The 112198-nt window shown below is 45.5% G+C and overlaps 1 protein-coding gene across 1 annotated transcript; it reads left to right on the forward strand.

The window, feature by feature from the left end:
• Positions 1-19888: 19888 nt before the first annotated feature.
• Positions 19889-111699, forward strand: CELF5 (CUGBP Elav-like family member 5). Its single transcript, XM_056822107.1, is given in 15 exon segments — positions 19889-20026; positions 20028-20121; positions 20124-20237; positions 39303-39385; positions 83109-83157; positions 88962-89090; positions 89480-89559; positions 92583-92729; positions 93966-94110; positions 94472-94618; positions 95090-95152; positions 95234-95320; positions 99093-99236; positions 108660-108804; positions 109522-111699. Coding segments are annotated over 14 exon segments (1455 nt in total). The 5' UTR covers positions 19889-19981; the 3' UTR covers positions 108788-108804; positions 109522-111699.
• Positions 111700-112198: the final 499 nt, after the last annotated feature.

Raw genomic sequence — 112198 nt, forward strand, 5'->3', positions numbered from 1 at the left:
AAAGTCCTCTATTTTATTGAATATCCATTTCCTCCCCTTAATGATTCTGTGCAGTTTTGTTGGGTAGGTGATTCTTGGTTGAAGTCCTAGTTCCTTTGCTCTCTGGAACATCATATTCTAGGCCCTCTTATCCTTTAATGTAGCAGCTGTTAAGTCTTGTGTTATCCTCACTTTGGCTCCATAATATTTGAATTGTTTCTTTTTGGCTACTTCAATATTTCTTCCTTGTCTTGAAAGTTCTGGAATTTGGCCATAATATTCCTGGGAATTATCTTTATGGGATCTTTTTTCAGGAGGGGATCAGTGGATTCTTTTGCTTTCTATTTCCCTATGGTTCTAGATTATCAGGGCAGTTTTTCATGATAATTCTTTGAAAGATAATGTCTAACTTTTTTTTAATTATGACTTTCAGGTAGTTCCATAATTCTTAGACTATCTCTCCTGGGTCGATTTTTCCAGATCAGTTGTTTTCTAATGAGATATTTCACACTTTCTTCCATTTTCCCATTATTTTGACTTTGATTATTCCTTGACATCTCATGGAGTCATTAGCTTCCATTTGCCCAATTCTAATTTTTAAGACATGATTTTCTTGAGTGAGCTTTTATATCACCTTTTCCATTTGGCTAATTCTACTTTGTAAAGAGTTCTTTTCCTTGGTGAATGTTTACCTCTTTTTCCACAAGGGCCAATTCTGCTTTTCAAGAAGTTCTTCTCTTTACTGCATTTCTGTATATCTTTTTCCATTTTGCCAATTCTGCTTTTAAAAAAATTCTTCTCTTCATTGGATTTTTGTGCTTCTTTTACCAATTGGTTTATTCTGTTTTTAATTTTTTTTTCAGTATTTTTTGTGCCTTCTGTACTAAGCTATTGACTTTTTAAAAATGATTTTTGTGTATCATTCTAATCTCTTTTCTCAATTTTTTCTACCTCTTTTATTTGATGTTTAAAAACCCTTTTTGAACTCCTCCATTAATTATTTTTGGGACTGAGAGCCATTCATATTTTTCTTGGAGGCTTTGGATACAATAGTATTGCCTTTGTTGTCTTCTAAGTTTGTATTTTGGTTTTCTCTGTCACCAAAATAACTTTCTATATTGAGTTTCTTTTTCTGTTGTTTTTTCTGCTCATTTTCCAGCCTTTACTTTTCTTTTAATTTACAAAATTGCTAAAGTTGGGCTCTGTACCTATGGTGAGCAAAGCACTATTCCAGTTTCAGGTTCTTTGTGCAGCTGCTTTCGGAGCTAGCTCTGGGATTAATCTAGTTTCAGTTCTTCCTAGGTGGTTTGACAGAAGGAGAGTTGTATTTAATACTCTTCTAGCCTGCACTCTGGTCTGTGAGTAACCTGAAGCACTCTTTCACCCCTTAGAACTGTGACCAGAGTCCCCTGCCTTCCCTGTGACCACAAGTGCTGGTATATGCTGCTGTGGTCCCCACACCCCAGGACTGTGACCTGGATCTGCATATGGGCAATGTAGCAAGAATCTTGCACCCAGAGCCAGCAAAGAAACACCTTTAATCTCCTTCTGAGATCCCCCTTATTGTCTTGGCGTTGTATTTTATAATATAGCATAATAAATGTAATAGAACACAACATAATATAATGTAATGAAATATAATATATGATATGATGTGATGTGCTATAATATAATATAATATAATATAATATAATATAATATAATATAATATAATATAATATAATATAATATAATATAATATAATATAATATAATATAATATAATATAATATAATATAATATAATATAATATAATATAATATAGAGTATTATATCTATAATACAGAGTTCCAGAAGCCTTTGCTGCTACTTCAGCTATACCCAAGATGTATTTCTATTGTGAGGCCTGCTTCAATGTGGGTTCTACCTCCACTCCAGTGTAATAGATCCTTTGTGTCTGCCTTCTAAGTTGTTTTGTGCTGGAAAATTACTTCACGTTGTCTTTATATGGGTTATGCTGCTCCAGAATTCATTCTAAAGCATTATATCCTATTTTTGGAGGGTAATTTAATAGAGATCAGATGAGGAGCTGTACCTTTTCTACCATCTTGGCTCTGCCTCTTAATATTTCCTTTTTTTTTAATCTTTCCTTTTTTAACAAAATATTTATCTTAGTTTTAGTAATGTCTTTAGTTTTTATATCACCTTCATTTCCAAATAACTCTCTCCTCTCTTCTACTTGGAGAGGCATAATGAAGATTAAAAAAGGAAATAATGAATAAGATAAAAAAGAGAAACATGAAAAGACGTGAAACTGACTGGTTCTGCTGAAATGATCCCCCCTTCCTACCTTTCTCAAAGAAGGCAGGTAATATGATATTATCATGTGGCATGTAATAAATATTTCCCTGTTCTTCCTGTTGTGAAATAAGACACATGTTGCTTACACTAGAGAAAAATTCATGGAGGAAATCAAGTAAAGAATGGCACATTTCAATCTGTGTTTGGTCTCCACCTGCTTCTTCCATGGTGGTGGTTGTCCTTTTTCATCATAAGCTCCTTGGAATTATCCTGGGTCCTTACCTTGTCCATAGTAATTAAGTCATTCACTGTTAACCATCATATATTATGGATGTCACTGTGTACAACATTCTCCTGGTTCTACTTGCTCTACTTTGCATCGCTTCATAGAAGTCTTTCCAGGATTTTTTGTGACCACTGTGTAGATTTTCTTAAAGCACAAGTCTAGCCATGTCACACACACATACCCCAACTCAATAAAGTCTAGGGGCTCCCTATTGCCTCCCCAATAAAATACAAAGCTTCTTTTAGCATTCAAAGCTCTTACTCCCTGCCACTGGGCTCCTTGCTCTTCCATTAACAAGATGTTCCATCTCTTGGTTCTGGCTGTTTTCTTGGGATGTTTCCCATATCATTTTCTACCCCTTAGTCTCTGCCTTCCCTGGCTTCCTTTAAATCCCAACTAAAACTCCATCGTTTACAGGTGCCTTTCCTAACCCATCTTAATTCTAGTGCCTTCCCTCTATTAATTGTTTTTCTGGGTATCTTGTATATAGCTTATTTGTTTACATTTATTTGTTGTCCCCATTATATTATGAACTTTTGTCTCTTTATGGACCCCCAGAACTTAGCATGGGGCTTGACACAAAATGATCACTTAACAAATGTTTATTGGCTATTGACCTTCTTAACGTTGACATGTCCAAGGCTGAATTCTTTATCTGTCCCTCTGAACCCTCCCTTCCCCTAATATTATTATTAGCACCATCATCGTGGTCACTTAGGCTCATGACTTAAGTATCATTCTTGAATCCTCCTCCAATTTCTTGCCAAGGTCTGCCAATTTTTACCTTTATGACATCTCTTACATAGTCACCCTTTTTCTCTGTTATTGCCACCATTTTATTGCACGATCTTATCACCTCATGCCTGGACTATTGTAATAACTTGTTAGTTGGTCTACCAGCCACAAGTTTATCTCTACTCCAGTCTTTATTCTCCACCCAGATGTCAAGATAATTTTCCTGGAGCATAGATCTGACCACGATCTTCCTCATTAAACTTCAGTGCCTCCCTATTACCTCCAGGAGCAAATAGAAAACGCTTTATTTAGTATTCAAATCTCTTCATAACCTGGTCCATTCCGACCTTTCCAGTCTTCATATGCTTCTTATATTTTACTCTCTTCCACTTGTTCTATGATCCAGTGACACCGGACTCCTTACTGTTTCTCAAACATGGCATCTCTTGAATCTCTTTGGGCATTTTCTCTGGCTGTCCCCCCATACCATTCCCTGGCTTCCTTCAAATCTTAGTTAAAATCTGACCTACAGAAAATCTTTCCCTATCTCCTTCAGTTCTAGTGCCTTCCTTCTATTGATTATTTCCTCTTTATCTTAAAAATAGGTTATTTGTACCTACTTCCTTGCTTCTTGTTTTTCCATTAACCTGTGAGCTTCTTAAGAGCAGGCACTCCCTTCTGCCTCTCTTTGGCTCCTTAGCACTTAAGTGACTAATGCATAGTAGTCACCTGATACATATTTATTGACTACTATTAGGACATGTTTACCTTGTTTGGGGTATCTGGTTCTCTCCCAGTGATTCCAGCTCTCACACGTGGTGTTCCCCTAATTGTAGTGGGTCCTCCACACCCTACTTCCATTTAACCACTTAATGACCAATTAGTTTTTATAAAAGAATACAGTATTTCCTTCAAAGGTATAGCAAAAATAAACATGAATATCCTCCTACTACATGGAGGCATAATCTTCCTCTGCTCCATTCATTCTCTGGGGAAGGGAAGGGTTTTAAGTTCATAGCTTAACTCAGTTTCTCTACAGCCCCAGTCTTAAAATTCCAAGCCTAAAACTTCCCTTGGGTTCAAGTTGCCAACACTTTGGATTCTTAGGGCTTCCTCATGAGCAGGCAGCAACATCTGGCCTGGAATGTAGCCTCCAAGGTTGCCATGGCTGAAGCTCCTGGGTCCAGCAAGGATTCTACCACCTGTGCCAAAAATGGGGAAGAGAAGAACAAAACAGAAGCTAGGCTTGGGGCTATAAGGCAAAAATGGGAAGTAAGGAATGCTAGTCTTTCCTCCCTCCCCAGCACAGTTCATGGCACCCATGCTGGAGTGGACTTGAATCTTTATCCTCTCTGGACTCCAAGAGAAAGAGAGAGAATGCCCTCGTCTGGCTTTTTTGTTTTGGCCACACAGCCAATGGAAAGAGGCTACCCCGACTCACATGGTAGAGGACCACAGAATGTCTTCTTTTGGAAGCTGGACCCTTGGCTTAGGCAATCTGGGTATGCTCAAAGCTTCCATGAATGGATTCAATTACAGTTCTCAAAGCATGAGGTGGAGGGTGGGGTGACAAATGGTAGCAGGGCTGATGGCTGGAAGCATGGAAAACCATTCTCGGGCCAGCTGGATATGTGATTCACCAATCTAGACAGCTGGTTCTCAGAGTAGGACTTTCTGCAAGTGAATTAAATTCCTTGGTATTGGTCTATGGAGAGTGCATCAGTAGGGTAGATAGTAAGATGGTGGAGCAGGATGGATCCATGACATAGGAGGATTGGGTGAAGGAAATGAATACATTGATCTATGGAGGGTGCATCAGCAGGGTAGATGGTAAGATGGCGGGGCAGGATGGATCCATGACATAGGAGGATTGGGTGAAGGAAATGAATACATTGATCTATGGAGGGTGCATCAGCAGGGTAGATGGTAAGATGGTGGGGCAGGATGGATCCATGACATAGGAGGATTGGGTGAAGGAAATGAATACATTGATCTATGGAGGGTGCATCAGCAGGGTAGATGGTAAGATGGTGGGGCAGGATGGATCCATGACATAGGAGGATTGGGTGAAGGAAATGAATACATTGATCTATGGAGGGTGCATCAGCAGGGTAGATGGTAAGATGGTGGGGCAGGATGGATCCATGACATAGGAGGATTGGGTGAAGGAAATGAATACATTGATCTATGGAGGGTGCATCAGCAGGGTAGATGGTAAGATGGTGGGGCAGGATGGATCCATGACATAGGAGGATTGGGTGAAGGCAAATGGACATATATACCCTTGGAAAGAAAAGGCTGGGGGTGGAGGCATAATAATATCTGTGTCTGAATATTTGAAGGAGAGTCATGTGGAGCAAATATTAGATTTGTTTCATTTGGCCCCTAGGCATTAGATTTACACCCAACAAACACTGATGAAATACCTACTATGTGCCTGGCATTATGTTAAGGATGGATATTGTCTCATTTGACCCTCAAAACAACTTTGGGAAGTAGGTGACAATTTATAGATGAGGAATCTGCAGCAAACAGAAGTTAAGTGACTTGTTTAGAGTCACACAGTCAGTACATTTCTGAAGCTAAATTTGAATTCAAGTCTTTTTTCTTTTTAATTCAATTTCTGAACAACTCTAAGACAGAAGGGCAAGGGCTAGGCATATGTGGCTAAGTGACTTGCTCAGGGTCACACAACTAGAAAGTATCTGCATCCAGATTTGAATCCAGGTCCTCCTGACTCTAAGCCTGACTCTTTAGTCATTCCACCAGCTGGCTGACACAGATCAGACCTATGAGTGATGGGTAAAAGTTACAAAGAGGCAAATGTAGCCTTGATGCCTGGAGAAAACTTCCTAGTCATGCCCTAAAGCACAATGAGCTCTCCTAGGATGGGGTGGGTTCCCTCTCATGATAGGCCATCGTTTGTCAGGCATATTATAGTGTGATTCTTTGGGGGCATGGGTTATACTATGGTATGGTTATATAATTCTAGAACCTCTGTGAAATGAGCTGAATAAAATAAGATGAGAACAGTAATATAATGGGAAACCAACGTTGTGAAATGGCTTGAATACCAGGCAGAGAAGGCTGAACGTTATTCAGGATTCTCCCAGGAAACCCTTTGGCTGTAAAGGAGTGCCATGATCCGATCTAAGCTTAGGAAGCTTGTCCCAGTAACCATGGGCAGGTTAGATTGGAAGAAGGGAAGCAGGGAAGGTGAGATAGCCAGGAGAATATGGTCATGGCTCTCATGTGGAGCAAGGAGGAGGATGTACTGAGGTCATGGGAGAACTGATGTCACAGATTTGAGTGATATTGTACAGATGTAATAGACAGGGATGAGTAAATCGATTGGCTATGACAGGAAAGGCAGAGGGAAGGACCAAATCAGTCAATTAATAACCTCTTCTTCAGTGCCTTCTATGTGGTAGGCACTAGACTAACTGCAAAGGAGATACAAGGAAAGACAAAAATGATGTCTCTGATACTAGAGTTCACATTCTTATGGGAGAGACAATATGTAAGTAAATAGAAACATACAGATGCCTAGAGATCAGGAGGAAGTTACCTGGAGAGGGGAAGGTGCTAGCCTTCTAGTCAAAGATAATCCCAATATTATGAGAATGAGAGATTGGGTGAATGGTGGCACCACAGAAAGAACAGTGGACTCAACCAATCAATCAGTCAACCGATAAGTAGTTACTAGGTGCCAGGTGCTATATTAGGCACTGAGAATCCAAAGGCAGTCAGAGAGTGAATTGGGAAAAATCGTGAACTTTGTTTTAGGCTCTCACCGATGCAATGCCTGGGTACAAATGTCCTGGAGATGCAGGAATGGAACTCGAGAAAGATGTCAGAACCAGAGATATAGATGCAAGACCGGTCTACACAGAGGAGGGAGGTAATGAGAGGAAGTATAGGGAGAGAAGAGAAGGACACCAAAGATAGATAATTGGAGTCATGAAGAGATGAAAAGCTAGCAAAGTTAACTGAAAAAGAACCCTTAGAGGTAAAAGAAGAAGCAGGAGGACATGGTTTCTCTGAAGTCAAGGGAAGGTTAGAGCTGGAAGGGATTTTAAGGGCTATTGAATCCAACTCTTATTTTATAGACAGAGAAACTGAGGCACAGAGATTTTTTTAAGAGTCACACAGCTTATAAATGCCCGAGAGAGAGGCAACTGGATAGCACAGTGGATTGTACACCAGACCTAGAGCCAGGTGGATCTGGGGTTCAAACTGACCTTAAATATTTCCTATCTGTGTGACCCTGGGCAAGTCACTTAACCCCTGTATAAATGGAGATTTTGAACTTTTGACTTCATTCCCTAGAAGTCCTTAGTATTTCCCCAAATTCCCTATAATCTCTCCCGCGTCTCCACGTTGGCGAGATCACATTATTGGTATTTAACTGCTGGTAACTCCTCACACACCCTCTTTGGCTTGCAGACAGCAGTGATGGTGGTAAGGTGGGGATTTTGAAATGGCTAATCAGCCATGGGCACATGGTTTTTATTTTGTATCCTCTTTATTCCTTGATTTCTAATGATCATTTTAATAAACCTCATGAATATAATATTTTTATTATTAGAGATTAAATTTTAATTTTTATACACCCACTGCCTAGCTCTTACTGCTCTAGAATCAATACTTAGTATTGGTTCTAAGCAGAAGGTAAGTGTTTTTAAAAAGTATCAGAGTAAATTTGGACTCAGTTCTATCTGGTTCAGAGGATCTTAACTTCATAGATTCATAGCTAGAAGAGACTGTAGATGTCATCAAGCTAAATGCCTGTGTGTGAGAATGTGGAGAAACTGAGTCAGAGAGAAGTTGTGACTTACTCAGGGTCCTCCCACAAGTCTGAGGGAGGGTTTGAACTCAGTTCTTCCCAATTGATTCCAATCCCTGACTTTAAGAGGATGGCCAACACAATCAAACATGGCAGACAACTCAAGGAGGAGGAGGATTGGGAAAAAAACAGGTTGTTTTTGCTGATTAGGTCATCACTGATGACCTTAGAGACCTGGATTTTAGTAGAGTGGGAAGAGTGGGAGATGGGGGTGGAGGCCTAATTTTAATAGGTTGAGGAATGAGTGAATAGTAAGAGAAAAGAGGTTTTTCACCCACTTTAGCCACAAAGGGGGGAAAAGGGAGAAGGAGACAATAGTAGCTGGTTGGGAGAGGAAGGTCGACAAAAGACCTTCTTAGCAGAGGGGGAAGATCTGAATATTTTGTAGAGAGAAGTATGGGAGCCGATGGCATGGCCTGAGAGAGAGTTGTTGAATGCAAGGGCTATAGAGGGGGTGACTTGCTGGGTCATGGGATCCAGCAAAAATACCTTTTCTATGACTGGAGGCGAAGGAAGAAAGAGTGATGATGTCGAGGAGGTCTGAGGAATAGAGCTTAGGGAGGACCTGTCAGATGACCCCAATCTTCTCAGTGAAATAAGAGAATGAGTCATTGGCAGTCGGTGGGGGGAGGGTAGGCAGAGGATGGAGGCAGAGATCTGATGGCTGATGGGAGAAGAGAAGGAAACATTTGAAAATGATGCTGATCAGGAGTGAGAAAGAAGTCTGATACTAGAGTCCAAGGTCCAGGTTGGATCCCACCTCTGATGTCTGATGCCTATGTGGCCTGGGGGAAAAATTTTAACCTCCTTGGACCTCTGTTCCCTCATCTATAAAATAAAGGGTTTGCATGGCCTCTTGAGGTCCCTTCTGGTACCAGAGTTGGGTATCTTAGGATAGGTCAGGGTCTTGGGGTTCTGGACTCTAAACTTTGTGACTTTGAGGCCAGGGAATATTGAAAAACTACTGAGGAGATAATAGACTTATAGAAGGTCAGAGAATCTGAGTCAGGTCTGGAACCCCAGGGTCCCCCTTGTCTTTTCCATTTCACTAAAAGCTACTTCAGAAGGGAGCAGCTAGGTAGTTATAGTGGATAGAGAGCCATATCTGGAGATAGAAGGTCCCGGGTTCAAATTTGACCTCAAAATCTTCCTAGCTGTATGACCCTGGACAAGTCACTTAATCCTCATTGCCTAGCCCTGACCACTCTTCTGCCTTGGAACCAATATTTAGTATTGGTACTAAGATGGAAGGTAAGGGTTTTTTTTAAAGTTCCTTCAGTACTTATGAGAAAGATGCTATCCACATCCAGAGAAAGAACTGTGGGAGCAGAAATGCAGAAGAAAAACAACTGATTGATCATATGGGTAAATGGGGATATGACTGGGGAAGTAGACTCTAAAGGAGCACCCTGGTACGATTATCAATAATATGAAACTCAGTCTTGATCAATGACACATGTAAAATCCAGTAGAATTGTGTGTCAGCTATGGGAGGGGAGGGAAAGAACATGAATCTTGTAACCATGGAAAAATACTCTAAAATGACTAATTAAATTAATAAAATTTAAAAATAAAGATTAAAAAAAATTATAGCTCCTTCAGTGTGAAGGGGAAAGAAAACCGAAAAGTCAGGGGAAATGAAGAAAACAAAGTATTTCTCCAGCCTCATCCTGTAAATGATATTTCTAAATAGAAGAATCAGAGACTGGAGGTCTTCTCCCAGCCCATCCTGGAGGCAAGTAGAAGACAATCCCACGGATAGCTTTTTGGGAACTGATTCAGTCAATTAACATTTGTTATGTGTCCTATTGTGTGTCCAGAACTGAGCTAGGCACTAGAGATACAAAGAAAGCAAAAAGCAGTCCTTGCTCTAAAGAGTTCCAAGTCTAATGAAGGAGGTGACGACATACAAACAGTATATACAGGATGAATTCGAGGTAATCTCGAATTTTGTTGTTGTTGTTCAGTTGTTTCGAATGGTATTTGACTCTTCATGTCCCCATTTGCGGTTTTGCTTGGCAAAGATACTGGAGTGGTTTACCACTTCCTCCTTCAACCATTTTATAGATCAGGAAACTGAGGTCAACAGGGCTACACAGTTAGTGTCTGAGGTCGTTTTGAACTCAGGGCTTCCTGACTCCAGACCCAACACTCTATCCCACTGTACCACCTAGCTGGCAACCTTAGACAAGTCATCTGTCTTCCCTGAGTCTCAGCTCCCTTATCTTGAATATAAGAAAATTGGACCATCTAGACACCAAGTTTCCCTCTAGCTCAATGACGATCCATTTTTCCCCCTGACTTAATCCCTTCTTAGCTCTTTGTGGCATGTGAGTCTATTCACTGCTGTCTTCTTGGTGTTTTCTGGTGGCACAATACCTTTCTGGATTTTTTACCTCTGAAGATGGCATGTTGGAACAGAAGAAAGAGAAGAAAGAGCTGGGGCTTCTTTTGGGAACTTCTTCAAAGGAGGGGGCTGGACCAGTTACAGAACTATGAGATCCCTGCCAGCTCTGAGAGGACACACCAATTCTTGGTTCTGGATGTTTTCATTGGCTGTCCCCCAGGCCTAGACTTTTACCCTCCCTCAGTTCTACCTCTTGGCTTCCCTGGCTTTTTTCAAATCCCACCTCCTACAGGAAGCCCCCATTCCCCACTGGAGGAGTCCAAAGCTTGATTACCTTACAGTAAGATGTGAGTGGGTAGTAAGGAAGTTATTCCTCTTTCTAGAAGACTAGTAATATCTGGGGAAGAGAGACTCATCTATGGGCCATCCAAGTAACATTTAACAGGTAGGTTGAAATGTGAAGAAACAGAGAGAGGAGAGGAAGGAGAGAGAGAGAGAGAGAGATAGACAGGGGGAAAGAAATGGGGGAGAGAGAAGAAAAGGAAAAAGGGGAAATATTGCTCTAATTGTTTCTTCTCCAGGCCAAGCACTCTCCAGAATTCACAGAGGACCTCAAACTACCCATGGCTGTCAATCCTGCACTTTACACAAATGCTAAATGGGCCCCAACTCATGATGTTACACATTTTGACAGAGTAATAGCACTGCTTGCTGCATCTCTTGTTTCAACTGCCTTTCACCCTCCAAAAATGCCACCCATGACCAGCATAGCATGAATGCACTTGGACTGGCTACTCACTGTTACAGTTCTTACCCAGAATCTGCATTTGCCTCCTTCTCTCTGGTCTCTAAACAGACTTAAATGAAGCCTGAATAAAAAGACTTTCTCTTGACCTGATACTCTTGAACCCCCAAGGGGTTACTATCATTTCTTTTCTCTCTCTCTCCTCTCTCTCTCTCTCTCTCTCTCTCTCTCTCTCTCTCTCTCTCTCTCTCTCTCCCTCTCTCTCTCTCTCTCTCTCTCTCTGTCTCTCTCTCTCTCCCTCTCTCTCTCTCTCTCTCCCTCTCTCTCTCTCCCTCTCTCTCTCTCTCTCTCTCTCCCTCTCTCTCTCTCTCATCTCTCTGTCTCTCTCTCTCTCTCTCCCTCTCTCTCTCTCTCTGTCTCTCTCTGTCTCTCTCTCTGTCTCTCTCTCTCTCTCTCTGTCTCTCTCTCTCTCTCTCTCTCTCTCTCTCTCTCTCTCTCTCTCTCTCTCCCTCCCTCCCTCCTTCTCCCCTCTCTGTCTCTGTCTCTCTCTGTCTGTTCTCTCTGTCTCTCTGTCTGTCTCTCTCTGTCTCTGTCTCTCTGTCTCTGTCTCTCTGTCTGTCTCTCTCTCCTCTCTCTTCTCCCTCCTCTCCCTCTCTCTTCTCACTCTCTCTCTCTTGTCTCTGTCTCTCTCTGTGTCTCTGTCTGTCTGTCTGTCTGTCTCTCTTCTGTCTCATCTCTTCTTGCCTCCCATGAGTGTGCACTTACAACAATGACCAATAGAGAAGTGTGTGTTTTGCAAGCTAATAAAAATAAAATAATAGAAAGGGAGTGATGAGCTTGTCCTGGGAGGGGCATTTTGTTCAGAGGAGCTGAGACTGAGCAGAGGCAGTATCCAGTTAAACTAGATGATAATCTCACTGTCAAGAGAGATGCTGGTGGCTCTGTGTTCTCTTCAAGAAGAGGTCCCTGAAGGGAAAGAAAGACTCTGAGAAGAAGCCAGAATGTTTTCTTTCTCCAAATGAAAAGTCAGAAAACAAAGATTTCTCCTCTCCCAAACTCTCACCAATTCTGACCCTCACCCAAACTCAAGTGGAGAGTATCCATCTGCACTAATGAATGAGAGGTACGCAAATAACCTCTGAGCCCAGGTTGCTCAAGCATTTCTATAATACCATAGGTTTGCCAAGGGTTTTATAAATATGATCTCATTTGAGCTTTGCAATAACCCTGTGAGAGATGCTTTAATGATTCCCATTTTACAGACGAGGAAACTGAGGCAGAGAGAGGTTAAATGACCTGCCTGGAGTCACACAGCTAGTTAATACCTGACACCAGATCTGATCTCAGGTCTTCCTGGCTCCAAGTCCAGTATTCCCTCCATTGTACCATCTCAATAACCACTGAGGCTCTTTTGTGCTGGACTTCTGTGATTCTGTGATTGCTTCTTCCCTTTAGGACAAAATGCAAATTCTTCTGCCTGACATGTAAGGCCCTTGATAGTCTTGCCCCACGTTATTTTTACAGCCTGATTTTATGTTACGTCACATCTCAGCCCAACTGTACTCCACAGTGTTCTCCAAATTTCATATTCCATCTCCTACATCTAAGCATAATGTCCCCCCACACCTGGAAGGTCCTCATTTCCAACTCTTGGAGGCATCAAGATGGGTTAGGGTGAAGGGTCTGGAATCAAGAAAGACATGCGTTCAAATTGGCCTCAGGCATTTACTAGCCATGTGACCCTGAGCATATCATTTATCCTCTGCCTCAGTTTCCACAGCTGTAGAATGGGGATCATCATAGTATCTACCACCAAGGACTGTTGTGAGGATTAAATGAGATCATATTTGTAAAGAAATAAAGGAAGGGGGGGGAGTTGGGTGGCTCAGTGGATGGAGAGCCAGGCCTAGAGATGGGAGGTTCCTGGGTTCAAATCTGGCCCTCAGAAACTTCCCAGCTGTGTGATCCTGGGCAAGTCACTTGAGCCCCATTGCCTAGTCCTTGTGCTCTTCTGCCTTGGAACCAATACACGTATTGGTTCCAAGACAGAAGGTAAGGATTTAAAAAAAAATAAAAGAAATTGGCATGGTTCCTGGCATATAGTCCATGCTTAATAAATGCCCCCCCCATTTCTTCATTTTTCTTTTCACATTCCAATAAAAGTTCAGATTAGGGGAACTTCCTCTGATCTCCCATCAGTAGGGCTCCCTCTTTCCTAAAATCAGCTCATGTAGATTTAATTGTTTTTGTATACTTATTTATATATCAAATCCTTATTTGATACACATCTTTTATCCCCCCCAGTAGAATGTAAGCTCCTCGAGGACAGGGACATGAAAACACATGTATAACCTAGTGAAATTGCTTATTGGCTCTGGGAGGGGGGAGGGAAAAGGGGAGGGAGAGAACATGAATCATGGAACCATGGAAAAATACTTAAAAACAAATAAATAAACAATTTTAAAAATAAATCATGAGTGCAGAAAAAAAGGACCTTGTGCTCTTGTGGCAAAAAAAAAGTAAAATAATAAAAGATATCAAAAAAAGCAAGGATAGGGATGATTTCGTTTTGTCTCTTTAATTCTAGTATCTAGCCACACTTAGGGTAGGTGCTTAATAAATGTTTATTGCCTTGAATACAGCTGAAATTAATTTTGGAAATATGGATCTAGTTTTCTGTCTCTTTTTTAAACTCTTACCTTCTGTTTTAGAATCAATATTAAGTATTGGTCCCTCAATCTAGAAATGAAACACAGGTTATAATAATCCATTTTGACCTGAAAGGAGCTTCCAGGGTTGTCTAGGGCAATCCTATCTTTTCACAGAAGAAGAAACTAAGGCCCAAAGAGATCTAGTGATTTATCATTGCCACCACACTTGACTGACAGAGACAGGATTTGAATCCTGGTCCTCTGTCTTCACATCCAGGGCTCTTTCTACTGTAACATATCGGCTTGCTCTAGGTGACATGCAAGTGATGAAGGAAGACTAGGGTGTCTTTTAGATGTTAGCAAAGTTGAAGGTCTAAAAGGGGCAAAGACAGTTTGGAATAAATGAATCATTCTATACTTCATGCCCCAGAAAGGACAGAGTGGTCCTGCAGTTTGGGAATTGTGAACTACCTTGGTTACACAAATTTCCTAGATACATGCTCACTGCTGATGTATTTTCAGTTGGTGCCCACTCTCCCCTCACCATCAGATTCTGTGGGTATTTGTGGGGTAGTATGTCCCAGTGTTTTTTTGGGGGGAATATTCTATAACTTCTGTTCTCACTTTGATAGTTGAGTAAATGTCTTTTTTAAAAACCCTTACCTTCTGTCTTAGAATTGATAATGAGTATCAGCTACAAGGAAAGAAGAGTGGTAAGGGCTAGCTAGGGAATTGGATTAAGTGACCTGTCCAGGGTCACACAGCTAGGAAGTGTCTGAGGCCAGATTTGAGCCCAGGATCTCCCATCCTAAGACTTTGGCTCTCTATTTACTGAGCCATATGGTGACCACATAATGTCTTTTCTAAGAGCTAATTGAGTTTACTGGCTGATTGTTTGTGGGAAACACATTAGTTGGGGCTCATGGTCTAAAATGTTAGCAGTAGTCACCTACAGGATTGTTTCTAGAACTAGAGGCCGCAGTGATCTCAAGGGGGACCCAATGTGCCCCAAAGAGTTGCTACAGAAACAATAAGAAAATGATTTCTACTTGCTCCAGGAGGAATAAAAATATGGGAGAGGTCCAATCCCAAAGCCAAATGGAACAAAGTTTAGACAAGGTTTCCTAGTCTTCCTTGTTACTAAAAGGGAGAGGACAGAGCTTGTTTGGACAATCTGTATGATAAAGCTGTGTTCTATTTGGCAATGGGGTGTGATGGGCTCTGCCTCAGGAGCAATCCCAAGGCTGGGCCACTGGATCGTCCTGGGTTCAGTGACCTCTCCCTTCCCAGGCACCAGGTGTGTCTCATCAGAGAGAGGAAGAAGTTTACTTTCCAGGAATATCTGCTCCATCCAAGGGACAGCTGGACTTTGTTATCATGGACCATTTCCCCATTCATTATCTCTTTTGATAACAAGTTCTCATTCCTCTCACGAGAGAGCCTGAGCAATGATTATTATCCCCATTTTACAGGTAAAGAAACAGATTGAGAAACAGCTTTGGCCAACATCATGCAGCTAGAAAGTCAAGTCAATAAGCATTTATTAATGCATTAATGTAATGCCTATGTGCAGGGCATCATGCTAAACCTCGGGCATTCGAAGAAAGGCAAAAAGAGTCCCTGCGCCCAAAAAGAATCCATTTCAATAGGGCAGAGAATATTTGAATAACTAGGTACGTACGAGATAATATGGATTAGATGGCAGGTCATCTCCAAAGGGGAAAAAACTAGTCTTTGGAGAGGAGCTGTAGTTGATGGGATTCTTAAAGGAAGCCAATGGAACACTGAAGTGAGAGGCAGAGGAAGGAGGCAGAAAGAGCCTTCCAGGCATGGGGGCAGGAGATGCAAAAGCCTGGAGGGAAGGATGGAGCATTGGGAATAAGGACCAAGAAGTAGACCAGAATTGTTGGATCATAGAATGTGTCTTCCCTTTGAAATTATCTCTAATTTATCCAGTATATTTTGTTTGTTTGAACACAATTGTCTCCCTTGCTAGACTCTGAGCTCCTTGAGAGCTCAGCAAACATTTTCATAAAACACCTACTATGTGCCAGGCACTGTGCTAAGTGCCAGAGAAAAAAAGAAAAGCAGAAAACAGTCCCTGCTCTCAAGGATCTCAGAGTCTAGCGGGGGAGACAACTGTGTGCAAACAACCAAAATGTACCGGATAAATTAGAAATAATCTCAAAGGGAAGGCACTAATAATAATAGTCAGCATTTATATTATACCTGCTTTGTGTTAGGGGCTGCGTTGAGCACTTTACAAGGATTACTTCAAAGGCAGTTAGGGGGCACAGTAGATAGAATGTCAGGCCTGGAAACAGGAGTTCCTGGGTTCAAATCAAGCCTTAGGCAGTTCCTAGCTGTGTAACTTAAGCCCAATTGTCTATCCCTTACTGCTCATCAATCTTGGAGCTGATACTCAGAATTGATTCTAAGGAGGCTTGAGTTGTAAAAAACCACAACATTAAGCAACTATTACCTGGCACAGTGCTACGCATTGCTGGGAATATAATTAATAAAAAGAGAGACTAGTCTTTGCCCTCAAGGAACTTATAGTCTAAAGGGGAGACTCACAAAAGGAGGCAGGAAAGGGAGTAGGAGGGAAGAGGGATGCCATGGTTTGTTGTTTGTGGGGCTGAAACCAGGCAGAGTAGCAAAAGCAGAGTGGTGTGTCCTGAGAGTCCAGTTTTTGCTCTCTATAGAAAGAATAAAGGGGCAATGAGGTAGCACAGTGGAGAGATCACTAGGCCTGGAATCAGGAAGCCCTGAGTTCAAATCTGACCTCAGACACTTTCTAGCTATGTGGCCCTGGGTTAAGTCACTTACCCCTTTTTGTCTCAGTTTCCTCATCAGTAAAATGAGCTGGAAAGGGAAATTACAAACCACTCTAATATCTCTGCTGAGAAAAGCCCCCAATGCCCTTCAGTTGGGGAATGGGTGAACAAATTGTGTAAATGTTGGTGATGGAATACTATTGTGCTGAAAGGAATAATGAACTGGAGGAATTCCATGTGAACTGGAAGAACCTCCAGGAATTGATGCAGAGTAAAAGGAGAACATTGTACACAGAGACTGATACATTGTGGTACAATCAAATGTAATGGACTTCTCTTCTAGCAACAATGCAATGATCCAGGACAATTCTGAGGGACTTATGGGAAAAAAACAATATCCACATTCAGAGGAAGAACTGTGGGAGTAGAAACACAGAAGAAAAACATATGATCGATCACATGGGTTGATGGGGATATGATTGGGGATGTAGACTCTAAATGATCACTCTAGTGAAAATATTAATAATATAGAAATATGTCTTGATCAATGACATGAAAAACCCAGTAGAATTGTTCATTTGGCTATGGGAGCAGGGTGAGAGGAGGGGAGGGAAAGAACATGAATCATGTAACCATGGAAAAATATTCTAAATTAATTAAATAAAAAATTTCAAACAAAAAAGAAAGAAAAGCCTCCAAAATGGAAGAATTAAGTACAACTAGAAAAATGACTAAAAAACCCCAAACAAAATGAAGAGAGCTATTGTCCCTCCGGTCAGAGGGGAGAAGAGGTAGTATCATGTAAGGTTCTAGTGGGGTTTTGGGTGATGAGCTAATTCTGGGAGGACCATCTTGTTCCATGGAGGTGAAACCACGCAGGGAAGCAGATGCAAAGGTGACTGGACTGAGAGTGCCTTCCTCCTCTAGATCTGGGCTTCTATGAATTTCTGGGCTGGTGCCCAAGAAACCCGTGCATAGTTCCCAGGAAAAAGGTTTCAAATGCAGGCTAGGTCAATATCAGGGCTATGGAAGAGGGGGCTAAACTAGGAATCTGCTGAAAGCCTTCCATTTGGAAGAGTCTATGATTCTAAGCCCGACCCAGGAGCCACACATCTACTCTCTTTCCTCTGATGCTCTCTCGAAGACAATGATTATTCTATCCCTGAAGTCCTTTCCGGAATGAATACCTCCCCCTTCTGCCAATGGATTTTCTTATGGCTTAGTTTCACTACCTCCTAATCACCTCTGCCAATGGCCCCAAGTAGCCCCACTTCCTTAATGCCCCTCCTATAACAGGATGCCCACTTCCAGACATAAGCTTCCTAAGTTCTCTCCAGGAGCATCCACAAGGATCTGAATTGGGGGGGTCTAGGCATTTAGTAGCACCAAGGACTTCCTCTCCCCCAAAGCAGGGACCCCAATGCCTGCTCCTTCTTGCTCCACGACGCCTCAGCACGGGGGTGGTTAGGTGGCAGGCAGGACCATCTGCCTGTGTCGCCTTCCCTCCCTGGGCTTCTGCCATGGCGATGAAAAGCTGTCTTTCCCTGTGTTTCCACCTACTCCCTGGCCCGGGTAATGCTTTGATAAATGTTCTCAAATCAGCGGCTTCTCCACCTCCAGATGATGGTGCTATAAAAGCAATCACTATTGGAGGAAGGGCTGCTCTGAGAGAGAGGGGCCAGGCTTGGAGCAACGCTTAGCATTAATTCCACAACCAAGGAGCAAAGCGATTTCAGACAGGAGATAGAGAAAAACAAAAATTTTCCCTTCCCATGTTGTTTTTCCTGTTTCCCTGGAACCTAATTCCTGTATTTCCACCATGAAATGGGAGGAAATGGGGAGGGACGCCGTGTTCTTCCTAGCAGGGAGCTCTCCCCTTCTTTCCCTGGTTAATTCTCAGGCAGGGAGGAATCTTTTCCTTCTATGACAGGTTTCAAGCCTAGGTTCTGGCATTCCCAGGTTTGATGATCTGCCACCTGCAGCAGGGAGAGGTCTTGTGGCCAGAGAACCAGGGAGCTGTCCACACACTCTCCAACCACCAATCCACTCCCATCCCTATTTATGTTCTGCAAGTGTCTTTTCTCTCCCTCTGGATTGTGCATGATTCTGACTGGAGTTCCTCACCTCCTTCTACATCTTCTTGCCTTCTGAGTTCTCCCTTCCCTTCCCCTGCCTCTTTTCTGTCTGAATCAGACCGGAATGTTCCATTGCATTCCATAAAGGTGGTGCCTTGTTCCCAGGCCAGAGAGCTTCTAGAATGCAATGGTGACTTGTTCTAGGTTTGGACCATCTTATCTCCACCCCTCATTCTCAGTTGATTCTACACAATGTGGGTGGGCATAGACTGTCCTTCTTGGTCTCCTTTCCAGATTCCTGATATTTGTGGCTGGGCATGGAGGAAGGCATACCCTTCCCAGCTCCCAGGACCACTGGAGACGTTTCTTTGGTGAAAAGGTATCTTCCTTTACGCTTCAAGGAGTGAATCCTCCCCATCAGTCCTTGTTCCTGGATTAAATAGAATTGCCGTGGAAAAGCTGAATGCTGGAGCTGGAAGGGACATTAGAAGAATAAAAACATCAAAGCTAGAGACTCCAGCTGGTAGGAGTTTAGAGCCCATTTAGTTCAATCCTCTCGTTTTAGAGATGAGGGAAACCAAAGCCCAGGGAGGGAAAGTGACTTGTCTAAGGTCATATAGGGATTCCAAGGCTAGAATTTGGGTCTCTTGAATTCCAGACCAGTGCCCTTCCCATTGCTCCGGACTGCCCTATTCGGAGGGAGCAAGAGCAAAGAGTTGTTGGTCTCCGGAGGACTGAAAGCTATTTCCCCCTCACTCCGCAGATTGCCTCAAACGCGTTGTTCATCCGCTGTCCCTCCTCCTGCCCCCTAAATCGTAGCTCTCAGTAATGAGGAGGCTGGAAGTGTAGGGGAGTGTGGCCGGGGCGGGGAATTGGAAGTGGCCTGATGCTCCCTAGCCAGACAGAGAGGGAAGCATCTCGCCGTCCGTGATGGGAGGGGGAGTTTGCAGCTCCAGCCCTGTAGCCTCCTTGACCTCCCCTGCCTTGAGTGCCTCCATCCTCTCTCTCTCTCGCTTGCTCGTTCGCTCCCTCCCTCCTTCGTTCGCTCGCTCCCTCCTCCCTCACTCCCTCCCTCCTCCCCGGAGGGGGCTCTGGGCGCCCATAGCTGCAGCGCCGCTCTCGGGCCAGCAGGTGTCGCTGAGGAGAGCTTCTTTTGTGGTCCTGATGCTGCCGCTGGCCTGAGAGCGAGAGCTTCCCCTCCAGCTGAGAGCTTTTCTCCTCCGTTCATTTGCTCTTATCCAGCCTGTGTCCGGTCTCGGGCATGGCCAGATTGACGGAGAGCGAGGCGAGGAGGCAGCAGCAGCAGCAACTCCTTGCAGTCCAGAGCCTCCCCCATGAGCAGCGGCCCCGAGCCCCCAGTCCAGACGGACAGCATGAAAGACCTGGATGCTATCAAGCTCTTCGTGGCCAGATCCCCCGCAACCTGGAGGAGAAGGACCTCAAGCCCCTGTTCGAGCAATTCGGCAAGATCTACGAGCTGACGGTGCTCAAAGACCGCTACACCGGCATGCACAAAGGTGCGCCCCCGCCCCGCCCCTCCCCTCTGCTCTACACCCCACCCCTGGGGCCAGCCCGCCCGCCTGCCGCCCGCCCGCCGCCCGCCGCCTACCCGCTGCTTGCCCTACGCCTTCCTGCCCCTCCTCTCCTCCTCGTTGCTACCCCTCTCCTAGCATCCTAGCGCCCTCCTGCTCTCGCTCATTCCTCCCCCTCTCCCACTCCACCTTCTGGCATCACCATCATCATTATCATCACCATCATCTCTCTCTTTCCTTCCTTTCCTTTCCCCTTCCTCTTTTCCCTATCCCCCACCAGTCTCCCTTCTTTTCCTTTCCTCCTATCTTTCTAACTGCCTCCATCCTCTCTTCATCCTTTGCTTCCTCCTCAGCTTCATTTCTCTCTCTCTCTCTCTGCTCTCTCTTCTCTCTCTCTCTCTCTCTCTCTCTCTCTCTCTCTCCCTCCCCTCCCCTCTCCCTCTCCCTCTCCCCCTCCTTCTTCCCCCCCTTCCTTCTCCCTCCCATCCCCCCACCTCTCCCATACCTTTCTTCCCCCCCAGACCCTCTGTCTCATCTTCTTCACTTCCCCCATCAGCCCTCCCTCTTTTCCTCCTCCCACTCCCCCTGGGTTTCTTGGGGTGGTGTGGGCAGATTAGAGCTGTCCCCCTCCCTACTTTTCCATTCATCCAAGCTTTTGACAGGAGCAACCCAGGAAGTTTTAACCTCCGGACAGAATCCCATTGGTAATTTTCACAAAGGGGACGCGCCTGTGCAAGAGACTGGGGAGATCAGAAACACTAAAGGTCCAACTGTCCAGTGTGCAAACAGATGCCAAGGAGGCCAGCTAGTTGGTAACTACAAAGAAAAAGGGGATGGGTATTGTGGGGAGAGAGGATAGAGCATTCATATTTGTGAAAATGCCATCTTCCCCCAAGGTTTGGAGGAAAGAGTCTGCCTCTCCCTTCCTATTGCATTCACTCATCTATTTCCCATTTTGGAAAGCATCTATCCCTCTCCCTCCTCCATCCAACCCTCCATCCTTCCCCTCCATCTCCCTGCCATTTCCTCCTGCCCAAATTAATCCTGGATAAGGCAGGTTGGGGGAACGGGGTGAAGGGTTCCCTGTATCTGGAGACAATGAGTCCTTCGAAGGCAGAGCTGGGCAAAATCCTGGTGTGGAAATGAGAATCATTTGGCTAGCTTTGATAGACAGAGAAATAGGAAATTGCCCAGACCAGAAGGAGGTGGGCTTCCTGCGACCAGGTGACCTGCCTCTATAGAATAGAATCTCATTAAAATAAAGAAAAATCCAGTGATAGCAGGAGAGGAAAATGTTTATGGTTCAACTTGTATCTTGGGTTCAGATTGCTCTTGTTAAATCAATTGTTCTGTGAGGGCATGTCTGTACATAGGAATTATGGACAGAGTTGACATGGTAAATATAGGAGGTTTGTGTTGTTTGGCATCCATGTTTCCAACTCCCTTGAGGGCAATCAAGAATATTTAGGGAGATGGAGACCTGCATGGAAGATCTTTGTGTCAGTTGCTGGACAGGTACTGGAGCCTCAAAGAACTCTTGGTGCCCTGGACCTTCTATTCCTGGCTGGAGGCCCAAACCTGTGCTACCCTCAGTGTACCTCTCCAGAGACTCTCTAGGAGTCTTAAAAATGAACCAAGAGGCCCCTTTCCACCCACAATGCCTTCCTGAAGGGGAAGACATGTGGAGAGATTGTTGAACAAATGATCAGACCAAATCTCCAGGGGCAAATTCATTTAGAACCCTCTCCCCCAAGGGAAGGCTGATGTCCCCACACTCCCTTAGTGGAGGGACCCTCTCAACCCAGCCCAGTAAAAACCCTAAATTGGCCAAGAAAATCCTCCATTCCCTTCAGCACAATCCCATGATGGAGAAGGCTACATTTGATAAAAAGATTCAAGGACTGGACAGTGCATGGGGAAATTGGGTTGCTCTGAGGCCCTGATGAGGCCCAAATTCCTCAACCTTTCCCCTTCCACTCCCTCCCCTCTTCCAAATGTGTGAAACATGAATCATCACTATCTAGAAAGATTCCCATCCCGGGTGGGGCTGGAGGCTGTCCCACAGGGCTGACAGCATGCTTTGCAAAGGACCAGGGTTCTCTTCACAAGATTCTCTTGGTGTCCTAAGTTCCTGAGGTGTGACCCAAGAAACTAGGGGAGGGAGGGTTGTTGTCTTGGTGATGAGAGACTTGAAGCAATTTTTTTCCTTGTTAATTAACCTTCCCTTCCTCCTTCCCCCACCACACACACACACACACACACACACACACACACACACACACACACACATCTCCCTAATTCTATGTCATTTTTCCATTCAGATTAGTCTTCATCATGGCAGGGAAAGGAGAGTCCAAATACTGGGGGAGGGAAAATCATGGACTTTCTGGGCCCAGAGAGATAGAATTAAGGAAGAAGTCTTCCATATACCTCAACTATAAGGGGCATCACTCGCCTTCCTCTTGCTCTTTTAGACTGTTCTGGTCCAGGGGTTCTTTGGGGGTGACATGTCTAAGTACCCTGTTTAGACAAGTGCCATGCCCCACTGGTGATGAAAGGGGAAAGGGTAGAAGACCAAGTTGCTGCTCCCTCAGATGTTCCTCTTTCCTGCTTTGAGGCTCCTCTGTTGATGGCTAGCTACTAGAGCCCTGGAGGGGTCCATTTCCATCAAAGCAGAAATTAGGGACAGGATTCCTCCTTTTGAACCTTTCTCTGCCTCTTGGCCCCACATCTTTGTTTCAGAATTTCCAGGGAGTGTGTTTGAGTTACCATGGCTTTTTCTAGATCTTGAGGAGGCAGTGAGAGGGGCCCAAATGAGAAGGTACTACCTACACATCAGTCTGAGTCCTGGGGTGATGTGCCCTGTGCTTAAGTATAGTTCTGGTTGAAAATATCCAGGAAAGTTGTGGAAGGGTGGGGAGTAAAGAGGGTGGGGCTCCTGGTGGAGAAAACCCTGGACCAAGAGTCAAAAGAACTAGCTTCTAGCCTCAGTTCACATATTAATTGATTTGTAGCCTTGGGTTAGTTGTTTTCCATTTGGGGCCTCAATTTTCCCATCTGACTCTAGGAATCTTAAAACTGAACCATGGGGCTCTCCCCCCAACTCCCCAGAGTATCTTCCTGAAGGGGCAGGCAGGGGGAGAGAAGGTTGAAGAGAAAACCAGACAAATCTCTAGAGGCTTATTCATTCAGAAACCTTTCCCCAAAGGAAGGCTGATGTCCTTCTAAGCTCCCTTAGTGGAGGGACTCTCTCAACACAGCCCAGTAAAATTCCTAAATTGGCCAAGAAAAATCCTCCACCTCATACCCCTCAGTGTAATCCTGTGATGGAAAAGGCTAGAATTGATAAACAATTCAAGAACTGGGCACCACATGGGGGAGATTGAGGCCCTGATGAGACCCTAATGTCCCTTCCAGTGCCAGAGTCCTAGCCCCCTCCCAGCTCTGACATTCTAGGTTCTAAGGGCACTTCCAGGAAGGTCCTTTCCCTCCAGTTCTGACATTCCTTCCCAATCTGACATTCTATGGCATATGATTCTAGGAAGGGAGGCAGCAAATTAATGTAGATCTATGTGTGTCTCAAGGGAGCCTGAGTCGATAGCAAGGGGAGAAGGATGCTCCCTAGTTGCTGGTCAAAGAAATTGCCTAAGAGGAGAGTAATGGGCATTTGACTGGGATGATGAGAAGACTGCCCTGCATGCCCAGGTTCTTATTTGGGTCTCAGAATCATCCTGTGAAGTCAGTAAGAGCAGGGATATTTTTCCTAATTTTATAGTTGGGGAAACTGAGTCTCAAGGGTTTTAACAGAAGCCACTCAGTGAGGCAGTGGCAGAGGTGGGCCTGGACCCCAGTACTTCCCACCCCGCACTCTTTTTGTCACACCTGCAGCTGTTTGGGTCTGGGAGGAAACGTCTGGACAGGGCTGGGTGCTGAAAACTGGGGAAATTAAGGTGTGGATGTGGATGTGGTGCTGGCTGAGGGGAACCAGCCATCCCCAGAGCCCCCTTGGAAAGGGGAGGGAATAAGTACCATTTTCATGAAAATTAGCAGCATGGATGGGCACGATCGTTCCCTGAGTTGAGCACTCAGAATAAAACTGCTGTGTGTGTGTGTGTGTGTGTGTGTGTGTGTGTGTGTGTGTGTGTGTGTGTGTGTGCCGCCACTCTCCGAACAAACCTGTTACCATCTGACAATGCTGGGCCTCGAAAATAGATCGGTGTGGCATGATGGGGGCTGGGAGCCAGGCGGGCATGGGAGGAGGAGGGGAGTCCGTGAATAAAACACTCATTTCATTACAAACAGTCCATTAAATATAGTCCGCGTTTGTAGGCTGAGGTCAAGCTACAGACAGAGGCAGAAATCTGTCACTAGACTGTATGGACATGAGAAGGCCAATGCTGGCGTTAACTGGGTGGGCTCCTTGTGCCACAATTCATTCAGAAACATGAGATTCTATGGCAGAAAACAGCCTCTCCCCAGCCTCTGCTCAGAGACAGAAAGAGAGACAGAGACAGTGAGACAAAGAGAGATACAGACGAAGATGGGGAGAGAGAGAGAGATGGAGGAGGCATGAGGGGCTGCTGTTTTGGGTTATCAATTTTCCTTCCAGAGAAGGATGTGGATGAGTGTAGGAACTGGACTTGGGGGGTGAGTGGTGGGTGGGATTTCACTCCCAACCTCCCCCACCCCATCTATTTCCCATCATCCCTAACATTCCTCTGCCCCTCTGGCCCCTACCCCCTGGGGCCATCCAATGATGTTCTGGTCATTTTCTTCCCCTTCCCCCATCCTGTTCCCCAGGACCCAGCACCCTCTTCTTAGCTCCCTCTTGGGCTCAGGGCCTGGCAAATTTGGTGCATCTGGTGGGCGTCGTTAATTTTTCTATGAATGTTAATGCCTTAATGTCAATATTATTATGAAGTGGTTTATATATTCATATTAGCAGATGAATATTAATGTTCCAACACCCTCTGTAGTGGCTTGTATTACTCCAGTTCCCTTGGTATTATTCACAATACCTTTTTTTCTATTTATGGTAATCGTATATACATTTGCATATTAATGGTAATATTTGTCTTCAAGGGGCTATTTTGAGGGAGGGAAGTAAGTAAATGACTACAGATGGGGGAGAGAGAGAGAGAGAGAGAGAGAGAGAGAGAGAGAGAGAGAGAGAGAGAGAGACAGAGACAGAGAGAGAGAGAGAGAGAGAGAGAGAGAGAGAGAGAGAGAGAGAGAGAGAGAGAGAGAGAGAGAGAGAGAGAGAGAGAGAGAGAGAGAGAGACACTACTGGTCAGAGCCCCAGGATTTGAATGGACAGCAGCTCACAGCAGTTTCTGGGCTGGGTGCCCTCCCCAGTGGGTTTTAGGAGGGATGGGAGGTAGGATGAGGGGGGCTGTGAAGCATGAGATGTGGAATCCTGAGGGAGATGGGAGAGGAAGGAGGGAAGTCCAGAGATGAGGAAACGGGGAGGGAAATGGGACAGGCAAGGCAAAGGGACAGAGAGAGGAATGAGACTCATGGGCATTATGCCAGGTGAAGGCTGATCAGCTTAAATCCCAGGGCTGGGGGACACAGGCAGACCAAGCAAGGAAAGAGCAGACCAATTCGTATTACCCCAGGGCAGGATTGTTGGATTAGAGATGGTCAGTACAAGGACTGGGTTAGTCCCCAAGGATGCTGGTCTGTTTGTTCTTTCCCAGGGGAAAAGGGTGCAGCAGCAGCCTGAGATCCCAGGAAGCTCTGTGGCTTGATACCAATCAATCATCTAATTTTATTGAACACCTGCTGTAGTAATCGTTCAGATGCATTTGACAAAGCCCTTTTCATTCAGCTCTCACTTGATTTTCCACAGCATCCCTGTAAGGTGTACAGGGCAGGAATTATCAGCCCCATTTTATAGGTGGGGGAACTGAGACTCAGCAGAAGTGACTTACCCTGTAAAATGAAGGGGTGGGAGACTAAGTGAGTCTTTAAAGGTCCTTCCAGCCCTGACCTTCTCTGTTTTAGGTTCTAAGATCCCTCCCCATTCTGACACTGAATTTTAAAGATCCTCTCAATTCTGACATGAGACTTTTTCAATTCCCCTGAGCTATTGGGGTCCCCTCTCCAGAAATCACTCTGTATTAAGTTTGTACCTTGTATTGAGTGTGTTATCTCTCTAGTAGATCGTAAGCTGATTGAAAGCAGACATTGTCGACATCATTTTGTTTTTCTATTCTCAGCACCTAGGACAGTGCCCAAACTGCTTGCCATATTTAATTGCCATTCTAAAGTCCCTCCCGGATCTGACATGGCATATTCTTAGGTTTCTTCCAGTTTTGAAATTCCATGTTGACCGTGTCCCTAGACTTGGCCCCCATGAAGGTTGGAGCAACTAGGCAGCTCAGTGGGTAGAGCACTGGGCCTGGAGGTGAGAAAAATTGAATTCAAATTGAGCTTCATACACTTAACTAGCTGTATGACAAAGGGCGAGTCACTTAACCTCTGTTTGCCTCAGTTTCTCTATTCATAAAATGGGGAAATAATAACACCTACTTCCTAGGGTGGTTGTGAGGAACAAATGAGAATATTTGTAAAAAGCTCCTGGCACATAGTAGGTACTTAATAAGTGTTAGTTCCACCTCCCCCCCCCCACACACACATACTTTCTAGCCCAGTAGGAGAGAGAAGACAGATGCACCAATTAACAGTGATCAAGAAAAGAAAATTTCAGACAAGATGCTCAGACAAGATGGAAATCTCACTTTCAGCTCAGACGTTCAGAAAATCTTAGAGGAGGTGGTGTTTGAAAGGGACATGAGAAGAGGAGGTCCCCAGAGAGTCAAGGATCATCAGGAGGATCAACGGACAGAATTTATGTCTCTGTGGCTAGTTGGTGGGTGGGTGTGGGTGTCTGTGGATTTGTATATGTGTTGCTGGGGGTGGTGAGTGGGTTTGTGCATATGCAGGTGTCTGTGGTTTTGTGGGATGTGTGTGTGATAAGTGGTTCCTTTGGTAACAAGGAGGGTCTGCCACTAAACCATCTACACTTCCTCACCTGCTTTTTTTCTTTAAACCCTCACCTTCCATCTTAGAATCAATATTGTGTATTGGTAAGTCAGAAGATCGGTAAGGGCTAGGCAATGGGGGTGAAGTAACTTGCCCAGGGTCACACAGAGAGGATGTGTCTGAGGTCAGATTTGAACCCAGGACCTTCCATCTCTAGGCCTGGCTTTCAATCCACTGAGCCACTCATCTGCCCCCCTCACCTGCTTATGAACTTTCAAACACTTGTGAGATGGAGAGCTGACAGACACTGTACTCCAAGAATTCACCATCCACTATTCTTTCATTTCAGATCAGGTGAGGGTAGGAGAAATGATCAGAAGTTGAGTTGAAGACGGCTGTCACTAAAGCCAGAGTCTGGGCAGGACAGGACTTCCTTTCCCCAGATGTTTTAAAGCAGAAAACTGGGTGACCCTTTGTCAGGAATGATGGAGAAGGGATCGCTGCATTTGGTGGGTGGTCGGACCAGGGGCTCTCCAGGGTCCTGTTCAGCTGAGGCACTGTAGAAGGGAGAGGAGGGAGCAAAAGCAGTCTCTGTGTGGAGGGTTCAGGGCATCCTCTAATGCCCAAGGGGTCCTGGATGGAGATCTCATTGCATCCCAGTGGCTGGAGTCCCTGGGATTAGTTAGACCCACTGGGTGTGATTCATAATAATGATAATAAATGCCGGTGATGCTCCATTACCTAAAAGCTCCATTGTTTGGCATTTCACAACCTGGTTCCATTTTCCCTTGGCAGTCTTTATGCCTCTCCTTCATCAGCTGAACTAGCTGATCCTGTCACAGTCCTCCTGCCTTTGCACAAGTTGTCCCTCATGCCTGGGATGCTCTTCCTTATTCCCTCTCCTTCCTCATTTCCTTCAAGGCTCAGCTCAGAGGTCACTTTCTACAATGAGACCTCTCCTCATCAAGCGGTTAGCATGGTGCCTTGGCCATAGCAGGAATTTAATAAATGGCTTCTCTTCCCCCCATCTGCATTGTCTCTCTGATAGTCTGTAAGCTCTCTGAGGGCAGGGACTATTTGTTTCATTTTTTGCTGTATCTCCCAATCCCCAGTTCCTTTTTGTTGTTCAGTCATTTCAGTGGTGTCCAACTCATCGTGATCCCTTTTGGGTTTTATGGTAGAGAGACTGAAATGGTTTGCCACCTCCTTCTCTGGCTCATTTTACAAATGAGGAAACTGAGGCCAACAGAATTGTTTCTAAGGCAGAAAAGCAGTAAGGGCTGGGTAATAGGGGTAAGTGACTTGCCCAGGGTCAGCTAGGAGGTGTCTGAGACTGGATTTGAACTGAGGAAGATGAGTCTTCCTGATTCCAAGCCTATCCATTATGCCACATATCTGCCCCCTCCCTGGCTCTTAATGGGCACATAATAAATACCTGTTAGTTGCTTACCTGATTGAATAACAATAGCATTCCTTTAGTACCTTAAATTTAGGAATTCCACTTCCATGTTGTACTTAAAGCTACCATTTGGCCATTGATCTTCATAGCAGTCTTTTGAGGAGGACAGGAAAATGTCAATCTGCATTTCATGGATTATGAGATGATAGATAACTAGACTGAGAGTTGGAAAGGCTCTTAGAGCCCATCTGGTTCAACTCTTTTGCTTCAGAGAAGAAGAAACCAAGACTCAGATGACTTGAACCCAAGTCTTCTCATTCCGAGAGCCTTGAGTGGAAAGGTCATTCAGTAAATGCTGGGCTGGATTGAATTCTATACAATGCTTGATCCTGGGCACCTGTGCCCAGCGGGGCTCCTGCCTGGCCGTCTTAACCCTCTCTATTCCAGCCCTCCACACAGCATGTACATACTGGCATCCTCATATTTAGGAATCCCTTTGAAACACTTTGTTCTGATTTTGAGGTTTCTTTTTCTTTTCTTTTCTTTCTTTCTTTCTTCTTTCTTTCTTTCTTTCTTTCTTTCTTTCTTTCTTTCTTTCTTTCTTTCTTTCTTTCTTTCTTTCTTTCTTTCTTTCTTTCTTTCTTTCTTTCTTTCTTTCTTTCTTTCGTTCAATTCACTCTTAAAAAAAACAAACTAAACCCTTGCCTTCTATCTTAGAATTGTTTCTAAGGCAGAAAAGCAGTAAGAGCTGGGAACTAGGAGTTAAGTGATTTGTCTAGGGTCACACAGTTAAGAAGTATCTGAGATCAAATTTGAACCCAGGACTTTCTATCTCTAGATCTAGTTCTCAATCCACTGAATCAGCCAGTTGCCCCTGACACTCTGTGTTTTAAGATCCCTTCCAACTCTGACATCCCATGTTCTAGAAACCCTTTCAGTTCCCATTTCTTAGGTTCTAAGATTCCTTTCATGCTCTGACATTTTGCTTTCTAAGGGCCCTCCTAGGTATGACATTCCATGTTCTAAGGGCCCTCTCAGCTATGTGCAAGTGGTCTCTTCCTTTCTTTATTTAATCTTTCCTCCCTCCCTCCCTCCCTCCCTTCATTCGTTCATTCCTTCCTTCCTTCCTCCTTCCCTCTCTTCCTTCCTCCCTCCCTCCCTTCCTTCCTTCCTTTCTTTCTTCCTTTCCTTCTTTTCTTCCTTCCTTCCTTCCTTCCTTCCTTCCTTCCTTCCTTCCTTCCTTCCTTCCTTCCTTCCTTCCTTCCTTCCTTCCTTCCTTCCTTCCTTCCTTCCTTCCTTCCTTCCTTCTTTCCTTCCTTCCACAGTTCATAGGTCTACTATAGTGCCATACAAACACTTGATAGATATTAATTTATTGAATAAGCATTTATTAAGTACTTCCTGCCACATTGCAGGCCTCTGTCATGGGCTTGCTGTAGCAGAGAGAAGTAAAAGATGCCCTTGTAGGACATCATCTACTAAGAAGGTTGAGACATATACAAAGATAACAAAAAATAAAGCAAAAAGTACTAAGGTAAGTTTTCCTGGAGAAAGAGGTACCCAAGCTGAGGCCTGTAAAATGGGGAGAATTTTGAAGGAAAAGATGATATATGTGAATTCCAGGAGGGAGGAAAATACAGGACACACTTTAGGACAGCAGTTACCCAACAACTCCAATGCAGCTCTTGGAAAGGGGAGATAAATCTGTGAAGGCAGACTGAAGTCAGACTGTGGAGAACCTTGAATGCTAGGCTGTGGAATCTATACTTTTTCTTTTGGGTACTGGGAAGCTATGAAAGGTGTTAGATTAGGTGAGAGCCATGATCAGAGCTGGGTTTTAGGAAGAATGATTCTGGTGACCTGCAAAGAAGGATTCATGGGATCATAGATTTAGAAGGGACTCCCCTACTCATTTTATAGATAAGGAAATTGAGGCATAGGTGGGTTAAGTGACTGGTCCACACAGTAGAGCAGCTAGGTGGTGCAATGGATAAGGTGTTGGACCCAGAGTCAGAAAGACTCACCTTCCTGAGTTCAAATCTTAACACTTGATAGCTGTATGACCCTGGGCAAGTCACTTAACACTGTTAGCCTCAGTTTCCTCATCTGTAAAATGTACTGCGGAAGGAAATGAAAACCCCTCTAATATCTTTGCTAATAAAATCCCAAATGAGGTCATGAAGAGTCAGAAATGCCTGAAACAAGTGAACAACAACCACACAGGTAGGAAGTGGACCTAGGACTTCTGACTCCAAAATCAATCATGCCTTCCATTGCATTACTCTACTTAATGGAACAGAGAAGAAGATATCAGAAGCAGAGTGGTTTGTTGGGGAGCTGTTGTAATAGTCCAGGAAAGAGAAGATAAAGTCTGAATGAAAGTGGTGGCCATCAAAGTAGAGAGTAGGAGACAATAACGTGAGATAATATGAAGGCAAAGTTGGAAGGGACTCAGCTACTGTTTGGCCATGGTAAGAAAATCAAGGAGGAATCAGAAATGCCCTAAAACTACAAAGCTTTGGGATTTGTTGACGTCTCTGGAGATAGAGGGGGGCCCTGAGACATCCCAGAGAAGCTGCCTTTCTTGGGATACCCAGAAGAAGATAGATCTGCTCAGAGATTGAGTTTGAGAGTAATATTCCAAGGGATCTGGTTTGATAGTCTGGAGAGAAGGTCTTTCAAGATGGAGGCCAAGCCCACACTTCTCCATTCCTGGACCCCTCCATCCCCTTTGTTAAGGACTGGAACATCCATGAGGGCTTCCCCAAGGACCTTGTTTAGAGTGTAGGAAGTGAGGGTCATGCATACAATTGGGTGTCACCAGAGACAGTACAGGTTCTTCCCCACCATTTTCAGATTGAAGCATCTTTACTGTTTCCTCTCCTGGACTTGGCTCTTCTTCACCACCTACCATTCCCCAACTCCCACCTCTAGCTGAGAAGGAGCTGGGGTGGAGAGGAAGGGTTTAAAGACAAGAGAGAGGAGACCTGGCTTCCTGTGTAGAGTCAAGACTAGTCTGACCCTGCCTAGCTGGTGGGAGTCAGCCAAGTGGGACAAGTCCAGGGGGAAGTGAAAGAATTGCTTCCATCTGTTAAGTGGGCGGCTTGTCCAAATGGTGTTCTTCAGACACATAGAGGAAGCATCCTGATCGCAGTCAGGGACCATCATGCTTTGAGCTGCATCTTCATCCATTCTTTCTTGCCTGGTTTCTTCTTGTGAGCAAGAAGACATGGATATGAAATGTCTGGTGGACATCAGGACTATAGCTACAACTGGGATCAGGGTGGAGATTCAGTCTGGGTTCAGTGCTCAATCTGGAGCCAGAGGATGAATCTGGGACCAAGCTCAAGGCTTAGGTTGAGACTGGGTTTAGATTTAGGACTTTGTGGTTCAATTAGACTATTGGAATTGAAGGGAATCTTAGAACAAGGAGCATAGAATATCAGAGCTGGGAGGGCCTTCGAGTACAAAATGTCAGGGCTAAGACAGACCTTAGAACACAGAACATCAGGGCTAAGAGATAGCTTAGAAGAGAGAATGTCAGAGCTGGGAGGGAGCTTAGAACAGAGAATGTCAGAGATGGGAGGGAGCTTAGAACAGAGAATGTCAGAGCTGGGAGGGAGCTTAGAACAGAGAATGTCAGAGCTGGGAGGGACCTTAGAACAGAGAATGTCAGAGCTGGGAGAGACCTTAGAACAGAGAATGTCAGAGCTGGGAGGGACCTTAGAACAGAGAATGTCAGAGCTGGGAGAGAGCTTAGAACAGGGAATGTCAGAGCTGGGAGGGAGCTTAGAACAGAGAATGTCAGAGCTGGGAGGGAGCTTAGAACAGAGAATGTCAGAGCTGGGAGAACCCTTAGAACAGAGAATGTCAGAGCTGGGAGAGAGCTTAGAACAGAATGTCAGAGCTGGGAGGGAGCTTAGAACAGAGAATGTCAGAGCTGGGAGGGAGCTTAGAACAGAGAATGTCAGAGCTGGGAGGGAGCTTAGAACAGAGAATGTCAGAGCTGGGAGGGAGCTTAGAACAGAGAATGTCAGAGCTGGGAAGTCCCTTAGAACAGAGGATGTCAAAACTGGGAGGGCCATAGAGTACAAAATGCCAGGGCTAAGAAAGACCTTAGAACACAGGATTTCAGAGCTGGAAGGAAACATCAATCCTAGTCCTATATATAGTCCAGCCCCTTCATTTTAAGGATAAGGAAACTGAAGTCTTGCAAGGACGAGTATTTTGCCCAAACTCCCATGGATTTAAAGTGAGGGGTAGAGCCAGGGCCTCCAGTCCCTGCTCCATTTCTGGCTCCCAGGTCAGCTCCCATTGCATTCAGCCACATGTTCTCTCATGTAGACAGCCTGTCTCTTAGTATAGTTTCGTTTCATTTTGGTGCCTCGGGGCCAAATGACTGAGCAGAGCATGACTTTATACTCAAAGGAAAAATAATAAAAAAGAAAGACTGGTTGTAGTCAATTTCTTTTAGACCATTCAAATAATAAGTCTCATTGACTTAGAGTTACTTCCAAAAAAGCTCAGAGATTTGTTTAGATTCCCTTCAGGAACACCTAACAAAGACGATTCTGATGTGTGACCCAGCCAGGAGGGTCCTGAGAACCTGGAACATGGAGGTGTCGGAGCCAGAAAGGATTTGGGAACACAGAACTTGGAACCCCAGGATTTAGAAGTAGAAGAATCTTAGAGATCTTCTTGTCCAAACTTCTCATTTTACAGATGGGAAAACCAAGGTTCAGATTATCTCTCGAGTCCCCTCCAGCTCTACTTCTAAGAGAAATCTGGACCTAAAATGAATATCCAAAGTCAATTGTAACAATCTCTCCCAAGCTAGCGGAGCTTGCTCTTGAGGTCAGCCCACTGGACAGACCCAGAGCTCCGGTCACTAGTCTCACCTTGTTTCTCCTTCCCCCTTCCCCCACTTCTCTTCGACAGAGCCAGAACTGGAGGCTGACATTGGCACATGGGGCTGGGATGGAGTGGTGGTGGGGAGGGTTTGACTGAAGCGTTGGCCCCTGGACCCAGTTGGCCACTGCTAGCCTTTGGCAGGCGGCCTCCATCCTCTGCCAGCATGGAATTTCCATATTTTTGGAGCCTGGAAATTATCAAAGGGCTGCTGTGCATAGATTCCACTCTTCTTCCCTTCCTACAAATCAAATGACCAGAGCCAAGACTGGATTGTAAGTGGCTTAAGACTATCTATTCATCATTGCTATTAAAGTCTCTTTGGTGTCCAAGCCCTGGAGAGTTCAAGCCCCTCTTAGGGAGCTGTGGGATGACTAGCAACAAAGGCCAGCCTGGTTTTGTCACCTCCCTGGTTCCGACTCCCGAAGCCCCTCTGGTAAAATAGGATCCCCTGGGAATACAAGGTTTAGGGGTTCTGTCAGTGAGGGGAAAAGGGGGGGACTCATAAATGAAAGACAGCAGAGATGAGCTTCAGGGGCTCTGGGGTTTGCCTTTGAGAAAATGGCAGAGTTTTAAGCCTACCCTCAAAGAACTTACATTCTAAAGTGGGAAACAGTATATATTCATATATATATATATATGTATACACACACACACACACACACACACACACACATGTGTATCTAGGGATAGATAAAATACATCTATAGGATGAGCAGTTTTCTAGGGAAAGGGATAATGTCTGGGGGGACCAGGACACCTGGTGTAGAAGACAACAGGAAATTCTGAGACGGAGGTGAGAAGAGAGGGCGTGAGTTGAGGCAGTGGGTGGAGGAGAGGAAAATAGGATGGAGCCAGGTTGGGAGGGGGGCACTTTTCAAGCCAAACAATAGAGTTTTTATTTGATCCTATGAGTTCTGGGGAGTGGCTGAAGATTAGTGAGTAGGGGGTGGTATGGTCAGATGGACCTGTTAGGAAGATCACTTTGGCAACCGCGTAGAGGATGAATCCGATGGAATAATGGATGGGAGAGGAACTGCATGGTATAATAGAAATGTCAGCTATTGTCATTATTATTACAAATGCATGTGTTATCTTTTGTGTACAAAGATGATACCCCTGACTCACTCCCTCTGGAAAGGGAGCCCTGCCTGCTCTCTCGGGCAGTGGGGATGTGAATTATCCAGGTTTTTTTCCTCATCATCTCCTTTGTGACCAACAGCCTAATTCCCATGTGGGGCATCAGGGTTCAGGCTGTGGTGCTGGAATAGCTCAGTATGGGAACAGGGAGGAGAATCGACTGGGGCATAGGCACTGGGATTGCGGAGGGCCAGGAAGGGAGGTGAAAGAGCTCGCCAATTTGATTGGAACGTAGACGATGTGAAAGGCGGTAGCCAGAGATAGAACTAGCGAGACAAACAAAGCCTAGTGCCTTGCCCAGGATCACATATCTAAGGCTGGATTTGAATTCAAGACTACCTGACTCCAGGACTGCCACTCACTCTATCCACTGTGCTGCCTAGATGCTTAAAGTCTTCCTCATATCAAATCTAGATCTGGATCTTTGCAAAAGTGCTTGTAAATGTGAATTAAATTCACCATTTCTCCAATTCTCAGGGCCAACCAAAATAAACCACATTCCTCTCCCCACCAACAGCTCTTCCAATACTTGAGCACAAGGAGGATGCCCTCCATTTCCTTTGCTTCCATGGGCTAAATATTCCCATCAATCTTCATATAGAATGATCCTGAGACCCTTCAGCATTCTGATTGCCTTTCTCTGAACGCTATAGCTTAGTAGTATGGTATCCAGAACTTTGAACAGCACTCTAGATGTGTTCTATTCAGAATCTAGTACAACAGGGCTGTCCCCTGCCTATTCCTGAATATTTCCCCCTTCTTAATGATGTAAAAAACCAAATTACCTTGAAAAAAACCAAATCCTTGTCTTCTGTCTTAGAATCCATACTGTGTATTGGTTCCAAGACAGAAGAGCAATAAGGTCTAGGCACTGAGGGCAAAGTGACTTGCCCAGGGTCACACAGCTGGGAAGAATCTGATACCACACTTGAACCCAGGACCTCCTATCTCTAGACCTGACTCTCAATCCATTGAGCCACCCAGCTGCCACCCAAATTAGCTTTTTTGGTTGCCATACATGTCACACTGTTGACTCATGTTGAGCTTGCAATCCATGAAGATACCCAGATCTCTTTTCTAGATGAGCTCTATCTAGCCATATTTCTGCCATCTTGGACTTATAAACTGATTTTTTGAACCCAAGTATATGACTTTACATTTAACCATACATTTCACCCAATATACTCCATGTTCTAATGGCTCTTCCAGCTAGGAGGTTCCATTTTTCGTGAGCTTTTCTTATTCTGACTTAAGTTTAATTCAATAATCATTTATTAAATGTTCAGTGTGTATAAGCTAAGCTATTATGCTTTGTATTAAGGGTCCAAAGATGAAAAATAACATGGTCCCTGCCCTCAAGGAGCTTATAATCTGTAGAGAGCTGAGAGACAGAAATCCCAATAAAATAAGGTAGAATATAATAAAACCAAAGGAAAGGTTAAAAAAACGACAAGATGCTATTGGGGAATTTTGAATGGCCCAGTTTGTATCACAAGTTCAAAGAATATGATGTCAGAAAAAGAAACATAAAGCTAGAAAGGGAGGTTAAAGCCAGATAAATGTAGGCCTTAGATGCCAGCCTGAGGCATTTGTATTTTATCTGGGACCCAAGAAAGGTTTCTTTAAGTAGGGTAGTGACCTGATCAGACTGGTGTGTTGGGCAGTTGACTTTGGCAGCAGAATGAAGGATAGAGGGGGTCAGGGAGAGACTGAAGACAGGAAGGTTGGTCAGGAAGTTGTTTTTTTTAACCCTCATCTTCCGTCTTGGAGTCAATACTGTATATTGGCCCCAAGGCAGAAGAGTGGTAAGGGCTGGGCAATGGGGGTCAAGTGACTTGCCCAGGGTCACACAGCTAGGAAGTGGCTGAGGCCAGATTTGAGCCCAGGACCTCCCCTCTCTAGGCCTGGCTCTCAATCCACTGAGCCACCCAGCTGCCCCCAGGAAGTTGTTTTAATGGTCCATTCAGGATGAAAGGAGGACCTAAAGGAAGATATTTGCAATCAGAGTGGAAAGAAGAGTTTCCATCTGAGGAATATCTTTCTAATTAGGAACAATAAGATCTGGCAACTCACTGTATTTGGGTGGAGGTAGATGGGGAGAACCCTTGCCCCATGGGAGAGGGGAAGGTCAAAGGTGATTCCAAGTGTTCAGACCTGGATAAAAGGGAACAAAATAGAGCCATCCACAGAATCAAAGAGGAAGGGTTAACGGGTGGGTCTGGGCTGGGACATCTTTGACTGCCTGTTCAGGTAGAGACGTCCCAAGGGCATTGTGAGATAAAGGACTGGAGTTCGGGAGGGACAGATTTGGGAATTATACTCCTTGGGCATGATATTTGGACTTGTGAGAGAGAATGAGATTTCCCAGGGCCTGGAGAGTAAAGGGACAGACTCTTAGGAGATGTCCATCTCTAGGATCAAATAAAATTGGGGGAGGGATCAGTTAGCTCTAACATTCAGGAGTCTGTGTTTGAATCAAAAGCAGTGAGATGAAGGGAAATTGTGGAAGCTCCATTCAAATTCAGGCTCTTCCCTCCATTGGCTTTGTGACCTTGGACAAATTATTTTCTCTCTACGGGTCTCTTTCCCTCATCTGTCAAGTGAGAGGGAGATGAATGCTAAGATCCCTTCCATCTCCAGATCTCTCTGCCCTATGATCCCTTGATAGCCCCCACAGTCTGATGTTGGGGGGTTTCCAATATTCTCCTTGTTGCTGAGTGCTTGCGGGCCCATCCTTCCCAAATGACCCGACAGTAATTACTTCCTCTGCCCTCCTTCCATTCCCACCTCTTATCCACACTTCCCCATTCCCCCCATCTTTATTTTTTAAGCCCTTACCTTCTGTCCTCGTCAGGTCTAAGGCAGGAGAGTGACAAGGGCCGGGCAATTGGGAAAGTGACTTGTACCCTGCCCGACTTTCACAGGACTTGTAGAAGTTCACGTCCTTCCTCTGTTCTCTTGTCTGTTCTCTGAATGACTTTCCCCTGCCTCCTGCCTCCTCTTTCTCCTTCCTCCCCACAGCCAAGGACAAATCTCATCCTAACCCCTTTCTTGCCTCTTCCTTCCTACCCTTCCCCCATTTCAGATTATTGACAAGCAACTAAATGGGGATGGGGCAGACGATGGGCATCTTTCTCTGCCTACGGGGGGAGAACCGAGTCTTGGGAAGGGAGACTCATGAGGAGAATATTCATCCCAAGAGTGGGGCTGAGGAATGGGCAACAAAGAATGGGGAAGAAGAAGGTGGTGGGATGGTAAATGTTTTACAAAAGGCTCTCCAGGACGAAAATGCACATTGGACAGACTTCCATCCTCCTAAAACCCTTACCTTCTGTCTTAGTATCAATTCTTTTTTTTTTTAATCCTTACTTTTTGTCTTTGAATCAATACTGTGTATTGGTTCTAAGGCAGAAGAGCAGGAAGGACTAATCCATCAATACTGTGTATTGGTTCTAAGGCAGAAGAGCAGGAAGGACTAATCCATCAATACTGTGTATTGGTTCTAAGGCAGAAGAGCAGGAAGGACTAATCCATCAATACTGTGTATTGGTTCTAAGGCAGAAGAGCAGGAAGGACTAATCCATCAATACTGTGTATTGGTTCTAAGGCAGAAGAGCAGGAAGGACTAATCCATCAATACTGTGTATTGGTTCTAAGGCAGAAGAGCAGGAAGGACTAATCCATCAATACTGTGTATTGGTTCTAAGGCAGAAGAGCAGGAAGGACTAATCCATCAATACTGTGTATTGGTTCTAAGGCAGAAGAGCAGGAAGGACTAATCCATCAATACTGTGTATTGGTTCTAAGGCAGAAGAGCAGGAAGGACTAATCCATCAATACTGTGTATTGGTTCTAAGGCAGAAGAGCAGGAAGGACTAATCCATCAATACTGTGTATTGGTTCTAAGGCAGAAGAGCAGGAAGGACTAATCCATCAATACTGTGTATTGGTTCTAAGACAGAAGAGCAGGAAGGACTAATCCATCAATACTGTGTATTGGTTCTAAGGCAGAAGAGCAGGAAGGACTAATCCATCAATACTGTGTATTGGTTCTAAGGCAGAAGAGCAGGAAGGACTAATCCATCAATACTGTGTATTGGTTCTAAGACAGAAGAGCAGGAAGGACTAATCCATCAATACTGTGTATTGGTTCTAAGGCAGAAGAGCAGGAAGGACTAATCCATCAATACTGTGTATTGGTTCTAAGGCAGAAGAGCAGGAAGGACTAATCCATCAATACTGTGTATTGGTTCTAAGGCAGAAGAGCAGGAAGGACTAATCCATCAATCCTGTGCATTGGTTCCAAGGCAGAAGAGCAGTAAGGGCTAATCAATAGGGGTTAAGTGACTTGCCCAGGGTCACACAGCCAGGAAATGTCTGAGGTCCGATTTGAACCCAGGACCTCTCAATTTCAGGCCTGGAGCTCTGTCCACCACGTTGTACATACTTTTCAATTCAGTCCTCCTCATGAAGGCGTCCTTCATTGCTTTCTTCAGTCTAACCAATCAACAAGCTGCTGGAAATGTTAGCCATCTCTGGGAGCCCATTGAAGGGAGCTCTCTCCCACCTGGAAGAAATTGCCTGTCTCACTAACACCTGCTCTCTCCCCTCCTCAGGGTGTGCTTTCCTCACCTACTGCGCCCGGGATTCCGCCATCAAGGCCCAGACTGCTCTGCATGAGCAGAAGACTCTGCCTGGGGTGAGTGCTGCCGGGGGCCGGGGAAGGGGGGAAGAACGCAGTGGGGGGACGAAGCCCCCCGAGGGTCCAGGCTTTGGGGAGGGGGCTGTGCTGGCAGACAAGCCTGGCTCGGAGGAAGACCCTGGCCCAGCACACTTCTCCCTTCCTGTCCCCCAGTGCCATCTGGCATAGCAGAGATATAAAAGTCGGGGGGAAATAAGAGCTCCACAGGCTTTAGCTAAAATGAGCATTGCAAAGTCAGTGTAGGAGTCTTCATGCAGTCCTTATGTTCCCCGGTAAGGCCTGCCTCTTTTCCTTTTGTCAATGCTACACGAAACAGACCTATTCCGACACCCCCTCACCGCCTGGCGGTGCCAGGGCTGCTTGGGTGCTCGTTCTGCCAGCGTTCGCCAGCTGTGCCCCTGCTGAATTTCCCTGGCTCCGTCCATCATGGCTCCCCCCTTCTTCAGGCTGCCCAGAGCCCCCCAAAACCTCGCCTGAGTACAGCCAAAGCTTTAGCCGTCGTCGGAGCTCTCGGAGGCCAGAGACCGCCTTATTTTTTGTGTCTGTGTCCTCAGTTGTTAGCCCTGAGCCTGGCCCTGGTGGATCGATTCTGGGATGACAGCCGGTCACACAATTCATTTATTTATTCTATTCCGGGACGTGGGCTCAGAGAATTTAGCCCGGCTGGCTCGGGAGCCTCAGAAAGCTTTTCTAAAGTTCTGGAATTGGGGGAGATCGGACAGCTGAGAGGAGGCCCAGAGTCGATGCTGGCACTGATGTGGTTATCTTTTGGGGGGATCAGGGAGACATCTTTCATTTTCAGAGCCTTTTTGGGACCCCTCGGGTGGGGTGGGATAGAGTCTGAGGCCAGAAATCAAAAGGAATAAGACAGAGGCAGGCCTGGATTCCATTCCAGGAAAAATAAGGCTGGCGTCCAGCTATGACCTCAGCAAGAAGCAATATGGAGAGATGGCCTGTGGAACTGGAAACTAGGCGAGGGCCCTTAGCAAGTCCTTTCTTCTCTTGGGGTCTCAGTTTCCCCATCTGTAAAATGAGGGAGCTGGATTAGAAGGCTCTCTAAGTCCCTTCCAGCTAGAAGATCCGAAAACCCCAAGAAGGCGTCAGGCCTCCAGTTCTCTTCCCTAATCTCTCTCTCAGAAGGCCGAGATAGGAGCAGGAGTGGGATATTCCTGGCCAGGCACTGGAGGGGTGGCCTGCTGGCCCCGCTCTCCCCTGGCTCTTAGGGGGGCCTCTTGTTCGCCTCAGGCACTCAGCAGAGCCGTCTCCAGGTATTTAAGTTTGTGGATTAATTTGGAGGGAGGGAACACTCTGCTAATTACAGAACTTCCCTGCTCATCTCATTGTGGGAGACTGGAGGAAGCTGCCAGGCTTGGTGATGGAATTTAATTTGTTAGGGGTGGGAAGAGTGGAGCGACAGAGGATTGGGGGAAGCAGAGGGGTGATGGAGCAAGCCCTAGCCTGGGAGCTGGCTTGCCTTGGTTCTAATTCTCATTCTGTCTCCACCTCATCTTATGACCTTGGGCCAAAACCTTCCCTTGGTTGGACCAGACTGTGCCACCTTGGGGGTGTTACTTAACCCCTTTCTGGATCTTTCTTTCTACATCAGCAAAATGAGTGACTTGAGCTAAAGGATGCCCAAATATTTTCTAACTCTAGATACTATGAACTCCTTTCTCCTTCAAGCTAGTCTGTCCCAGGGCCCAGGCAGATATGGGTTTCAAGTATGACTGGATGGTTTCTGAGAGCCCTCCCAGGTCTGACATTCTGTGTTCTAGGGATCTTCTAACTCTGCAATTCAGTGTTCTAAAGCCCTTCCTAGTTTTGACATCCCATGTTCTAAGGTCTTTCCCAGCTCTGACATTCTCTGTTCTAAGCTCCCTCCCAGCTCTGACATTCTCTGTTCTAAGCTCCCTCCCAGCTCTGACATTCTCTGTTCTGAGGTCTCTCCCAGCTCTGACATTCTCTGTTCTGAGGTCTCTCCCAGCTCTGACATTCTCTGTTCTGAGGTCTCTCCCAGCTCTGACATTCTCTGTTCTGAGGTCTCTCCCAGCTCTGACATTCTCTGTTCTAAGCTTCCTCCCAGCTCTGACATTCTCTGTTCTAAGGTCTCTCCCAGCTCTGACATGCTCTGTTCTAAGGTCTCTCCCAGCTCTGACATTCTCTGTTCTAAGCTTCCTCCCAGCTCTGACATTCTCTGTTCTAAGGACTCTCCCAGCTCTGCCATTCTCTGTTCTAAGCTCTCTCCCAGCTCTGACATGCTCTGTTCTAAGGACTCTCCCAGCTCTGCCATTCTCTGTTCTAAGCTCCCTCCCAGCTCTGCCATTCTCTGTTCTAAGCTCTCTCCCAGCTCTGACATGCTCTGTTCTAAGGACTCTCCCAGCTCTGACATTCTCTGTTCTAAGTTCCCTCCCAGCTCTGACATTCCCTGTTCTAAGCTCCCTCCCAGCTCTGACATTCTCTGTTCTAAGCTTCCTCCCAGCTCTGACATTCTCTGTTCTAAGCTTCCTCCCAGCTCTGACATTCCCTGTTCTAAGCTCCCTCCCAGCTCTGACATTCTCTGTTCTAAGCTTCCTCCCAGCTCTGACATGCTCTGTTCTAAGGACTCTCCCAGCTCTGACATTCTCTGTTCTAAGGTCTCTCCCAGCTCTGACATGCTCTGTTCTAAGGTCTCTCCCAGCTCTGACATTCTCTGTTCTAAGCTCTCTCCCAGCTCTGACATCCTCTGTTCTAAGGACTCTCCCAGCTCTGCCATTCTCTGTTCTAAGCTCTCTCCCAGCTCTGACATGCTCTGTTCTAAGGACTCTCCCAGCTCTGACATTCTCTGTTCTAAGCTCCCTCCCAGCTCTGACATCCTCTGTTCTAAGGACTCTCCCAGCTCTGACATTCTCTGTTCTAAGCTTCCTCCCAGCTCTGACATTCTCTGTTCTAAGCTCTCTCCCAGCTCTGACATGCTCTGTTCTAAGGACTCTCCCAGCTCTGACATTCTCTGTTCTAAGCTCCCTCCCAACCCTGACATTCTCTGTTCTAAGGGTTCTCCCAGCTCTGACATTCTCTGTTCTAAGTTCCCTCCCAGCTCTGACACTGTGTTTTCTAAAAACCCTCCCAACTGTACTTTTCTATCTTCTAAGGATCTTCCTAGTTCTGACCCTCTATGCTCTAAGGGTCCTCCCAGCTCTGATAGTCCAAGTTCAAAAGTTCCTCCAAGTCTCCCTAAAATTCTGTCTTCTAAGTCTTCCCCCCACTCATTTTCCCATCTTCCTCCCTGAAATTGGCATTCTCTGTTCCCTTCTTGCTCTGACATTAGCATAGTATAATGAAAAGCACCAGATTTGGTATTAAATGACCTGGGTTCAAATCTACTCTTTGCTACTTTCAAGCTGTGTTGCCTTGGGCAAGTCATTTAACGTTTTGTGCCTCAGTTTCCCCACCTATACTTATAAACTTCCAGGTTCCTGCCAGCTTACAATCTATGATCTTTGTTCTAAGGACCATTTTGCCCTTATCTCTGCCCTCCCCTGATTCTGACATTCTTAATTCTACATTTTAAGGGCCCTTCCCACTCTAACAAGCTAGAAAATCTTTGTGGTCGCTAGGGCCAGTAAGGGTCCTGGGAGCAAGAAAGAGGTGGGTACAGAGAGCCTGCTTCTTTGTGGAATTGTTCTGTGTCCAAGCTTTGTCCAAGTGAGCTCCCTGTCTGTCGGTGCAAGTGGTAGGGATGGAGCATGTGGGACGTTGGACAGTGAGGCCCGGTGGGCAATCAGGGGCCAGGAGAAACCCACTGGACTAGGGAAGGAGGGCTGGAGGATGAGAAGCCAGAGATCAGGTCTGGATTCTGGTTTGTCTTTGTAACCTCGAGCAAGCTGCTCCCCCCCCCCCCCCCCCCGCTTCCTCAGTGCCTCAGTTTCCTCATTTGTAAAATGAAGATAATAATGCTTAATCAGAATGATCAGATGAATTGGTGACTCGATGAATTCTTTGTAGCAGAGCTCTATATAAATGGAGGCTGGCATTAGTCTTTGAATTCACCCAAGGCTCTTCTCCAGCTGGGTGAGGACCTCCCAAGGCTCTCGAGCCAGCCAGAGGAGACTTGGGCCGAGGAGATAACCTTTGCTTTCGGCTCTATGAAGAGCCTTGGTGGGACAGAGCTCTCCCGGGACACCCAGAGGACAGCCTAAGAGGAATGGGAAGAAGTCACAGGAAGGCAGGTCTCATCTCAGTGCCAGGGGAGACTTCCTAACAATCAGATGCCCCACAGCCTAATGACCCGGCTCAAAAGGTAGGGGGCGCCAAGGAGCGGAGCCTCATGGACGAGAGCTGGGCTAAGGGATGTTTTGGGTCCTTTGTTTATTCTTTTGCCTTTAAAAAGTAGATTTTTCTACAGGAAGAATTGTAAGTGATCTAAAAACAAAGATACCAATTTTTAGAAGATATTCATTGAAATCGTCTATTTTTTATTTATTTAAAATTTATTTTTATCAATATCTTGTTTTTGTATTGTCTCCATTTCCCTTTATATGCATTCCCCTCCCCTTCCCAGGGAGGCAACCCTTATAACAAAGTTATAATAAAATAAGAGAGAGAGAAGGGGGGGAGGGAGAGAGAAATCAACAAAATCAATCAACACAGGGGGGAAATCAATGTTATATTCAATTTTCTATAGCCATGGACCCCAGCCTCTACAAATGGGCAGGGGGAAGTGCTTCTCTTGTCTCTTCTTTACCGTTAAATTTGAACAATTTCACAACATCCAGGTTCTGGTCCTTTCTAATGCGGAATAGAATTTTAATGGTAATTCTAAGATTCTCTGACTCCACACACTCTCATCTTGGTGTCTAAGATTAGCCGTGATCTCGCAGAAAAGGGGAGGCTCTTTTTTCAGGTGGTGTCAAAAATCAGTTCCTCCATCCAAGAATCAGTTCTGAATACTGAATCTGTGACAAGTGGGCCCATCCAAAGGACCTGTCCTGCTTTCTGTCTCTCCTGGAGGCAAGAGCCCATGTGTTCAGGGCAGAAGGCTCCCAGAGGGACAGAGGGAGCCCAGAGCTTCAGCATAATTAACACACTCTAGAGAGCTGAAAATTTTCTCTTTCCCCATCTACTCCTCAGCTTACCAACCCCCTTCTTTTAGTAGGCCCACAGCCTCTTCCCCAGCCTCTCCTGCAAGGTGCCAAGATTAATCATAGTAGGTCTGTGAGGGTTCAGAAATATTTTGTTTCAAATGACCCTACAAATTTAGAAGTACCTTTCTTTCCTTCCTCCCTTCCTCCCTCCCTCCCTTATTTCTTCCCTCCCTTTCTCCCTCCTTTCCTTCCTCCCTCCCTCCTTTCATTACTTCTTCCCTCCCTCCCTCCCTCCTTCCATTCCCCCCTCCCTCCCTCCCTCCTTTCCTTACTTCTTCCCTCCCTCCCTCCCTCCTTCCATTCCCCCCTCCCTCCCTCCCTCCTTTCCTTACTTCTTCCCTCCCTTTCTCCCTCCCTTCCTTCTTTCCTCTTTCCCTCCCTCTTTTCCTCCCTTCCTCCCTCATTTCCTCCTTCCCTTCCTCCCTTACTTCTTCCCTCTCTTTCTCCCTCCCTCTCTTCCTTCCTTCTTTCCTCCCTCCCTCCCTCCCTTCTTCCATTCCTTCCTTCCTCCCTCCCTCCTTTCCTTCCTCCCTTCCTCCCTCCCTCCCTCCCTTCTTTCCTCCCTCCCTTCCTCCCTCCCTCCCTCCCTTCCTTCTTCCCTCTTCCTCCTTTTCTCTCCCTCCCTTCCTTCCTCCCTTCCTTCCTCCCTCCCTCCCTTCTTCCCTCCTTTCCTCTCCCTCCCTCCCTCCCTCCCTCCCTCCCTCCCTCCCTCCCTTCCTTCCTTCCTTCCTTCCTTCCTTCCTTCCTTCCTTCCTTCCTTCCTTCCTTCCTTCCTTCCTTCCTTCCTTCCTTCCTTCCTTCCTTCCTTCCTTCCTTCCTTCCTTCCTCCTTTCCTCTCCCTCCCTTCCTCCCTCCCTCCCTTCCTTACAAATCTATTTCATATACGTCCATCATTGTACTTGTGTTCCCTAACTAGACCGTCAATTCCTTGAGGGCAGGAAGTATTTAACTTTCATCTTTGTGCCCCCAGCACCTGGCACAGGGTCTGTATATTCTGGTGCTTAATAAATGTAGGTGGATCCATTGGAGCATTATTCCCATTTTACAGCTCAAGCAATCAATAAGCATATATTAGGTGGCTACTATGTACTAGGTGCTAGGGATTTCAAGACAAAAATAAAACAGCCCCTGCTCTAAAAAAGGTTATATTCTATATAAGGGAAGAAAATGTATATGCATATGTTGTTGTTCAGTTGTTTCCTGTTGTGTCCGACTCTTCATGACCCCATTTGGGGTTTTCTTGGCAAAAATATTGGAGTGATTTGCTGTTTCCTTCTCCAGCTCATTTTACAGATAAGGAAACTGAGGCAAACGGAGTTAAGTGACTTGCTCAGGGTCACACAATTAATAAGTATTTGAGGCTAAATTTGAGCTCAGGTATTCCTGAATCCAGACCCAGTACTCTATCCACTGTGGCCATCTATAGCTGCCCTGTATACACATATATAAGTACAGTATATACAAATAAATAGAAGGTGATTTGATAAAGGAGGAGACACTCAGATCTGGGGGAATCAGGAAAGGCTTCAGCAAGGAGGTGGTATTTAAGCTGAGCTTTGAAGGACATGAGGAGACAGCTAAGTAGCACAGAAAATAAACACCAGCTCTGGAGTCAGGAGGACCTGGGTTCAGGTCTAGCCTCAGACAAGCTGTGTGACCCTGGGCAAGTCACTTAACCTCATTTGACTAGCCCTTGACCTTCTGTCTTAGAGTCAATTCTAAGATAGAAAGGAAGGGTTAAAAAAGAAGGCAGACAGAGAGGAGAGATGGAATGTGTGAACCCCAGCGTGGCTGGACTGTGGAGCTCATGAAGGGACAGTTATGTATAAGAAAGCCTGAGAAGGTTGTCTGGAGTGAGACTATGAAGGACTTTAAATACCAAACAGAGAAGTTTGTATTTGTTTCTAGACAGAATTGGGAGCCCCCAGAGTTTGCTGGGTGATTTGGTATTTAACTGTCAGCTACCAAGAGCATAGTCCCACTTGTTGGAAAATTGGAAGAATCTGGAGGAGATGAGTGCAGAGCTCTGAGGTTCCTCCCAGCTCTGAGACTGACTCTGGGGCCAGTTGGTACTGCCAGGGTAAAGCCTCCTGATCATTGTCAGTGACCTGCAAGAGAAAGTCTGGCATTCAAGGCCTTCTACAATTCGGACCCCACTGATCTTCCCAACTAACCTCTTCCTTCAAAAAGGCCTTTTTGCTCCAGTCTAACTGTACCCCTGGCAATTTTCCAATATGGAGCCCACACTTCCCATCCAGGTCACCTAGAAGGTCTTTCTTTCCTTATCTCTGGCCACCAAAACCCTCAAAAGACAGTGTCCTCTGGGAACTGGACTTCCACCTGGACTCTTCCATTATCTCCCCAGCCTCTACTCAAGTTGGTTTCTTTGCCTCTGATGTCTTCCCTCTGTGACCCATCCTCTACGCAATGACCCAAGTGGCATTCATTCTTTTTATTTAAACCTGTAACTTCCATCTTAGAATTGATACTAAGTATTGGTTCCAAGGCAGAAGAGCAGTAAGGGCTAGCCAGTTGGGATTAAATGATTTACCCAGGTCATACAACTAGGAACTGTCTGGAGTTAGATTCAAACTCAGGACCTCCTGTCTCTAAGCCTGGTTCTCCATCCACTGAGCCACCTACCTGTCCCCAAATGATATTCTTAACTATGCCATTTTTCTGCTCAAAAAGACTTCAATGGTTCTCTTATTGCCACCAGGATCCAATACAAACCCCTTTTCTTGGGCACTTAAATCTCTTCATTGTCTGCAAACATTTTATATGGTTTCCCTTCCCTTCCCTTCCCTTCCCTTCCCTTCCCTTCCCTTCCCTTCCCTTCCCTTCCCTTCCCTTCCCTTCCCTTCCCTTCCCTTCCCTCCCCTCCCCTCCCCTCCCCTCCCCTCCCCTCCCCTCCCCTCCCCTCCCCTCCCCTCCACTCCCCTCCCCTCCACTCCCCTCCTTTCCTTTCCTTTCCTTTCCTTTCCTTTCCTTTCCTTTCCTTTCCTTTCCTTTCCTTTCCTTTCCTTTCCTTTCCTTTCCTTTCCTTTCCTTTCCTTTCCTTTCCTTTCCTTTCCTTTCCTTTCCTTTCCTTTCCTTTCCTTTCCTTTCCTTTCCTTTCCTTTCCTTTCCATTCCTTTCCTTTCCTTTCCTTTCTTCTCCCTTACTTTCTATTCCAATAACAACTCTGAGACAGAAGGGTAAGGATTAGGCAAACAGGGTTAAATGACTTGCTCAGGGCCACACAGTTAAGTGTCTGACATTAGATTTGAACCCAGGTCCTTCTGACTCCAGGCCTCCACAAGTACAATGATCTACTAAAGCATCTACTAAATAGATAAAAAGGTGATTAGTTAGGAAGGAAGGGAGAAATTAAAGAAGGGAAGGAGGAAGGGGAAAGGGAGGAGGAGAGGAAAGGAGGGAAGAAGGGAAGACCCTAAAGATGCTCTATCCACTATGCTACCTAACTGCCCCACATTCCTTCTCTTCATGCATCTATGATCCAACCAAATTGGCCTACTTGCTATTTCTTATAGATGATACTCACCCCCCACCTCCAAACCTTTGTCCCAACTGTCTCCCATACATGGAATGCTCTCTCTCATCTCCACTTCTTTGAATCCCTGGCATCTTTCAAGCCTTAGTTCAGAGGCCATCTCCTACATGAGGACTTTCCTGATTCCTCCCTTTCCCAAGTGCTAGTGCCTGCCCACCCTTTCTCTCTGTCTCTGTCTCTTTCCATCTGTCTCTCTCTGTCTCTGTCTCTCTGTCTCTGTCTCTGTCTCTGTCTCTGTCTCTGTCTCTCTCTCTCTATATATATATCTTGCATTGATTTTACATGTACACATATATGTTATTCTTCCCAATAGCATATACGTTTTGAGGGTATAAGATTTTACCTTTGTCTTTATACGCACATAGTAGGTGCTTAATAAATGCTTTGTTGACTGACTGACGGATAGATGAGGAAAGCCTTCCCTGATGTCCCCCTTCCCTATCCACCATGGTATAGGCTGGATGACCACTTGTTGGGAATACTATGGACAGGATTCATTTTAGGTTGAGGAGTGGATGAAGGTCACCTGTGAAGTCTTTCCTAGCTGTGAGATCTTCACATTTTTATGGTCTTTCCCTGCTGTGAATCCCCAGAGCCTATTGTGTCTACCTCTTCTGTGCCCTTAATTTATAACTATAGGACGAGGTTTCTTAGCCTTCTTTCTCGTGTTAGCCCAAGAGGCCCTTGAAGGTGGAAGCTGAGTTCCATTCATCCCTCTTTCTCCCCAGGGAGCCCAGCACAGAGTAAGCACTCTGTACATTTTATGCAACTTTTCCAAACGTGAAGGGATCTTAGAATCTAAAATACAGAAACTTGGAGCTAGAAAAGAGAGTGGAGGGTCAGAGCTGGAGAGGGACCTTTGAATACTGACACTCAGAATGGGTTTTAGAATATAGATCACGGAACGTCCGAGCTAGAAGGGTCCCTGGAACACAGACGGGCATTGCTGAGAAGGATGTTAGGACTTGGAATGTGAGCTCTGGAAGGACTTTAGAACAAAGAATAGAACACAGACTGTCAGAGCTGAGCAGACCCTTAGAACACACAATGTCCGAGCTAGGAGGGGCAAGTCCTGTTCTCTTATTTTACTCATGAAGACTCTGATGCCCAAAGTATTTTTTAGATGGATTGATGCCAAATGCTAAACCTCACTGCTCTCAATTTGCCCACCATATTATACCTTAAGTATGGAAATACCAGGCACATGTGATTGTTGAGTCACTGTAAGTGTTCTTTGAAAGATCATATAGAAAAGAATTCATGGCCGAAGACTGAAGCAGGCAAATATCTCAATTTTCTAAAAAGGTTAGAGGGTCAGGACTACAGACTATGGGCCAACACGATGTCAATTCCTGGCAAGATTCCAGAATTATTATTCAAAGGGATGGCGTGTGGTTGTCTAGAAAAGGAAGCAGCGATCATGATGAGCCAGCCTACCTCATGCTAGAATCATCTGGTTTCCTTTTTAGACAGGGTATATGAGGTGAATAGCATAGATATAGAGTATATCTACCTAAACTTCAGTATCATTTGACAAAGTCAGTCGTGCTATTCTTGTTGAAAAGATGGTGAGATGTGGGCTGCCTAGTAGTTCAGTTAGGTGGATTTTGAAGAGTGATTATTAATGGATGGATGTTAGTCAAGGATGGGAAGTCTTTGTGGAATGCTCCAAGGCTTGGAACTTGGAGTTGTGCTATTGAACGTTGTCATCAATGACTTGGATGAAGAACTTGATGGTCCCTCTCACCTCTGATGGTCTATGATTCTGGGAGAGGCCACCCAGCTAAGAATGTCTTCTTCCAATCTAGAAAAGAGGGAGCTGTCCTTAGGGAGCCTCCAACCCCTAAATTGCAAGTTGCAAGAGAAAACCAGGCTTTCTGCATGGCTTCATCTGCCCAGCACTGTGCCCAGCACTTGGACCAGGTTGACACTGCCGATCCCTTCCATTGCTGCAATGCCAAAGGAGACCTAGCTGGGGGTCCCTGTCTATGGACTTCTCTTTGAAGACTGTGAGCTCCCCAAGGGCAAGGACTATCTTTTGTCTTTCTTTGTATCCCAGGCAGTGCCTGGCATGTCGTAGGCACTTAATCATGCTTGTTGACCTGCTGACTCTGGTGGTCTTAGAGCCCCCCAGTAGAGCAGCACTCAACGTGAGATTCCTATCTGGGGCTTCCAAACTAAAATGTATTCATTTCCATTGATTGTTAGCACAACTGACCCTAGTGATGAGGGCAGCCCCCTCACAGGGTGGGGGCGGGATGGAAGTGCAAGGGTGGTTCTTGCATTATTAGGAACAGATGGGGCAGATCTCACTCATCTGCCTGAGACCTGAGCCATGAAGAGCCCATGTGTGACCCTAGAGGCAGCCTTCTGGTCAAAGGTCTGGACACCACTGCCTCTAGGCAGCTGCTCAATATTTATCATCCATCTCTCTCCTCTTTCCTCTCCCCTCTTCCTGCCTCCTCACAATAATTTTCAGCCAGAAGCTGATTCTAAACTGTGGTGCAAGGTCTGGAAACCTGCTTTCATTTGGGAGGTGACTTGTGTCTTTTAGCCAAGCCCTGAAGGAATATGAATAAATGGGAAGTCCCAGGATGGGCAATCCTTATACATAGGAGCCCCCTCGTAATCCTTATATGTGGGAATGGGGGCTATAGCATACCCCTATAAGCTTGCCCCACTAGTGTGAGTGAGAAGCTATCAGTGGGGTACACGATTTAAAAGAACCATTGAATTTTTAATAGAATCTGAAGCAAAATTCTGGGAGAAAATCTAAAAAAGAAGAATAAGATGCTGAAAAATTAAATCCTAAAGAGAATTCTGGGATAGTTAAATCAGATTCTGGGATCCACAGAATTCTAGACTCCAATCTCAAAAAGAATCATAAGATTTGGGGAATTGGATCCTACATAGAATCATGGAATTCTGGAATGAAATCTTCAGTGGAAGCATAGAATTCCAGGGTGGAGTCAGAATGGAACTGGTCCAACTCCTCGCTTTTGGGCAGGTGAAGGTTTAACCCACCCAGAACAGATGGCTGGCTGTTCTATTCTTGAAGATCTCCAGGGATGGACTACACAGCCTCCCTGAACCATGTCATTCCAGCATGACTGCTCTGGCCAAATTCTCCTGATCTCACTGAAACCCATTACCTCTTGCCCTCTCCTCTGTGGTAGGCAGCTATCTAGTGTCATCATTCAGTCGTGTCCGACTCTTCATGACCTCATTTGGGGTTTTCTCGGCAAAGAGACTAGAATGTTTTCCAGCTCATTTTATGGATGAAGAACTGAGGCAAACAGGGGCGAGTGAGTTATCCAAGTTCACAAAGCTAGGAAGCATCTGAGACCAGATTTGAATTCACAAAAAGGAATCATCCTGATTCCAAGTGAGAGTGTTCTATCGATTGGACCACCTGGCTATCCAGTAGTCCTCTCCTAGAAAGTCTTCTGCACACAGTAATCAAGGAATAAATATCCCAGTGGCATCCAATCCATGGTTGAATTGCACCAATGACATCTAGAGGACCTTTACCATTCCCTACAGTTTTTGTTAGGGTTTTTACTTCAGCAAGCTCTTTCTATCTGGATCCTCACAGAAACCCTCATTTACCAAGGGGGAAACTGAGGCCCCCTTGTAGATTTCTCTAGCTCCTTCCCTCCAAGATTTTAGGGGCCTTTCACCTAAATAATCTTGAATATTCACATAGTTCGTATTCAACCATCAGAGTAACTAAGTCTTAGAATTTGTAAATTCAGAAAGGACATACGAAACATAGGACATCAGAACTGGAGGGGACCTTAAAACCCAGAATGTCAGAGCTTGGTGGAATCTTGGAATGTCAAGATGGCACCGTGGTATGGAGGGGACAAAAGGGAAGACATGACATGACGAGATGGATTAAAGGGGTAGTTAGGTGGCTCAGTGGATGGAGAACCAGGCTTGGAGATAGGAGGTTCTAGGTCCTACTTCCTAGCTGGGTGACCCTGGGCAAGTCACTTAACCCCAGTTGCCTGGCCCTTACTGCTCTTCTGCCTTAGAACCAATGTTTAGTATTGATCAAAGATGGAAGGTAAGGGTTTTTTAAAAGAGAAATTACACTTGTTCTGTTTGGCCCCAGAGGGCAGAATCAAGAGGCTGTCCCTGGGTTTCCTTGTTTGGAAAAAATAATACCTGTGGTGCCTACCTCACCAGGTTGTGTTAAGGTCCAATGAAATAATGCATGTGAGATGCTTGATCAATCTCAAAGCACTTTGTTTTTATTTTAAAAATCTCTTTACCTTCCCTCTTAGAATCAATACAGTACATTGGTTCCAAGACAGAAGAGCCTTGGAAGTGTCTGAAGTAAAATTTGAACTCATGATCTCCCATCTCTGGATCTGGCTCTCTATCCATTAAGCCTCCTAGCTGCCCCCCCCCCAAAGCACTTTAGAAATCTGAGCCTCTGTTATTATTTATAGAGCATTTCAAAATAAGAAAGGGGTCCATAAGATCATCCCCTCAACTCTCTGATTTGGCATGTGAGGAATCTGAGACTCTGAGGAGGAATAGGATTAGTCCAATGTCACTTAGCAAGTCACCAATACAACCAGGATTAGAACCTAGATCTCCTTCTGACTCCCCCAAACCTGGATTCTTTCCACCACCCCTGCTGGCTCTGCCTTTGTGGTTTGTTATAAAGCACAGAATATCAGATCACTAATCTAACACCTTTATTGAAGTATGGAGGGGCCATGAATATCCCAAAATCCCTTAGGATGGGGGAATGAGGCTAGAATCTAGGGTTCCTTGCAAAAGATGCAAAATAACTTCAGGAGGGAAATGATAATAAGGAGAGGAAGAGGGGAAAAGAAGAAAAAGGGGGAGAGGGAGAAGGAGATGAAGGAAATGGAGAAGCAGAGGAGAGAGAGGAAGATGAAGGAAATAGAGAAGCAGAAGAGAGGGAGAAAGAGAAGATGAAGGAAATGGAGAAGCAGAAGAGAGAGGGAGAAGGTGAGGGCTAAGGAAGGGATTGAAAGGGAGTAAGAAGAGGGAGAGATGGGAAGTGAAGCAGACAGAGAGAAATAGAGACAGGGAGGATGGAGAGAGGCATAGAGACAAAAACCCAAGGAAAGGAAAAACAGAAATGGAGGCAGTTGTTGGGAGAGGAAACAGAGAAGAGAGATTCTCCTAGAAATATTCAATCTGTAGTTTATTCCATTTTAGAGATGAACTGAAATGGAGCTTGGGGAAAAATATGAAACACATTGTCTTTCCTGCCCCTCCTCCCCACAACCTGCACTTCCACCCCCACCCCATCACTTTCCTATTTCTGTAGATGGCACCAGCATCCTTCCAGTCCTCCAGCCTGAAAACCTCAGTTGTCTTTGACTCCTCCTTCTCTCTCAGCATCCACATCCAATCAGTCACCGAGTCCTAGTAATTGGACCTCCCCAATGTCTCTCTTCCATGCCTCCTTCTCTGTATTTCCACAGGCAGGCCCTCCATCAGGTCTCACCATCTCTTGCCTGGACCATTAAGACAGCCTTCTTCGTATTCTGCAACCTTTCCCCATCCAACCCACTTCCTGCATAGAGTGACTGGTCATCTTCCCAAAGCCTAGTTCTGTGTCCTGTCCAGCTCAGATTCTTTCTGTGGCTCAGCACTATTTAGGGCCATACAACTTAATCTGGCATTTAAGGTTTTCCACAATCTAGCCTCAATGTCCCTCTTCAGCCCCCATGCATATCATGCTCCACCCATGTTCTGCCCCACATACAAAGTAAGGGAGGAAGAGAAGAAAAGGGAGGTGGAAGGATAGAGAACAGGGAAAAGGGAGAAGAGGAAGGAGAGGCAGCAGCCCCTTCTAGACAGGGACTGGTTGCCCCTTTCTGTTCTGTATCCCCTGCACTTAACATGTGGCACATAGTGAGTGCTTAACAAAATGCTTGTTTAGTTAGTTGATTAAGAGAAGAGATGAGGGAGAGAAGTTAAGAGAAAGACAGTGAGGGAAGAGAAGAAACAGAGAGGGAGAGAGATAAAGGAGAAGAAATAGAGGAGAAAGGGAGGGAGAAGGAAAGATGAGAAAAAAGGAAACAAGAAAAGAGAAGACAAGAGGGAGGAAAGAAGGAAGAGAAAGGAGAACAGGGAGGAGAAATAGAGGAGAGAGGGAGGGAGAAGGAAAGATGAGAAAAAAGGAAACAAAAAAGGAGGGAGAAAGAAGGAAGGAAGAGAAAGGAGAACAGGGAGGAGAAATAGAGGAGAGAGGGAGGGAGAAGGAAAGATGAGAAAAAAGGAAACAAGAAAGGAGGGAGAAAGAAGGAAGGAAGAGAGGAAAACAAGGAGGAGAAATAGAGGAGAGAGGGAGGGAGAAGGAATGATGAGAAAAAAGGAAACAAGAAAGGAGAAGAAAGGAGGGAGAAAGGAGGAAGGCAAGAAAGGAGAGCAGGAAGGAGAAATAGAGGAGAGAAGGAAAGCCGGGAGAAAAGAGAAGAGAGGAGGAAGAAAGAAGGAAGGATGGAAAAGAAAAAAGGAGAAAGATTTATGAAAGGGCAGAGAAGCAGATGTATTTACACATGTTTACAGACTAGAGAATTGGCTAATTCTCCTTCGGAGCCCGGTGACCCTAGGCGATAAGTTAAGCTCCGCGTGTCCTCGCAGTCTCTCCCGGGCCCTGCATCCAGAGAGGTTTTTCTAACAGGTGAATCTCACTCCAATCGGTCCCTCAGCCTCCTTGGATGTAGCATGTGCAGAGTCCAGCCTCGTCCTATCCGTCGGGGTTCCTGGAGGCCCCCCCAGCCTGGCTGCTCCGGCAGTGCCTTCCGAATCCTCCCGGGGTTGTTTGCTGCCCTTCTGAGGCTCGGGCCCCCCCCTCGACCCACCAGGCTCCATGCCTTCTCTTCCCCGGCACACATCAGATACCCGCTCGGTGATCACAAAAGGGGAGCCATCCACACCAGCCCGGCTGTCAGGAAATGCCGCACAGCCAGAGGTTGCCATGGGAACTGGGAGTTAATTAAGGCCTATACACAGAGGCCTGGGTGGAGAGGTCTCCACCACTTCCTACTTGGGAAGCTCAGATGCACCGGCCTCCTGTTTCTCAACAACAAGAGAACATTAAATTAGCCGAGACCCATCTCCACTAAATCATTATAATTAAGTCTCCGCGGGGGGAGGGGGCAGGGCCTAGTAACAGGTGCTACTGAGTCCCGGCCCTGGAGGGGGAGGGAGCAGAGGAAGGGAGGGGGGCCTGGTAGGGGGTCGTTCATTCTGGGGGAGACGTGAGGAATCCTGGGAGAGGGGCTCCCCCTGATGGAGGCCTTTCTGGCTCTGGACAGGACCCAGAGGCTGTGTTTAGACGTCCTCCTCCTCTCCCTCCCCCAGGACCAGCGTAGTCTGACCGATGGCATTTTGGGGGGAAGGCTTGGCATGTTGACCCGCCCAGAGACTGGGGGATGGACACGATGACCCTTTGGGGGGGTCCCATTCTGGCCTCAAGAACCCTGAAGGGTCTGAAACCAAGGCAACGGGCCAGGAAAGGGAACCCAGAGAGTTGGGCAGGGAAATAGCTGGAATAATCCATCACTGGCTTTGTCGTGACCTCAGTTTCCTTATCTGTCAAAATAGACAAATGCTTGTTCAATTGAATCAAGGGGGTTAACGAGAAGGACCCCTTCTGGGTCTAACCCACAGCGTCGCCCTCACCTTCCCGTCTGTCCACAAGTCACCCCCCTCCCAACCGAGGCAGGAATCTTTTCTCTCACTGGTCGCCCCTGAAAACCCACCCAGCCTAGCACGTCCTCCGCTGGCCCTGCCACCAAAGGACAAATGGGCGCTCCACTGGAGGCCTCGCCCTGATCGCTGCCCCTTCTCCAAGGTCCTGGAAGCCCCGCCCCCAAGCCCCGCCCCACCCCAGCCACACCTCCCGGGCCCTTGGAGGCCACTCACGACCGGCCCATCACTCATTCCTTATTAATAGCAAACCAGAGACCTCAGCTCTGAGTTGAAAGGGCTTTCGGTCCCCTGGGCGTCCTCAGCCACGTTCTCCTTGCCCCGTGATGGACGGGGGCAAACTCAGTCTCATTAAAGCTTAAGGAAAGGGGCTTTGTGGGCAGCCACTGCCTCTAATAGTAATTAAAGTTTCCAAAAGACACCATACTCTGAAGAAGTCTCATTAATCTCATTAAAATAACACACACACACACACACACAAAAGCAGTCTTACTCTCCGTCTTGGAAGCAATAACGAAGCAATACTGCGTACTGGTTCCAAGGCAGAAGAGTGGTCAGGGATAGGCAATGGGGGTGAAGTGACTTGCCCAGGGTCACACAGCTGGGACGCGTCTGAGGCCAAATTTGAACCCAGGACTTCCCATCTCTAGGTGTGACTCTATCCACTCATTTTACAGATGAAGTAACTGAGTCTAGAGGTGCTGAAGCATCCCACAGCTAGTTTTCCCTGGCTTCACGGCTAACTCTCACCACTAGGCAATACTGTCTCTGTGTCCATCACAACAGTCACACACATTTCTACTTTAGAGTTACAAAGCCCTTTCAAACCATTCTCTTGTTTGATCCTCATTACAGATCTAGAAGGGAGGCAGGGCAGGAATTGTCATTCCCATTTCACAGAAGAGAAGACTGAGGTCCAAAGAGGGGTAAGGACTTGGGGTCCCATAGCCAGTCTGTGGCTGAGCCAGGAGTCAGTTCCTATTAGAAAGAGTGACTCTAAAGCCTCATGCCATCACTTAGGGCTCCTTCATGAGCAGTCTCAGGGGCTGGAAAGCTGAACAGTCCTTTCTGATGAGGCCTTTCCTCACCACACATTCCCTCAAATTCCACAGACTGGCCCTGCTCTGTCTTACTTGAATGTGCATAACTAGAGAACAGAGAAGGCCAGAGGCCAAGTCTAGGCTCCCTCCCCATGGAGCCTTGCCTTTCTTTGACCCCCCTTGAATGACTTGGCATGGGTTGGATCATGGCCCCTGGCAGCAATCCAAGTGGCATTTTCAGGGACCAGGATAAGATGGAGAGATCAGAACGAGAAGGGGTGGAGATGATGTGGGAGGGAGAGAGGCAGAGACATGCAGGAAGTGAGGGGAAGGGACAGGGAGAGACAGATGGGGAGAATGAGAGAAGGAAGGAGGAGATGCATGCCTGAACCAGGGAAGACAGAGACAAACAGACAGATGGGGTGGAGTGGGGTGGGGTGGGGTGGGGTGGGGTGGGAAGAGAGAGAATGAGACAAGGAAAGAGACAGAGACAGAACAAATGAGAGACAGATAGACAGAAAGCATAAGAGAGACAGGAAGGGGAGAGAAAGAAAGAATGAAACAGAGAGAGGGAGGGAGAGAAAGAAGAGAGAGAATAGACAAGGAAAGAGACAGACAGAACGAATGAGAGAGACAGACAGAAAGAATGAGAGAGAAAGAATGAAGCAGAGAGAGAGGGAGGGAGAGAAAGAAGAGAGAAAATAGACAAGGAAAGAGACAGACAGAACGAATGAGAGAGACAGACAGAAAGAATGAGAGAGAGAAAGAATGAAGCAGGGAGAGGGAGGGAGAGAAAGAAGAGAGAAAATAGACAAGGAAAAAGACAGAGACAGAACGAATGAGAGAGAGAAACAGACAAAAAGAATGAGAGACAGGAAGGGAGAGAGAGAATGAAACAGAGAAGGAGGGAGAGAAAGAAGAGAGAGAATAGACAAGGAAAGAGACAGAATGAATGAGAGAGAGAAGGAAAGAAGCAGACAAAAAGAATGAAAGAGACAGAGGAAGAGAGAATAAGATAGAGAGAAGGGAAAAGAAGAGAAAGACTAGACTGATAGAGAGAAGGAGAGGGAGGGAGAGAGATGGGGAAGAGAAGAAAAGGGAATAGAGAGAGATAAGGGAAGAGACAGACAAAAAGAATGAGAGAGATAGAGACAGAAAGTGAGAGAGAGAGAATGAGGCAGAGAGGGAGGGAGAGAAAGAGGAGAGAGAGAAGAGACAAGGAAAGAGAGACAGAATGAATGTGAGAGAAAAGTAAAGAGACAGACAAAAAGAATGAGAGAGACAGGAAGGGAGAGAGAGAAAGAATGAGACCGAGAGAGGGAGGGAGAGAAAGAGAAGGGAAAAGGAGGAGAGACTAGACTGAGAGAGAGAGAGAGAGAGAGAGAGAGAGAGAGAGAGAGAGAGAGAGAGAGAGAGAGAGAGAGGGAGGGAGAGAGATTTATAAAGGAGGATGCTACTTGCCTGGGCCCACTGCTGTTCTGGCCCCTGCCTCAGGGATTAAGCCTTAAGCAGTAGGCTACGAAGGGGCACACACCAAGGGAGAGGAAGGTGGTCCAGGACCAGCGCCCAGGGTCGGCAGCCTGCTTACTGGCCGAGGAAAGACAGTGATCAGGAAGGAACAAATAGGTTAATTTTTAATGCTTATCTAAATAATTGAATGAGGGGAGAAAGGCGAAATCCAGCTTTATCTCGGAGGCCAGTTCCAGCTCATCCCTCCATCAGCAGCCCAAGTTCAAGGACCTGGATGTGTGGAGTGTACATGTATCGGTGTGTGTGTGTGCGCGTGTGCATGTGTGCTGGAGTGGAGGGTGCGTGTCTGCCTGTGCCTGTGTGCCGGAGAGGGAGCGTGATCGTGTCCCCCTCCCCTGCCGAGTGTGGGGCTGGCTGGGCGGGTACGCGTCTCTCCAGCTGCCCAGAGACAGCGTGCACGCATGAGTGGGTAAGTGTGCAGGGATGCATGTACCCTGGGGCACCTGCCTGCTGTGGCCACTCATGGCTGAAGGTCCCCAGAGGTTTGGCGTGTGTGTGTGTGTGTGTGTGTGTGTGTGTGTGTGTGTGTGTGTGTGTGTGTGTGTGGCCCATGGCCTCAGATATAGATACAGCTTCCTGGGGGAGGAAAAAGCGCGCCTGAGCCCTGTGTTCAGGGCCAGAGATGGCGTGGCCTCCCCCAGGACCAAGTCCACGTGAAGTCTGTTTGGCTACAACTCTGTATATGGGGAGGAAGAGTCGCCTCCATCCCTACAAGTGACCGGGCACTCAGAAGGGGACAGGGCTTGGGGGTGCTGCTAACTCATGTTATCCTTTAGGACATTGGGTGGGGAGAACTGGAAGCAGGCATGCCGGGGCCCCCAACACTGGGCAGAGGCCCTGGCCTCAACAGGTCCCTGCCTGGTCTTGGTGTTTCTATGGGCCAGGGTCTCCTGAGGAGCCCTTCTGGCTGAGGCTGCTGGGCTTGGAAGACGGCAGAATGTCCAAAAGAGCAGAGATGGGTGTATGTGGGGGTGGGGGAGACAGGGGCCAAATTCATTCCCTCCCCACCCCAGACCCTGAGCATAGAGCATCTTTCCCTGGGCGCCCCCCTCCACTTCATCCCAGAGTGCCCAGGACTTGTAGGTTGAGTCGAGGAGGGCAGGGACCCAGGCCTCCAGGGATAGGGGTGGGACTTCTCCCCCTCTTCCACCCCCTCCCCTCCTCCTGGTTATCCATCTTCCGAAGATTATATTTAAATATCTCTTTTGTGCAAAGCAGGATCTGGGAATGCCCCTAAGAGCCAGTTACCACGGCAACAACAAATGTCAGCTTCCATGTGCTGAATAACGGTTGCCATGACGACTCCTCCTCTACCCAAGGTGCTGGGAGAGAGGGGAAAGAAGGGGAGTGACAGGCCAGCCTTGCCCCTAAGGGAGGGGGAGGAGGGGAGGCTGGGGGCTGGGGGCTGGTAGGTACTGCATCTCAGGTATCCAGATCCCCACACAAGACCTTGAGGCTTTCCCGGGGGGCCCTTGCCCCCTCGCCCTCCTATCCTTCATTCCTCTGCCTTCCAGAGTCCCTGAGGTCCATCACCCTCCCCTCCACTCCCCATCCAGCGCCATCTGTTTGCTTTAATCCCCATTCTCTCCCTCATTCAGGGGGTACCAGACCCATCCACTGGCTGGGCTCTATGATCTCAGGACTGCTAGAGCCCCAAAGGGTTGGGGAGTGTGAAACCTCAGGGGCCAGGGAGAGTGAAGCCCAGGTCTAGGGGAGCTCAGACTCCAAGAGAGCGTCTCCCCTTTTGAGCTTCCCTGGCTTTGGCATCCAGGTCAGGGCTCGCCAGACTTTGCCAGGGTTTGTCAGGTAAATAATGCATTGAGAAGGAGAATTCCCTGGCCTGGAGAATCTTGGGGGAAGAGACTAGGGTGAGCTACAGCACTGAAAGAGATCCAAAGCCATTTAAAAGTTGCCCCAGCCCCCAAATGCTGAAGAAGAGTGGCTCCTTGGGGAAAGTGGGGCTCAGTGAATAGTTCGGGGCTCTTGAAAGATATGGAAACTCTGTAAAGAGGAACAGGAGATCAGGGAGGGAAGGAGGGCACGGCCAGAGGAATAGGGGATCGATGCAGAAATTGGGGGCCCAGGGAAGGAGAAGGGAGATTCAATGACTTTGATATTTTAGGGAATGGAAAAGGAAAGGACGGCCCCTCACCGAGGGCCCCTGGTTGTTCTGGGGCCGTGATGATGACTCAGTGTCCCAAGGAGGCTTAGTGACAGGTTCAGAGATCACCGAAGTGATGGGGGACTCAGTCATGGTGGGACCTGTGACAGCAATGGGCATTCAGTGAGGGGGATTGGTATTAGGGGAGTTGAGGGGTCTTAGGGAGAGGGACAGAGGCATGGCGAGGGGATGGGGCTCATTGTGGAGATGGAGGTTACACCCTAAAGGCGAGGGAGGGAGCTAAATATCATGTGAGGTCTCCAGATAGCGTGTATATTCTTCTACTTGTGTGTCGCATCCCACATCAAACTGTAAACTCCTCGAGGGTACGAATAATCATTTTTCATTCATCTTGGACCCTGTGTAGGGCCTCCAGCAGAGTCAGCATTTATTAAAGGGCTCTTACACTGGCCTGGAGGTGAGACGTCCAGTGAATGACTGTAGAGAGGGCTGTTTTGGTACCTCCTCTTGAGAGCTGATTGCTAAAATGCTCAGGAAGGCATTTACACCTTGGAAATGAGCAACAGCTAGAAATCACGACTTGATCTATGGTTTTGCTGATTGTCTAGACTGAAGGAAGTGATGGAGAAATGCTAATACTACCGAGTAGACTTAAAAAGGGTTAGCAGGTGGACTTTCCTCCCCAAGTCATTCAACATTTACCGGCACACCTCTGAGTGGAGGCCCCACTGAAGTGATGCTGGGCTCAGTGAAGACGGGGATGAAGGCTGAGGGAATCCCACAATCGTAGAACTGGAGAATTGGAAGGGATTTCATTGATCATCTGGTCTAAGTCATACCCCAAAGAATTCCTTTAGATTGTTATATACCCAATTATTACTCACAAATTCTATATCCCACAAGGGTTTATGAAGCTTCCTTTTTTTCCTTAAATCTTACCTTCTGTCTTAAAATCATTACTGAGTGTCATTTCTAAGGCAGAGGAATGGTAAGGGCTAGACAGTTAGGGTTAAGTGACTTGCCCAGGGTCACACAGCTAAGAACTCCTTGAGACCATATTTGAACCCAAGTCCTCCTGACTCTGGGCCTGAAGCTCTATGCACTGAATTATCTTGTTACCCCATCCTTCCCCTCAAACTGCTTCTTCTCCTTTTTTTTAACCTCTACCTTCCACCTTAGAATCAATACTGTATATTGGTTCCAAGGCAGAAGAATGGTAAGGGCTAGGCAAGGGGAGTGAAAGTGACTTGCCCAGGATCACACAGCTAGGAAGTATCTGAGGTCACATTTGAACCCAGGACCTCCTGTCTCTAGGCCTGGCTCTCGATTCAATCAGCCACCTAGCTGGCCCCTTCCTCAAGAATTTTTGTGAAGACTCCAAGGAAGGGGAATCAAGGCAACCCATTCCACTTTGGGACAACCCTAGTTGGTAGCAGGTTTTTTCCTGGCAACCAACTTAATTGTTCTCTGTAATTTTTACCCCCTGATCCTGGTTCTGCTCTCTGAAAACTAATAGAACAAGTCCAGTAGCTCTTCCAGGTGACAGCCCTTTAAATAAATGCTTGAAAACAGCTTGGATGCCATCCCCACCCTAGGGTTTTCTCCAGGCTAAATGGAAGGAAATCAGTAAGAAGAATGGGGACTCAACAAGGGATGTTGGCATGTTGACATGGGAACGGGAGCTCAATGAGGGGGCTTAAAATTCACTGGATGGGAAGAGGATTTAAGAAGTAAGATGCAGACTCAAAGAGGGCCTGGGGACTCAGTGAATGGGAGCAAAGGCAGAATCACATATTGGTGGCCTTGGAAAGGAAATAGTGGCCAGCCTTTCCAACTTACACCTGAGTAAGATATCCTGAAAAAGACAGTATTTGTAAAGTGGCACCTGGCCATAAGCACATAGTAGGTGCTTAATACGTGCTCATTCCCATCTCCTCTCCTCTCTATAATATACCCAACAGATGGTCCTCCAGTCTTTGCCTGGAGATGTCTAAGGAAGAGGAAGCCATTCCTTCCTGAGGCAGCCCATTCCAATTCTGGCACTCTCTTAGAGTTAGGAAGTCCTTTGTTTGTCTGCTGGCTTTCTAGTTTCAAGCCTAAATGTTCTTTGCCACTTCTAACCATTGAGTTGTGCCTTCGGGGATCAAACAGAGCAAGGCTAATCCCTCTTTTCTCTATGAGTCTTTCAAGTGCTTCCAGAAAGCTGTATTTCCTCCTCCCAGTTGTTATTGTTGAGTTGTTTCAATGGTGTCCAATTCTTTGTGATCCCATTTGGGGTTTTCTAGGCAAAGATATTGGAATGGTTTGCCATTTCCTTCTCCAGCTCATTTGAAAGATGAGGAAACTGAGGTAAATTACATCAAGTGACTTATCCAGGGACATACAGCTAGTAAGTATCTGAAACCAGATTTGAACTCACAAAGTCTTTCTGACTGCACTATGGTGCCATCTAGCTGCCCACATCCTTCCTTGAGCCTTCTCTTTTCCAAACTGAACATCTCCATTTCCTTGCATTAATCTTATGGTGTGAATTTGCCTTACAACATCCTGGTCCCCCTCCTCCTCTGGATGCTATTTGGGCTATCAATGTCCTTCGGGCATGTGGCTCCCATCATTGAATCGCAGTCATGGTCTGACCTGGGAATATTCCACTGGGATTAGCACCATCAGCATGAGCACCACCCATTGTCCTAGAAGCTTCCTCTCCCCTTATGGAGCCCCAGAGTGCATCAGAGCTTTTGCTTGCTTTCTCCATCCATCAGTAAACTTGTATAAGTACCTACTATGTGCCAGGCACTGGGCTAAGTTCTGGAGATACAAAAAGAACCAAAGACTGCCTTCAAGGAGGAAGAAACAATCTCTGAATAGGATAAATAGGAAATAATTCAGAGAGGGAAAGTGTTAGAATTAAGAGGGATTGGGGAAGGCTTCTGGCAAAAGAGGATTTTGAGTTGGGTCTTACAGGAAGCCTAAAGGGAAGTCAAAGGGCAGCGATGAGGAGGAAGGACATTAAAGATGTGGGGGATTACCCGGGGAAATGTCCAGAGCCAAGAGATGGGCTATCCCGTTTGTGGAACAGCAAGGAGGCTGCATTGGAGTATGGCGGGGAGAGCAAGGACAGGAAGGAGGGGGCTAGCCTATGAATGGCTTCGAATGCTACACAGCATTTTGTGTTTGCTCCTAGAGGCAATAGGGAGCCACTAGAGTATGAGTAAGAAGGGGAGGAGTGATATACACACATACACACAGAGTGATATAGATAGTCCCTAGACATATTTTTCAGATTCAAAAGATGGCATTCGTAGCCATGTCTCCCCTATTCGGACCTTGTGAAATTGATCTTTTAAATGTGAGTGTAGAAATGAACATTGCTTTCATTAAATTTATTATTAGATTTAGCCCAATTCTAGCCTGTTAAAATCTGTTTGGACACAAGAATCCATCATCCAGCTGTGTGACTTCTACTACCTACTTTAAAATCTGCAGATTTGATTATCCTACCACCTATCCCTTCATCCAAATCATCAATAAAGATATTAAACGCTATGGAACTGGAGCCACTAGTGGGCACAGTGGGTAGAGCACCAGGTCTCAGATATTTTCTAGCTGTGTGACCCTGTGCAAGTCACTTAACCCTGTTTGCCCTTGAATTTCTGTCTTAAAGTTGTTACTAGGTCAGAAAATAAATTTATTTTTTAAATTTAGAAAATAAATATGGGGGCAGCTGGATGGCTCAGTGGATTGAGAGTCAGGTCTAGAGACGGGAGGTCCTAGGTTCAAATCTGGCCTCAGACACTTCCCAGCTGTGTGACCCTGGGCAAGTCACTTGACCCCCATTGCCTACCCCTTACCACTCTTTTGCCTTGGAGCCAATACACAGTGTTGATTCCAAGGCAGAAGGTGAGGGTTTTCTAAAAAAAAAAAAAATAATAAATAAATATTATAGAATCGAACCCAGAATCCTGTGATGTTCTAGCATGGCGATAAGGGAAAGAATGTGGCTTTGCAGTCAGAGGCTTCTAGGTTCAGATTTTAGCTTTGTCATCTACTACTTGTATGGCTTTGATTAATCCTTTCATCTCACTGGTCCTTTATGAGAAAGAACACTATCCACATTCAGAGGAAGAACTGTGGGAGTAGACACACAGAAGAAAAACAACTGCTTGATCACATGGGTCGATGGAGATATGATTGGGGATGGAGACTCTAAGAGATCACCCTGGTGCAAACATCAATAATATGGAAATAGGTCTTGATCAATGACACATGTAAAACCCAGTGGAATTACGAGTCAGCTAAGGGAGGGAGTTGGGGAGAGGGGAGAGAAAGAACATGAATCTTGTAACCATGGAAAAATATTCTAAATTAATTAAATAAATAATTTTCCAAAAGATTTCCAAAATATTCCAAAAAATTTTTCCAAAAGAAATAAATAAATCTCGCTGATCCCCAATTTCCTTAGCTATAAAATGAAGGGAATGGACTAGATGGCTACTGAGGTAGTAGCTAGGTGACACAGTGACCTGACCTCGAGTCAGGAAGATCTAGATTCAAATCCATCCTGACATTTACTAGCTGTGTGACCCTGGGAAAGTCACTTCATTCTTTTTGCCTCTGTTTCTTCATCTATAAAATGGGGATTATAATAGCCCTTGCTTCCTATGATTCTTGTGAGACTTAAATAAAATAATATTTGTACAGTGCCTGGCACGGTGTAAACATTTCATAAATGTTTATGCACCTTCCCTCTTCCAACTCTCCATCTATTATCTTATCAAATAAAAAGATTTATAGCCAAAAAGGAACTTGGGGGTCATATAATTCAATCCCTTAGTTTTACAGATGAGGAAACTGAGGCTCATGGAGGTTAAGTGACTTGCCCAGATTATTCAGGTAAAAAAGAGAGAGAGATAAAGTTTGAACCCAGGTCTTCAGACTCCAAATTTAGTACTCTTTTTCCAATGGCCTACTCTGTTTCACTGGTGACTACTCTTAGGGTTCTAGTTATTCAATGAATTTTTTTTTCTTAATTCCTTACCTTCTGTCTTAGTATCAGTTCTAAGACAGAAGAATGTAAAGGGCTAGCAATTGGAGTTAAGTGACTTACCCAGGGTCACACAGTTGGGAAGAATTTAAGACCAGATTTGAGCTCAGATGTTCCTGAGCCCAGGCCTAGTGCTCTATCCACTGAGCCACCAAGCTGGTCTTAAATTCTGAAGCCACTTTATTGTACTATCACCCAGCCCATCGTCTCTCCATCTTTTCACAATAATGGCATGAGAAAATTAAATTATTTGCTAAAATCTAAGTAAACCATAACTCTGATCTGTCTAAACCATGAGGTGAATCTGGCATGATGTGTCCTTAATGGAATCTTTCTGACTCTTCGTGATCGCCATTTCCTTTTTGAAATGTTCACGAATCCTCCCTTAAATGGTACACTCTAAAACATTTGCCATGAATCGAGTCAAACTCCCTGGCACGTGATTTGCCGAATCTATTCTTTTCTCTTTTTGGAAAACGAGGATGGTGTTAGCCCTTCGCTGGCCTTGTGGCTCCTCTTGTGTTCTCCGCTGTCTTGAAAAAATCACTCACAATAGTGGGTAGCTGGGTGGCTCAGTGGATGGGAGATCCTGGGTTCAAATCTGACCTCAGACACTTCCCAGCTGTGTGACCCTGGGCAAGTCACTTAACCTTCATTGCCTAGCCCTTATCACTCTTCTGTCTTGGAACCAATACACAGTATTGATTCTAAGACGGAAGGGAAGGATTTAAAAAGCAATTTTTTTTAAGTCAGTAACAATAGATCAGCAATGGGTCACATCTGCCCCTCCTTTGTGTGTATCACTTCCCCCTTCCTACTCATGCTCTAGTGGCTCCCTATTGCCTCTTGGTGCCCTGAGATGTGGTCTATCTGTGCCTGGAACTCATCCAGGGCAGCTGGCCATCTCCTACTCTAAGCCCTACTCACCCTGGATAGCAGACTCCTCTTCGCCATTCTTCATCCTGTCCTTCCTGGTCCAAAGGTTATTTGCCTTGCCAGGAAAAGGGCTCAGGACCAGACACACGGTTTCATTAGTGAAGGGAATTCCCAGGTGAGGAAACTCTCTTTGTCAAGCCAGGCTGGCACCTTCTAGTTCTGGAAAGCTTGGAGGACCAGGAGGCCAAGGGATTTTCCCAGAGCCCAGCAACAACATCAGGAAAGGAACAGCGGTCCAGATGGACCCATGTCAACAGAAGAAAACGATGCAGGGCTTGTCAAGAGAGCCACGAGGTGGCAACCTACGTCCATAGAGGGCCAAGCCAGGGGTCAGGAAGACTCATCTTCCTGAGTCCTTGGGCAGGGTGCTTCTATCTCTGTGCCTCAGTTTCTTTATTTGTAAAATGAGCTGAGTAGGAAATGGTGGATCGCTCCAGTATCTCTGCTAAGAAAACCCCCAATGGAGTCATGAAGAGTCAGATACAACGGAAAAATGGCTGAATGTTTGTCAAGACCTCCAGTTAAGGTCATCTCTCTGCCCGCCTCACCCTGCTGTTTCCAAACAGAACAGTAGCAAAACAGGAGGGAAATAGCAGTGTTTCCTCTCCATCGTCCTTTATGGTTATCCCCACGGATAGATCAGCAGTGATCTGTGGTTGTGAACTTGTTCCCTAGGGCTTCGTTGATCCACCTGTTTTTTTCTCTCTCACCATCCCTTAAAAACAACACCCTTTTGTTGTTCTTAGCTTTTTGCCTCCCCTCATTCCAAGCATTCATAATCATGTTATTTTTTGTAAGACCATGCCGCACATCTGTTTACATCCTCTATTACTTGCCCTGAATTCTGCTTTATTTGCCTTAAAAAAAAACAGGGGCAACTGGGTAGCTCAGGGGTTTGAGAGCCAGACCTAGAGATGGGAGGTCCTGAGTTCAAATCTGGCCTCAGACACTTCTTAGCTGGGTGAACCTGGGCAAGTCCCTTAACCTCCATTGCCCAGCCCTTACCACTCTCCTGCCTTGGAACCAATATTAATTCCAAGATGGAAGGTAAGGGTTTAAAAAAAATGATTAATGAGTTTCCTATGATTGACATGGGCTTCTCCTCATCAGACTTGTTTCTCTTTGTGTCTTCTGAATTTCATTTTTGAGAGCTTTCCATCCCAGCTGGTTGATTTCTTCTCTAGAATTTGAGATCATGAGATCCTCCTTCTTTTGCTTTTTTTAAACCCTTACCTTCTGTCTTAGTATTGATTTTAAGACAGAGGAGCAGTAAAGGCTAGACAAGAAGGGTTGGGTGACTTGTCCAGGGTCAGCCAGGAAGTGTCTGAGATCATATTTGAACCCAGGACCGGCACTCTATCCACTGTGCTACCTAGCTGTCTCCTTCCCTTTGCTCTTTTGAAATCTCTTCTCCTAAAAGGCACATGTCATCAGGCTTTCCTTTTCTCTAACATAAATTCTCAGTCATTGGTCCCCTCCTTCCCAGACTCCCATCATTTCCACCCCCGAACAACCTGTTTCTCATTGTCAGGGAGAATCAGCTCCAAGGGAAGTTCTTCCATCTCTTGAAGGTTGAAATTATCATTAAGGCAATTAATTTATTAGCTGTTCTGCTTTTGGCAGAGAAAGAATGCCTTAGCAGATGTCTGGGTAATGAAATTCCCTCGTCCCCCATCAAGCCTCTGTGCCAAACTTGTGATGGATCCCCAAACTCTTCATCTCTTTCCTCTTCCTGTCCTGGTGGTCTGTAGCATGCCTCTATGGTGATACCGCCTGTATTTTTGCCTCATTCATTGAAATGTTTTCCCATATGCTGGGTTTGCTCATCTAAGTTTATCTTTATTCTACCCCTAGGCTCCCTTTTCACCCATCCTATTTCTTTTTAAATAAAGTGGACCCCTCCAGCGCTCTCTCCCACTCATTGCTCTCATCTCACCAACTTTTAGCTAGATTTGTAGACTGAGAAGTCAGCTGGCTTGAAATCTATTCTCCAATGATGCTAAATTTGCTTCTTTACAATAACATTTCTGGTTCTCTTTGTTCCTCATAACCTGTGGATTTGAATGTAGGTTTAGGAGACCATGGGCATAATTAGTGGCTCCTTTCATATGAATAAATAAATATCCTCAGAATACACACTTCCCAGCTGTGTGACCCTGGGCAAGTCACTTGACCCCCATTGCCTAGCCCTGACCACTCTTCTGCCTTGGAGCCAATACATAGTATTGATTCTAAGATGGAAGGTGAGGGTTTTATTTACAGATACACATGCATATGTAATACATATTTATTTACATGTTTATTATATGTATTTAATATATAATGTTTCTATGTCTACACAAATGTATTGTGTGCCTAGACATCCTTTTCCTGTTTATTTTGACTCTTTTCTGCATCTTTTCTTTTTCCTTACAAGGTAATTTGTCTGAGCTTTCTGAGTTATTGGTGGATAAATGTAGTCATTCTTACCTTCCTTCTTCCTTTTTGGTTTAAAGCCTTTTTGAGTAGATTTCATAGTTTTATAAACTTAGAGGTCAAAGGGACCTGAGAGGTCATCTAGTTCAGTCCTCTTGTTTTACAAAGCAGGGAAGGGAAGAGAATAAGCATTTATATAGCTCCTACTATGTGCCAGGCACTGTGCTAAGGAGTTTTTACAAATACTAGCTCATTGGATCTTCACAACAACCTTGCAAGATAGTTGCTGCTATTATTCCCATTTTGCAGTTGAGAAAACTGAGGCAAACTGAAGTTAGGTGACTTGCCCAAGGTCACCCAGCTAGTAAGGGTCTGAGACTGGACTTGAACTTAGGTCTTCCTGATTCCAGGACTGGCATTGATGTGGAAATGAGGAAACAAATGAGGAGAAATTATTTGCCCAAGGCAGAGGTAGGTATAGAACCCAGGTCCTTTGAGTTCAAATTTCGTGGTTTTTTTTTTATTTCCTTCACTATATCATACAATTAAAAAAAAAAGGAATATATATATATATATATATATATGGAGGGCAGAAAATAATTCATTTTTTGGAAAATAATTTTTATTGATGCTTAAACAAGTAAACAATTATTTTCAGCTAGATGAGCCTCAGGTCAGGAAGACCTGACTTCAAATTTGGCCTCCAACACTTACTAGCTAGATGACCCTGGACAAGTCACTAACTTCATTTTGCCTCAGTTTCCTCATCTGTAAAATTAACTAGAGAAGAAAATGGCAAGCTGCCCCAGTGTCTTTGCCAAGAAATGGAGCCTTCAAATGGGGTCATGAAGAGTCATACACGACTGAAACCACCACCAGGTGTATCACTTACCCCTAGTCTCTTGATGAATCCTCCAGTTAATCAAAACCACACAAAGTCCATATGACAGAAAGTTCCTTCATGGTTGCAAAATAATTTGTTAAATTTAATATTTATATATTATTTTAATAAATATTATAAATTAAAATTTAGAAATATTTATAAATAAATATTATAAAATTATAAATTTAATATCATATATTATAAATCTGAATATTTATATAGGTGGTCACCAGGGATTTAATTTCTAAAATCCCAAAATGAATTACTAAAGTAAATTAAATTTATGGTAGTTTATTTACAATACTTACAATAGAAGGAAGATATTAAAGAATGAGAGAGAAAACTCTGGCTTCTTCTTATATCAGTTATACTTTCTAAGCCCCAGCCAGAGAAAGAGAAAAGCAGGGTCACTAAATCAGTCTCTGACTCACCAATGGAGACAGTCTAAATGGAAAAAAGTCTGGGTGTCTGTCTTCTGGTCACTCCTCAAGGGTCTGCCTTCCAGTCTCTCCTCTGAGTCAGAGCCTCCAACTCAAAGCTCAAATTGCAATATATCTTCCTCTGGCCTCTGATCCTCTTTTTAAAGATCTTTTTCTCTTGTGTCACCTCCCTTAAATTTCACATCTAGCAATCACAGCAGACGCTTTTCTCCAGGACTGCCCACTCTTTAGTTCACACCTTCTTTGGTTAGATTATAACTTTTTGGGTTACTTAACACCTTTTTGGGTTAGTTTACCTTTTGTAGTTACTTAACACCTTTTTGTAGTTAAAATGGGTAGATATACTTCAAATACTGAGTTATCACCTTTTTGGGGATTAAAATCTAAAAATAGATTGTGGATTAAAATTTAATCTTCACAATAAAGGAAGAGCTAAGTATCTTCATTGTTACAATCAGGGGAGAGCTAAATCCAATCTTCACAGCATCACATTCCATGGAGGGTCCCTCACCTTTTTCTGATGAAGAGAGTTACATTTCATTGGATGGAATAGTCTCTGGAACCAAGTTTGGTCATTACAATTACTAGGAGTTGAGGGCAGCTAGGTGGTTTAGTGGATTAAGAACCAGGAATAGAGATGGGAGATACTCGGTTCAAATCTGATCCCAGAGACTTCCTAGCTGTGTGACCCTGGGCAAGTCACTTAACCCTAATTGCCTAGCCCTTCTTGCTCTTCTGTTTTGGAACCAATAGTAGTATTGAATCTAAAAAGGAAGGCAAGGATTTAAAAAAAAACCAATTACTTGGAGGTCAATTTCCTTTACTGTCCTTTTCATTGACATTATTATAGAAGAAGAATTCATCGTGCCTGCAAATTATGATCTGTCCCTATTTAAGAACACCCGGTTCTTCTAAGGAATTACTCACTGTATCCATTTGACTTAGCAGCAAGAGTTCTCTTTCCCCCTTCACTATTTCCAGAGAAGGAATGGAGCAGTGAGGAAAGATCAGTCAAAGGAGTCTTGTTTGACTTGCCTTCATGGCAATTTCATCTTTCCAAAGGTGGAGGAACCAAAGGGGAATCTTACTCTGGATCTGATTCTCCCTAACAGGAAAGAACTGGTTTCTAGTAAATATAATATAATATAATATAATATAATATAATATAATATAATATGATATGATATGATATGATATGATATGATATGATATGATATGATATGATATACTGATATAATACAGTATAATATCATACAGTATACTATAATACAGTATAATATAGAATGATATGTTATATAATGATATAATATATTATCATAATACTATATAATAATTTATATAATTTATTTTTATATTTACATAAAATTCATATATACTAAATAAGAATTAAAATCTACATTATTGTACAATGATATATTTATATTATATAATGCTAATAACTAGTACTGGAAATGGAAGGTGGGCAAAAGTCCCTAATTTCAAAGAAAGGAAGAGAATAAAGTCTGAAAATCATAGGCCAGGGTCCTTGACTTTTTGATTCCTACAAACACTCTGGAAGAGATTATTAAGAAGATGTAAGAAGATGGTTAAGGAACATCTATATTTTAGAAGAAAAAGAGACAAGCACCATAAAGAGCTTCCATGGTTTCATCCAGGACTATGTTGGTTAATGTTTTTAACAATTGGCTCTCTGACAAAAAAAAAAAAGTTCAGGGCACACATTTAAGTTTAAATCTGTATTGTTAACATTTTTCTCTATCAATTTCATAAGCCTAGACGATCAACAAAACAACAAGTTAAGCCTGATTGTGAAAGTTTGCCAGTTTCAGAGGTGTAAGTACTCACCCTGAAAATTTAACAAGTGGCTCTCAGGAACCCAAATGAACAGATTCCAATATATCCCTGGCAAAAGCCAGTCATGCGAGACAACGTTGTCTGGAATTCTCTTCTTCATCTCTGCCTGATGGCTTCCTTGGCTTGCTTCTAGTCTCAGCTAAAATCCCACTTTCCAAAGAAAGCCTTTCTGAATCCCCCTTAATTCCAGTGACTACCCTGCGAGATCATCTCCAATTCATCTTGCATGTGTTTTGTTTATACAAAATAGTTCATATGTTGTCTCTCTATTAGACTAAGAGTTCCTTGAGAGAAAGGACTATTTTTGTCTTTATTTGTATCCCCCAAACTTAGCACAGTGCCTGGCACAGAGTACCCACTTAATAAATGCTTAAACCTCACAGGGTCATTGTGAGGCTAAAATGACCAATGTATGTTGGTCATTTTATGCCACCTTTGAAGAATCAAGTCAATGTTGCCCTATAAATGTTAGCTTTTATTATTTTCTCTTTTGATAAGATTTCTAAACTCACAGAAGAGAAAATGCTGCAGATATCATTCACCTTGCTTTTAGCAGAGCATTTGGTTAAGTCTTCCATGATATTATGATGATATTATATGATATGATTATTTATATTATTGGATAATCATCTGATTAGCATAGAATTTTGTGATTTTGTCATGGAAAAGATTGAAGGAATGACCTGGAATCCAATACAGTTTTAGGTAGTGTAGGAGCTGATGGAAGGGTTGGATTCCAGCAGAAGGAGGTCATAGCAACCATTCCATGTCAACTCTGAAGGCCTCCAGTGGAAGATCTGATGATTCTTGTGCTTGACCTCTTCATCAGTGACTTGGATGAAGGCATAGATGGCACACTCTTCCCATTCACAGATGGCCCAGAGCTGGGAAGGAGAAATCATAGGATGAAAAATATAGTCAGGATACAAAGAATCCTTCACAATCTACAACAGAGGGGTCAAACACAAGTCCTACAGACAGTATGTGAAATGTAATTGGAAACACAACAAAATAAAAATTCAATAAAATACAGATAATATTACATGTCAAGAGTAAGTCAAAGGGGGCAGCTGGGAAGCTCAGTGGATTGAGAACCAGGCCTAGAGATGGGAGGTCCTGGATTTAAATGTGGCCTCAGACACTTCCCAGCTGTGTGACCCTGGGCAAGTCACTTGACTCCCATTGCCTAGCCCTTATTGCTGCTTTGCCTTGGAACCAATATACTGTATTGATTCTAAGACAGAAGGTAAGGGTTTTAAAAAAAAGTCAATACACAGTCTGCAGGGATTTTTATATATAGAACAGTGCCCTCCATTTCTCTTTGAGTTTAACACCAGTGGATTGAACTTAGTGAGATGGGAAGCTGGGTGATGTAGTGGATAGCCTGCTGGACCTGAAATCAGAAAGAACTGGGTTAAAACTTTTGGCCTCAGACACTTATTAGCTGGGTGACCCTGGGCAAGTCTCTTAACTCTGTTTGGTTTTGATTTCTTCATCTGTGAAATGAGCTAGAGAAGAAAATGGCAAACCATTCCATTATCTTTGTCAGGAAAACCCCAAATGGGTTCTCAAAGAGCCAGACATGAGTGAAAATGGCCAAACGATGGCAAAAGTGAGATGGAATTTAGTAGTGATAAATGTAAAGTTTTACACTTGGATGATTAAGATCAAATTCAGTATGGAGAATGGATGGGGAGATAGTATTTTTTCTAAAATCAAGAATTGGGGTTTTTCATTTGGGGTGGAGGTGCCATGGGATAGCCAAAGAGCTAATGGGGTCTGGAGCTGCATTAAGAGAAGTACAACTCAATGATCCGGGACAATTCTAAGAGACTTATGAGAAAGAACACTATCTGCATCCAGAGAAAGAACTGTGGGAGCAGAAAGGCAGAGGAAAAACACCTGCTTGATCACATGGGTTGATAGGGATATGGCTGGGGATGTAGATTCTAAACGATCACTCTAGTGCAAACATTGATAATATGGAAATAGGTGTTGATCAATGACACAAGTAAAACCAGTGGAATTGTGCGTCAATTATGGGGGGGAGAGGGGAGAGGAGGAACATGAATCATGCAACCATAGAAAAATAATCTAAATTAATTAAACAAAATTTTCTAAAACTTGGGGGTGAAAAAGAGAGAAGCACAACTTCCAGGAAAAAGTTGCTGATGGTCCCATTAGTCCTCTGTCTTGGTCAGACTATATTTGAAGAATTATCCTCCAAGTCATGACTTAGGGGGACATTAACAAGTCAATCAGTCAATAACCATTAATTAAGCCCCTACTATGTGCCAGGCACTGGAGATGTCTGGATACAGTGTGGTGAATGGCCTGGAATCCATATCATATGAGAATCAATGGAAAAAACAGGATGTTTAGACTGGAAAAGGGAAAACAGGAGCCATGATGGCTGTTTTCAAGTATTTGAGGAATTAACTTTGTTTTATGTGGCCTTCAGGGGGCAGAACCAGGAATGATGGGTGGAAGCCACAAAGAGACATCTTAGACTTGATGTTGAGAAAAATGTTTTGTCATTAGAGCCACCCAAGAGGGCAATGGGCCAACCCAAGGGTCCCTCTACTGGGAGGTCTTTAGTCAAAGGCTAGATGGCCTCTTGCTGTTTGGGACATTAATCTCTCTGGGTATCAACTGAACTAGACAACTTCTAAGGTGCCTTCCATCTCTAAAAATGCTGTGTTTCTGGGAAATGGTCATTCTAAGTCCAATTCAACGTACATTTTCCTAGCATGGATATTGGAAATCATTGTTAGATTCAAGTATATTCTTCCTGAAGATATCAGTTGGTTCTGAGAAAGCAAAACAAGGTTATGAGGGGCAGTTAGAAAGAGACAAAGTTGTAATGAATGGCCCATGAACAGTATGAAGGCTGGGGGGTCTTGATAGACCCTCAGACAGGCATTATCACTGCTTCTAGTCTGGAGTGGAAGGGCACACCTGGCCCCTTGCCCTAGACCTGGCCAGGAAACAATGTCATCTTGGGATGTTTGATCAGGGTTTGGCTACTGCATTGACAAGACTCCTGTGAAACAGCGGGGCAATATTATAATTAATTAATCATTATCATCATATCATGTGATCATTATAATCATAAATAACGATGAATTAAGCCTACCTGGGGACCTGATAATCAGTTGTAACATGGATTCTTTGGGGAAACGTGGGCCAATTCAAATGATCTGTTGACAAATGAATCCGTTTCTAAACCAGTCTAATATACATCTGTTTCTTAGAGTGGTCAAGAGAATCCTGTTTCTTGACATTCCAAAAGGTTATAATTATGAGACCTTTTCTTTTCACCTGAAAGGCTGTCTGAGGACATCGGTCCTAAAGGCCTTAAAGGAAATCTTATGGGATGATTCTAGATTTTATCATTTTCCCTAAAGTCTAAAGACTAATTATTTCAAAACAAATGATTGCCATAAAAAGCTACCTTCTATTGAATGAATCTATTTTGGATGAATCTGATCCATATATGGAAAAACCTGATGGAAAAACACTATAATTCACATCTGTTTCCATTATAGTGAATAGCAACCTAGTCTTTTCAATCCTCTAGATAAATAAATAATTTTTAAAACCCCTTTCCTTCCATCTTAGAATCAATATTTTGTATTGGTTACAGGGCAGAAGAGTAGTAAAGGCCAGGCAATGGGGGGTCAAGTGACTTGCCCAGGGTCACACAGCTGGGAAGTGTCTGAGGTCAGATTTGAACCTAGGACCTCCCATCTCTCAATTCACTGATCCAACTAGCTGCCCCCTTGACAAATAAATTCTTTCCAGCTCTTGTTGGGGACACTCCACCTCAGGCTAGGATCCCTCTATAAAGTTAAGGTCCAAAAATCTAACTCCTATTCTCAGATATTGCCTTTTTAAAGCCCTTACCTTCTGTCTTAGAATTGATACAAGTATCAATTCCAAGTCAGAAGGACAATAAGGTCTAGGCAATTGGGGTTAAAAATTGCAGTGTCTGGGGTCACATTTGAACCCATGTCCTCCTCACTCTATGCCTGGCTCTCTATCCACTGAGCCACTGACCCATATCACCTTTTTTTTTCATTTATTTTTTTTTAAACTTTATTTGGTCATTTCCAAACATCCATATCACCTTCTTAAGCAGCCAGTTGCTTAATCTGTTTTTTGATTCTGTATCACTTCGTTTCAATCAACAAGAGTGATAAAAATATAACCTGTGCCACTAAAGGTTCAAGATTCTTGCCTAAGACATCATAGTCTTGGGCGATGCTCTCTAGATTCTTCCTGGCAGCATCATTTGTGCCTACATGAATCATTATGACTGAATAATAATCATCTACTGTGAAAAGTTTGAAGACTTCTCCGTCATTTTCTGGATGTGTGTGCGTGCTTGTGTGTGTGTATGTGTGTGTGTGTGTGTGTGTATCCTGGAAAAATAATAGACTTTCTCCTGTTGTTATTAGAACAACAATTAGTTGCCCCAACTGTTGTTAGAGCTGTGAATTGGTCCAGCCATTCTGGAAAGCAATTTGGAACTGTTTCCCCAAAGTTACTAAATTGTGTGTATTCTTTGACCTAGAAATACCATTGCTAGACCTCTACACCAAAGACAGCAGAGAAAGAGGAAAATAACCCATCTGTACAAAAACATTTCTAGCAGTAAATTGATGGCAGTATAGAACTAGAAACTTAGAGGGTGCTCATGAATAGAGGAATTCCTGAACAAATTATAGTGTATATGCTTAAAGAACAAAGAGAATGATTTTAGAGAAACCCAAGAAGACCTGTATAAACTGATGCAGAGTGAAGTGAGCAGAACTAGAAGAATTTGTACAATAACAGCACTGTAAAGACAATCCATCAGCTTTGAACTCTCTTCCGTGCAATGACCAGCCACAGTTTCAGAGGATCCAAGATGGGGCTTCCTCCTCACCTCCTGACAAGAGAGGTCATGGACTCTGTTCTAGGACAGGAGGAACCTCTTGGATCCCGGCTTTGTCATCCATTGTGTTGTTAGCTTTCTGCAGACTACAAATGTGATGAGTGCACATGGTGATGCGCAGGGGATGAATAAAGTGGAGATGTGGGCTATGCAATAGTAGTTAGGCATATTGGAATGGGCTGAGGAAACCCATCCAAAAAAAGAGTCATTGATTGTCTCAGTGTTAACTTGTAAGGAGGTCCCTATTGGCGGGCTACAGGGATTCGTACTTGACTTTTATCAGAGCCAATACATGAATAAATAAATAAGTAGATAAATAAATGATGTTAACTTTTAAAAAATAGATGACTAGAATATGGACAAAGTTGGCATGCTTATCAAACCTACAGATGACACAAATCCAGGAGGGATCTCCAACATACTGCATGATGAAGTCCGGATCCAGAAAAGATCTCAACGGACTAGAATGTTGGGCCAAATCTAACAAGAGAGTATCTAATAGGGATATGTATCAGGTGCTACACTTGGATTCAAAAAGTCAACTTTACAAATATAAAAAGGGGGAGCTCTGATTAGCTGTCCTAAAAAAATTCCGAGCTATGAAGTCAAGATGAGTTTAGTGTGATACAGCAGTCAAAAAAGATAACTCAGAGACATCTAGATGTCTAGCTCAGTGGATGGAGAGCCAAGCCTAGGGACGGGAGGTCCTAGGTTCAAATGTGGCCTCATACACTTCCTAGCTGTGTAACCCTGGACAAGTCACTTAACCCTCATTGCCTAGCCCTTACTGCTCTTCTGCCTTGGAACCAATACACAGTATTGACTCCAAGATGGAAGGTAAGGGTTTAAAAGTTTTATTAAAAAAATAGAAATGGGGAGTCCTAAGTTTAAATGTGACCTCAGATATGTCCTAGCTGTGTGGCCCTGAGCAACTGCCTAGCTCTTACTGATCTTCTGTCTTGGAGCCAATACTTAGTATTGATTCCAAAATGAAAGGTACAGGTTTTCAATGAAAAAGATAACTCAATTTTAAGTTGCATCAAGATCCATGGAGTAGCTAGGATGCAGGAGGTGATGGTCTCTCTGTATTCTTTCCCAGCTAGACCATGTCTAAAGTATTTAGGGACGATATTGATACACTGGAGAGTGTTCAAAGAAAGCAAGGCAACTGGGATGGGAACTTCAGGAATCAGACAAAGGAAAAAAGGATGGTTTGCCCTGTAGAAAGAAGACTTAAGGAGACATAATAAGCATCGTCTCCAATATTTGAAGGGCTTCCATGTGGAAAGGCTCCAGAGTACAGAACTAGGAACACATCACTTATCATCTCCATTCTTTCACTTATTTTCATTCTCTCCTTGTCTACTGGCTCATTTCCTACTGCCTACAAACATGCCCATGTATCTTCCATCCTGAAAAAGAAAATCTTCCCATAATTTCTTCAGCCCCCTCTAACTCTCATTCTGTAATCTGTTTTGTTCTTTGTGGCTAAACTCCCCGAAAAGACCATCTACAAGAGGTACCTCCTCTTTTTCTCATCGCACTCTTCTTAACCCCTTATAAACTGGCTTCTGACTCCATCATCTCCCCGAAACTGCTCTCTCCAGAGTCACCGGTGGTTTCTTAATGGCCAGATCCATTGGTCTTTTCTTGGTCTTCATTTTCGACCTTTTGGCAGCCTCTGACATTGTGGATCACTCTCTTCTCTCTAGGTTTTTAGGCCCCTACTGTCTCTTGGTTCTCCTCCTATGTACCTGACCGATTCTTCTTTGTCCTCTTTGCTGGATCCTCCTCCAGATCACACCCTCTAATCGTAGGTGTCCTTTAGGGTTCTGTCCCGGGTCCTCTTCTTTTCTTCCCTATACTTAGCAAGCTCTCTAGCGCCCATGAATTTAATTACCCTCTGTAGACTGATAATAATCACTCTACCTTTCCTGCCCCAGCCTCTGCTCACCTTTCACTTCCCATCTCCAAATGCCTCTCAGGCATCTCCAACTGGATGTCCAGTAGACGTGTAAAACTCAACGCATCCAAAAGTAAATTCCTTACCTTTCTCCCTAAACCTCCCTCCCCTCCTAACTTCCCTTTTACTCTCAAGGACAACATCATCTTCCTAGTCCCGCAGGGTCACAACCTCGTTATCATCCTGGACACACACACACACACACACACTCTCTCTCTCTCTCCTCTCTCTCTCTCCCCTCTCTCTCTCTCTTCTCTCTCTCTCTTTCTCTTTCTCTCTCTCTTCTCTCTTCTCTCTCTCTCCTCTCTCTCTCTGTCTCTCTCTGTCTCTCTCTTTCCTCTCTGTCTCTCTCTCCCCTCTCTATCTCGCTCTCTCTCTCTCTCCCCTCTCTCTCTCTCTTTCTCTCTCTCTCTCTCTCTTCTCTCTCTCCTCTCTCTCTCTCCTCTCTCTCTCTGTCTCTCTCTCCTCTCTCTCTCTGTCTCTCTCTCTGTCTCTCTCTTTCCTCTCTGTCTCTCTCTCTCTCCCCTCTCTCTGTCTCTCTCCTCTCTGTCTCTCTCCTCTCTGTCTCTCTCTTCTCTCTCCTCTCTCTCTCTGTCTCTCTCTCTCTGTCTCTCTTTCCTCTCTGTCTCTCTCTCTCCCCTCTCTCTGTCTCTCTCCTCTCTGTCTCTCTCCTCTCTGTCTCTCTCTCTCTCTCTTTCTCTCTCTCTCTTTCTCCCCCCCCCCCCCATGTTCAAGTTGTTGCCAGCACCTGGTGATTTCGCCTTAGCAGCTTCTCTCGAATACATCCCCTTCTCTCCTCTGGCACTGGCACTACCTTGATGCAGGCTCACATGACCTTATCCTTGGACTATTTCAATAGCCTCCTGGTGGGTCTACTGGCCTCAAGTCTCCCCCTACTCCAATCCATCTTCCTTTCAGCTACCAAAGTGATTTTCCTCAAGTATGGACCAACTACAGCATCCAACTACTCAATGAATTCCAGTGGCTCCCCATTACCACCAGGAGCAAATATAAAATACTCTGTTTGGCATTCAAGGCCCTTCATAACTTAACTCCCTCCTATTTTTGGAATCTTCTTACCCCTCTCTACTATATATATATATATATATATATATGTATATATATATGTACATATATATATTGTGACAGAAGGTTTACTATATATATATATATATATATATATATATATATATAATAAAACCCTTACCTTCCATCTTAGAATCAATACTGTGTATTGGTTCTAAGGCAGAAGAGCGGTAAGGGGGCCAGGCAATGGGAGTTGTTTTAAAAAAAAAAGATATGAAAAAAGGGAAGGGATGTAGTCTAGAAGGGGAGGCCTGGATCCCGAGGTTAAGTGACTTGCCCAAGGTCATACAGTTAGGAAGTATCTGAGGTCACATTTGAACCCAGGACCTCACATCTCCAGGCTGAACTCTTTGTCCACCATGTCACTACCTCCCTTTCTAGTGTTTTTATTAGGAAAGGGTATTGTATTTTGTCAAAAGCCTTTTCTGTTTCCATTGAAATAATCATATGATTTCTGTTGGTTTTGTTATTGATGTGATCAATTATGTTGATAGTTTTCCCAAGATCGAACTATCCCTGCATTCCTACCTGATCATAGTGTGTGATCCTTGTGATATGTTGCCACAATCTTCTTGTTAGTATTTTGTTTAAAAACTTTGCATCAGTATTCATTAGGGATATGGGTCTATAGCTTTCTTTCTGATTTTGTTCTTCCTGGCTTCGGGATCAGCACCATATTTGGATTATAAAGGGGGATTGACTACAAGTTGTAAAGAAGCAGATTTAGACCGGATATAAGGAAGACTTTATTACTGTGCATCTTCCCCCTCTAGATGTCTTTAGGCGAATGCTAAATGGCCATTGTCAGGCAGATACCTAGTAAAGGAGATTTGATTCTGGGATTTTGTAAGGACATAGATATACTCACCACTTCCCCAACACAATTCCCCACCACTTGCACCCACTTCCAAGCCATTTGATCCCTGACCTGCTGTTAGCACCCATTCTGCTCCTGAGTGCCACACAGAAGGACAGTCAGCTCAAAGAGATAAACAGATGCTTGTTCCCAAGTCCCTGGTCCCTTCCATAATGTCATAGATCATACAATCATCGTTATTTGTTGTTGTTAGCCATTTTTCAGTCAAGTTTGACTCTTCATGACCCCATTTGGGGTTTTCTTGCGAAGATTCTAGGAGTGGTTTGTCATTTCCTTTTCCAGTCCATTTTACAGATGAGGAAAGTGAGGCAAATATGGTTAAATGACTTTCCCAAGGTCACACAGCTAGTAACTGTCTGGGGCTAGATTTGAACTCAGGAAGATGAATTTTCCTGACTTTAGGTCCATAGGGACCCCAATAGGAGTACCCCTCCTTGAGCAGAACATTGGAGAGGCCTTCAGACAAAGCCCAAAGGGTGAGAGGCTGGGACCACTGGGGAGTTTAGAAATTATCAGGGTGTCAGTGGGCAGAGATGCCTGCTCATTGGGACCTGGAAGGAGGGAGCATGGGGCCCTAAGGGCAGTAGGAGTTCAGGTAGAGAAAACCAGACTGAGGCCAGGACTTGAGTCCCATTGTCCACTCTGTCTCAGAAGGAGCTTCCAAAACCAACAGCTAGGTCCCTAGTACTTCTCCAGCAGAGATGGATGGTTTGAGGTGGGGTGGTCCTAGTAACCCCCACATCCCATATTACCTCCCTAGTCTGGAATTCAGGTGGTCCTAGTCATAATTCCAACTCTGCTCCTGAGTCACTGTGTTACCTGGGGCCAATCTCACCCTGTCTCTGGACCTACATCTCCTTATGGAGAAAAGGATGGGTTTAGAGCACAAACTCCCACATTCAGTTAGGGTTAGGATTAGGGTTAGAGTTAGAGTTAGGGTTAGAGTTAGAGTTAGGGTTAGGGTTAGAGTTAGGGTTAGGGTTTAGGGTTAGGGTTAGGGTTAGAGTTAGGGTTAGGGTTTAGGGTTAGGGTTAAGGTTAGAGTTAGAGTTAGAGTTAGGGTTAGGGTTAGAGTTAGGGTTAGGGTTTAGGGTTAGGGTTAGGGTTAAGGTTAGAGTTAGAGTTAGAGTTAGAGTTAGGGTTAGGGTTAGAGTTAGGGTTAGGGTTTAGGGTTAGGATTAGGGTTAAGGTTAGAATTAGGTTAGGGTTAGGGTTAGAGTTAGGTTTAGGGTTAGGGTTAAGGTTAGAGTTAGAGTTAGGGTTAGGGTTAGAGTTAGGGTTAGGGTTTAGGGTTAGGGTTAGGGTTAAGGTTAGAATTAGGTTAGGGTTAGGGTTAGAGTTAGGTTTAGGGTTAGGGTTAAGGTTAGAGTTAGAGTTAGGGTTAGGGTTAGAGTTAGGGTTAGGGTTTAGGGTTAGGATTAGGGTTAAGGTTAGAGTTAAAGTTAGAGTTAGGGTTAGGGTTAGAGTTAGGGTTAGGGTTTAGGGTTAGGGTTAGGGTTAAGGTTAGAGTTAGGGTTAGGGTTAGGGTTAGGGTTAGGGTTAAGGTTAGGGTTAAGGTTAGGGTTAAGGTTAGGGTTAGGTTAGGGTTAGGTTTAGGGTTAGGTTTAGGTTTAGGGTTAGGGTTAGGGTTAGCTTCCAGCTCTGAAATTCTGTGTTCTATGGGTATTCTCATTCTAACATTCTCTGATTCTAGATTAGGTACGTGGCCCAAACATTTCTGATTCATCTCAATACTTTGACATAGATCTATGACTCAAGGGTTTTTATCCAAAAAGAATTTCAAGGCTTCTAAGACTTGGAAGTATTCAGGTCTTTTACCCAGCATACTCCTCCTGCCCCCATATGTGTGTTTTTGCAGCGGGAGGTGTCTCTAAGGTTGTTTCTCCCTTCCACTGAAGTCAGCCAAATAAAGGCCAGCTATCTGGATGGCACATCTGGATGTGCCTCCACTCCAAAGCTTATAACATCTCCTGCCTATTTCTGGGGCTGGTGTGTGGGACCACTGCATCCAGAGTTCACCCCCTCCTTTATAACCCTCATCCTTCATGGAACTAGGTGGGAGGAGCCTGTCTTATTGGGCCCAAGGCAAGAAGGAGGACCTTTTCACAAGAAAGCCAAATCCTACCTGGCCAAGAAACTGGACCACTTGACCCCCAAGGTTTTACCACCACCAGAAAGCATTCCAATTTCCCCCTTCTTTCTCTCTCTGCAGATGGCGCGGCCGATCCAGGTGAAGCCAGCGGACAGCGAGAGCCGTGGAGGTAGTTGTCACCTCTTTGTCCCCCTCCTACTTACCCTTTCCACCCCTTTGTTCTCCTTGGTGGGAAGGGGGGATTTATGGAGATTTCATCTAAGGATAAACTTGGGGCTCCCCCATCACCCCAGCAAGGCTTAGTTATTAGGCCCTATTGGATACCTACTAGCATACCCACACCCAGCCCCCTGACAGTTCTCCAGACTTCATTTTGGAGAATGGTGCCTGATCCCCGTTTCCTCAATCTCTAGGCACAATGTCCACTCAGGCTAGGCCATTGTGAACCATATTTGTCTCCCTGTCCACCCCCCCCCCTTAAACCTCTGTACTCCTTTAAGCCCTCAGGCCCTATAGTTTTCTTTACCTTCCATCCTAGAATCAATACCATGGGACTGGTTCCAACACAGAAGAGTGGTAAGAGCTAGGCAACGGGGGTTAAGTGACTTGCCCAGGGTCGTACAGGCAAAGAAGTGTCTGAAGTCACATTTGGATCCAGGACTTCCCATCTTTAGGCCTGACTCTCAATCCACTGAACCATTTAGCTGCCTCCCTATAGTTTTTCTCAGCCCCTCAACCTTCTTAATCCTCCAACTCCTACAGATCTCTATAGTACAATCTCCAGCCACCCAGCCATCCATCCCCTAGTTTTCTCAGATCTTCAGTCTCGTGGCCATCACCCTCCTTTCAGTCTCTCAGACACTCGATCCCTCAGCCCTTGGGTTGCCTTTGCTTCTCTCCCAAGTGCTGTCCTATATCTTCATGGACCACACTGCCAAGATTTACTACAACTAGCTGGATTCTCTGAAAAAAGAGAGTATTATTTAGAAGCCCCTTGTATTTGGAGTCAGGAGGCATGAGCCTGCTGCTGCCAGCCTGTGGGAATTTGGGAAGATTGCTTCGCCTCTCCAGAACTCAGTTTCCTTCTCTGTAAAATGAGAGGATTGGGCCCTATGATCCCAGAGGTCCTCTGAAAAGAAGTGTGACTTTGAGCTGGACTTTGCCCAAGAAGTAGCCTTTGTCAGATGGTTTGTTGGATCTGAAAATAGGAGTTCTTTCCACACGTTACACACAGAAAAGCATGACAAGAGAAGCCCTAACACCACTCCAACTCCCATCATGCCATTTTGGCCTAGCAGCTCCTTCCTAGCCAGGGAGGGGGGGCCTTTCTTAGGGCCAAGCATGGCTAAAGGGAGGAGGGACAGTTCGTAGGACAGGTAAAAGTTATTGGGAAGAGGCAGAGAAGAGGGGAGGGGAAGGCAGGGAAAGGGAAGCAACCTATGATCTGGCTGGCCGGGATTGTGTTGACCAGGGAGGCTAGGTGACAAGGGAGCCAGTATGTGTTGGCCTGAATTTTTTGCCCTCTTCTTCAAACACAGGCCAGTCCCTTCCTGCTGGGCCTCCAGGGGCCCAGACTCAAGTCCCCCTTCCTCCTAGGCAGTGCCTGATATCCCTCCCATCCCAAGAGACTCTCCCTTTGGGGCCTGCAGGCAGCAAATGTCAAGAGAAGTGATGAGAACCATCACCTGGGAGGCAAGGGTCTCATCTCTGCCACGCCCAAGTTGGGCTTCTAACTGGGCAAATGTCTTGCCCAGAAAATAGATGATATCCCATGCCCAACCTACCCCAGAGGATTTCGGTGAGGAAAGCATTTTGTCAACTGTACAGTTATAGAAATGGAAGCTATTACAATAATTCTCATCACCCCTCCTCCTTCCCCAACCCTACCCCTGAAGCCCTCTCCATCCTTGGGGAAGCGGCTGTTCAGGATCAAGGGGGAGATAGTGGGAAACTGACTGCTTTTATTCTGTCTCATCTCTAGACGACAGGAGAAGGGGGACCATTTTCTCTTCCTGTCAGACCTCCTTGGAGGGGTTTAGCCATCCAAATCTAAAGGGCAAAGGGAGATTGAAACTAGGAATATGGAGGTGGGTATCTAGGCTTACCCGTGGCCTGGTGTCCTGGACTGAAGCAATACAAGGGAGTCCCAGCCCAAGCTATCTCCCTAACTCCCCCAGGCACCCCTCACCCTCCAAGGCCCTCCTGGGAGAGGCACAGAGCCCCAAATAGACATTAAACCATGAAAAGCCCTTTCATTATTTGTAAGAGTAGGGAAGGTTGAAAACCAACAGAGCTTCCCTAGGAATCAGTGGCTCCCCATTTCCAAAGGGTTTGCCTTGGATCAGGGGCACCTGATGTCTTCTCCTCAATGGAGAGAAGTGGACCAATGTAGATGGATATGGGAGAAACATGGCGGAACCGAGGGAGCCACCTCCTCCCAACCCTGACTGTCTCCTCAAGACACTGGCCTGCATTGTGAGAAGGAGGAAGGGAGCTCTCAGGGTCTTTGCCTCCCTCTCCCCAGTTCCTTTTTTGTCTGCCTCCCACGGTTCAGACCTTTACCCTCTAATATTCTCTGTCAGGGCTCCATCAGACAACATGCTCTTCTCTCTTCGATGCCCTCCGCTTCCTCCCCACCCCCTCTCCAACCAACCCACCAATGACTGACAGGAATAGGTTTCCATGGCAATGCAACTCTAACATTCAGGGAGGAGAAGATGATAAAATATTCCTGATTGCTGGACAGCTCCGGAAATTGCTTGACTGGGGTGGGGGGTGGGAGTGTTGGAGGAGGGGATCAGGGGACTCAGCACCAATAGGAGAGGGCACCCATGTCCACCACCTCCCCTGGGTTTACTCCCTATGCCTTCCCCTGGCCTTGGCAGCAAACAGGCCAACCTGTTGGCACTGTAGTGAAAGCTGGTTTAGGTGGCAGAGCAGGCAGACAAAGGTGCCTGGAAACAGGGTGTAGGGATCAAGGAATCCCAGAGCTGTGTGTTTCCTGGCAAGTCTCTGTCCCTGGAATATACTGAGAGGAATTCAGGTCTGAGAATATGGAAGCCCAAAGGCTATTCCTGGCTCCCTTTGATTTTGAGCAAGGCCCTTCCTCTCTTGGAACCCTTTCCCCCCACTCTGTGAAATAGTAATTGGGCTAAAAGGTCTTTAATGGACCTCTTAGCTTGGATATTCTATGTTCTAAGATCCCTGTTCTAAGAACCCTCCCAGTTTTGACATCTGGAGTTCTAAGACCCCCCCCCCCCAGTTCTGGCATCCTGAGTTCTAAGCCCCTTCCCCAGCTCTGGCATCCTGGGTTCTAAGAGCCCTCCTAGTTCTGACATCTGGAGTTTTAAGGGTGCCCCCCAGCTCTGGCATCCAGGGTTCTAAGAGCCTTCCCAGTTCTGACATCTGGAGTTCTAAAGGTGCCCCCCAGCTCTGGCATCCTGGGTTCTAAGAGCCCTCCTAGTTCTGACATCTGGAGTTCTAAGGGTGCCCCCCAGCTCTGGCATCCTGGGTTCTAAGAGCCCTCCTAGTTCTGACATCTGGAGTTCTAAAGGTGCCCCCCAGCTCTGGCATCCTGGGTTCTAAGGACCCTCCCAGTTCTGACATCTGGTGTTCTAAAGGTGCCCCCCAGCTCTGGCATCCTGGGTTCTAAGGACCCTCCCAGTTCTGACATCTGGAGTTCTAAGGGTGCCCCCCAGCTCTGGCATCCTGGGTTCTAAGGACCCTCCCAGTTCTGACATCTGGAGTTCTAAGGGTGCCCCCCAGCTCTGGCATCCTGGGTTCTAAGAGCCCTCCTAGTTCTGACATCTGGAGTTCTAAGGGTGCCCCCCAGCTCTGGCATCCTGGGTTCTAAGGACCCTCCCAGTTCTGACATCTGGAGTTCTAAGGGTGCCCCTCAGCTCTGGCATCCTGGGTTCTAAGGACCCTCCCAGTTCTGACATCTGGAGTTCTAAGGGTGCCCCTCAGCTCTGGCATCCTGGGTTCTAAGGGCCTTCCCAGTTCTAACATTCTGTAACCCAAGATTCCTTCCAGCTCTAAGAATTCCATGTTGTTGGTTCCCTCCCAGCCCTGATATTCCTTATTCTAAGGCTCCTTCCCACTCTGATGTTCTGTTACTTCTTGTAAGATCCCGTCTAGGCCCAATAGGGCGATTTCTCCATCCTAAGGCCTCTTCCTCCTTTGATGTTCTGCACTTCTGTGACTTTCATAAAGAGAAGCCCAGACTAGCGATAAGAAAGGAAGGGAGGTGCGGCCAGACAAGAAGGTTAACTGCCAAAGCTACGAGGGTTTTAATGGACCTCACAATGAATCAGCAGCTTGACATCGAAGTCCAAAAAAGCAAACTCTACCTTCAAAGAGGACTAGGCATAACGAAGCGATGGGTTCCTTCTATCCTGCTCGGGCCATACCTTATTCGGAATAGCTCGTGCAATTCTGGGTGCAGTATGTTAGGAAGGAGGTTGATAAGTTGGAGAGGGAATAGAGGAAGACAGCTGAGATGATGAAGGACCTTGAAATCACTCCATGTGAGCATCAGGAAAGAGGACTATTTAGCCTGGAGAGGGAGAAGGGGGGAGGGAAGGGATTTATATAGAGCCTACTATGCGTCAGGCACTGTGCTAAGAGCTTTAGAAAGATGATCTCATTTCTTCCTCACAACAATGCTGTGAACAGTAGGTGCTCTCTTATCCCCATTTTACAGCTAAAGAAATTGAGGCAGAAAGAAGTCAAGTGACTTGCCCGATGTCTGAGGCCATATCTGAAGCCAGATCTTCCCAACTCTAGGCCCAGCAATCTATCATTGCAGCACCAGCTTCTGCCTAGAAGACAGAAATTGACTGTCCGTGAAGAGGAGGGATTAGACTTGTTCTGCCTGGCCCTGAAAGACAGAAGCAGAAGCTGTGGGCAGAAGTTATCAAGAAGCCCATTGAGGCTTGATGTCAGGAAAAACATTTCCCGAGGATGCGAAGGGTCCCCAGGGAGAATGGGCTGCCTCAGGAGGTAGCAGAAGGCCTCCCTATTGGAGGTCCAAACAAAGGCTGATGGGCCACTTGCCCAGAATGTTGCAGATGTGAGATTCTTATTCCAGGGCTGGTTGGGCCAGATGGCCTTGATTTCCTGTCCAAAGTCTGGGATCTAGAGGTTGGGACCAGCGTCCCAAGATGTGGAGTCCCTTAGGGAAGATGCCCTCTGATGCCGCCATGCTGGGCCCACACCTGCCAACCCAGACCCTAAGCAACGTTTCCCATGATGCTGATAGTGGTCTCCCTGGAAGAGAGGGGACAGACATGGATGGCTTGGTTGGCCCCAGAACACAGACCTAGGAACAGTGGAAGGGATTTCTAGGGAGCAGATTTAGACTCAGCTGAAAGAAGAATGTTCTATTAACTATAGCAGGAAAAGCATTGGATTCGGACAGAGTCCCAGTTGGGTTGAAATCTCAGCTCTGCTCCATACCCCTGGTGTGGCCTTGGGCAAGTCAACTCACCTTTGTGGGCCTCAGTTTCCTCACTTGTAGAAGGAGGACATTGGGCTAAAAATCTATGACACCTTTCTGTTCTAAATCTATGGTGTGTGAACAATTAGGAACCTCCCACAATGAAATGGACCAAACAGGAGGGAATGAATTCCCTGTTGTGGAAATCCCTAAAAAGAGCTGGAGGAACCCCAGTTAGGGAAGCTAATTAAATTATTGTGCTGATGGACTGACTAGGTGACCAGCTGATTGGGGAGGCTAAGGTGACATTTCCTTCCTTCTGAGAAAGAATCAGGAGCCTGTACCCCCATTCTTGAGTCTGTGCTCCCATCATCCTCCCCCTCAGCTAATGGTCATCCCCTCTTCCTCCTCCTCCTCCTAGGGGTAAACAGGCCCGGGGGTAGTGGTCTAACAAAGTGGATGATTAAAGCCCAGGCAGGATCTCCCTTGGGGTGCCTGGCTCTGTTGAGGCTGATGTCTCCATCTCCCCACCACAGGGGACCGGAAGCTCTTCGTGGGCATGCTGAACAAGCAGCAGTCCGAGGAGGATGTCCTTCGGCTTTTCCAGCCCTTTGGGGTGATCGACGAATGCACAGTGCTCCGGGGCCCTGATGGGAATAGTAAAGGTGCTACCTGTACCCGAGAGGGGAGGGAGGGAGGGAACCTCTCATAGTCCTTCAGGGCATGCGGCTCTGCTGCTCATCTGTCTGTCTGTCCGTCCGTCTGTCCATCCATCCAATTGTGCCTGGCTCTCCTCCATCTCATCGTATCTACTGGGCTCTGTCCACATCCGACTGCCTCCATCTGCCCGGCCGATCGTATGTGACTGTCCAACGGCCTCTGTCTCTCCAGGGCTGCCCAGCTCTGGCCATATGATGGATTGTCTCACCATAGGGTTGTGTCTGTCTGTCAAGGCCTGTCTACGTGATGTCACTAAGGACTGAGCAGGGAAGGGGCGGAAAAAATCAAATCTGGCTCGCCCTCATCTCTGTCCTTCCTTCTCTGCCCGACACAGGCTGTGCCTTTGTGAAGTTCTCATCCCACACGGAAGCCCAGGCTGCCATCCATGCCCTCCATGGCAGCCAGACAATGCCAGTGAGTATGAGATCCCGGCGGTTTCCTCCCTTCCCATCCCTGGGCATTGAAGGGGGGAAGGGGACACCAGGCTCCAGGTTGCCCTCAGGCTGGGCACTTCCCCAGATCAGAAGATGGACTTTAATTCTAGCTTTGCTGTGGACCCAATAGATGATCTTTGAAAAGTCTCTTCCCTCTGAACTTCCATTTCCCCATCCTTTAGAAGCCACCAGCTCAACAGCCACTAAGGTTCCTTCCATATTCCATCATATGGGATCCATCAGTCAACAAACATTTGGCACCCACCCTATATTGGATGACATCATGGAAAGACTAGGGATGGGTCTCAACCCCTGCCCTCAGAGAGCTCCCTGCCCAGCAGAAGAGTATGCTAGAAATAACAGCAGGATGGGAGAAAAGCCACAGGAAAGAGATAGACTTGGGAATGAGGGGCCCAGAGGAGGAAGACTTCTAATCTAGGAAGGCTTCCTGGAAGAGGTAGCATTTGAATTAAGCTGGAAAGATATGTCGGGTCTTAACAGATGGAGATTAAGGCAGAGTATGCCAGAGCAGAGGGAACAAGTTGCCAGAGATCTAGAAAAAGGAAGAAGTTTGGTATTTTAAGGGGCCCATTAGAGCTGGTGGTACCTAGCAGGGAGATGGGAAGGGGCTGGAAAGGAAGAGTGGAGGAAGATCACAGAGGGCCTTGAATGTTAAACAATAATGTCTGACCTTCCCGCACATGGGCAGAGTATATGTATATGAACAGGCTAGAGATGTGACCAGAGCTGAGTTTTAGAAAGATGACTGGTTGTTGGTGTGAAAAGGATTAAAAAGAAAAGGAAAAACAGGGAGGCTAGTGAGGAGTCAACTGTAAAAGTCCAGGTGAAAAGCCTGAAGGAATTGGGAATGTTCATTCTGAAGAAGACCATGAAGGTCTTCCAATAACTGAATGGCCATTATGGAGTTGACCTGTTCTCCGAGGGGCAATAGGAAGCAAGAGTCAAAGGAAGGCCAACAACAGCTCCCAACTTGGCTGACTAGCCAAGCTGTCCCCTCCATGGAATAGAGTGGGACTGCGTTGGGCAGGGTCTGTCACAAGCAGGGGCTGGATGCTCTGGTCTGACCGCAACGGGAGCCACAGTTTAAGAAAGCTGCCGATAAAGATGGAGACCAGTCATGGCTTCGGAAGGGCTTGGAATCTGTGCTCTAAGAAGAACTAGAGATGCTTAGCCTGAAGAAAAGACTCAGTGGAGGATGACCTAGCCATGTGCAAGAGAAGTCAGGCTTATTCTTTTTGGTCCCCAAAGGGAAGATCTAGGAGTAATGGATGAAGCAAATGTAGGTTCTGGTGTAGGGGAAACTTCTAAACAGTTAGAATGATGTAAAAGAACAATGGGCTGACTAGCCATCAGAGAATTTCTCCTTCTCTAAAGAGAAAGCTAAACGACCACTTGTTGGGCATTTTGCATTGATTGGAGGGTTCTTTTTCAGGTATGGATCAGACTAGATGGTCACTGAGGAGGTCTTGTTCCATTTTGAGATTCTATGCCCCCCCAGTTGAGAATGGAGTGTGCTTATAAATAGTTTAACAACCAGCTCTCAAAAACCAAACCAAACCAAGGATATGTGCACAAAACATTTTTAAGTTTATATTATTAACATTTTCTTTATTGTTTGCTTAAGCCCAGACAGTCAACAAGACAATAAACCAAACCCTGATTTATAGCTTTTGTTAATTTCCAAGGTTGAAATGCTCACACCAAAAATATAACAATCAGCTCTCCCAGGCTGGTTAGAGTTGGCTTGAGGATATCACAGAGAGTATTCTGAGTAAAGGGTATTTCTACACCTAGAAGGAGTTTATATTAGATAGACTCTGAGGCTCCACCCAACACTCAAAGTCTATTTGAGACAGGGAAACCAGGAGGAGGGCCCCATGTGAGGGAATAATGAGTATGAAGTGAAGGCAGACATGCATTCAGAAGCTGTAAACGGCCATTAACAATACTTGTATGGGGCAATACTGAACAATTAGGGGACCATGGCTATTCTCTTACCATGGATGCCTCTGGGATCTGTCTGCTTCAAGTAGGAGAACTTGAAGTAGAAGAACCTCAGGGTCAGAAAACCTAGGGATGTGGCCAAGTGTATGAGAGAGAGGGGGGTGGTGGGGGAAGAGGGAGAATGGGAGGATAGTGGAGACAGAGAGACAGGAAGATGGAGAGAGAGGGGAGGGAGAGGAAGAAAGAAAGAAAGAAAGAAAGAAAGAAAGAAAGGAAGGAAGGAAGGAAGGAAGGAAGGAAGGAAGGAAGGAAGGAAGGAAGGAAGGAAGGAAGGAAGGAAGGAAGGAAGGAAGGAAGGAAGGAAGGAAGGAAGGAAGGAAGGAAGGAAGGAAGGAAGGAAGAGTGGGATAGGAGCCAGGAGACCTGGGTTCTGGTCCCTTCTGCTATGACCTCCAGCAAGTTCTTCCCCTACATATGAGCCTCAGTTTCCCCATTTTTAAAACAAGATTAGACCAGATTATCTCTAAGACCCTTTCCAGCTCTGACATTCTATAATTTTATGAAAGATGTATGTATATGTGCATGAGAGAGTAAGGGAGCCTGGGGTTGTGTTTCCTTCCCCCTTCCCCTCCTCTCTACTGATCCCCTATTGGGATGGATATTTGGTCATCTGCTTGCATGCCTCTCCATCATTTTGTTGTCCATCTGTCCTGTGGTCGTGTCAGTGTCTGCCTATGTGAATGTTTTGTAAGTCACCCACCATTTTGATAGCTGCATTTCAATTGGTCCATGTGGGAGATGCTCTATTGACCTTGGACCACCCCTAAATCTCAGGCTCTGATAAGCCATGTAACTGGCTTGGTCCTAGCTGGATGTAGGGTGTGTGTGTGTGTGTGTGTGTGTGTGTGTGTGTGTGTGTGTGTGTGTGTGTGATTTTCATGGGCTGGCCACATCTGGAAGTGGGGGGAGAGGCAGGCTTTGTCCAGGCTCCGGCTTCTTGCTGCCCCTCTCTCTCCCTGGCCCTTGCCCCTTGCCCAGGGCGCTTCCTCCAGCCTGGTGGTGAAGTTTGCGGACACAGACAAGGAGAGGACCCTTCGGAGAATGCAGCAGATGGTAGGCCAGCTGGGCATCTTCACACCATCCCTTACTCTGCCCTTCAGCCCCTACAGTGCCTATGCACAGGCCGTGAGTATCTCTATCCCCATCTCACAGCAACACTGCCTCTCTGTCTTTTCTGTGTCTTTGCCTCTCCTCCTTCCCTTCCTCCTCAGCTTAACCCTGACCCTACTGGCCTGAGCCTTGTCTGTCTGTCCATCTCTGTTTCCCATTCTTTCCATCTCTGCTAACACCTATCTATTTCTCTGGCCCATCTTGTTTTCGCTCTGCCTCTGTTTCTATCTACCCATCCATCTCTGCCTCAGCTCCCCTCTGGTTGGGTGTCTCTCCTTTCCTCGGTCTCTGTTTCCCTGGCCACTTCTCCGATGGCATGTCTGTCTGCCTATTTGTGCCCAGGTCCCTCTGTCTCTGTCTTGCTCTAGTCCACTGGCTCTTTTTGTTCTTGTGCTTCCATTTGGGGGGGATGGAAGGGAAATGGACAGAGAAAAGTGGAGATAGTGGGGGGCTACTCCCTGCGGGCAGGACAGTCGGGATCCCTACCACATTGAGCCTTGGCCAGGGACAATACGCTCATTGTGGGGTGAGCCCTCCCCATGGTGCCCCTCTTGACTGGACCCAGGTGGAAAGACCAGAGGGCCCCTGGGTTTGGTAGTGCCCAGGACTAATGAAGTCCTGGCTTGACCCCTGATCCTCTCCCTACCCACTAAGAATGTGCATGGTTCAGTGTGGTTCCTCTCTGGGGAGGGGGCTAACAGAGACCCGGGCGATGGAGAGTGTCTGTGGTGGGAGAGCCCAGCTGGTGGCGTGTGTATCTCTGGCTCCCCAGCCTGCCTGCCCCTCTCTGGCTGGAGTCTGATGCCCTCTTGCGGTCAGACAGAGCAGCAGCCAGATTGGGGACCAGGGTTTGACACACCCACACCCTTCCAAGCATCAGTTCCCATCCCTTTGAGAACCCTTGGTCCCGTGCCTCTTGGTCTCAGGAGAAGGGAAGGGGGAAGAGGAGGAAGAGGAGGAAGAGAAGGAGAAGGAGGAGGAGGAGGAGGAGGAGGAGGAGGAGGAAGTGGAGGAGGAGGAAGTGGAGGAGAAGGAGGAGGAGGAGGAAGAGGAGGAGGAGGAGGAGGAGGAAGTGGAGGAGGAGGAGGAAGTGGAGGAGGAGGAGGAGGAGGAAGAAGAGGAGGAGGAGGAAGTGGAGGAGGAGGAGGAGGAGGAGGAGGAGGAGGAAGAGGAGGAAGAGAAGGAGGAGGAGGAAGAGGAGGAAAAGATTTTCAGCTGCCAACACCACCTTTTGTCCTGTCTGACACCTAGCTTATGCAGCAGCAAACCACAGTGCTGTCCACCTCTCATGGCAGCTACCTGAGCCCAGGTGTAGCCTTCTCCCCCTGCCACATCCAGCAGATTGGCGCTGTCAGCCTCAATGGGATTCCTGCTACCCCCATTGCCCCGGCATCAGGTGAGTGGCCGGCATAGACCCCAGGGAGCTAAGAAATTAGCAGTGATTGGGTCCTAGAACTGAGAAATCTCATTTCTCATACTCACTGGCTATTTGACTTAAGGCTTTTCCCATCTCTGGACCTCAGTTTTCCCCTCTGTAAAATGGGGGAAGGGTTACCTAGATAAACTCAAGATTCTTCTGGTTCTGAAAAATTACAACTAGGATAACCCCATCCGAGGACCCTGAGTGAGCACAATATACCAGGGCAAATGCCCAGATGAGGGATTTACAAGCTGGGGGGCTCAGAGGGTTGGGGGATGGACAGATAGATCCTCCACATCCCTGATGACTAAAGACCTTGGCTTCCTTCCTCTCCTAGGGCTGCACTCTCCACCACTTCTAGGTACAGCAGCTGTGCCAGGTCTTGTCACTCCCATCACCAATGGCTTTGCAGGTGTGGTGCCTTTCCCTGGTGGGCATCCAGCCTTAGAGACTGTATACGCCAATGGCCTTGTGCCCTACCCAGGTAACATGGGGGTTGGATGAAGGGTTTCTGATAGGGATGGTTTCAAATGTCCCAGCTGCCCCAGTCTGGGAAGCCCTTAAAAGGAAGCCTGGGGAGAGGGACAAATAAAGGAGCAGGAATGGAGAGAGGAGGGCAAGGAAAGGGGGCAGGGAAGCTAGGGGGGAATGGGGGACACCTTGCAGAGTTTTTCTAGGTGGCACTGGGCAAATCCCTTCCATTCTCTGGGCTTTGGGCTCTTCCCCTTTAAAATAAGGAGTTTAGAGTCAGTGATCTCCAGGGTCCCTTCTAGCTTTGAGTTCTCTGATGCTATGATCTGTTATGCCAAATCACCCAACCTGGCTCTTCATTTCCCATCCAGCTCCAGTCCCCAGAGTGGCAAATGGTGGTAGGGGTGGGGGTAAAAGAGGAACAACATGGTGAGGGTGCCTCCCCTTTTTCAAGGTTATCCTCAGCCCTTGGTCTCTTCTCCAGCTCAGAGTCCCTCAATGGCTGAGACCCTCCACCCAGCTTTCTCAGGAGTCCAGCAGTACACAGGTAGACATATACCTCCCTGCTACCCTACAGCTTCTTGCCTAGTAGCCTTCTGGACCTCACCTTCTGTCTCTTTCTCCCCAGCGATGTACCCAACTGCGGCCATCACACCCATTGCCCACAGCGTCCCACAGCCTCCACCCATCATCCAGCAGCAGCAGCAGCGAGAAGGTGAGACTATTCTGGTCTCCTCTCAGTTCCTGCCCAGAGGAAGGAACTAGCTTCCATTCTCATTCCATCCTGGGGGCCCAAGACAAGCTCCTTCCATTTATCGAGCCTCAGTTTCCTCCTTTGTAAAATGTAGTTAATCCCTGGGGATGAGGATAGCTGGATGGCTCAGTGGATGGAGAGCCGGGCCTAGAGACATCAAATCTGGCCTCAGACCCTTGGACAAGTCACTTGACCCCCATGGCCTAGCCCTTACCGCTCTTCTGCCTTGGAACCAATATACAGTATTGATTCTAAGACGGAAGGTGAAGGTTTAAAACAAATAACCCTGGAGGATAAAATGAGATTGGAGATTCTATGCATTGTCCCTGGACTGGGCTTCCCAACAGATTCAGACACAGCAGTGGATGACAGATCCCCTGCCCCTGGGAAAAGAATACACAAAACCAAAGTAATGAGTAGGGCAGGACAAGGTCTATGAAGAACAGAGGAAGGAGATATCACTTGGAGCTAAAGGCAGGGGAAAATGAGGAAGGAATTGAGCTGGGCCAAAACAGATGTCAACATGGGGAGGTAGAAGTGTCCTGAGCCATCGTCCTACACACACAAGACCCTGAATAATTTCACCCCCCAAGAAGAGTACACCATGCTGGCAGACTGCACACTGGTCCCTAACTATGCAGAGCATCTTCCAGCACTTCCCTGCCTAGAACAATTGGGCAAAGCTTTTCCAAGGGTTCCCTGGGAAGGGTGAGCCTTCTTAGTTTCTTTGAACAAATGTTTAGGCTCACATCTGGATTTCTTTTAGGCCATGCCTAATTCCACCGTAGGCAGCTAGGGAGTCAGGGAGACTCAGCTCCCTGAGTTCAAATCTGGCTTCAAACCCGTACTATTTGTGTGACCCAGACAAGTCACTTACCCCTATTGGCCTCAGTTTCCGCATCTGTCGGGTAATGGCAAACCACTCCAGGATCTCTACTAAGGAAACCCCAAAGAGGGTCATAAAGAGTTGGGACACCTCAGATACTTCTAGTTATGTGACTCTGGGCAAGTCACTTAACTCTGTTTGCCTCAATTTCCTCATCTGGAAAAGGAGGAGAAGGAAATGGCACTCCAGTATCTCTTCTAAGACTCCAAATGGAGTTATGAAGAGTTGGACACCTCAGGCACTTCTAGCTGTGTGACCCTGGGCAAGCCACTTAACCCTGTTTGCCTCAGTTTCCTCATCTGGAAAATAAGGTGGTGAAGGAAATGCCAAACTATCTGAGATCTGAAAAAGTCACTTAACTCTGTTTGCCTCAGTTTCCTCATCTGGAAAATGAGGAGAAGGAAATGGTACTCCAGTATCTCTTCCAAGACTCCAAATGGAGTTATGAAGAGTTGGACACCTCGGGCACTTCTAGCTGTGTGACCCTGGGCAAGCCACTTAACCCTGTTTGCCTCAGTCTCCTCATCTGGAAAATGAGGTAGTGAAGGAAATGCCAAACTATCTGAGATCTGAAAAAGTCACTTAACTCTGTTTGCCTCAGTTTCCTCATCTGGAAAATGAGGAGAAGGAAATGGCACTCCAGTATCTCTTCCAAGACTCCAAATGGAGTTATGAAGAGTTGGACACCTCAGGCACTTCTAGCTGTGTGACCCTGGGCAAGCCACTTAACCCTGTTTGCCTCAGTTTCCTCATCTGGAAAATAAGGTGGTGAAGGAAATGCCAAACTATCTGAGATCTGAAAAAGTCACTTAACTCTGTTTGCCTCAGTTTCCTCATCTGGAAAATGAGGAGAAGGAAATGGTACTCCAGTATCTCTTCCAAGACTCCAAATGGAGTTATGAAGAGTTGGACACCTCGGGCACTTCTAGCTGTGTGACCCTGGGCAAGCCACTTAACCCTGTTTGCCTCAGTTTCCTCATCTGGAAAATAAGGTGGTGAAGGAAATGCCAAACTATCTGAGATCTGAAAAAGTCACTTAACTCTGTTTGCCTCAGTTTCCTCATCTGGAAAATGAGGAGAAGGAAATGGCACTCCAGTATCTCTTCCAAGACTCCAAATGGAGTTATGAAGAGTTGGACACCTCAGGCACTTCTAGCTGTGTGACCCTGGGCAAGCCACTTAACCCTGTTTGCCTCAGTTTCCTCATCTGGAAAATAAGGTGGTGAAGGAAATGCCAAACTATCTGAGATCTGAAAAAGTCACTTAACTCTGTTTGCCTCAGTTTCCTCATCTGGAAAATGAGGAGAAGGAAATGGTACTCCAGTATCTCTTCCAAGACTCCAAATGGAGTTATGAAGAGTTGGACACCTCGGGCACTTCTAGCTGTGTGACCCTGGGCAAGCCACTTAACCCTGTTTGCCTCAGTCTCCTCATCTGGAAAATGAGGTGGTGAAGGAAATGCCAAACTATCTGAGATCTGAAAAAGTCACTTAACTCTGTTTGCCTCAGTTTCCTCATCTGGAAAATGAGGAGAAGGAAATGGCACTCCAGTATCTCTTCCAAGACTCCAAATGGAGTTATGAAGAGTTGGACACCTCGGGCACTTCTAGCTGTGTGACCCTGGGCAAGTCACTTAACCCTGTTTGCCTCAGTTTCCTCATCTGTAAAATGAGCTGGAGAAGAAAATGGCAAACCACTCCAGTATCTCTTCCAAGAAGAGCCCACTTGGGGTCATGAAGAGTTGGACACAACTGAACATTTCATTGCAGCCTTCGGTTTGTGTGGCTGGGGCCATTTTATGTGGTTGTGGCTAACAGACAGAGTTCTTTAGACACATGAGCCTTCTCATCTAAGGATGTTCAGGATGTTAGTTATCACCACATAAGAGGCCTGTGAGAGAGGGGTATTATCTCCATTTTACAGATGATGGAACTGGACCCCAGAGAGGTCATGCAACTTATCTAGAGCTGCACGTCCTGTAATCCAGGCATCAGACTTGGACATCCTGACCCACCAGATAGCAATGGAAACGCCTCTCAAACTGGTAGCAAATACACAGCATTGCCTCTGACACCTCTGAGTGGTGATGGACGCTAGGAGCCTGGATGATCCCAAACTGCAGACCATTACATCGTAGAATCCTAAGATTTCGAACTCCCAAGCACCCTAGTGATCATTTAGTCCAGTTCCTTCATTTTGCTGCTAAGGAATCAGGAGCTCAGATGGGGAAAGTACTTACCCAAGGTCACACAGCTAGTACTGGGATTTGAACCCAAGTCTTCTGACTTCAGTCTTCTTTACATAACACCAGAATTGATATTGTCCCAAGGGGTGCAATGCAAGGCACCTGCTTGAAGCCCATTACAAAAAGCCACCCCTTTCTCTTCGGCCAGTCCCTTCTGCTCAGTCCCTGGCAATCCATATAAGTTTTGGGTGACAAAAAGGTATAATGAAGACACCAGCCTGAGTTTTGCTGTTGGCTTCTATTCTTGGCGGGCCTCCGGCTCTCCCCTAAAATGAGGTCACTCGGCTTCTTCTCCCCACTTGGGCACAGGTGCAAAAGGCTTTGCAACCCATAAGCATTCCTATCTTAAAGGTGCTTCCCTGATTCCTATGAGATTGAGTTGCCTCCGTCTCTAGGGAAACCTAAAATCCAGAAGGTGAAGCTGCCCCGCACCTGCAGGATGTGGCTCCCCCCACGAGAGGTCTTTTCCTTCCTGACGACCGCTTGGTCTTGTCCCAAGAGTGGACGGCGCTCTCCTCTGCATGACCGGGTGCTCGGGATCCTAGTGGGGTCCCATCTCCTCTCCTTGGGGGCTTTATGTCTTTCTCTCCCCCCACCTGCAGGTCCCGAAGGCTGTAACCTGTTTATCTACCACCTCCCCCAGGAGTTTGGAGACAGCGAGCTGATGCAAATGTTCCTGCCGTTCGGCAACATCATCTCCTCCAAGGTGTTCATGGACAGAGCTACCAACCAGAGCAAGTGCTTCGGTAAGAACCCTGGTCTTGCCCCATCACCAGCCCAACGCAGAGACAATAGAGATCGCCCACTGGGCCGAGTGCTAGAGGGAGACCAAGCCAAATATAGTCCCTCCTCTGACCATTCCTTCAGCCATTAGCCAACAAAAATGGTGCCACTTGTACGCAAAGTCCTCGGCTCATCCCTGAGGGAGACAGGGACCCAATTCTTCAAGAGTTCATTGGCTGGAGGACAATGAGGTGCCTCAGTGGACTGAGAACCAGGTCTAGAGATAGGAGGTCCTGGGTTCAAATTTGACTGTGTGACCCTGGGCAAGTCACTTAACTCCCATTGCCTAGTCCTTACTGCTGGAACCAATATATGAAATGACATTCCAGGATCTCTTCCAAGACTCCAAATGGATTCTAAAATGTGAAGGTAAGGGCTTAAAAGAAAAAGAGTTTACTAGCTGAATGCTGCAGGTGATCAGGCACTTGATGGAAAAAGAAGTGGAGCAAGGTATTATGATTGCTTAGGAGGGATCGTTACGCAGCTGGAAAACCAGGGAAAGAGGCCTGGAGAAGATGGTGCCTCTTGGGCCTTGAGGGATGGGAGGAACTGGACAAGAAAAAGAGGACGTATGGACAAGAATGGAGAGGTGTTCCAGGGGATAAAGAAAACACAAACACCTGTCGTACCCTCTAGGATCACACACAACACAGTTGCTCCATCAGTCCCATGAGGGCCTTTCAGATAATGGAAGACAGTAGTCACCCTCTCTCTCCCCAACCCACTCCCCAGGCTACTCCAGCTTAAACATTCCCAGTTTCTACAATGGATCCATATATTTCATGGTTTCTCATTCCTCTCTATCCTTGTCATGTGCTTTTTTTTTACATGGTTGATTTTTTTGTTTGTTTGTGTATATTTATTTGTTTATTTTTAATTTGGTCAATTTCAAACATTATTCCTTGATTACAAAAATCATATTCTATTTCTCCCTCCCCACCCCCCGCCCTTCCCGTAGCTAACGAGCAATTCCACTGGGTATTACATGTATCCTTGTCCTTGATCAGAACCCATTTCCATGCTGTTGATGTTTGCACTAGGATGTTCATTTAGGGTCTATATCCCCATTCATATCCCCATCGATCCATGTATTCAAGCAATTGTTTTTCTTCTGTGTTTCTACTCCCACAGTTCTTTCTCTGAATGTGGATAGTGTTCTTTCTCATAGGCCGCTCAGAATTTTTCTGAATCATTGTATTGTTACTAGTAGAGAAGTCCTTACATTAGATTGTGCCACAGTGTATCCGTCTCTGTGTACAATGTTCTCCTGGTTCTGCTCCTCTCACTCTGCAGCAATTCCTGGAGGTTGTTCCAGTTCCCATTATCATGTGCTTTTGACTGAGCTCTAACTCCTTCAAGGGATGACATGGTTCCAAAAATGTGTTCACAACCCTCATTGTAGAGCATCTCCTGGGATGTGTGAGGGAGGAAAGGGTTGGACCAGCTGCCCTCTGAGGCCCCTCAGAGCTCTGATCTTCTAGCAGTCCACAGCTCTCTACTAAGCTTCCCTTCCCCAGGGTCCACATCTCCAATTCCATCCTATCATGAAACACATTCCCTGAGGCCATTTTCCCTCAAGAATGTTCCCCAAGAACCTTTCCCATTTGGATAAAGGGGGTGCACCCTCTTGGGGATGATGATGGTGGAAAGCATCATGGCCCAGCCTTGAGCTTGCGGTGATGGGCAGCCAGGATAGGGGCAAATGTGGCAGTGGTTGTTGAGCCATCCTTCAGTTGTGCCCAACTCTTCATGACCCCAATAACTTTGTGACTTTTAGGTTCCAGGGATGGACGTGGGTCTTCCTATGTTTTCTTCCACTGATTTAACTCTTTCAATAACTGATATCCTAAACTGCTTGGACATGGACCTCTTTCTCTTTCTTGTCCAGGATGTTTTCTCTTATATAACTTTGAGCCCCCAATTGGAATTTTTAGAAAACTTTTTACTGGCATTTAAAAGAAAGGGTAAAAATAATCCCATGAGATGAGAGTAGGAAAGTGACCAGCTCAAGTGAGGAGGCTGGGCTGGATGCCTTCCAACTGGGCTGGATGAGTTCATTCCAGTCAGTCTGTAATCTATGATCTTATTTCTTAGGAGTCATAAAGTCTAGGAGTCTTAGCCTAAGATTTTGACCAAGATGTCGAGATATGGACTAGAAACAGTTAGAGGGACTCGTTGAATGAATAAACACACAGAAAGCTCCAGGAACATGGCTACATACTGTTGAACAAGGCACAGTGGAGGACATCCTTATCAAATGAACTGCACGAAACTGGGAGAATTGAACATTTCCTATGAGGAGATATACAAATAATTAAGTACAAAAAAATTAAGGAGGGAAAGAACATTGAGAGTTCATGAGGTAGATCAAGGAAGGTTTCTTATAGGAGGCAGTACCTGAGCAGGTCTTTAAATGAAGCTAGGCTCAGACAAAACAAAACTAGAAATTGATATAATTAAGAGATAAAGAAGGGGGCAGCTGGGTGGCTCAATGGGTTGAGAGCCAAGCCTAACAATGGGAAGTCTTGGGCTCAAATCTGGCCTCATACATTTCCTAGCTGTGTGACCCTGGGCAAGTCACTTAACCCCCATCGCCTTGTAACAAATATTCAGTATTGAATCTAAGATGGAAGGTAAGGATTTTGAGACAGACAGAGAGAGACAGAGACAGAGAGACAGAAGTGGAGAGAAAGTAAGTTAGGGATTCCAAGAAGGACAAATGAGAAGGGAGACCACTTCAGGCACAGAGACACAATGACTGGAACTGGACATTGAAAAATAGCTGGCAGACCAGTTTGACTGGGGAATTTAAGAATACATACCAGAGAAAAAGATGAAATAAGTCTTGAGAAGGGCAGATAAAGTGACTCAATGGATAGAAAGCCAGGCCAGGAGATGGGAGCTGCTGGGTTCAAATCTGGCCTCAGACACTTCCTAGCTGTGTGCCCCTGGGCAAGTCACTTCACACCAGTTGTCTAGCCTTTATGCTCTTCTGCCTTGGAAATGATATTTACTATCAATTTGTGAGATTTAAAATGGTTGAGGTCTTAAACTGTAGTGAGTTAAAATGGTGGAAGATATAAATTGTGATAGATACAAGAGAGGGTGAGTAAATTTGACTGCAGAAAATATGTTTCACTACAGTGTCTTGGTTTTTAAATCAAATATAAGGTGGTCGCCAGGGAAATATTCCCAATTATTCAAATACCCAAGTCAACTGGGTTTTATAGAGATTTTTAATTAATAATATAATGAGGAATTAGAGAAAGAGAGAAAGAGTAGGAAAGGAATAATTATGAAGGGCCTCAAGCCAATATGGCCTAGACCTGAGTCTTAAGAGAGAGAATCAGTCAGTCAGTCTTTTAACACTCACCACAAGGTCTGCCTAAACAAGGATTCTAGTGACACCAGGCCAGCTCCATCTCAGCTGACTTCACCAGAGAGAGCTCCAGCAAGACCTCCTTAGAGATTGCCCTCCAAGAGCTTCCCTTCTCCAGAGCCTCTCTCAAGAGATTCTTCCCAAGCGATCCTCATCAGAGATCCTCCAAAAGGAATTCCTCCAAAAGGATATCTCCTCAAGAGATTCTGCTTTTTCTTATATAGGGGTTTTTCTCCCATGTCACCTCCCCTAAGTCCCTACATCTACCAATCACTGTAGACACTTTCCAAAGGACTGCCCATCTAAATTCCTGCTAAGTTGACCAATCTCCTCAGTAAGTCTGAACTAGAGAAAACACAGCTGAGTCAACTAATCTCATCAAGAGAAAACTTGCCCGACCCTTTTAGGTACCTAGCATCCCATTGTATCAATTCTAAAAACAAGCCTGGCTCAAAGAACTCCTTGCCTTATTATAAGCATGGGTCCAAGTACTTTCATTGTTTAGCAAGGAGTTTTTTTTTCCCCTAAAGTAGTCTTAAGTACAGTTGGAGTAGAGGTCCTCCCATTTCTGATCCTGGTGAGTTCTCACATCAAAATGGGGAATGTTTCTCAGTAGGGAATTTGTTTCAATTAAGAATTCCCTGATGGGGAAAATTTTAACATTCACAAGTCTGAGAGATTTCAAGATTTACAAATTCTAAGACAGAAGGTAAGAAAGGAAGGAAAGAAGGAAGGGAAGGGAAGGAAGGAGAGAGGGAGGGAGAAGTCTAGGGGAATGAATGGGAGCCAAATTATAGAGGATTTTTATCAAAAACCAAGAAGAGGAGTCTGCATCTTACCTTAGACAACAAGGAATCCTTGAGGATGTTTAAGTAGGGAAGTATTCTGAGCAGACCTGAGGTGTCATCTTCAATATTTTGATGGCTTTTGCCCATATTCTCCTGCAAATCCTCCACAAACATTCTGGAGGTACCTTTCCTTGGGGAGCTCAGAAGTCTCCTGGTTGGTTATCACTTGTTCTAACTTCCTAACCAGCTTATCTCTTCTGGCAATGGGTATCTGCTGAAATCTTCTACAATGCTCCTGGACATCCAAGTCTGCGGCCACTGGGGGACGCAGGAGTTTTGATTCTTCAAAAATGTAAAATTCCATGATTCCCAACCATAGAAATGCTCGTTGGATTGACCGGTATAGAGATACAGACATATATATGAGTATGCATGTATATGTGTCTATGCATCTATAAGAGTATACACGTATGTATAGAAGTTTATGTACACCCATAAATACATATATGAATACAAAAGTATATATAATATGTATATATACCTTTGGGTATGTATATATCTCATATATCAGTCTTCTGGTAATGTGTATGTATATATGAATATGAAATTGTATGCACCCCAACTTCTTGAAATAAGTGCCCTTCATATAGGTTATGCACACATTCACACGCATGTAAGTATATATGTGCATATTGCATGTATGTATACACACCCATGTCTTTTGAACAGAAGTCCTTTTCCAGTAATAGTATATACACACATATGTGTATGTATATATCTATATATTCATGCAAACATATGTACATGCACATATCCCAGAGAGAGAGAGAGTCAGTCTTCTGGTGATGGTATATATGTATATACACATATATGTTGTGTGTGCACAAATATATACATACATATACATGGTGTGTGGATTATGTGTGTGTATATAGTGTCTATATCTGTATCTATACCATCACCAGAAGGTTAATTCGCTCAAATCACTATACAGTTTCCCTAAAGGAATCCAAATGACCTTCTGTTCCATTCTGGTCCCAGTTCCTAGTGTATCTACATGCTTTCTCCAGGCTAGATGTACTTATGGACCAATTCCAGCTGCCTATGTTCCACCTTCTGTCCAATAGGCATTCTTCATCCACTTGGTTTTTCCTCTATGGATGGGTCAGCCAAACATGTCTGGACAATTGCACAATTTGTTTAGGGGGTTTGGCATTATTCCAGATGGAATCATCAAACAAGGCACAAGTCGAGATCCTTGTCATCTAGAGAATAGAGAATAGCCATGATGTATAATAAATACGACCTTTTGTGCATTGGCTTGTGCATCTTCAGAGACAGTATTACAGACACCTTCAGTCTATACCTCATCTTATGCCTCCCTCTATATAAATAATCAAAGGTTTGGGGGGGGCAGTTAAATGCCTCAATGTATTGAGAATCCAGTCCAGAGATGGGAGGTCCTGGGTTCAAATGTAACCTCAGACATTTCCTGACTGTGTGACCCTGGGCAAATCACTTAACCCCCATTGACTAGCCTTTATCACTCTTCTGCCTTGGCACCAATACAGAATATTGATTCTAAGATGGAAGATAAGGATTTTTAAAAGGTTTTATAGAGATGAGAAAATGGGTAGCAGGAATAAGAGTTACTGATCTTTTTTGTTCAAATTTTTCTAAAGTTGCCTCATAGGTTGATATTTAGATTTGGAAAGTAACTTTGAGGTCATCTAGTCCATCCTCTATGTATGACGAATGAAAAAGTTGAAGACCAGAGAGGAGAGATTATTTGCCCAAATTCACTCAAGATAGTAAGCAACAGAACCAGAATTTGGACCCTGAATCCAAATCCTGCCCCCTTTCTACTGCGCCACATTGCCTTTAAGTAATAATGTTTAAGTTTTCTCCAGAGCTTTGGTATATATATATATATATATCAATAATTGATCTCCTCTGTTTCAATAATCTCGTTCCTTTGTTTTCAGATGTTTTATTTTCTATTTTTGTAATGTTTGGACAAGCTGAGCATCCCTTATTCCACCATCTTAGGACTCAGCATTTCTCAGGGTCTTTAAAATTGTGTCACCTTCAGGGGAAAAAAGACTATTAAGTACCTACTATGTGCCAGGTACTGTGCTAAATGCTACACAAATATTATTTAATTTATCCTTACAAGAATCCTGAGAGATAGTGCTATTATCCCCATTTTACAGATGAGAAGACTGAGGTAGGTAGAAATCAAGTGACTTTCCCAGGGTGACACAGCTGAGTACGGCCAAATTTGAACTTGAGTCTCTCTGATTTCAGACCAAGCAAAATCTTCAGCTAAAATCTACATGTTGTAGGTGATCTAAACCAGGAAGCCTTCCCACCTTTGTTTTCCTTATTGCTTTTTGTTTATTGATATGAGTCAAACTCCATTGTCCCTGATAGAGAGAAGTTATTCTACTCCATGGATCTTTTCCATTTTTGCTTGTTTACTGTTATTCCAATTTTATCCTTAAGTGTGTTCAGGATGACCTGACTTGAGTCTCTCACCAAGTTTTCTGTAATTTTTCCTTTCACCATACTTCATTATTGGAGGCCATATTGCTCATCTTAGAGAATTCTAGGATCATAGACTTAGAACTGGTAGGTTCTTAGACACCACCACATGCAACCTCATCATTAGACAGATCAAAATCTAAGAGAAATGAAATGACTTGCCCAGGGTGACACAGAGGTGGGATCTAAAGCTAGGTCTTTTCTGATTCCAAGTCCAGTATTTCCCTACTATGATGTCATCTTGTCTCTTCCACCAATCTCCTCTGAAAGAGTCTAAGGATGAGTCCACATCTAAATGACTGGTACCATTGGCTGCCATATATCTCTACTTGGTAAGAAGATCAAGTGTTCTAGGCTTTGGGGGGTCATCTTTTGGTGATTGATTTATATCTGTTAAGTATCATTAGAAAATGGTGATATTCATCAAAATCTATCCTTTTATATATTTTCCATTTTCTCTAAATTTGGGAGCCATCTGTGTAGAGAAGACAAGTGAGCCCATGAAAACTAAGCGAACGATCAAGAGAATGGCGAGAGAAAAGAGGAACCAGAATAGAGCCTTATTTCTCACACATGCTTAGTTGGTGAGGATGATGATTCTAATTTTGCTACAGTCCTGGACAATGTTGACTACTCCACTCTCCTTCCTCCTGGCCATGCTCTTCCTTTGCTAGGATGTGACTCTCTCTCCTTTTGTTGTTATTGTTTAGTCATCTTCAGTGGTATCTTACTCTTCATGACCCCATTTTGGGTTTTCTCAGCAGAGATTCTGGAGTGGTTTGTCATTTCCTTCTCCAGCTTATTTGATAGATGAAGAAAATGAGGCCAACAGGGTGAAGTGACTTGTCCAGAGTCACACAGCTAGTAAGTGTCTGAAGTTGGATTTGAACTCAGGATGATGAGTTCCTGACTCCAGGAACAATGCTCTATCTATTGGACTACCTAGCTGCCCAAGGAAGCTGGGGGAGTGAGCCTCCTAATGACCCCCAGGCTTTGTTGTTGAGTTGTTTCAGTCATGCCCAACTCTTTGAGACCCCAAATTATTTTTTCTTTTTTTATTGTCATGCAAAACACACTTCCATATTGGTCATTGTGGTAAGAACAAATACCAGATTCCCCAGATCAAACCATAAGTAAACTAATGTGAAAGACAACTCCAACAGTTCTTTCTCTGGAGGTGGATAGCGTTCCCTGTCATGTCTTTCAGGATTGTCCCAGATCATTGCATTACTGAGAGGAGCCAAATTTTCACAGATACTCATCATCCAATATTGCTGTTACTATTTACAATGTTCTCCTGGTTCTACTTATTTTGCTCTGCATCAGTTCCTGCAGCTCTTTCCAGCTTTTTCGGAAATAATTTTGTTTATCGTTTCTTCTAGCACAAGAGCATTCCATTATCAATACGTACCATAATTTGTTCCGTCATTCTGCAATGGGTGGGCATCCCCTCAATTTCCAATTCTTTGCCACTTCAAAGAGAGCTGCTATAAATATTTTTGTGCAAGTTGGTTCTTTCCCATTTTTATTTTCTCTTTTAGATACAAACCCAGTAGTGGCATTACTGGATCAAAGGTTTAGAACCCTTTGGGTATAGTCCAAATTGCCCTGAGGCCAGATTTGAACTCAGGTCTTCCTGATGCCAGGTCCAGAGCTTTATCCACTGCACCACCTGCCTGTCTAATGGGAAGAGAGATGTTTTAAAAGTCATTTAAGGAAATGCCAAAGAGAAAATAGGGGGGTTTGAAGGATGAGGAGGCTTGAACCTTTTTTTAGGTAAGATGAAAGGAGTTTATGGATATGGAGAGATTGAAGATAGGTGATGGGAAACACTTGCTTTAGCAAACTCAGAGAGAATGGGATTAAACATACCGGAAAGGTCGACTTTAGTGAAAAGCATCACTTCTTTTTGAGAAGGTGGTGTAGGAGAGCAACACTCACTGGGGCCAACCTTTATTTCCTCAGCAAAAGAAGAGGCAAGGAGCTCTGCTAGAGAGGGCAAAGAGGTGGCAGAGGGAGAGGGCCTGAGAATGGGAAAGCCTTGACATAGCCATGGTGGAGAGTCATCAGCCAGGGAAGAATCAAAGGATTTCAGCGCAGCAGGAAAGGACCCAGTCAAGATTACATGAGAAAATTTTGCAACGAAATCAATCAACATAGTTTTGGGAAATGAAAGGATGGTCTTTCCATCAGTAGGACTAAGGCAGGAGAGGCAGCGAGGTGACAACATTGTCAAACTCAACCAGAAGAGAGGCCACTTACCAGTACACGACGATGTCTGCAGGCCATGTACGGACTCCATTTTTAGAATGGGACATTTATGTTTTATTTATTTTGTTGAGTATTTCCTGACTTCATTTTTAGACTGGCTCAGGGCACGGTCACTCATTGCCACTATTGGCCTCGTGTCTGACACTTCTGCTGTCCTACTGAATCTTATTACTTATCTTCCTAGGTCTTGTTTTCCTTACACGCGCAAAGAAAAAGTTGGCTGCCATTTTTTTCCTCAAGGAGGACCAACAAAAGTGCTAGGATCTGTTTTTTTAAATGCTAGATAATAAAGGCAGGCTGAGGTTATTGGTCTCACTAAGTGTTACTGCTAATAGCTGGATGGCCCCCCTTTTGGACTCCATCCCCCTACTTAGCATCCCTTCCCCCTCTCTTCTGATCTTCAGGCTTTGTGAGCTTTGACAACCCATCCAGTGCCCAGACGGCCATCCAGGCCATGAATGGTTTCCAGATTGGCATGAAGAGATTGAAGGTCCAGTTGAAGAGGCCCAAGGACGCCAGCCACCCTTACTGACAGGACCTTCAGCACAGGTAAGGAGGTTATCTCCCTTTTCTGGCCACATAGGAGAAATGGTGGTTCCCTTCTTTCAGATCTGGAAAGTAATAGATCGACCTGACTCTTGCCACCATGAAGGCAAGGTAGCAGGTCTGGGGTGGGGTGGGGTGGGGGGGATTCCTATAGGTTTTGATCAATTTCAGATGCCCATGTTTGGCAAGGAGGGCTAGGGGAGTGAGGAGGGTCCCAGGTCCAGCCCAAAGATTATATCCAGCTCCTTCTAGTACTCTCAAAGCACCTTTCTTAAGGTCTCAAAAAAGTTGCTATCAAAACTTGAAATAGGAGCAGCCCTGTCTTAAGCCCAGTTCTTCTGAAGTGAGGGTTACCAGGGGCAGAGGCTGCTGTCACAGAGAACATTTCGTTTCTTTCTGGTCAGTAGCCTGGCTGGGACTAGGTCATTACACTTGTCATTACAGCCTGGACAGGGTTCAGTTTCAGTGACATTCTTTGGGAATTTCCATCCTCATGGCCACTGATAGGAAGTTTCACTGTAGTAGGCTCCTGGCTGACTCTGTTTACCTGATACACTTTGAGAGCCATGAGCAAGGGAAGCCCCAAGGAGGCAAAAACAAGAGGGTAAAAGGACGTCTTGTTTCTTTTCTAGAACCCAGAGCTCTCAGTGGGCTCCTTGGGGGCTCCACACACTCCATCAAAGCTAACTCAGCTCATAATTTAACTTCCTTCTCCATTAGGTGAGGGGCAAATCCAGAGGACGGTTTGCAGCTTCAGATAGATCCAGGAGATTCCAGTAAATTACAAACTGTTTTTGACACCAGCCCTCCCCTTCCTATTCCCCTGCAACACCCCACCCCCCCAAAAATGTGAAACATTGGAGAGGAACGCAGCTTTGGAAGGCGACGGCAAGGAGATCCTTCCCATGGGGGGCTCCAACAATGTCCTGGGGACCAGAACATGGCCTCTTGGGGACCAAGGATTCTCCACCCTGAGAGGACACAGGGAAAGAGTGAAGCATTGTGGACCAGAAAGTTCATTGTTGTGTCTCTAGGTCACCATGACAACTCTCAGAACTTTGAAACTCACCCTTTCATATATATACATATATATATATACAGTATATATTTTTTTTTAAGTAAATCACAGGACCAAACTTTGCAGAGACTTCTGCCTGTGGGAGAAGGATTATGTCATCTCAACAGGAACTTAAGGAGGCCCGAACATTATCAGAGGGGAAAACGGAAGGGTCACAAGAATCAGGCACCCTTTCGCGCTCTCTCTCTGCTCAGTATTAGGTTCGGGCCTTTGGAGAAGCAAGGATGGAAAGTGCTCCAACACTATATACCTCCAGGATCTTGTTACCATGGCGGCAACTGGATGAACCACTGAAGAATCTTTGGATGGCCTTCAGGCCAGCTTGGTTAGGCAAGCTTGAGTCCTCGGAGGGCCAGCAGGCCCATGGATTTGAGACTCTGGCTCAATCCCATCCTCATAGGAATCCCCTTACACCTGGGTTTAGGCACAAAAATTACCTTTGACTCTCCCTACCCCCTCCCTGTTCATGCCCTTTTCTTCCCCACCATCTTCATATTCATAGCCTTATCCTGTTCAGCCCTTGGGTTCCATCTTTCTTCTGCGGGGTGCTGGGAGGGGGGATTAGGGGACCACATCCCACCACCTCCCTGCCCCCAGGCAGCTGCCTCCTGCCTCTGAATCCACCAGCCTGGAAATCAAACCCCCACCTTATTTAGGGGGTCAAGAATGAAGAGAACTGGGCTCACTGGTGTTCATTTGGTCAAAACTCTTATTGGCCAAGCACACCCTTGGGACGATGTTTTCTCCAAGGATGTTTAGCGGGAAGGGAAATTGTCTTTTGTCACCATTTTGGTCCTTCTCTGAGCTGATGCCAGGAAGAAGAACCAGGCAAAACAGGTCTTCCTGAGGATGAAGGATACAGTAGGCAGCCCTTGTGTATCTATCCAGATATGTCGATCCCCATATAAATTCCCATATTTTAAGCACAGAACCAAGTTCAAAGCTTGGTTAGTCTCATTCCCAAGCCAGGGGATGATCCGGCTAAGATACATGACAATTGGACCACTTGAAAATAGCCCCTTTCATTTCTACCAAAATACCCTAAAAGACAAAAAAAAGAAAAAAGAAAAAAAAACCCAATCAACCATCTTCTGAACAACTTGTTTCAAGATTCCAGAGTTTGATAATGTACCAAGAACATTCCTATTGGTGTGCGTGTGTCTGTGTGTGTCTGTGTGTGCGTGCGTGTGCCTGAGTAAGTGTGTGTAAGCGTTCGTGGTTAGCACATTGGCAGGAGATTAAGAGCAAAATGGGGGCAGGAGAAGTCACTTCTTTGAGGGGGAAGACAGGGGCTGTTGCCAGGCTTCTCTTAGACCTCAAGGTGCCACGTCATGCCCTGCCCTCCTCAGGCCGCCTCCTCCATGCTCCTCAGACCCCCTTCCCCCTCAAGAAGAGTGTGGTGGTGTGGCACCCCCCAGCCAGTGGCCGGCTGGTCCTGCGCGAGTGAACGTGCGCGTGATGCTGCAGGAGTGGGAGGCGTGTGTTTCTATAGTCCATGTTTACTGGCTGTAAATACCATTTTTATACCTGACATCTATTACGTACGTGATTTGTACTTTATTTCTGCTACAAGTAATTTCATGAAGTTTGAACTTATCTAATTTTAAACAAACAAACAAACGAACAAAAAAAAAAGACTTTGGAAAATTTTAGGTTAATCTGGTTTGAATTATGTGTCAAAGATCAAGTTTCTTCTACCAGAGTGAATTATGTGACTGTCAAATGTTACAGGTAAGAACAACCATCGTCTTAATGTCAAAAACTCCTCTCTGGTCTAAAGAACCTAAATTTATTTAATAAAAGTTTTACTTGCTAAAGGAGCTATTCTTCCTTTCCTCTCTTTAGTTTCTTTGGCCTCTTCTCTTCCCTACCTCCATTAAGAGCTTGAATTCATGATAACACTTCCTATTCATGCTCTCATTCCAATCTTACGCCTGCCCATCTTGCACCCATCCTACAGGTAAAGAAGCTACTGCTCAAAGACAGAAGTTACAGGATCAGGGTCATAGACACGACTGAATCCCAATATCAACAAACATGAAAGGTGGAAGGGACCTTAGAGCCATCTAGTGCAAACTAGATACTAAGGGAATCCCATTTCGATCATATCCAAGTCTCTTCCTAAAGATCTCTAAAGAAGGGGTGCCTACAGTGAGCAAATTAACTGTGGAATCCAGACCTGAGACCAGAGGCCACCTCACCGTTCCCTTTCCTTGCCTCTCACAAACCAGAAATCTCATACTTCATGGTCAACAGGGACAGGATCCCATTTCTTCAGTGACCTGATATAAGGCAGGAATGTGCTGGAACCAGCTCTAG

This window comes from Monodelphis domestica, chromosome 3, assembly GCF_027887165.1.
Source record: "Monodelphis domestica isolate mMonDom1 chromosome 3, mMonDom1.pri, whole genome shotgun sequence".
NCBI classification, from domain to species: domain Eukaryota; kingdom Metazoa; phylum Chordata; class Mammalia; order Didelphimorphia; family Didelphidae; genus Monodelphis; species Monodelphis domestica.